This window comes from Vipera berus (assembly GCF_964194415.1).
Source record: "Vipera berus genome assembly, chromosome: 1".
In the NCBI taxonomy this organism is placed as follows: Eukaryota; Metazoa; Chordata; class Lepidosauria; order Squamata; family Viperidae; genus Vipera; species Vipera berus.
In genome coordinates, this window is record NC_138202.1 from 350,369,639 (window position 1) to 350,491,085 (window position 121,447).

The following is a 121,447-nucleotide window of genomic DNA, read 5'->3' on the forward strand; positions in this document are numbered from 1 at the left end:
GAGAATGCTTACTGACCATGGACTATTAATCAAGGGGCAAATTTGCAAGTTCCTTCCCCCCCAAAAAAAAATTAACTGAAGAAAAACATTTTGCCTCAATCACTGCTTGCTGTTTCAGTAAAAAAAAGCAAGTGGTAAACTCCCATTATTAAGGTACCCTTGTTTTACTGATTATGCTAATACATTTGCTTTCACTTTAAAAAAAATCATTAAGAGTCACTACATCTGGCCAAGAAATATTTTTCAGCTGTTAGCAGGAATTGTTTACATGGTCAAAAAAAAAAAAACCCCAAAAGCCATCGCTTTAAAGTAGGAAAACCTCCAATATCCAAGGTCTACTAGCAGGAAGTTCTTACTGACCATAAAATGACAGGATCGTGTCCAGCCTCTACTCTCAAACTACCTTTGGTCTCCTAGTTCCTGGATAAGAAATCCAAATAGCCTCAACACACACACACACACACACACACACACACACACACACACACACAATCAGTGGGGTGAACCAATGTTTGTGATGGAATCTTCTTTCTCTTGGCATGCATTTCAATCCTCCAAAAATGTCTTTCTGTTACTTGTTTTTACAAGGAGACTTTTTTTGCTTTTTGTTTGTTTGTTAAATAACTCATAGAACAAATAAAAGCAAATAACCCTTTTCTCTTAAAATAGGTCTGATTGGCAGCTTGCTACATTAACCTGAAGTGAATTTGGGAGTGGAAAAACAAGATATGCCCGATTAGTTAAGATTAGATTTTTCTGGTGCTGACAAACAGGGTAAGTACATTTATTAGGAGATGATCAGCATTAGGGTCAATTTAGGACTTTTTTTAAAAAAATTTCCACATTGAAATAGGGCTGCAGCCTGCATTTCCTTAAGAATAGCTTGGGGGGGGGGGGATTAAGGAACAAAATGTGGTTATGAAATTATCCAGAGCAGTGTTTTTCTCAACCTTAGTCGCTTTAGGATGACTGGGAATTCTGGGAGTTGAAGTCCACTCATCTTAAAATGGCTAAGGTTGAGAAAAGCTGATCTAGAAACTTGCAAGGTGTCAATCAGCATATAACTCTCCTTCATTTGCTGTTAACAGGAATTTCTGTAGTACTCTTAAGAGGTTGCTACGTTCTCCACAAAACATTTGGAAATCTGGGACTGCTTGCTTTGAGAGGTTACTAACTGGAAAAGGAAGGGAGCGCAGAATTGTCCCACTTAATAATTAACATCCAGTTGATTTTTAAAAAACTTTTTTGGGGTGGAGTGGGGTTGGAAGACGGGGAGAGAGGTGATGGCTTTCCCTACCGTTGGTGTTGCACAAAGCTGAAACCACAATCAAAACCAGCCGAGAAACAGCACGGCTGAACCCTCAGGAGTCAACTGGGGGCGATTCACTGCTCCAAGTGATAGCTAAGGAAGAGCAAGAACTAGCAGCCTCCCACAACGCGTTTTGCGTGAAGCGTCAAATGTTAGAACGCAAGGATGTCCGACAACCAAATTTTGGGGTGGGGAGTTACACACACACCATATCAAGGTTCTCTTCCTATTTCGCAGCCTGGTAGCATGAACATACTAACTTTTTTCTTTTTTTTCCGTTGTTGTTGCTGTTTAAACGTGATAGGAAACCAAAACAGAAATATATCCTATTGATTTGGCAAATACCATGACGGGGGGAGGGGGAAGGGGGGACAAGAAATTTTATTTGTTTCCATTGATTACATTTTAAGATTCTAAGTTGCAGCTTTGTTTTAAATCTAGTATCTTTAGATTTCTTAAGCATACTTAAGTGATGTTACAGAGATACGTGTTTCTGAAATAACCCGCCCACCCGCCCCCAAAATAAGAACCCCGTTATGAGTCACTTAGTAAATAGGCACCACCAACATGGAAGTTGGGGATTCAGCTTATCCAGTACAGAATGATTTTGCTGTCACCAGTTTTAAGTGCCCCTAATTCAACCAACCAGCTTCTGCCTTCTTAGGTCTGATGTGACCAATGCCAGCCCAAATTCTTAAACCTATGGTACTTCTAGACAACGTATGTAAATTTACAGTATACAATTTGGATTCACCATGCATGAATACTTTGTGTGTAACATTTAATAAGCTCAATCTACATCCAGAATAATTTACATGAAAGGACAATATTTATTTTAAACAGAGCTCAATGGGTAACCATGGTATCCGAGTGCATCCAGAGGGAGAGGAAGGGGAGGGAAGGGGCCAGATGTAAATCCAATCAACGGCACTCCCACACTTTTACTGTTTGATCTACGCTGCCGGTGACCACATAGGGCGCTGTCTTGTGGAAATCTGCAAGGAAGAGAGAAAAAGAAAAAAGGGGGGAAAAACTAGTGTGCATGGAATAATTCTACTGAAATTGAATTTAAAAGTTTATGAACTAATATCACTTGAACTATGGGTACAATCCCAACGCCTCATACCCGCACGACATCAGGATTAGGTAAGCCAACTAAAAAACAAACTACTGAATGAAATGAAATACTGTCAATTCTTATATAAAACATTAGTCAATGGTTAATAAAATTAATAACGAGTAACATCCTAAAGCATGCTTGGCTATGGACTTCTGGGAGTTGAAGTTCACACATCTTAAAAGTGGCTAAGGTTGAGAAATTGTTCCCCTCCCCCTTCCCATGCCAAATATGTCTTCACTTCCCCAAGTTTAGAGATTTAAAGTCAACCCATTAGGTGAAGGCCATGTGTTTAACCAATAAAGCAAAGTTTATATGCTCCATTCAAATTTAGTCAACAGGAACAAGTGAGAATTCAGGCATCTTCTGCTTAGGTTTTGACCAGCTCTTACAAGCTGTGGTGGACCCTAAGCAATTTAGTAATGAGTCTGAAGACTGTTGTGTTTAATTTATTATAAGGTTCTTTGGACTGCAGACGCTACTGCCAATTTACCTATTAAGTGCCACGAATCAAACAAATGGAATATAAGCATACACAATGCTGATGCTAATACAAGCTTCTTGCATGAATCTTTAAACTCCTATCATGGTTCCCAACAGTTAAAATCCCTTTTCTTAAGCAAGAGATAAAGACAGGCCTCCATTGCTTCATCCCACGAACTGTTTCCCTTCCAGCCTTAGACTTCTGGAGGTGAAACACCAGTCTGCTATATGTACAGTATTCCAAGAAGAATGTTCCAGTACTGTGGAACAACCTGCCTCCAGAAGTTCTGAATGCTCCAACACTGGATGTTTTTAAGAAGAGACTGGACAGCCATTTGTCTGAAATGGTATATAGAGCAGGGGTAGGCAAGCTTGGCTCTTTTTTATGACTCGCGGACTTCAACTCCCAGAAATCCTGAGCCAGCTGTGCTGAGGAGAAAGGGAGAGGTTTCAATGCTGAGCCATGCTGGCTCAGGAATTCTGGGAGTTGAAGTCCACGAGTCATAAAAGAGCCAAGGTTTGCCTACCCCTGGTATAGGGCTTCCTGACTGAGCAGAAGGTTGGACTAGAAGACCTCCAAAGTCTTTCAACTCTCTCATTATCATTGTTGTTGTTATTGTGATGGTGATGATGATGCTATGGGCAGCAAGAAAGGGTACCAGATACAGGGTACACTTGGAAGGGACCTTGGAGGTCTTCTAGGCCACCAGCCCCTGCTAAAGGAGGAGACCGTGCACCGTTCCAGACATATGGCTGTCCAGTCTCTTCTTGAAAACCTCCAGGGTTGGAGCACACACAACTTCTGAAGGTAAAGCCGTTCCACTGATTAACTGTTCTCACTCTTAAGAAGTTTCTCCTTAGTTCTAGGTTGCTTCTCTCCTTGATTAGTTTCCATCCTTTGCTTCTTGTCCTGCCTTCAGGTGCTTTGGAGAGTAAATTGGCCCCCCTCTTCTTTGTGGCAGGCCCTCAAGTATGGAACAGTGCTATTGTGTCACCCTTAGTCCTTCTCTTTGTTAGATTTAGATTTAAATTAGTTCAAAACAGTGTTAAGAACAAATTGCTAAGCATCCAACCCTTCTAGAGCCAGACAGCAAGCTACAAAAGGTAAAATGTAGGTCTTAAATCCCTTCTGTCCCCACCACCTGACTATAACATTTGTACTAGCTAACATAGCAAGCTAGCAGTGGCTGGCAAACATGCAGAATATGCTTCCACATGCTCTAAGAACAAAGATTGGGCTGGGACAGACAGAAAAAGCAATATTCTCTGAAGTAGAGGTACAAACAAATGGGAAACATGTTTTATTTCATGCTCGGAACAAAAAAGCCGAGTTACAATGCCATCAAGTGTTCCAGGCCAGCCGTGTTCCTTTGCAACAAAGCCTTGAAACATAAGAGCTTTGCTTTAAGCTCAGAATCCTCAAAATGGAAAATGGCCTAACTCTTTGAGCGTGTCTCCTATGACCCGAACATTTCAAACAATGCTGCTAGAAAGAAGCTGTTCCAAGAATGAAGCTGAGATATTTCCAGGAACAAATTACTGGTGTCAAATATACTGGTTAAACGTAGAAAAATAAAGAGTAGCTGTACAGGTAGTTCTGGACTTATGAGACTGAACTGCATTTGCTAAATGATGTGGTTGCTAGGTAAGCCATCACACGACTGGGCCTGAATTCAGAACTGTTCTACTGCAGCTGTTAAGCAAATCATGTGAGTTGTTAAGTGAATCACATGGTTATGAAGTAAATCTGGCTTCCTCAATTGACTTTGCCGGTTGGAAGCAAAGCAGATTTCTGTCAACAGTCTAGACCAGGGGTAGGCAACCTCGGCTCTTTTATGACTCATGGACTTCAACTCCCAGAATTCCTGAGTTCTAGGAGTTGAAGTCCATGAGTCATAAAAGAGCCGAGGTTGCCTAGGCCTGGTCTAGAGATTATGTAAGTTTGATCTATAACTTTATATCGAGAAAGGGAAATAAGTTTTGTTCCTCTTGGAAGGAAAGCAGTGGGAAGTATTCTGAAGAATAACAGGATTTCAGTAACATCAAAGATCAGAATAGCAGCAGTGATGCTTTCTCATTTGTGGTTATGTGCAACTATGAAAGTCGAATACTGACAGAATAACTTCAAATTTTAGTTTGGAGAGGGGTACTAAAATACATGTTCTATAAGAAGAATTAATCAACTGATTGGGGGGGGGGGGAATGAAGCTCAGATAGTTTGGCTACCAAATGAGGACTCACTGGAAAAGACCCTGATGCTGGGAAAGATGGAAAGAGATGGCAGACGAGGAGATGGTTAGATGGTGTCACTGATGCAGTGGGCATGAGTTTGGGCAGATTCTGGGAGACAATGGAGGATTGATTGGTGTGTGTGTGTGTGTGTGTGTGGCTGGCTGGCTGGCTGGCTGGCTGGCATGCATGCTATAATCCATGGGGTCGCAAAGAGCTGGACACAACTTAGCAACTGATCATCATCAACCAGGAAAAAATAAAGGCTAAGTGAAGTTATGATCCGTAAGAGCAGTTCCCTCTACAAGCATGCAGAATGAGTGGAAAAAAAGACTATTAAGAGAAGCAGAAAGGGGGCAGGGGTGGGAATCCATGATTTATGTGTATGGAGAGGATTAAAGAAACAACTGGAATTTCCTTGCACAAGCTTTATTGATGGAGGCGAGTTGACTTGATGGGCAATTGTTGACTGGTGGTTTTTTTTGGTTGAAGTGTGATGCGTTCAACATACAAGCCCAGCTCCTAGTCACAGAGCAAGGCAAGGAGGCTCTGTCTCTCTCTCTCTCTCAGTGGCACACGCTACCAGCACACTTAATGCATATACATACCCAACGAGGTAACAAAATGTTCGTGCGCGTTAAGAGTCTTCATGCATCTTTTGTTCTTGTAGTCCCAGACACGTAAGGTCTTGTCATCGGCACAGCTCAAAATAAATTTACCACCAGAGTGGAACAGGACACCACGTACCCAGTTATCATGGCCCACCTTTTAAGCGAAAATAGAAAAGGGGGGGGGGAAACCAAAGTCACAAGCAGATCACAGCTGGATATCTGGGTATGAATAACACAAATCTAAATCCAGATCTCAGATTACGTTGCTCCTTGCCCCAAATTTGCTACATGCTAGAATTAACAGCATTTTGAGTTTCTTGGGTGGAAATGGTAACCAGTTTTTCTAGCCTTCCTTCAAGCTCTCCCAATTCTATTTATTCTAATGCGTGCACTTGGATTCCTCAGAGAATGCCTGAGCACACCCCGTACGAAGTGCAGATCTATTCCCTCATGTAGCAACTAGGCAAGAGTTGCAAAGCAAATGAACAGAGAAAGGGGAACTTACAAGGGTCATAAGGCACATGCCAGTACTAATGTCCCACATCTTAATGGTCTTGTCTCTAGATCCAGAAAGCAGGAAAGGCCCAGGCTTACCGCTCTTCTTAGTCTACAGGGGGAAAGAAAAGAAAAAAAGAAATACTTTGTAAAAATTAGATATTCTGCACGAAGAAGGAAGGAAACAATGTGGAGACTTTAAGTGAAGCTCTAAGCATTTTCCCTTCAAGATAACTCAGAAGGAACACAACCGCAGAGAGTCTCCCAACAGGTAGGCACATGGTCTCGAGTAAGACGAAGTTGCTCCTGTGTGCTCTAAAATAGATGCCACTGCAGATTATGTTGAAAGCATAAGGACGCTGTCTGGTGAGAATCTATAGCATTCATTACAATTATTGCAACCACAGAAAAGGGGCAAGACGCCAGGCCAACTTTCATATGTTCTAAATCCTCACCCATCGTGGCTGCTGGGATCCAACAGAGATGGTTGGACTGGACTGGTCTCAGGAGATGTAAACACACCTGCATATTTTGTCTGTTTGGTTTTATTATTATTATATAGACTGTACACTGCTTAGATTAGCTTGAAGTGGCACAAAAAGGTGTGTGCGCGGGGGGGGGGGGAGAAGGTGCCTGCACACAACCTACAGTCTTAATTTTCTTGAGACTGTATCTTTTGACATCACTGACCAGGAAACAGTGCTGCAACAGCTCAGAGAGTTAAGAAATACAGGATCAGTATAGGGGAAGTTTTATTCCTATTTGTAGGACCGTCCCCAGAGAGCTTCGAAGGGCAGATTTCGCTTGAGTTGTCTATCCAAAGCCCACTGGAAGACACCAGGTGATCACTGCGAGATTCAAGACCATCTCTTCTCTTGTACCTTCCTAAGTCAGAGATTCTGTTGAGAAGGAGGGTTCCAGACCCATGGATTATTAAAATACTTTCTCTATGGCAGAAGGTACTATTTCTTCCAAAGGAAGACATGCGCAACCTGGTCCTTACCTTGACTTTAAACCTGTCGCCAGAAACAGAGTTGCCCTCAGTGGTAAGGAGGATCTAAGCCAGGGCTAGGCAACCTCGGCTCTTTTATGACTCGTGGACTTCAACTCCCAGAATTCCTGACTCAGCTATGCTGACTCAGGAATTCTGGGAGTTGAAGTCCACGAGTCATAAAAGAGCCGAGGTTGCCTACCCCTGATCTAGGCCAAGTTTCAGCGCTTAAGATATAGCATATCTGGACTGAATAACTGCCTCTTATTTTGCTTTTTTTAAATTTCATTAAATAAATTTTGTTCTTTTCTTATTCTTGACCGCGTTCGTTGTTGTTTTTTCATGATTCTTTGCACATGTAAGGGCTTTCTTGTTATTCGCTTGCAAACTGCTCAAAGCTCCTCCGGGAGGAACGGAGGTAAAGAAATAAAATAAAATAAAAAAAACAACAGAGCTGCTTAAGGCTCAGCCAATGAGCACAACTCATCAATTCAAACAAAGCAAATCCCCCCCCAAAAAATCTGTCCAATATAAAATTTTAAAAAAAACGTGTCTCCATCCAAAAAAAAAACAAAACCCTCTGTGGAGTGTTTCACAGAATGAACACTTCACTTTGTCTTCACTGATTTGAGGGTTGCTTTCATTAACAGAGGAGACCCGTTGAGGAAAGTGATTTTAGAACTGACAAAGTTTGAAGATATCCCACAGCCAGGCTAGATATTATTAACTTCTGCCCATGTAAGGATTGCTGTATTGTGGATTTTTGCCTTTTATCCAGGTTAGCAGAAAGAACGTGACCTGAATAACTCCCGAGTCTCACATTTTCAAAAGAGAGAGACTGTACTAATTCACGCCATGTTTTCTCATCAAGTACAGTTATCACCCTCCAGTCTTGGTGCCCTCAGGTGGGGTTAGATCCAGAACATGCAAGACATCTGACAGCATGACGTTGAGATGATTTTCCATTATGTTCAAATATGAAACCTTTCGATTTTTTCACATCCAACTTGTGGACGCGTTTAGGGTAACTACTTGGGGAATTGTTCTTAGCTGATCTAAAATAAAGATATTATTACATCGGAAACAACGGCACCAGAATGGAGCAGTTTGTCCGTTCAGACACAATGATAAAAAGATACAATTTTGTACCATGCATCGTCTTCCATTAGGCCTCCCTAATTTGCCTCCTCTTTTCCTACGCTCCAGGAGAACCATTTCATTTAGAGGTTCACAAGAACCGATTAAAGAGATTCCTCTAAGACACTGTCTACGGAGATTCTCAGTCACCCACGTCACAGTTATCCCAAAGATGCTTTTTCACGAGGCAACTGGACTTCCCTGTTTTTCTTTGAAGACGTTTCACTTCTCGTGCGAGAAGCTTCTTCCGCTCTTCAGAAAAAAAGAGCGGAAGAAGCTTCTTGGACGAGAAGCGAAATGTTTTCAAAGAAACACAAGGAAGTCCAGTTGCCTCGCGAAAAAGCACTTTGGGGACCCCTAAGAACATGTAGAAATCCAGAATTAAACAGGACATGAAACACTGAAGACAATTAAGTAGCAACCGGGTCATTATCGTTGGCATGCTGGAAAAGGGAGCCTGAAGCACCTTATGATATGATTTACTCTTAAATGTCAAAGATAAAAACAGAACTTCAGACACAAAGCTACTTCTTGACATCAGCCTTCCACAAGCTGGGTCCCTTCAGAAATGTGGGCAACGCTGACTGGGAATTTTTCAAGGGAGAGTCTCAACCGTCCTAGAGCAAGGCTTTTCAACCAGTGGTACGGGTACCACCTGTGGTACATTGGCACCTGGCAGGTGGTACGTGACCATCCTAGAAAAGCGGTAGCGAGAGACGGCTGGAGCTGCAGAGCTGTCAGGGCTCACTTCTGCTAAGCGCAGAAGAAACGCCGATCAGCTGGAATGTTGCAGCATCTCCAGGGTCTTGTGATTTACATTCAGATGCTTGGCAACTGATTCATATTTATGACGGTCACAGTGCCCCAGGGTCATGTGAAGTGACCAAAACCTGCTGCAACCACTCAGCAGACGGTGTGTGTGTGTGTGTGTGTGTGTGTGTGTGTGTGTGTACGTGCGTTTGTAAAAACCAAACACCCCCCCACCCCAACCCCGCTGCCAATCCTCAACAGAAATGCTCACAACAATGAAACAATGAAAACCTCGGATAGGAGGAAGAGCGCCGCCGGGTGGGCAGGCAGGTGTCTTGCTCGGCTGTGGCTTGGGGGGCACTTTTTTCAGTGCCACTGTAACTTCGAACACTCACTAAGCAAACTGTTGTAAGTCAAGGAGTACCTGTACTTGCATCACTTTCCCCCCCCCTTTTTTTTGGTCATCAAGTTTTTGACACCTTGCTAGGCAACTGGTGGTACTTGGATGTTGCCATATCCTAAAGGTGGTAGTGTGTGTGTGTGTGTGTGTGTGTGTGTGTGTGTGTGTGTGTGTGTGTAGGCAACTGGGCTTTCTTGGTTTTTGTCCCCCCCCCCTTCAAAACATTTCGTTTCTCATCCAAGAAGCTTCTTCAGTTCTGTAGTTTTGGAAAAGCACCTTTGGGACAACCGTGACCCGAATGACTGAGATCTCCACAGTCATTTAGTAAATGAATTTTTCACAGAGGAGCTGCTGGCATGGCTAGGAATAGAACCCAGAAGCCTGCTCTGCGTAGCTTGCCCTCTGAGGACTTTATTCATAGAAAGAAAAATAACGGTCATGGAGTAGGATGGTTAGGGTGGTGAGACACATAATAAAAATGAACTTCACACACTGATTACCTGATGCATAAATTGTACTGCAATGCAGGTATGGCTCCCTAGGAATCTAGCCAGATTCCCCAGGCCAAGCAGCAATTTGCTAACATGGCCAGCCATGGCTCCATTTACTCATTCTAACCACATCCACCAGAGTCACTTGGCTGAGATGGGCGGCTATAGAAATCGAATGAACAAAATGAAAATCCACTCGTTTCTTCTCCTATCAACCTCTTTGCCTTCATGCCCTATTAAATACAAGGCAATGATATGGTTTATTTGGAAAAAAACACTTAAGATGTAATAACAGCTCCTTTACATTGACTTCCAACTGATTGCAAAGCAACATGAAGAGCTTCTGCTGTATATCTTGTGTGACAAGGGAGCAGGTCATTCACAAAATCAACTGTTGCCCGTGCTCACGGTTGAGAAGATCCTCATACTTAAGGCCCTTAAGTATGCTATGGCCAGAGGTTACTAACGAATGAGAATTTGCCGGTGGTGGGCCTACTCATATTCTCCTTAGAGGCATTCAGTTAGATTTCATTTATGCTTCGCTGAAATGCTAAGCTAAAAACCTAAGGACTCATAGCATTAACAATCCTTCTGCTGCCCAAATGATCAACTGCCACTTCTATATTTGAATTTAGTCATTTTTAAAACATCTTTACTACCTTTACAATCTTAATCGTTGATTCCACTCCAAGAAAGACTACAGTATAATTCACATAGGTGGTCACAAGGTTTTTTTTTTTGGGGGGGGGGGAGGGTGTGGCTTATGCCTATTTTGTTAAGTATAGGCTATACCTGGAAGTAGGGAATTACAAATGATTTTAAATAAACGTTGAAACCACCCCGTTTTTTTTTACAGAAAAAAATGAGAATGAAAATGAAAAAAAAAATCCACCAAACAATACCGATCACCCAAAGTAGCAGGACTGTGCTGAGTCTTCCCCAGTTTGATGCTATCTATTCCTCCAAATCAGAGGTGGGGAATTGTGACCTCTTTATGACTTGTGAACCTCAACTCTCAGAATTCCTGAACCAGGAATTCTGGGAGTTGAAGCCTGTAAGTTGTAAATGGGTCACAGTTCCCCACCCCTGCTCTAAATGTTTCAGACCTACAGCTTCCACAATTCCCCAATGAGATTACTGAATTATATTGCAATGCATCATAATATAGGGAGTCCTTGATTTACGACCATTTGTTCAACAATGGTTCAAAGTCTCAGAAAAAGTGACTTCTGACTTGTTCTCAAAGTTATGACGGTCACACTACTGAAATCGCAGTTTGGTTGCTTGTCAACCAGCTTACATTTACAACAGTTGCAACATCCTGAGGTCATGTGTTCATGATCTTCAACCTTCCCAATTGGCTTCCAACAAGTAAAATCAATTTAGAAGCCAGATTCACTTAAGTAATGTGCAATTCACTTAATGACACATGATTTGCTTAATGGCCATGATAACAATGGTGGTAAAATCAGGTCTGGTCATGTGATCACTCACTCTGTGACCACACCAACCTATAAGAGAAATCCAGGTTGTGGGCTTAAGTCAGGGACTATTTGTATGACTCATAGAAACATATTTAGATAATTTGATATCACACAATTCTGCTTGCAATGGAAAGCTTTCACTATACACCATTAAAGAATTGAATAGAATTTTTTATTGGCCAAGTGTGATTAGACATACAAGAAATTTGTCTCCGGTGCATAAGCTCTCAGTATACACACATACAACAGCAAAATGGTATCTCATAGATCATAAATCATAGTTACAATCATTAGTCATCAGATACAAACAAGTGTTAAATCATAAGATACCAATAAGAGAAAGATAGTAGGAAAGATGAGAAAAGATGAGAAATGAGAAGATGAGAAAAATGGTAGTAGCAATAGCTACTATATGGGTAAATTTCTTAGGCCTAGACAGTGCTGTGGGAATTAGGTGTTCAGCAGAGTGATGGCATGGGGCAAAACAACTTGTCTTTGGTTCTATGAAGAGGATAAAGATGATTTCCCTTGGAAGAAAATCCAAAGCATGTCAAACTCTCCAATGGATAGGTTGCCGAACCAATAAGGATGTTTCTCTAAGTGGAATCTCTTACCTCAGATCCTGTAGCTTCCAATATGGTGGAGTAAGAGCTCTCGGGAGCCCAGGAAATACACTCTACTACATGCTCATGTTCTCTAAGTTCAGCTTTGCACTCCTTTGTTGCTACCACCCAGACACGCACGGTCTGGTCATTAGAACAGCTGGCAATCAGCGTGCCATCTTGGTTAGGTCGTACCATGCGGACCCATTCTCGATGTCCTGTGAAGGTCTTCACACAGTAGCTGTTGACACGAAAGAAAACAGGTCGTATTAAAGCAAGATTGCTACAGAAAACAGAACGAATAGAATGGACGGACTGCGAATAATTCAGGTGGCTGCATTTTTTTTTAAGTGCTAGCCTGTAGTCTTGCCAACCTACGTAGTTTAGAATTTTTTGTTATTAAACTGGGTTGGGAAGGCTACAGGGCAGACAACAAGGGAAAAGGGGAGTGGGGGAGAGAGCAGTTAAAGAAATAAAAATTTGAACAGGAGCACAAAATGGTCTTGGGAGGTTTTCCAGGATAGCCACTAATATCAGACCAATTCTACAGAAAATATCCAAAATATTGGATATGCTGAAGAAAGACAGGAAATCTGAGATCACTTTCCTTGCAAGTCTAAAGAAATGTATGTATCACACTTCCCATGCTCCCGGGCTGTAGTACGTGACAAATGAAAAGAACTATGCTTATCCACAACAAATACAAAGTTTTTAAACTGGGATTGTGTAAACTAACAACACAGGCTGAAGGCAACACTTGGTTTTTGTGTAGTATGCCAAAGACCATATTTTAAAATTGAGACAACCAGGATGAAGGACAAAACCAAGTGATTCAATGTTGAGCTGAATTAACATGATCACTCTCCATGCACTGTTTCCCCCCCCCTCCAATTTGCAAATTACAAGGTTTTCAGATACTATATTAAATCACTAAGTTTCAGCCATGAACAGAATTTCAGTCTTTATGACAACTGGTTTAAAAAAAAAACAGAGAGGAAAATGTCACTATACAAGCCCAGAGCTTCATAGAGGCAATTTGCCTTTATTTCTCACTTGTCATCTCTTGTGCTAAAATATAACAACCATACTGGCTACAGAGACTGGTCTGTTCCTAGTAAATAACCTTCTGCTCAGGCAAATAATGGAGCAGGAATCCATGTTATGAAACACTGGAAAACTTGTGATCAAAGGTCAGAATCCAAGATGCTGTCTCCAGGAACAAACAGAGGCCTTCTGCATGGTGTTACACAATTAGCATGGAAGTTTGTATTGGCAAAGAAAATACTTTGCCTTCCAATACACCAGGAGAACCAGGAAAGCTATGAACAGGTTGGCACATATTTTAACCAGACTTGGTTATGTTGCGGCCTAACCCACCACAGGTCAGGCATCTGTTGATGGTCATCATCTACTAATTGAACAATCAGAGAAAAAAACTCTGTTATCTTCATCTGGTGAACAGCTTTGTTAGTTCTGCATCAGACTGGTCTTCCCTATTACCTGCCACTTGATCCTGTTAACTTAGAGATGCTGAGAAGTCAATCTGAATTTTTCTCTATGAAATGCCTTTCTTCCACTACAAGCCAATGGTTCTTCTATGGAAGGGGTAGGCAAACCTTGGCTCTTTTATGACTGGTGGACTTCAACTCCCAGAATTCCTGAGCCAGCTTGCCTGGTTCAGGAATTCTGGGAGTTGAAGTCCACCAGTCATAAAAGAGCCAAGGTTGCCTATCCCTGCTCTATGGTGTTCATCTCATTTCCTAAAGGCAAGTCTAAAGATGTATCGTTTCACCTTCATATAAATATATCTGCAAGATCTTACCCTGTTTGAATTTCCCACATTTTGATGGTTTTATCCCTTGAAGCAGATACTATATAATCCCCATTGGGCATGATGGCTACTGAAGAAACATTATGATCATGTCCTACAGGGGGGGAAAAAAGAAAGAAAGCACAGACTCACATTAAGTTCCCATGTGACTTTATCACAACGTATGTGAATACCATTATTGAATTCACCCCTTCACACAATTCTATGACACCCAAGTACCAAGCTGGGTGCCTTCCAGATGTGCCAGCTTATAACTGCCATCAATCTCAGTCAGCATGCTGCCATATGGTAATCCTCAAGAGGCAAACAAACAAGATGGGATGCTGAAAAAAGCACATAGTATGCTTTGGCAGTTGCCTGGCTATATATATATATATATATAATGATTTGTTGCACAGCTTCTGAGGAATAATTGTGGGATGCTAATTAAACCTCAAGAATACACATTTTCATCCCAGGTACTTAAGCAAGGAGCCTCAGCCCTTAAGGTTGTAACCTTGCAGATATTGAAAGAATCTGGAAATAGCAAGGGAGCGGTTTCATGTCGGTATGCCCAAGAATTTTAAATCAAAGAAAGATTGCTACCGAAATTTTTAAAAAAAAGGACAAGTGGCACCCTTGACTTTAGGCAACCTATAAACAGACTGTTTTTTTCCCCCAGTCCTGAAGACCATCTATTCTTTGAATCTGTAATCAAAGCTACGTCATCTGAATGGGCAACTGGGGGGAATGGTGTGTATATATGTATATGTGTATGTGTACAGTTGCAAGAAAAAGTATGTGAACCCTTTGGGATTATGTGGTTTTTTGCATGAATTGGCCATAAAATGCGCTCTAAACATCATGTAAGTCACAACAATAGAAAAACAGTCTGCTTAAAATAATACTACACAAACATTAGCTGTTGTCATGTTTTAATTGAAGATAAGATGGAAACATTCACAGTGCAGGGTAGAAAAAGTATGTGAACCTTTGGACTTAATAACTGGTTGACCCTCCTTTGGCAGTAATAACCTCAACCAAACGTTTCCTGTAGTTGCAGATCAGACCTGCACAACGATCTGGAGTAATTTTGGACCACTCCTCTGCACAAAACTGTTTCAGTGTAGCAATATTCTTGGGACGTCTGGTGTGAATTGCTCTCTTCAGGTCATGCCACAGCATTTCAATCGGGTTGAGGTCAGGACTCTGACTGGGCCACTCCAGAAGGCGTATTCTGTTCTGTTGAAGCCATTGTTTTGTTGAATTACTTGTATGCTTTGGGTCATTGTCCTGTTGCATCACCCATCCTCTGCGGAGCTTCAGTTGGCGGACAAATGGTCGTACATTTTCCTGCAAAATGTCCTGATAAACTCTGGAATTCATTTTCCCATCAATGACAACAATCCGTCCAGGCCCTGAGGCAGCAAAGCAGCCCCAAACCATGATGCTCCCTCCGCCATGTTTTACAGTGGGGATGAGGTTTTGATGTTGGTGTGCTGTGCCATTTTTTCTCCACACATAATGTTGTGTGTTTTTCCCAAACAACTCAATTTTGGTTTCATCAGTCCACAGTGTATTTTGCCAGTAATGCTGTGGAACATCCAGGTGCTCTTTTGCAAACTTCAAACATGGACAGCTGAAACAGTTTTGTGCAGAGGAGTGGTCCAAAATTACTCCAGATCATTGTGCAGGTCTGATCTGCAACTACAGGAAACGTTTGGTTGAGGTTATTGCTGCCAAAGGAGGGTCAACCAGTTATTAAGTCCAAAGGTTCATACTTTTTCCACCCTGCACTGTGAATGTTTCCATCTTATCTTCAATTAAAACATGACAATAGCTAATGTTTGTGTAGTATTATTTTAAGCAGACTGTGTTTTTCTATTGTTGTGACTTACATGATGTTTAGAGCGCATTTTATGGCCAATTCATGCAAAAAACCATATAATCCCAAAGGGTTCACATACTTTTTCTTGCAACTGTATGTATATGTGTGTGTGTATATATATATATGTATATATATACACACACACATATACACATATACATATACATAGATGTATATGTATATCTATATATGTATATATGTGTGTATGTGTGCGTATGTAGATAGATAGATAGATAGATAGATAGATAGATAGATAGATAGATAGATAGATATAGATATGAATAATCACGGACTGGCAATCCCAAAGAGGACACAGCACTGCAGACTTTTAGAGTGGGAAGGAGGATTACTGAAATATAAAAATTATGCCTGGCGCTAAAAGTTCTTGGCATTTTCTAAGCTTGTGGGGAATGGCTGTTCCCTGCAGACATTTAATTATCTGGCTAGGTAATATCATCAGTGTACAGAAGAGAGAAATCTTAGCTGTTGCTCATACTGGCTAAGGTTGGCAGAAATTGGGTTAAAGTCACAACACTTGGAGGGTAACAGTCTCTCCATTCACTAATCCCCAGGGAGAAAGTTTGTAGACATTATCCACCAGTTTTTTAGCTGCTCTTTTTGAAAAGTAGCAAACATTTTCTGCCTCTAGGCTAGAAAACAGTGCTACTCAACTTCCTCCAAAAGCAATAAACTTGTTTTCAGAAACATGCTCTGCCTACTGGGGCTCTTTAAAGACACTCTCAGGAAGCAAAAAATCTCTGAATGCCTCTCAGCCATGGCTGCAGTTCTGAAACTGTAGAACAGGCACGTTTTTGACTCAAAGAATTGAAGAGAAGAACATTTTCTGCTTTTGAATACATAACAATAGTAAAATGAACCAAAATGGATGCTTCCTGTGGTTACTGAATGGCAATGGCATTATAGTAAACTAAGAGTAAGCACTACAGCTTTTAGCTCCCACTCAACATATTATGCTGCATGAAACCTGTAACACTTTAATATTAGTAGAGTACAACAAAGTAAAATTATAAACAGCCAGTAATAAGAAACAAAATACACCACAAATAACAGATTAGTGACAAGAATGTTTAACATGTGCATTCCAGGGTTGTGAGTCATGTCTCCCCATGTTGTGCACCACCCTAGAAAACAACCTGCTAATACACAAAAGGGGAGCTTAGGATAGAACTATGGCATCCATGGAGAAGATGCTACTGCATGGAAAAGCTTTTAAGGATGTGAGTTGCTGCCTGCCACACAAAATGCTCCAGCACATGGGTATCAAGCTGCATACGAGAACTAAGCCCTGGGATGAATATCTTGAATGTGATGTCCTCTGGTTCACATCATCATCATCATCATCGTAAGAGAGAAGAGGTACGTACCTAGTTTTTACTTTTATCTTTTTATTGCTAATGATTTTTAAATAATTCCTTACCATGCATGGTTCTGATGCACTCAAAGCCTTGGAAATCCCATAACTTAATGGTCATATCTGCAGAACAAGAAGCCAATAGCTTGCCACTATGGTCGAAGGAAATATCCTGCACAGAATCTGTGTGGCCTTTCAGGGTGCGTTCAAAATCACCTGTCTCATAATCCCATACCTAGGAATTAGAGAAACAAATTGGTAAATATATATATATATATTTCCACAAACTTTTTTTTGCACGTTTGTTTCAAAAGTATAAGGGACGCGGTGGCTCAGTGGGTTAGGACGCTGAGCTTGTCGATCAGAAGGTCGGCAGTTTGGCGGGTCGAATCCCAAGTGCCGCGTAACAGAGTGAGCCCCTGTTACTCGTCCCAGCTTCTGCCAACCTAGCAGTTCGAAAGCATGTAAAAATGCAAGTAGAAAAATAGGGAACACTACGGTGGGAAGGTAACAGCGTTCCGTGCGCCTTTGGCATCTAGTCATGCTGGCCACATGACCATGGAGACGTCCTCGGACAAGCGCTGGCTCTTCGGCTTTGAAACAGAGATGAGCACTGGCCCCTAGAGTTGGAAACGACTAGCGCGCATGTGCGCGGGAACCTTTACCTTTGTTACTTCAAAAGTACAGGTAGCCCTCCTGGTCACATGATCAAAATTCAGCTGCTTGACAACTGGTTCATATTCTGGGGTCATGTGATAGGGAAGCCAAATTCATTTAACAACTATCTTACTAACTTAACACCTGCAGTGATTCATTTAACAACTATGGCAACGAAGGTTGTAAAATGGGGCAAAACTCACTTAACAACTGTCTCGTTTAGGAACAGAAATTTTGGAGTCAACTGTCACCATAAGCCAAGGACTACCTGAAAATATTTGAATCATTATTTTAACACCCATTTGTTTGTAAATCAATGTGTATGCCATCTCAATCATAAAAAGATTCTAAATACAGAATTACCAAGTAAATAAGTAAAAGAAACAAAAGGGCAAAATTAACATTAAAAATACATGGCGCACATCAAGGAAGGCAACTAAACAAATATATCGGCAACTAACCAGCATCAGGGAACCCAACTGCTATACTGTATACCACGCCTGTCAGAAAAGCCATTATTTGTGGCTTTATAACTAAACAGTTGCATTCTGGCCCACTTGTAGCTTCATCAAGGGTAGTCCCTAGTACAGGGGTAGGCAACCTCGGCTCTTTTATGACTCATGGACTTCAACTCCCAGAATTCCTGAGTCAGCATAGCTGACTCAGGAATTCTGGGAGTTGAAGTCCATGAGTCATAAAAGAGCCGAGGTTGCCTACCCCTGCCCTAGTACAACATGTTGCAACAGTCCATACTGAGGCATAAGTAAGAGGGCTTCCTAGTTCAAATAGGCAGTAATATAAATGTGAGAAATAAATAAAGAGAGAAGAAAAGGGGTGCGATTGGTACAGAAGATGAATTTGTACAAAAACTCTCTTCTGCTCATGGCTGCCCTCTCCTCATAGAGCTGGAGACAAAAGTCGAGGAGAACCACCAAAATTGCATATCGGTTCTTCCCAGACCAGGCAATCCTTTGAAGAACTGAAGATGGCAAAATCGCTGTGACTGGCGGGTCCCTGAAACCCAGGAGACTCAGTCTTGCTAGAGTTGAGCTTAAGCTTCTTTCCTCTCATCCACAGCCATAACCAGACACTAAGGCAGGGCTTCTACAGCAGGGGTGTCAAACTCAATTTCATTGAGGGCCGCATCAGCACTGCGGTTGCCCTCAGGGGGGCCGGGTGGGTATGGCCAGGGTGGGCGTGGCCTACTGGGTGGGCGTGGCTACAGTGCGTATGGCCTACTGGGTGGGCGTGGCCAGCTCTACATCGTTCGCATCAAGGGTGCCTATGGGGGCCTGGGCAGGAGTGGGACAGATCTGAGGGTCTCTGGCAGAAGGAGGGTCTCTGGGCCAGGGCCAAGGCAGTGGGGGCCGTTCCCTCACTGTTTCCAGGATGGCTTCGTGGGCCACATGAAACCACTTCACGGGCTGGATCCGCCCCCCGGGCCTTGTGTTTGACATGTCTGTTCTACAGCATTGATTATTTGGCTAAAGATCAAGATATAGAACTGGACTTGATCAACATGCTAATGAAACCAAACCCCATGCCAGCAGATAACTTCGCCCAGTGACATTTCACGCAGATGCTGAACAAAATTGGAGAGTGTCAAATTCTGTGGGATTTCACAAAGCAAATGCCTTGGGTCTTTTCCAAGGAACAAAGGAGGGGTTTTTTTCCCCTCTCCTAAAAGAACACCAATTAGAAACTGGCCCAAAGGAAGAAGAAACACAACAAAATAGAGCCATCCCCCAAATATCCAGAGACAATCCAGAAGGGATACCATAATCAATGATATCAAATGCTATTGAGAGATCAAGCAGGACCACATCACTCTTGGACCACCCCCCACCCCCCAATCACCAACACCAAAGTTCATCCACAAGCACAGTCAGTACTATATGCAAATTTTAGATAATTCACTTTTCCCAGAGTCCTTTGAAGTTACTGCATACCACATTCTCCATAATCTTCCTCCAAAAGGAAAGATTGGAAATAGGTAAAACATTATTATACCAATGCTGGGTCTAGTGATGGTTTTCTCTGCCTAATAGATCAACTTGTCAATTCAAGGATGAATTAACCACCACCTGAAGCCAGTAGTTGATCACTTCTCACAAGGTCTTACATTTATCAGGGGGAACAAGGATCTATTACGCCAGGGGTCTTCAAACTTGGCCCTTTGATGACTTGGGGACTTCAACTCCCCCATGTGTCTGGCTGAGGAATTCTGGGAGTTGAAGTCCACAAGTCATCAAAGGGTCAAGTTTGAAGACCCCTGTATTACACAGTTGGCAATGCTGACATTCCAAGCCCCAACAGATTCCTCAAAATCTAATAAGATTTTAGAGAGAAGATCCTCTGATTTTTTTTAAAAAAAGAGGGATACTAAGATTTATTTATTTTTATTTTAATTCCATTTATATCCCGCCCTTCTCCGAAGACTCAGGGCGGCTTACAAGCTTAGCAGTAGCTAAGATATGCTTAAAAAGGTCAGCAACTTCTCAAATTAGATTTAAGCATATTCCCCATGAATTAAAGCAACTTGTTTGCAAACTACACGAAGAGAATTCACACATGTGCATTTTGTAGGCACATAAGAGGTTTCTGTTGCCCCCAAAAGCAGAGCACACTGTCAGCTAAAAATATAAATGGTTGAACCATACAGTGCATATAAGAATTGTAACTAGCACAAAAAAGAAAAGAAAAAAAAGAGGCAGTTTCCTCTCTCGTGATGTTTTTACCCAGAGTTTTCTCTTGTACTTTTATGCTCTAGTCTCAGGAGCTATACTATTAAGAACTCTTGAAACCACAAAGACATAACAAAAGCTGTTTTTTAAAGCACACTTAACAATTCAATGGTTTAGAGGGATGTATTATGTAATTTCTTCAAAAAAAAATCATAAAGCTTTACTCTAAAGGCACACACAAAGCATCTCAGCCTTTTTATTTATTTGTATGCCATTCGTTCCGGAAGACTGTAAGCAACTGACAATCAGAAACATCTTTTCCCCACCACCCGTAAAAGAAAAAAAAAATCCACCCATAAAATAAACAAACCCAATATCGTAATTATACGAACAAGAAAAATGTACGAAGTATACATCTGCTAGATTCAAATATTCAATCACAGCCTGCCTTTTTCCTGAGCCTGACGGGCGGTGGGGGGGGGGGGGGAGAAGGAGAGAACAACAATCAGGTCTTAAAATCTTCTCCAGAAACCCAGAAGAGAAGCAGCAGGGGAAGGAATTCCAGAGTATTCCTCAACTTAACAACGGTTCATTTTAGTGACCATTTGAAGTTACAAGGGCACTGGAAAAAAAGTGACTTATGACAGTTTTTCACACAACTGTTGCAGCATCCCCGTGGTCAGGTGATCAAAATTCGGATGCTTGGCACTAGTTCATATTTATGACCGTTGAATTGTCCCGGGATCAAGTGATCACCTTTGGCGACCTTCTGACAAGCAAAGTCAATGGGGAAGTCAGATTCACTTTACAATTGTGTTACTAACTTAAGAACTTGCAAAGACTCACTGAACAAGAAAGGCAAGAAAGGTCATAACATGGGGCAAAATTCACTTAATAATTGTCTTGCTTAGCAACAGAGGTTTTGGGCTCAATTGTGGTCATAAGTCGAGGATTACCTGTACTGGGGCCAATCACTTCCTTGACAAGAGACAAAATTCTAAGCAGATTTGTTCTAAAAATAATTTTTAAAAAGCCCCAATTCTCATCAAGACGGCCAGCCTGCATCTTGGCTTCCTCACTCAAGATTACAAAAGAGACACATAGGATGAGAGGGGTTTTAATCCAATAATCTTCATTATTTTTACCTAATTAAAATTAGCATAATAAGATAGGGGTAAAGTTAGTCTTCTCCATGGCCTTCTTCTATTCTAGAAAGAAGAAATAATAAATAGTAGTAGAAATGTAAACAGTGGCAGAGGTAATGCATTTTTTTTAAAAAAAATCCTCCCTTTTCTTATTGCTTTTCTCCCATCACTTTCAAAATTCTTTACAACTCTAGATTGAGAATCAGGCATAATCAATTCAAGATTAGAGAAGTGTTCGTATAAACTAGTTCCCATCCCCTGCCTGTTACAACCAAACATGATGTCATTTCAGTCAGATGCTAAAAACCCTTGGAACAATAAAAAAGGCCCATCTTTTGATGCTTTGCATTTTTTCCAGAGGAGGAAAAAAAACACAACTGGAAAAAGTCACAAAATACGAACACCTGCAAATAGAAATAGAATTACTTTGGGAAAAGATAGAAAAACAAATGTGGTATCAATTGTAACAGGGCCTTGGGTGCAACCATCTGGAGCACCACCTGAACACCATCGGCATTGACAAAATCAATTGCAAGAGGCAGCCTTACAGCTTACGTCCTGCAACACCACCTTGGGAACCATCAAACAATACCCATATACTATGTCTTTGGAAAGGACTCAAACGGTGGATAAAAATGCTAAATCAAGGCTAAACAGCTGGCTGTGTGACCAACAGTAAGTATCAAAGGACCTTTAGTCATTGTTCAGCCATTTGCACCAGACATTTAGACCCAAAGTAACAGTAGAGTGCATAGGTTATGAAGGTCCTACCTTTATTGTAGCATCCTCTGAAGCAGAGACCATAACACTGAAAACTGGATGGAAAATTACTCTTGTGACTGGACTTCTGTGCCCACTTAATGCGTACTTTTCTGGAGGACGGGGAATCCATTCTTTAGGATCTCGCTTCTGACCAAGAGGCCCACCTGATGTAAATTCTTCTTTAGCTTCATTTAATTTGGATTCTAATTCCATAACCTACATTTCGAGAGAATCAAAAGAAAAAGAGCTAACAAAAGACATGCTGTTGTTTTTTTTAAAAAATTTACCCTCAAACCCTGATCCTTTTTAAACAGGTTTAGGAATGAGAATAGCGTGTGGAAATTAACGAATGCCAGGCTTTATTTATTTTTTCTGATATTCTTTTTTATTTCATTTTTATTTTATTTACACATTGTACTTCTTAATTTTTTATTTACGTAAACAGGGCACATAAGCCAGCCAGAGCTAGTTTTGATCAGAGAGGTAGAGAGGCCCTCTAAGTACATATGTTCATACAAATATACTAAAAGCTCTCAGAGAATAATTATAGAACAGTGATCTCCAAATATATACTGAATACCAAACTTCCTCAACTTGAAATATAGTGGATTACAAACTACCTAATTTGCAAACATCACAAGAGGGATAGAGGATTAATAGTACACCCTGTCTAGAAAGTGTTGGTTGGGGAAAGTCTGTTATGTGCAGTCATGAAGTTATGTAACGTAGCTTTCTAAAAGAAACTCAACAAAATTTGACATCTGCCTGGTTACTTTGAATCAATTCAGTCCTCTTTTTTAAATTAATACTAAGGCAAAATAAATCATCTTTATGTGAGTAATAAAAATTTACCATTTTGTCTTAAAATATTACTGGATAATTCCATTTGTTATGCCGTCTTTAATTGCCAGGTTTTTTTCCTTCAAATTCTTCAGGTTAGTTTGTTTAAATTTTGGAACATCAATACATTTGAAAGCTAGGCAAATCCAGAGAAATTCCATTTTTTTTGTAAATTCCTATTGTCGCTTTCAATTTGTTCAACAAATATGTGTGAGGGGGTTGTACAGACGCATGTAGAAATACACACACACACACACACACACACACACACACACACACACACACACGAACACCTACATTTTATAAAAAGAAAAAATCATATCCTTCATGTATCCCCTTGGTTGCACTTAATCCTGGAATCATTGCACATTACTCAGAAGAAAATATTTTCACAGTGCTTTTAAATTAAAAGCCATGGAAAAGATATTTAGTACCACTGTATTGGAACCATGATGCTAATCAGCGTATTAGACCAAAAGAAAAAAGACTAAATGTCTTCTTTCAGAATATGCATCCATTTAAATTTATAAGACACTCAGTACCCAAGGATTTTAAAAATCCGTTTCGTTTACTGCAGTCCAAAGATGGTCTTATCCATCATATAATTACAAAATACTGGAATAATGAAGTATTTGGATAGTGCATCAGAATTAATTGCATAATCATTGAACACCTGAATTACTTCAATATTGAAACAATGAATTAATATATGTTTTTATACTAAGGTTTTTTGGGGGGAGGGGGGAAAACTAAGTTAATATTACTTTTTGAAGAGCTCTCCTCAACAAATGTCAAAGTATCTCATTCTACAGGATTTATACATTTATAAAAAAACAAGTAAATGCTGTCTTTGTTATGTTTTTTAAAATAAAACATTAAGAGGGAAGTATTGCATGTTGAACTTGGATGTGGGAGATTCCGTTATTAAGAGCCGACTTATTCAGAGAGCTCACTGAGTAATTTTGGGCCAGTTAGTAACTTTCAGCCAATCCTACATAGGGGTGGATGAAGCAGGGGCATGGAGGGTCATATACATTCTGCTTGGAGCTCCTTATCAGAAAGACAGAATATTTATTTTTATCCTACCTTTATTATTTTCAAAAATATTTCAAACATACTTCATACACCTTCTTTCTCTTCTTTTCCCCACCAACAACCCTCTGAGGTGGGCTGGGGTGAAAAGAAGGAGACTGGCCCAAATCACCCAGCTGGTTTTCATGGCTAAGGCAAGACTAGAATTCACATTCATTCTCCTGCTTTCTAGCCTGGTATCTTAACCACCAGACCAAACTAAATATTAAGATGAAGAAACCAGTAATTAAAAAGTATATAATATATACAGGCAGTGGATGGCCTTGGGCTAGGCTGAAACAGGAAATAAGATTTGTCCCATGTCTGGAACTAAGCAAGTGTATTCTGAATGCTTAGCAAACATATATATATATATATATATATATATATATCAGATGCTGCTTAAAAATCTCGGCACAGCATTTTTTTTGCCAGTAACACATCAATGTATGTTTCTACTTACTTTCTTTTGTAATCTTATAACTGATGTCCATTTTTTTTCCAAGAGCCCAGCATATTTCTTATCTAATTCTTCATTCTGAAAAAAACATCAAGGTCAGTAAACAAATCAAAGCTTTTTAAGAGCATCTCCCCCACCCACCCCAAAGGCTTGGTTTTTCTTTTTCAAGAAGAGGAAGGACTTCTGGTTTCATAAAAATGTGGAACTTAATGAAGAATCACTACAAACCTATTATAGCAGGTTGGAAACTCTGCATAAAATAAAAGTGGTACAACGTGAGGTATTATGCTTGTAACAAAGTGAAACGTCAGTCGATACCAGGTTTGCTGGTTTATTGTGAATGATTCACTTATCACCCACCAGGAGTTATGGGGATTCAGAAGTATATAACTTGAAAAATCATTGTTGTAATTATCACTGTCATCGTATGAACCTATATTGTGCTGATCTGTCATGCAAACATAAGATCCACCCAACTCTGCCATTTTTTCCTGCAGCAGGCAATCAGAAGCCTCCCTGAAAAACTCTAAATAGTTCTCCAGATTTTTTCCCAGATACTCTCAGTGGCAGACTGCCTGGAACATTATCTAGATGGAAATCAACACATTTTGTGGCAGCAAGTCTTATTCTGATCCACACTGCAGAAAAATAAAATGGTGGCCAGTGTGCCTTAAGACTGTAGCTAAGAAGCTTCAGTCGATAAACCTGATGAATAACAGGTTAGTTAAGCCTACAGGCAGATTATATAAAATATGCCTAATCCATAGATATGAATGCGTATTTCTGTCGGGGTAAGCAAACAGGAGCTGTTATGGTATCTTAACAACGCTAACAAATTATCTATTAGCAATAAACTTTCTTAAATCTTGATCCATATTATCAGATGCATGGAGCATTTTCCTGGGAATTAGATGTGCAAGATGATTAGGGAAGGGAGAGAAGGAAGAAAGCAATAAAAGGCAAGGTCAAATGAAAAATGAAATGTAGAAAGTACAGTTAGCAAAAATTATCTAACCAACCCCCGACCTTCGCTCCTTCCGGCGCGATCTAAAAACGTATTTATTTGAGGAATCTGACCTGGTTTGATGGGTTAGGGTTGGGGTTTTAATATGTTTTTAATTACTGTTTTAAACTTGGGCATTATATTTAATCGTTTTTTAACTTTTGTATTCTGTTTTTATATTTATTGCCCTGAGTCCTTCGGGAGAAGGGCGGTATAAAAATATAATTAATTAATTAATTAATTAATTAATTATGGTCATTATTATGAGATAGAAATGCTTATTTTATTTTCCTTTAAGGATAGCAGCCATTGCTTGTTTTTTAAAAATATTTTAAATTCATTCATTCATTCTTTACCAAATTCACACTCCTCTAGCTTTTCTTGTTATTTTCTCATAAGGAGAGAACGTCTCCCTCGTGGCTGAATAACATAAATATTTAGTATATTCGGATTCTCCTTTTTACCTTCTGGGGAAAAATATTTAATGAGATTGATGCATAAGGCAGCACTCCTCTCATCAAGGACTGTTTTCAATTACGTGAACGAGATTACAATAGGACTTTATTTGGATGAGATTTAGGGAAATGAAATTGGAGCCTCAAGTGGGTCTTTTGGTAAGGAAGATGAAATTTGATGTTTTCACAGTCTGAGATTAACGTGTATTTAAACTGCATGTAGTCTGGAGTTGTCCAAAGATCTGGGATATTTCCGGATCATACTGGAAGGTGAATGGAATGTCTTAATATCAAAAAAAGGTTAATTTATAAGGACTGCATTCTACACTGCTTAGGCTTTTTAAAAACCTATAGTATTTCATTACAGAAACTCAATCAATGAGGTACATTTATAGAAAAATAGGTACCTTCTAAAAAGTATATATTAGTATACAATATTAAACACAAACATTAAGATAAACTTTCATTAGAAAAGAAAACGATATATTTCACAGAATGTAATATAATGTGAAAACATAAAGGATGAAGTTTAAAAGAATAAAAAAGATTAAATAAAAAGAAAACCTGAAGTTTTTTTTATCATTTCTTTATTTATATAGCTACCTTTTCTTTGAAACTTAACATTAAGAAAACCAAGATCATGGCATCTGGCCCTCTCAATTCCTGGCAAATAGATGGGGAAGAAATGGAGGTAGTGACAGATTTTATTTTCCTGGGCTCCAAGATCACCACAGATGGCGACTGCGGCCAAGAAATTAAAAGACGCTTGCTCCTGGGGAGGAAAGCGATGGCAAATCTAGACAGCACACTAAAAAGCAGAGACATCACCCTGCCAACAAAAGTGCGTATAGTCAAGGCTATGGTCTTCCCAGTTGCAATGTATGGCAGTGAAAGTTGGACCATAAGAAAGGCTGAGCGCCAAAGAATTGAGGCCTTTGAACTATGGTGCTGGAGAAGACTCCTGCGAGTCCCTTGGACTGCAAGACATTCAAACAGGTCAGTCCTAGAGGAGATCAACCCTGACTGCTCTTTAGAAGGCCAGATCCTGAAGCTAAAACTCAAATACTTTGGCCACCTAATGAGAAGGAAGGACTCACTGGAGAAGAGCCTAATGCTGGGAAAGGTTGAGGGCAATAGAAGAAGGGGACGACAGAGAATGAGGTGGCTGGATGGAGTCACTGAAGCAGTAGGCATGAGCTTAAATGGACTCCAGAAGATGGTAGAGGACAGGAAGGCCTAGAGGAACGTTGTCTATGGGGTCGCAATGGGTCGGACACGACTTCGCAACTAACAACAACAACAACAACCTTTTCTGCTATGATTAATGTAATACTGTAACTTCTTCAGTTTATAATCTTCCACAAAGGCCAAGAGGAACAGATGAAATGGGAAGCAGACAACCGAATATAAGATCTTCACATTCCACAGGCAAAAGTAATATTAATTTAAAGATAACCCAGTTCTACTGACTGAAATTGCTCAGAGAAGAGCCTGAAACTGTTTATCATTAATGATAGAAAACAGAACTTATAAATAATTAGAAAATTTATATCTTCCCATGCTAATTTTCTTTGCATCTTTACAAATTGTTTTGAAAAAAGCAAAAACAGGTGATGCTCCAACAAATCTATCAGTTGTGTACAAAAATATTCTCTATCAGAATTTTATATTTGTCATTCTAAAATTAATGAGTAGTCAATGCCATAAGCCACTAATGTGCAACAATTAAACTAATCCAACTGTCATTTGAAGAATGAATCAAACCACTGAGGAAACCATTTTATACTCAAATCTTTAAACAAACAAAAAAACTAGAAAAATCATCTTTTAACTTTCACTGTTAAGGATAAAACATTTTGTTTATTTTATTTGTTACATTTACATGCTGCTCATTTAACTGATCAGAGCAACTCTGATTTCCAAACATGTTAATATGGACAGAACTATCCATGATCAAACTGGTCAGTCCTAGAGGAGATCAACCCTGACTGCTCTTTAGAAGGCCAGATCCTGAAGCTAAAACTCAAATACTTTGGCCACCTAATGAGAAGGAAGGACTCACTGGAGAAGTGCACAAAGGCATGAATGAACAAATGTCTATGGAGAGTCTCAATCATGCAGGTCATGGTTGTCCCAAATTTGCTTTTTCCAAAAGGCAACTGGGCTCCAAGATCACTGCAGATGGGGACTGTAGCCAAAAATTAAAAGACGCTTGCTTCTGGGGAGGAAAGCCATGGCAAACCTAGACAGCACACTAAAAAGCAGAGACATCACCCTGTCAACAAAAGTGCATATAGTCAAGGCTATGGTCTTCCCAGTTGCAATGTATGGCTGCGAAAGTTGGACCTAAGAAAAGCTGAGCACCAAAGAATTGAGGCCTTTGAACTATGGTGCTGGAGAAGACTCTTCCGAGTCCCTTGGACTGCAAGGCGATCAAACCGGTCAGTCCTAGAGATCAACCCTGACTGCTCTTTAGAAGGCCAGATCCTGAAGCTAAAACTCAAATATTTTGGCCACCTAATGAGAAGGAAGGACTCACTGGAGAAGAGCCTAATGCTGGGAAAGGATGAGGGCAAGAGAAGAAGGGGACGACAGAGAATGAGATGGCTGGATGGAGTCACTGAAGCAGTAGGCGTGAGCTTAAATGGACTCCAGAAGATGGTAGAGGACAGGAAGGCCTGGAGGAACATTGTCCATAGGGTTGCGATGGGTCGGACACAACTTCGCAGCTAACAACAACAACATCCATATTGAATGAAGTCCTGTGAAGATGTGGGCTGGATTATAAATTTCTTTCTAATGTAAAGTAGTGGAAAAGAGAAAAAGATTTTTTTTTAAATGATCACCCATTAAGTACAGAAATTAACGGACAGCTTAGTTAGTATTGTTTTGCATTTTAAAGAAAAACTGGACAACTGGTGAAGAAATTCACATTTCAATAACTACTTACAATCTTTTCATTAAAAAGCAAAAAAGCAAATGAAGATATAGAGAGCTGACAAACGAGCTTTGCTGTTTTCTCCTGGAAACAGCAATAAAATAAAAGTTTTAAAGAATACTGGGAATTGTATTGAAATGTCCCAGATAAATCTATACCTTATCCTCTGTAATGATACAGCTCCAATATTATGAGATTTTGCAGTAAAGTTGATTGGGGGAAAAAGTGTTGAACTAGACTAAAACCAAAGGTAGCCAGTTATATTACACTGGAAGTAGCTAAACATTTTTCCTTGCTTTTTTGTCTAGTATCTGAAACAAAGGGATATGAGAACGTTTCAATATGGAAGTTCCATTTTACAATAGTACAAACATCCTTGATCATTCCTATTTTAGACACTGTCTAAAAACACCTATTTGGTCATGTTAATCTTTCCCATTCTATAACTCTCGTCTAGTTGGTTTAATTGTTTATTTTTTTATCTTATAGTACAGTTTTCACATTATTCTTCCAATTCGTTTGATTATTTAAATAAATGAAAACTGCTATAACACGTATTTTAAATGCCCTTATCTATTCTGCCTCAAGATGAGGAATATTATTTCAACAAAGCCTGCCCAGAATCTATCAACATCAGCTATAACTTTCAAAATCTGGTTAAATTCATCATTAATGCTAAGAATTATACTATCGGACATTATACTGTACTAAGGGGACTGCTGACACTATGGGACCACTGGTAAGAGAATCATCCCCTAACTGGAATATGTGAAATTTACTCACCACATCAAGCTCTGCCTCCTTTTTAAAAACAGAGTATGCCTCTTCATAGCCGTTAGAACGAAGATAATCTGCTATCGCTCGATTTCTAAACAGAGAGAGTTTGTTCAGAGATTAACATCACAGGAATTTTGAATACTCCCCAACCTATGTTACCTCCTATACTGGTTCTGCCAGAAGCAACATGGAGAAAAAACTTGTCTCCTTTTGTTTTGAAATGGAAATCACGACTCATTACGATCTGTGTGTACATCTGCCATACTCTGTACAACATAAAACTTACCTTACAGTGTATTTATTAGTAGTAACAGCAATTATTTTGCCAGAGAAGCAAGGAAATCAAAGTCTTTGACTGAACTTGCCAGGGGTTTCCGACATAACTGTTTCTTCTGTCATCCTAGACTGCTTGGCAGAGTTAGGAGTGTTAGATACATGTCTAATTTCTATTCTGTGGAGGGAGGAATTGTAGACTTCCTAGTCATTTTAACCTTTTAGTGGAGATGGGTCGCATTAAAAAAAAGTAATAAATTTTTAAAAAATCTACAAGTCAGTAATTATAAGGGGGTGGCAGAGAACCAGGAGTTAAGATTGCATACATCCATAACATTCAGCCACACATCTTCTTTAAAAAAAAATCCCATAGGGGCAAATGGAAATCCTGAATTAATTCTGCAATTAAATATGGACTGGATGAAAATCGCTCAACAAAAACTTAAATCGGGTTTTAAAAGAATGATGGTACACAGGTAACCCTCGACGTACGAAGATAATGGACCCCAAATATCTGCTGCTAAGCGAATTGTGCCTCATTTTATGACCCTCCTTGCCACAGTTGTGAAGTGAATCACTGTAGTTGTTAACTTAGTAATGCAGTTGTTAGGTGAATCTGGCTTCCCCATTGACTTTTGCTTGTCAGAAGATTGCAAAAGGTGATCACGTGGCTCCGGGACACTGTGACACTGTCATATACAGTATATAATGGTGGTCAGTGTGAAAACCAGTCGTAAGTCATTCTATTCAGTGCTGTTGTAACTTTGAGTGGTCACTAAATGAACTTTTGTTAAGTTGAGGACTATCTGTAGAGGGCGACGCTTCCAATTCAAGTAGCTTATTAATGAGACACAGAGGCAAGCAAGATGCAATCCAAGTATTCCCAAACAGCAGCTCTGGCACTGTACTTTTTCTTGATAACTGAGATTAGTTTTAGGGCCCTCCCCATCTAAGTAATCTCTTACATCATTTTCTTACAGCACAACTAACTGATATAAAGCCAGAGCTGATCTGAAATATCTATTTTGCAATTTTGTCTTATTCCAGATGCAAAGATCATGTGGTCAAGGTTCCGATAAACAAGACCAAACAAATCAGAACTCCCGAGGCTTGAAAATTCCTCAAAGAACATGTTTCTTGGTTACATAGTATCGGCATGGTCAAAAGTGAAACCAAGTCTGAAGATCCCTTCAGAGAGAAACTATATTACAAAGGTGAACTTCCTTCCCCACTACTATGACATTCCCCAATAGAATAGTTTGGCGGGCTAAATCCCCACGCCCCCCACTAACTGGCAGAAATGACCTTGGCTCCCACAGGACAGTAAAATGTTTAGACTAGTAGAAATCCACCGCACCCCCTCCCATTCTTGTGGCAATCGAGAATGAGCAAAATGGCTGTGGCCAGAATCATTGTAGTTTAGTTTAGTTTATTAATATTTCTATACCGCCCTTCTCCCGAAGGACTCAGGGCGGTGTACAGGGCAAGAATAAAACATAAAGTTACAAAAATTAAAAAGTTATTAAATACATGCCCATAAAAAACAATAAATACATTAATAAAACCCCCAATAAAATGATAATAAAAACCCCAGCAATCCCACCCTCAGGCCAGGCCGGCTTGTTCGAACAGGTATGTTTTCAGATCGCGGCGAAAGGAGCGAAGATCCGGCGCCGTCCGGAGCTCAACCGGTAACTGGTTCCATAGCTCCGGAGCGCCCACAGAGAAAGATCTCCCCCTGGGGGCCACCAGTCTACATTCTCTGACCGGTGGCACCCTGAGGAGTCCCTCTCTGTGGGAACGCACAGGGCGAAGGGAAGTTGACGCCGGCAGCAGGTGTTCCCTAAGGTACTCCGGCCCCCTGCCATGTAGGGCTTTAAATACCATAACTAGTACCTTGAATCTCACCCGGAAGACAACTGGCAGCCAATGCAGCTCACGGAGCAGAGGTGTGACATGGGAGTATCGGGAAACTCCCAACACAACTCTCGCGGCTGCATTCTGTGCCAGTTGGAGCTTCCGGGTGGTCCTCAAGGGCAGCCCCATGTAGAGAGCGTTGCAGTAGTCTAGTCGTGAGGTCACGAGCGCGTGAGTGACCGTGCATAGATCATCCCGGCTTAGATAGGGCCGCAACTGGCGCACCAGGCGAACCTGGGCGAAAGCCCCCCTAGTCACAGCTCCTATATGGTCTTCCAGGGTGAGCCGTGAATCTAGGACTCCCAAGTTGCGAGCCCTATCTACGGGGGGTAATAATTCGCCCCCCATAACGAGAGGTGGAATGTCCGAATAAACCCGGGATGAAGGTATGCAAAGCCACTCGGTCTTGTCGGGGTTGAGTTGAAGTCTGTTCCTCCCCATCCAGACCCGAACCGCCTCCAGGCAACGGGACATCACGGTGAGGGCATCACTGGGGTGGTTTGGGGTCGAAAAGAAAAGCTGGGTATCATCAGCATACTGATGATACCCAACTCCAAAACCACGAATGATCTCACCCAGCGGTTTCATATAGATGTTGAACAGGAGAGGCGAGAGGACCGATCCCTGAGGAACTCCACAAATGAGAGACCTCGCGGTCGACCTCTGCCCTCCTGCCAACACCGACTGCGAGCGTCCCCGGAGATAGGAGGAGAACCACTGCAAAACCGTGCCTCCCACTCCCAACCCCCGGAGACGCCGCAGCAAGATACCATGGTCGATGGTATCGAAAGCCGCTGAGAGGTCTAATAGGACCAGAACAGAGGAATGCCCCCTGTCCCGAGCCCTCCAGAGATCATTCACCAGCACGACCAATGCCGTCTCCGTGCTGTACCCGGGCCTGAAACCCGATTGGCACGGGTCTAGATAATCCGCTTCATCCAGGACCAGAGGGAGCCGATGTGCCACCACACTCTCAACAACCTTCGCAAGAAAGCGAAGGTTGGAGACAGGACGAAAGTTGTTCAATATAGCTGGGTCCAAGGCAGGCTTCTTGAGGAGAGGCCTCACCACCGCCTCTTTCAAGACGGCGGGGAAGCTACCCTCACTCAAAGAGGCCGATATAACTGCCTGGAACCAGCTACGTGTCCTCTCCCGGGCTGCATAAACCAGCCAGGAAGGGCACGGGTCCAATAAACATGTGGTGGTGCTCAGCCTCCCCATGATCCTGTCCACTTCCTCCGGAGTCACATAATCAAACTCCTCCCAGGTGATATCGACAAGACCACCCGTGTCCTGCTCGACAGACTCTGCCCAGTCAGAGTCCAGACCGGTCCGAATCCGAGCGATTTTGTCCGACAGATGCTGGTTAAACTCCTCGGCACGACCCTGCAAGGGATCCTCCCTCACCTCCTGATTCAGGAGGGAGCGAGTCACCCTAAACAGGGCGGCCGGGCGATTATCTGCGGACGCGATAAGGGCGGCGAAGTGGTTAGACCTCGCCTCCCTTATCGCAGCGAGATAAGACCTAGTATAGGTTCTTAGTCGCAATCGATCGGATTCGGATCGGCTGGATCTCCAACCGCTCTCTAGGCCCCGTCTCCGACGCTTCATCTCCCGGAGCTCCACGGAAAACCATGGGGCTCGACAGGATCTGCACCGGGTCAGGGGCCGCAGGGGTACAACTCGGTCAAGAGCCTCAGTGGCTGCCCTTTCCCAGGCTTCCACTAAGGTATCTGCCGAGCTGTGAGCAAGGGAGGCAGGTGGGGACCCCAGCGCCGCCTGGAACCACTGGGGATCCATTAAGCGTCTGGGGCGGTACCATTTAATAGGTTCCACACACCCACGGCGGGGGGTGGCAAAACGGAAGACCAGCCGCAGGAGATGATGATCGGTCCATGACAGGGGCATAACAATTGGGGAGCCCCCACCAAGATCATCTAACCACCGTCCAGATAAAAAAACTAAGTCAAGGGTGTGGCCTCCCTCATGAGTCGGTCCCAAAATTACTTGCGTCAGGTCCATGGCCGTCATGGAAGCCATGAACTCCCGAGCCAACTCGGATGATCCTCCCAGAGATGGTAGATTGAAGTCCCCCAAAACTATAAGTTTCGGGAACTCAATCACCAACCCAGAGAGGACATCGAGAAGCTCAGGCAGGGCTGCTGCTGCGTGACTAGGCGAAAGGTACACCAGCAGCAAGCCCAACTGCGCACCAGGGCCGCATCTCAAAAAGAGAGACTCACACCCGACTATCTGGGGAACGGTGGCCTCCCGTGGACACAAGGTCTCCCTCATAACAACAGCCACTCCCCCACCCCTACCCTGAGCCCGAGGCCGGTGCAGCACCCGGAAACCTGGTGGGCAAAGATCAACCAGAGGAATGCCGCCCTCTGGGCCCAACCAAGTCTCCGTGATGCAAGCCAGGTCCGCCTGCTCACCCTCGACCAAGTCACGGACGAGAGGAGCTTTGTTAACGACCGACCTGGCATTCAAGTACACCAGCCGGAGCTCAGGAGGCTGCACATCCTCACTCCCGGGACCTCGGGGCGGAACCAGATTGTAGAGTTGACACTTGCAACATCAGACCTAAGACAGAAGTCTTCAACCTTTTGGGCACTAGTGACCGGTTCTGCGGAGAGATTTTTCCACAGACCAGAGGGTCTGTGGTTTTGTGTGCTGCCTGCATTCCACTGATGGGGGGTTTGCTTGTTTGTACGGACCGGTTCCTGGCAAGCCGTGGCCTGGTACTGGTCCATGGAGTGGGGGTTGGGGACTCCTGACCTAAGAGATCTGTTTATATCCAGGATCAATGTAGTGCTGGTCCTGATTCTGAAGCCCTATCTAAGCTTTTTGCAAAGAGAACTTTTCCATCCATATGCACTAGGATTATCTATGCACTATCGACAGATCCTGATATACAATTGTAGCATTATGATTCTAAAAGCTGCTAATTCTTGGCAATTAGATTACTTTATGATTTTCCTGCCCAGAAAAAGTCATACGGCAGTTTTATATTAATCAGATTTTGGTTAAACAGACTTTTAAAAAATCAAGGTAATATAAATGCAATTTTGGCCCCTTCTGGGTTCCTCCCACTCTAGGAAGCATAAAATAAATGCAACTATTATTCCAACCAATCATCTATTTGCGGTGTGCATTGTTATTCTATAGCAGGGGTGTCAAAACTCAATTTCATTGAGGGCCGCATCAGCACTGCGGTTGCCCTCAAGGGGCCGGGTGGGTATGGCCAGGGTGGGCGTGGCTAAAGTGCGTATGGCCTACTGGGTGGGCGTGGCCAGCTCTACATCGTTCGCATCAAGGGTGCCTATGGGGGCCTGGGCAGGAGTGGGACAGATCTGAGGGTCTCTGGCAGAAGGAGGGTCTCTGGGCCAGGGCCAAGGCAGTGGGGGCCGTTCCCTCACTGTTTCCAGGATGGCTTCGCGGGTTTGACATGTCTGTTCTACAGTCTAAAGAAGAAGGTTCTATTCCAAACGATCTGCTGGTAAAAGCTGGTACAAGAAGACTGCAGTAATAAGGGCAAGAGACACTGATTCTCAAAAAGGGCTATGATTGCAGGCAGGCGGTGACCAAAATGAAAAAGGGCATAGCATTACTTGGTTTACTGAACCAAGACAGCAACCTGATCAGCAGTTAACTGACCAACAACTAACCCTTTGATTACTACTGAGGGACCATCAATAGCAATAGCACGTATATATCACTCCATAATGCTTTACAGCACCCTCTGATCCATTTACAATGTCAGCATCTTGCCCCCAACAATCTGGGTCCTGATTTTACCGACCTCGGAAGGGTGGAAGGCTGAGTCATCAAGCTAGCTAGCAGAACGGTTTTCTTCATTGTATACTGCAATATTTTTGCCAAGAAATAACATCCTTATTGATAAAACTGCCTTGGTGAATCCAGAACTTGCTGGAAAGCTCTCCCTCAAACATACATGCCTACTGAATCTGCCATCTTAGAACAACCAGATTAACTCTCCATGTTCAATTTAAGATGCCAACAATGATCTACTAAACTTTAAACAGCTTAGGGCCCAAGGTCTTCCAAGATAACGTTCAAAACACCCTCCAACACATCTATTAATATTACCTGAAGATGCTCTCTGCCTCTGAAACACCAGTGAATTCAGTCTATAGGAGTCAGACCTTTTATAGGCAGCATGCCAATTTTGGAAGTCAGCGGAATGTCATCTGAGCATGTTCTGCCATATTTATTAAGCTGGAGGACTGTCCAATGCCTTCTCAATAGTACTGTCCCAATTCAGAAAGTCTTTCCATTAAATCATTCCCCCTGGCACCCCCTTTGTTGTCCTCTTGGCAGCAAACAAAGTTTCCCTTTTTGTAAGCCGCTTCAAGTATAGAATTATGTGACAGTATGAACAGCATGTAACACCATTTTTAGTTATAATCCTTACCTTCGCCCGATGTGTTGGCTAAAGGTCAAGCTGATTGAGCATTATAATAGTTATAGTCCTACATATCTGGACCATATTAAGATAGAAGAAGCCGACACATAGGTACTATGTTAAACAGAGCTATCCATTCTCAAACATTTAGGATTTATTAGGATTTATTAAATTTATATGCCACCCTTCTCCCTAAGGACTCATGTTAAAAATACTTTTAGAAATTTTGTGAGCTATTCATCAAAAGGATGATTAAGATAATGTTGGTGTAATGTGATGAATTAAATGTGACACTGTAATGCCCCTGAGGTGGCACTGCAATACTATGCAATAGTCGGCATCACTTCTTCGGGCGCAGAGGCAGCTTGGTGGTGGAAGCCCAATGCACCTTGAAGACATAAGACATCCTGAAGACATAAAATAGGGGAAGGCTGAGTTTCTGATCCTGTTCCCATTACATGATCAACCTCATCCATGTGCCCAGTTGATGTGCAGTGGATGAGGAAAAGAAAGAGGAGCCTGAATAAATTCATGCTACATGGCTTTAGACCGGGGGTCAAACTCACAACGTCACGTGACATGTCGCGACATATCGCGACTTTTTCCCCATTGCCGGCAATGGGATGGGCACGGATTTGGTGTGACGCATCTGGCCCGCGGGCCATTAGTTTGACACCCCTGCTTTAGACCAGTGTTTTTCAACCGCTGTTCCGCGGCACACTAGTGTGCCGCGAGCTGTTGCCTGGTGTGCCGTGGGAAATTTTTTTTTTTACCTCCCTCCGGAGAAGATGGCCGTGGCCCGCGGCTGAGCTAGACGGGAGGGTGAGTTCTGGCTGGCTGAGCCCTGAGGAGGCTGTTGCCTGTTGCACGGCCTCGGCTGGGCACCGGGAGTTCCCGGTGCCGTAACAACTTGCAGAGGCCACGGGAGATGTTGGTGTGCCGGTCCGGGTCTGCCGGGCCTGACCCGCGGCGGCGGCAACGTTTCTGAGGCCGCCGAAGATGAGTCGGGCGGCGGGGAACCTGGACCTAAAGTGGCCGGGCCGTTCCGAGCGACGGGGCGCCTGGGGCCTGCGGCGGAGTGCCTGGGAACGCCTTCTGAGCCCGTTCGGCATTTTTACCGAACGGGCTGAGCTAGACGGGAGGGTGAGTTCTGGCTGGCTGAGCCCTGAGGAGGCTGTTGCCTGTTGCACGGCCTTGGCTGGGCACCGGGAGAGGGAGGGAAAGAAAGTGGGAGAGAGAAAGGCAGGAAAGAAAGGAAGAAAGATAGAAAGAAAGAAAGAGAAAAGAAAGAAAGAGAAAAGAAAGAAGGAAAGAAAGAAAGAAAGAGAAAGAAAAATAAATGAAGGAGAAAAATGCAGAAAGAAAAATTAAAAAGAAATGCAAGTAGCTTCCAATTTCCACAACAAGTAGAAAGCAAGAAATTGAGAGGGAGGGAAAGAAAGTGGGAGAGAGAAAGGAAGGAAGGAAGATAAAGAAAGAAAAGAGAGGGAGGGAAGAGAGGGAGGGAAGAGAGGGAAGGAAGGAAGGAAGAAAGAAAAGAAGAGAAAAAAGAAAATACAGAAAGATAAATTAAAAAGAAATGCAAGCTTTCCTTTTCCTTCACAGCAAAAACAAACAAAAGCCCCAAAATAAAATAAAAGAGAATAATAATAATAATAATAATAATAATAATAATAATAATAATAATAATAATAATAATAATAATAATAAGTTGGAAGGGACCTTGGAGGTCATCTAGTCCAACCCCTTGAGAACACAGGCCATCCTCAACTTACGACCGTTTGTGTAGCGACCGTGGGGAGGACCAACGGTGCGGAAAACGGTGGAGTGCCTCGTGATTTTTTTCATGAAACAAGTGTGCCTTTGCCCAAAAAAGGTTGGAAAACACTGCTTTAGACTAATGCTTCTGAAGTACAGAAGTGATGTAGCCACAATGTTCTCCATTCTTTATTTTTTTAAAAACAGGCACTCCACCTTTCTACCCATAATCAAGCTCAAGAGAGATGGCTTACAATAAAAGAATCAAGTCTGCAGGTGAGCACGGCACTGACAAATATTAACACAGTAGGCACGCAACACCATTCAGAACAAGAGTTTAGCAAGGTGAAAGACTGCATTACTAAAATGCACACCTACTCAGGAGCCCTGCAATTCTCAGGTTTTCAGAAGAAAATTCTCTAATACTACTTCTAGCATAGAAGATGCCTCACTTAGTCAACATAATTTTCTTCTGTCAATAGGTAATGCAAGACTCAGCTTACAAGGCATGCTGGCTGAGGAATTCTGGGAGCTGAAGTCCACAAGTCATAAAAGGGCCAAGTTTGAAGACCCCTGGCTTTATGCCTTCAAGTAATTTCTTTATTTTGCTCAAGTTTTCCTCCAGTCCTTTTCTGTAATTGAAGTATAGTACACTAACTCAGTTTATTTCTGGGTGAACATGTTCTGTATCCAGCCAATTATGTTCAATAAACCATGGTTAAAAAAGAGCTAAGCATGAATGTGTACTAGGCTATATGCCCATAACTGGGCATCCCCTGGCAAATTATATAAATTCCTTACAGTAATTTGCCAAATGTGTGTTTATCTCACATTTATTATGAACAACCCCAGCAAAGCTTAATATGGTTCAAATTTCCTCAAGCTTCCAGATGGAAGCATTGGGCAGCTTGACATCTTCCAACTTTATGTGCATGAATTCCCAGAATTCTTGAGGTAGAAGCAGCATGATCTTTATTAAGAATTCTGGAAGCTGCAATTTACACATCTAGAGTGAGTCCAGGTTTGAGAAGATTGTCTGAAATGGTATAGGTTCACCTGCTTGAGCAGGGGGCTGGACTAGAAGACCTCCAAGGTCCCTTCCAGGTCTATTCTATTCTAAATTCTAACACTGCTTTAAAACATGCTGCTCCCCCTCTCTTGCCATCCTATGTCTAACCACTTCCCCACATGAAACCAGATATTAGAATTTGGAAGCAGTCTGATGCGCATTGTTCCTTATGAATCGCCACCAACTTTTCTTTAGCAATTGTTGCTTTGTGGTTAGCGGAGATAATTCAACAAGATAAAACGTGACCACTGGCAGCAGCTGATTGAAGACAAAGTCAACATTAACATTTGATGCTCTCTAGTACTCACAGCTCATCTCGTTGCCTCTGTGACAGCACCATTGTGGCTGTGATGTCGGACTAATGCGATCCAGCTGTCTCCTCTGCGTCAAACTCCTTTGAAATTCTGTGATACACTATTCAGTCTGCCACAAAGTGGCTTCAACCCAAAAGACAAGGCGGTGCCACAGGTAAACACTAGCAAATAGGCAGGATGCATTCAACAATGAAGAGTCATTCCATCTAGAAAACAAAAGGAAAAACAATAGTATTTCATAGAATGTGTCAGTAACATACAGTTTTTCCATTAAAAGGATGTTCGCAGCATAAAATATGCAGAAATTTTAAGAGCTACGTATGATTTTAGGTTAAAGAACACCATCCCTCAAAAAGACTTTCCCCAAATTTCCACAAGCCGGTAATTTTTAATGTGCCTGAAGAAAAATATTATTTTATACAAAGAATAATTGCATTGGCTTTATTTAATTATTTTCTTGTACTCTTACTTAAATTTAAATATAAATTAAATTAAACTTTGTTCTGCCTTCCCCATATTTTACAAGCAGCCCTAATGCCTTAAAAGCCGCCCTGAGTCTTCGGAGAAGGGCGGGATATAAATGGAATTAAAATAAAAAAATAAAAAAAAATAAAAAATTAGCCACACAAATTAGAAAACATCAATGTTTGTCATTTGTTAGATCAGTAGTTTGTCCCATTAAACCCATATTATGCAGAATAGATCTAATCTTCTCCTTTAATCATCTTCCCTTTTTTCAAAATATTTAAAGAAAAATTTAAAAACAATGGTATCACTGACACCGCAATATATAAAATGATATGCTACAGTTATCCAATCAAAGATTACTGAACTAGGATCATTAAATATTCTGCAAAAAATATTCTAGTACATTCAGCATGCAAAGTCATCAATTGGAGAATAGCAGATAATAAAAAGGTTTGACAAATCACATTCAAAAATACTGAAATATTTCATTAATTTATATTCAAGAACATTATGAACTTGAGAAACCCAGTTCTGTAATTTCTTTAAAATGACTATGAAAAAAAAACTGGGAGATGATCTATTATGCTTAAAAATGCATTTATTTATGAAAATACATATGAACAATTCAGGAGAATCTTTCATATGTATTTTCATAAATAAATGAAAATGAAAAGTTTTTGATCAGTGTGTGGGCTACCTGCTCTAACGTATGCTGGTGAAACATGGACACTAAGCCCACAATCGATACAAAACATATGAGCAGCGCAAATGGAAAAATACATACTCGGCCTCACAAGACAAGATAGAAAGACCTGCCCATGGATTAGAGAACAAACAAAACTATACAATATCATGAAGAGAGTAAAAGAATTGAAATGGAAATGGGCTGGTCACATAGTAAGACGAACTGATGGCAGGTGGACTAAGGCAGTCATAGAATGGGTCCCCCTTGATAAAACCGTCCATGAAAGAGACCTAAAACCAGATGGAGTGACAACATCAACAAATATTGCGGGCCCAATTGGCAAAAGGAAGCTCAGGACCGTCTTGGTTGGAAACATGCGGAACGTGTAAATAGACGATGGCTAGGATGATGATGATTACAATTTACACTAAATAAACCTTTGCCAAAACCTTTTAACTTTCATTATGCTGTACTTTAGTGTTTTCTACTATTACATTTATGGATCCAGTAGGAATAATATAAAAACAAGATTCCAAATTGTAATCTGGTCTAGAGGTCCCAACCTTTTGGGCACCAGGAACCGGTTCTATTGGAGAAAGGTTTTTCCACTGACTGGAGAGTGCGTGGTTTTGTGTGCTGCCTGCATCCCACGGATGGGACTTTGTTTGTGCGGACCAGTTGCTGGCATGCCATGGACCCGGGGGGGGGGGGGGGGCTGGGGACCCCTGATGTGGTCAATCTACTCAAGTCCTTCAATTAACACACCTGGCTCTTTCATACGGACACTGTTTCACAGGAGAATTTTATTATCTACCATTTTGATTGGCAACAGACTTTACCATAACCAACCATACATTTCATACTTCAGTCAATCCTAGATCTCAGTCACTTTTCTTAGTGGCTCAGAGGTAATATTCATAATGTTTAGTACAGGGTAATATTCAAGCAAGAAGAATGCAAGAAGCAAGAAAGTATTTTCTTTAAAAAATCTCCATTTAAGTATTCAAGTCAAAAGAAAATGATGTTTACTGAATTTTTAACCCAAGATGGAGCTTCTGTAAGATTAAATAGGTTCTTACAATGTTTAAATGATGCCTTTGAAAGTCTAAGCATTAAAAACAAGCAGAAAACTACAAAAACACCCACAAAAAGTAAACACCTAATATATTTATCTAGGTTTTTTTTCCCATTCCAGCATAAAATGGATAGGGCTATAAGCAATTCTGTCTAACGCTGCATACCTACACAGTTTGGTTTCAAGAAAGAACAACAGTCCCTGGGAGAAATATAGTATAAAGAAATGCCAGTTCAAGCAACCTTTGCAATGTCTGCCTTCCCTTTTCATGCCAGGATACTTCAGTAACTTTAGAAAAGCTATCAAATAAGAAACCCAAATGCAAGGTTAGGACAATATCGTTTACACATGTAGAGTAATTCTTATTTAAATGTTATTAAACTAGTGGAATATATCTGATTATAGTATGACAGGTAGACTTTGTCTAAGCTACTACACTTTTCCTGGGATGTTTGCAATTCAACCTCTTAAAAATTTTACTATATCTCTCAAAGCATTTCAGAGATTTCTAAAATCATAGGGTGGGTGCAACAGCAGAAGAGGCCCTCTTCTTGGGTCCCACCAGATGACTCTCTCTAATGCAGGGCTTTTCAACCAGTGGTACGCATACTACCTGTGGTACTCTGCCACATGGCAGGTGGTATGCAACTGCTAGCCAAGTGTAGCAGGGAAGGGGAATAAGCCGAAGCGACCCAAGCCTGAGGGAGAGGCAGCTGGAGAACTGTCTGGGTTTGGCAGAAGCCCCAGGAGCCGGCAGGGCTCCAGATGACTGGCACTTCCGGAAGTAACACAGAGCTGGAGGTGACCTGAAGAAAAAGGGGGGTGGGGGGAGGAGAGGCTATAAAAATAGGTGGTTTGGAGGGGAAAGGGGGAAAAAAGGCAACAGGGAAAGAGAAGGGGAGGTCAGCCAGCAGGGAGGAAACAGGGACAGAGAAGAAGCAGCAGCAACTGTTGCTGGAAGAAAAGGTCCCCTAGTTCGTTTTCTCCAGCCAGGAGAATGCAATCAGTGCTGATGAGATGAAAAGCCGGCATGTCTGAAAGGAGGTGGGTTTATTTAGTTCTGGATCAGCTGGCAGCTTGATTGGGCTACCATAAGGATTTTTGTACAGTTTTTACAGCGTTTTGTAATTCAGAGGCTCCACTGTGTGCTTTGGTTATTGGAATATTTTAGTCTGTATTTTAGTCTAGCAATGAGTCCAAAGTGTTGACTTCCGTAGGTTTAATCCCTTTAAACAAATGTAATTAGTTTTATCCCCTTATCTTGAGGCCGTCTGTGGCTTTTAGAAAGTTTTCTTTGAAGGTAAACCGGCTTAATTTTAAAGCTAGAGCTTTTTGCAATTGCAGGAGCTTTTCAGTCTCAGATTGCAACTGAGGCAGCTTAAAGGAAAAAAAAGTTTATGCCTTTATTTTGTGAGCCTTTCTTGCTTTGCACTTGATTCCTGTGTCTTTAAGGGTACAGGGAAGGGATCTGAGGGGTGGTGGTGTTGCATTCTTACTACACTGTGGAAAGAGAGCTAAGAAGGGCTGACCAGCTAGCTCAGGGATCTACAAACTTAGCAACTTTAAGACCTGTGGACTTCAACTCCCAGAATTCCTCATCCAGCCATGATGGCTGAGGAATTCTGGGAGTTGAAGTCCAGAAGTCTTAAAAGTGCCAAGTTTGAAGACCCCTGAGCTAGCTGGTAGTGGTACATATTAATAAACATGGATAAATTCATCATATTTGTCAGTGCAAAGGGAAGGTGAATCAGCAAAGGAACAGCCACCAAAGAAATTAAAACTGGTACTTTTTTTCCTTTTTTTTCTACAGTTTTAACATTTTATTAGATTATAGAATAAAATACAAAAATACAAAAGCAAATAGTAGGACACTGTGGGGAGGAAAAAAGTGAAAAAGGTGAGGGGGAGAAGGGAAAAAGAACAGACTTCCTCTGTTGCAGTAGATGGAAGCATTAACATTGAACCTCAACATTTTACTTTTCCATCGTATTATAAAACTAGCCATTTCTATAACAACAAATGAATCTAATCAGTAAAACCCAAAATTCCACCCACCCCCCTTTTTTTTAGTCATCAAGTTTTTGACACCTTACTAAGCACTGGTGGTACTTGAATATTGTCATGTCCTAAAAGTAGTACAATCTGTGAAAAGGTTGAAAAGCCTAAAACATATAGGGAACGGTTGCTGGAATTGGGTATGTGTAGTTTAATGAAGAGAAGGGTGAGGGGTGACATGATAGCAGTGTTCCAATATCTCAGGGGCTGCCCCAAAGAAGAGGGAGTCAAGCTATTCTCCAAAGCACCTGAAAGCAGGACAAGAAGCAATGGATGGAAACTAGTCAAGGAGAGAAGCAACCTAGAACTGAGGAGAAACTTCCTCACAGTTAGAACAATTAACCAGTGGAACAACCAGCCTCCAGAAGTGGTGAATGCTCCAACACTGGAAGTTTTTAAGAAGAGACTGGACAGCCGTTTGTCTGAAATGGTATAGGGTTTCCTGCCTGAGCAGGGGGTTGGACTAGATGACCTCCAAGGTCCCTTCCAACTTATTATTATTATTCCCTGCTCCAAACAAGTCTCTTCTGGTAGACCCAAAGGGATGGTAGAGGTTACTAGCAAGAGCAGGGTGGGGGTGGGGGGGTTTCCCCCTCAAATTTGTAATTCAAAGTTGGGGGGGGGAAGAAGAATGAAACCTATTTGAAGATTATAATACAAAGTATAGGATTCCATACCAAATCTGAAGACAAAACTAAGCACCTGCCTAGAATAAATTTTGTGCCTAATATTAAGTCACACTGTTTCTTTCTTAGGCATTTGGCAGTAATTTGAACCTTCAGAGAAGTGGAGAACAGTTAGTATTTGGGGAAGTAAACCTATTTTATGACCTCTGAAATTCCTAATTAATTTCTTAGTACACAATTTTCCTTCTGTGATAATGAGCTCTTGGAATTACATACACATCATCTCTAAACATTTCAATGTAGACAACAAAAATGGAAAATAAAGGAAAAAATATATAAAATATAGCTCAAGGTACCCCAATTAAAAAAAATATCCATGGTTATTCCAAGCTTTCTTCATTAAAGACGAATTATTTTACTCAGGACACCTGGGAGCTATGTTGTTAGTGCTAAAATTTTAAGAATGTATTAATAGTTTTTCAAAACTTGTGCCTAATTAAATGCATATTGTAAATTAGTAAAAGTTTAAACAGTTCTTTCCTGAGTGCCTACCCCATACCGTAGAATAATCCTGTAATATTTCACATGGCTGTATAGACTACTGCAATGCTCTGTACATGGGGCTGCCCTTGAGGACCACTCGGAGGCTTCAGCTGGTGCAGAATGCAGCCGCGCGAGTTGTGATGGGGGTCTCCCGGTACTCCCATGTAACACCTCTACTCCGCGAGCTGCATTGGCTTCCAGTTGCCATCCGGGTGAGATTCAAGGTGCTGGTGATTACCTATAAAGCCCTAAATGGCAAGGGTCCGGACTACTTACGGGATCACCTGTGCGCTCCCACAGAGAGGGCCTCCTCAGGGTGCCGTCAACCAGAGTGTCGGCTTGCGGCCCCCAGGGGAAGAGCATTCGCTGTGGGCACGCCAGCCCTTTGGAATCAATTACCGGTTGACCTCCGGATGGCTCCCGACCTTCGCTCTTTCTGCCGGGATCTGAAAACCTGTTTATTTGAACAGGCTGGCCTGTTTTAAGGGTTTGGGGTATTTTTAATTATTTATTGTTAGGGCTTAATTAATTTAATTTCATTTTAACTTTTGTATGTAAAGCTTTTACTGCCCTGTACACCGCCCTGAGTCCTTCGGGAGAAGGGCGGTATACAAATTCAATTATAAATAAATAAATAAAATAATTCTGAGCAATGGAATGCTCATCAAAAGAATAAAAATATATTTAACAAAAAGTACAAGCATTACTTAATTTTCAGCAAATCATGTTGCGTACATTTAACATTTCAGAAGTTTCAATTAATCCAACTGCCTCTATGCTGCTATACTACAAATGGTATGACATGGCCATCTCCCAATATCGTTGAACTTCAAATTCTCAATATATTCAGCAATGACTAAAATATCTTGGATTTCTGGAAACTGCCATTCAATTATATCTGGAGGACCTTGACTTCATATCCTTATGTTATTGTTGAATAACCAGAATTTTCTGAGAGCTGTTCATCAACATACGGGGTGATTTGCAGAGATTAAATTTAATCAACATTTATTTCCCTCCAAAATTTCTAAACATATACACCTGACCTTGATTTTGAAGCCTTAAGGGAATTTTATATATGCTTACAGCATTCCACTGAATGTTCTAACAAGAAAAAGATGTAATGTATTATGTTTGTTTATATATACTAGTGTATAAATATCCTAATGTTAATTAGCCTAAGCCTTCCTCTTGTATAATTATCAAGCCTGTTTAATTGTATGATTCTTTTTCTGTTCAAGAAATCCTAATCAGTGTAACCTCTTCATCTGTAGTTACCATTGGAAAGCTTTAATAAAATAAAATAATCTTTAATACAAAGATGTCAAATAACTTTAAAAACTTTTAACTCCCATGTATAAGAAATATTCTAAAATTCTCAACCATCAATAATTACCATATACTCTTATGGCTCTCATGATTAATTAAAATGCTCAGCTACAGCCTTAATTCTCAATCTGCTTCCTATGACAGGAAATCAATTTATTACCCAGTAAAAATATTTATGTACTTTTTCAAAAAGCAAAATGTATAGTTCACCCAAACCTAAAACACAATGTAAGATCAATTTACCAGATCTTGATGCAACAAACTTCTCAAGCACTTGACTTAAGTTTCTGCTGTGATTTACACCTTTGCATAATTATACTATTGCATAACTCAGTTTATTTGCATGAGAGGATCATTATGCAGCTGATATCATCACAGGAAAAATGTAAGGAGTCACTTAAGTAAATAAACTCCAATCCCTACTTCATCCAAATGAAAGCATCTATGGATGGCTGCCCCCAATTTATGTCTCAGCGCTTCTTAGTAAAGGGGACTTACTATCTTTCTGGGTACTGGGTCCCCCTTGTTAAGGCATTCTTCCACAAGGAAAATATTCTCAACGTTTATCTGGAATTTGTCTTCCTGTAATATTTCTGTGTCCTACCCACTGAAATGCTACAGGATAGTTCTTGAACTTTTCCATTCAGTTACCTGAAGTATGCTATCATATGGATTTCTCCATCCTCGACATGAAAAAAATCCATGCTCCTTCCTCATAATCACACTGATGCCCTATATATTCTTTTAACAACAATTCGAAATCTCCTTTAGAATCTTCTCAGGTACTGATATCAAACTGACTGGTCCCCTGTGGGCTCTGTGAGCTTAAGTGTTATTTTTTGTGCAGACGTTTCATTACCAAACAAGGTAACATCATCAGTCCTCATCCCCATATCCCATTTTTTTGCTCTTTAAAGGTAGTCCTCTTCCAATTATCTGGCCCTTAACATATTCTACAGAGTTCTCAATGATAATGCACGCATTCCTTCAATGCCCAGGATGCTATTCATCTGACCCTGAACGTTTAACCTCATTCAAAATAAATGGCTATTCTGTGTTTCTACTGATAACAATATTTAATCCTGCCCTTTCATCCTGCTCTTTACAACAGCTGCATTTCAAGAGTCATCCCACCAGACCTCAAGTATATTGACTGCATTGTATTTGCCTTCTTGCGCCAAGAGTTCAGCTCACCTTATTTTCTCACACGGAGGATACGCCCATGTCAGCAGCAAAGGCCATGAATTTACGAGCCTGTGTTCTTTTGGATTTTTCACTGACTAGTTTAATAGGCTCCATTTCAGCAACATTTTTACTTCTTTTAATGGTGTGCGAGCCTTTTGAGATCTTCCCTTTAGGGCAGGGATTACTGACACCGGACCGTGGACCGACACCGGTCCGTGGCATGCCAGAAAGTGGGCATTGCAAACAAGCACAGCCCCCATCGGCGGGACGCAGGCAGCACACGAAACTGGTCTGTGGAAAAACATCTATCCACAGAACTTGTCCCTGGTGCCCAAAAGGTTGGGGGCCTCTGCTTTAGGGTTTTGATCTGCAATCTCAGCAGGATTCAGCCCTCCTCAAGCTACTTTGGCAAAAATACATTTTTATTAGTTCTTATATGGTGCAACCCACCTTATGTCATGAGCCCATCCTCCTGGTAAAAGGACCCTAAAAACCAATTCTTCCAAGGTGTTTTTTTTTAAAGATTTACAGGGAGTCCTTGATTTACAACAGTTCATTTAGTAATCGTTCAAAGTTATAACAGCACTGAAAAAAGCGACTTGTGACCATTTTTCACACTTGTGACTCCTGCAGCATCCCCATGGTCATGCAATTTACAGACTCTTGACAACTGGTTCACGTTTATGACGGTTGCAGTGTCCCAGGATCACGTGATCCCCTTTTGTGATCTTCTGACAAACGAAGTCAATAGGGAAGCCAGATTCGCTTAACAACCATGTTACTAATTTAAGAATCACAGTGATTCACTTAACAAATGTGACGAGAAAAGTCGAAAAATGGGACAAAGCTCACTTAACAAGTTTCTCACTTAACAACGTAAATTCTGGGGTCAATTGTGGTCATAAGTCGAGGACTACCTGTAGTTTTTTTCCCCCCTTCCCATTTCCAGTCCTATTCCATGGAGTTTAAAGACAGATTAAACTATCTCACGAAGGCCCCAGCCCCAACTTTTTATGTTTGGATACAAAGATAGCTGGTCTTTGCAATAGATTCACATGGGCCAGCCAAATTGGTTGTCAGGGAGCTTAATATATCTCTCAGAAATTAATCTGTTACATCCCAGATCCATGATCCTGGCAAACATATTTTACAAAGTGAATGGATCTGGTTGGTATGCTTATTTCAGTTCCTCATTCTACTGGTTTGCCCTCCTTTCCTTCAATTTCTTTTTTTGTATAGTATACAGTTATTCTTTCTATTCATGCTTGTGAATGCATGTTATATTTTTATCCCACCCTAAAGTCTTAAAAGGAATGATAATGTTGAATGATCAACATTAATTGATAAAAACCCAATTTGAAATTAGTTGTTAAGTATTTTGCAATATTCTCTAATGCATGTTCTGCCAATCACCGTAGCATTTGATCAGCAAAGAAAGCTTTTAAAAATCTAAACACATCCCTCTTTACTACAAAAAGGTTGTCTGATCAAATTTATTTTTTAAATAAAAATATGTTTAAATGCCACTCATTGTAACTCCAGTAATATTCTATTTCATGTTGAATAATTAAAAAAAAGATCAAAAGCCTTGTGGGAAGTCAGCCCCACCCCAGAGAAGGAAATATTGAAAAGGCAGAATATTATATTTCCTCAAAGGATCTTAAAAAGGCAGAAAAGCATGCTCAGGTTTTTTTAATAGCCCCAAGTCTCCCCTCCCCAGGCAGAAACCAGCTCTGTAGAAATGCAGATATTATAAACCTTTCAGAAAGACTGGCACCAGGAAGCTTGGAGCTGATGGAATTAGAAAGACAAAGATCCCTAGAACTAACAACCCCTCACCCAAAAAAAATCCAACACAGGACATAGCCATCAGCCACAGCCCCAGGGAAGCAGGTTATGACCATTAGGACATAATACGATTAACCCACCACCATCAGAATACCACAAAAAGCACACCGAACCTCAGGTCAAAGTTCATGCCACAGGAACAACTCCAAACACAAAAGCCCAAGAAGGTATAAAAACCCACCACTCCCTGCTCCATGTGGTCAGCTTTCCCAGAGTCTCATTTCTGTCTGGCTGTGCTCTTCAATAAACTACAACCTTCTTTCTAAAGCAGTCTCCATTTTGTTTATTCCCAGCTTGGACGCGACCCTGATGAAGATTTTTATTTCAACAGCCTCCTACAATGATTTTATCAAAAAAGAAGCAAATTAAATTTGACAAATCTAAGCATGTAATGTTAATAACAACCTTGTTCTAATAAGCCATGCCTCATTTTCTTTAAAGCTAGGCAATTACTAGTTTTAGTAGTGGTGAGTCACTTATGAGATGGACAAGCTATTTGATAAATACATACATATTAACTCTTGAATGATTTAAAAGTTATTTTATACTTCATTCTCCTCTTCTGATTTTTTATTAGCAGGCAAGAAAGTAAAACAGAGATACTGGTGCAATAAGTCCTAACATTGTACAGACTTGAAAGTTTCTTTCTTTCTTTATTTATTTTATTGGATTTGTATACCGCCCTATTCCCGTAGGACTCAGGGCGGTTTACAGGGCAGTTGGAACCATGAAATACAAAAAATTAAAATCAAAATCAATTAGAACAATTAAATTAAATTCAAGCCCCAAAAGTAAATCTAAAACCCAATTAAAAAGTTGTTTTTAAGTTTACTATATGCCTTATAGTGTAATCCTTGCAAGCAGTCAAATCTCCCAAGACCTAACTTAAGATTTCAATAACATTTCTTCAAGCCTTTGTGGGCCTCCTGTGACGATATTGCAGCCCCCCCCCCGGGGTCTGTGGACTACAGGTTGAAAACCACTGTTATAGGGCATATCCCTATAACTAAGTAGCAACAATTCCCTGTATGCAGTCATAAATATTTAGTATTTGTTTGGAAGGCATTTTATAAAGATTGCAGGTTCCATGTCAAAGTGTTTTCTTAAAATATTCCATGCAATATAACACCACTTCCAAGTTTAGCCTTTATTTATATCATGACATTAACAAATCTCTACAGATACGCCCTGTTGTAGTATAGACTCTTCCATCAAAATTACAAGCATTTACTGGTTTGTTTTCCCCACTGACTAGGTACTTTTTGATTGCTGTATCATGTGCATATTCTTTAAATTGGCAGGAAATAGTTTGAAAATCCATAATGCAGCAACCTTCCTGAAGCTAAGTTCTTGGAGCCTGTCAGTGAATGTTACTATTTTTACATAAATCCCAGACTGCATTACATGTAACTCCTCAACTTACAACAAAATGTTAGGCAAGTTATGATGGCGTTGAAAACTGTGACTTATGACCCATCCTCACAATTAAGACCCCCACAGCATCCTCAGGGTCATGTGATCAAAATTCAGGTAGTTGACAACTGGCTCAACAACAGCTGCAGCATCCAGCTGCGGGGGGGGGGGGGCTTGACTGGGATACTGAGCACAATAGCATTTAAAGCAATAAAACCTAAGGTCATAAATGCAGAAAAATAGTTTTTTTTTAAAAAGATCAAGTGAACAAATAAAAATGATTAAAAATACACTATAAGAGCTGCCTCCATACTTTCATATACCTTACTATAGCATTATTCTATCAAAATGCAAATTTAAAACATGAGTGTTTGGGACAATTGTTACAATGAAACTTTTTTCTATGTAGATGCTCAGAATTGTGCTGCAGACAGTTAATAGTTTTTAAAACTCAGTAATTACGTATAAATGCTACAGATGTATGTTAATAAAAGAATGGGCTGCACCAGATGAAACTAATTTTTTTAAAAAAAGAAAAACTACTGTAGGATGTAAATTTGTCAATTGCAGCTCATGTTCTGATCTTGGATTCTCAGCTTTTTTTAAAAAACAGCTGTGTTTACTCACATGAATATAACAGCTGAAAAGTCCTTCTTCACTCACCCCTACCATCCGTTTTCTACAACATGCTTAAAAGAGCACAATTTCTGCCTCCAAAAGAGGCACATGGAGGGGGTGTCATTTTGGGGGGAGTGTCTTTTCCACTCACCTCGCAGTGGCGGCAAGGCCTCTGCAGTCAAGAACTGAGCTAGGGATTCAATCCGTAGCTCGGTTCTCGGCTGCAGAGGCCTTCTAGAAAGACCTGACTGCAAAATGCAGGCCGGAGCTTCATTCTCAGCTGCAGAATGAAGCTGCTCCTTCGGCCTCAGAACTGGGCCGGCGAGGCAAGTGTCAATCCATGGGAGGCCTGGCTGCAATGGTAAGCTCCTCCACCACCACCCTAGCTTGATTTTTAGGCGTGGGCTTCACCCCCAAACTAGGACTTATTTTGGGGGTAGGGCTTGTATTAGGCTAGGGATTTCAGGATAGGTCTTACTTTTGGGAAAACACGGTAAAATCTCTAATTAACTTGTTCACATTAAACAAATGGGAATCAGTTCTGGAATGGCGACCTTCACTAAAATTATTCATAATAATTAGCAAGAGTATAGTTAGTCCTCGACTTATAACAGTTCATTTAGTGACCAAAGTTACAATGGCACTGAAAAAGTGACTTATAACCGTTTTTCACACTTACAACCTTTGCAGCATCCCTATGGTGAGGTGACCAAAATTCAGATGCTTGGCAACTGAATCATATTTATGATGGTTGCAGTGTCCCAGGGTCACCAGATCCACCTTTTACCACCTTCTGACAAGCAAAGGCAATGGGGAAGCCAGATTCACTTAACAATCAGGTTACTAACAAACAACTGCACTGATTCACTTAACTGTGACAAGAAAAGTAATAAAAGGGAGACTTTAAAAAAAAATGTCTCACTTAACAACAGAAATTTGGGGCCTAATTGTGGTCCTAAATTGAGGACTACCTGTATTCTTTACCTATAACAAAGATTAAGAGTAACCAAAAAACAGAGATTAAAAACTGAGTTCATTCACAATTTCTTTTTTAAAAAAAGAATCATTTCCATCATACAGTATAGAAAAGGAAAAATTACCTAAATGTTTACTTAAGTTTTTGGTGTTTTACATACAGTTCTGCCACTCTACTAGCTCCATCTTCCTGTTTTGGAGATCAGAAATATAACATTTTACAACAATTTGAAAATTTTAATTTTGGGAGAAATAATGGAAATTTGTTATAAAATTAAAATATTTGCTTTTATACGATTGTAAAGTCATACTGTTTCTTTAATAAAATGTTCCTTATATAACTGGTTGAGTTTTATGGCAGATAAAACTGAAAAGAATAATACAGATTTTTATTATTCTTTACAATACAGATTTGTAGACTGTATTTGCTTAAAAATGTTTTTAATATTAAAATAAAAGTTACAAGCTATTAAAGCCTAAGGAACGAAGACATGCACACACACACACATGTATCTTCTGAAGACATGTGGAGGCGACTATTTCATTTGAACTCAGAAAAAACACATTATTACAGTAAAACAAAGATGATTTTATTTAGAATTATAAATACTAAAAAGCACAAATTTTCAGGAAAATTTGAGCCATCCGAAACACTGTAATCAATAGCGACTGAATTTGAAATACTATCCATCAATAATTTCTACTTCCTTTAATCCACATCATTTTATGTAGGGTTGCCTACATTTATAAAGCTTTTGATTTTCATGTTAATTTATTTTATATTTTTCAAATGTAGACATTGTGTCACATCTCAATAATTTAACTTAATTTAAAAGGAAATAATTAAAAATATTTCAACATCCATTTTTTTCAATTGCTTAGAAAATATTGTAAAGTCGCTAAAAAAAATTTTAAAAAAATATTTTCCAGTTGAACTATACTTCCCATAATGACTAGCTTAACATAGCCAGGGAAAAAGATGATTTTAAAGATTACTGATATTCTACTTAATTCAAAGTCATCAATGACACCATATAGATTTGCAGAAGCCAATAAGAAACTATTCTTTTATTCAGGTTTCTTGTACAAATGGGCTGATATTCCCTCCAGCAAGTCATGTATACACTGTGTCTATTTATAGCATTTATGGACCACTTTAAAAAGACTCTGTCATCCACATAGTAATGTAGTAGCATAAAAGAGCAATTATTTCTAACAATATTAAGTAATCAGACACCAAGTATCTTTGTAGAAAAATGATAATCCCTGGAGACCCTCTGAAGCAGCCAGGTTTATAAAAGCCTTTGAAAGTGGCTAGGAAGCCACCCTTTCTTAGCTAGGGAGATGATTCCTAATGAGGGGAACCTCTTTGAATCACCTCCCAAAACAGTCAGGAACCTTCAGCAAATATTCTCTGTTCACGCAGACTGGATAGTCGGAGACAATATGGGGAAGGCACACCTGGAGATGCTCAGGCCCTCAGCCATGCAAGAATTTATAGGGACAACCAGCATTTTTATTTGCACTTGGGAACACAAAGGTAGCCGAAGAAGCTTCTATAGCAACGGTTGTTAAATGGCTGTAATTTAGCATAAGCATTGGGGCTGTAATTAGCATACACATTTGGACTACTGCATTTTTCACCAGTTGAACTTTATGGGTGGTCTCCAAGGAGGGCTCATATAGCTATAATAAATGATAGTAATCCAAACAAGAGATGACAAGGCACAAGAGACAATCTTGAGGGCCTCCTGTTTCCATAAGGCTGCAACAGATATAGGTAAAGGTAAAGGTTCCCCCGCACATGCGCGCTAGTCGTTTCCGACTCTAGGGGCCAGTGCTCATCTCCGTTTCAAAGCCGAAGAGCCAGCGCTTGTCCGAGGACGTCTCCGTGGTCATGTGGCCGGCATGACTAGATGCCAAAGGCGCACGGAACACTGTTACCTTCCCACCGTAGTGGTCCCTATTTTTCTACTTGCATTTTTACATGCTTTCGAACTGCTAGGTTGGCAGAAGCTGGGACGAGTAACAGGCGTGCTCACTCTGCTACGCGGCATTTGGGATTCGACCCACAAAACTGCCGACATTCTGATTGACAAGCTCAGCGTCCTAACCCACTGAGCCACCGTGTCCCTTCAACAGATACATCAGTCTAAATTGGCAAAGGCCCTCCTGGCCATAGCCCACCCCACCCGCCTGCTCTATCAGCCGGAGTAATGAGTCCAGGAGAACTTGTAACCTTTACAATTCCATGGGGGGCGGGGAAAACCAATCCATCAAGGGTCAAAGTTGGTATAATTGCAGAATCACCAGATTTCTGAATTTATGGTAAAACAATTCGTACCATGCTGTTAGCCACGGCTGGCACTAGACAAAGTTCTCATACTTGGGGGAGAATTCCTTTCTTCTATACTGGTCACAACCTAACTAATGAGCACTGTGCTCATTTCCTGGCAACATGCCTTAGAGAAGGATTCAGGTTCCTAGAAAGGCAACAAAGATGTTAGAAAGCTAAAAAGTAATTGATTACCCAGAATGACAGTAGGTGGCCTTTCATTACATGAGTTCAGTTGAAGGGCCACCTACTGTAAATCTGGTTCTCGGTACAGAAAGAGGGCTCAGCATTGACGGTCTATATCAGGGGTAGGCAATCATGGCTCTTTTATGACTCATGGACTTCAACTCCTAGAATTCCTGAGCTAGCCATGCTGAGGACAAAGGGAGAGGTTTCCATGCTGAGCCATGCTGGCTCAGGAATTCTGGGAGTTGAAGTCCACGAGTCATAAAAGAGACAAGGTTGCCTACCGCTGGTCTATATAGATCTACAGATGCTTCCAAATCTATGATTTTATGAGACCCAACAGTGTCTTCATTCTCATTTGATGCAGAAGATAGGAAAAGCCCTGTCTATCTACGATTGTGATGGAAAATCAATGCAGGATAGTATTCCAGTTGTATTTTAAGGTCAAATCCAATAGTACTTTTTAAATAAAAGCAATATTGCCACAAATTAAACACTCCTTTAAAAAGTAATGCTTGCAAGAGTCTACAAAACAGGAATATCGAAGGGAGAAAGGTGAGTTGACAAGTACAGGTAGTCCTCGACTTACAACCACAATTGAGCCATAACAGTAACAACAATAATAGTAATGATGATGATGTTGCAAGGGACCTTGGAGGTCATCTAGTCCAACCCTTGCTCAGGCAGGAAACCCTATACCATTTCAGACAAATGGTTGTCCAGTCTCTTCTTAAAAACTTCCAGTGTTGGAGCATTCACAACTTCTGGAGGCAGGTTGTTCCACTGGTTAACTGTTCTAACTGTCAGGAAATTTGTTAAGTGAGACATTTGTTAAGTGACTTGTGTCCCATTTTATGACCTGTTTTGCCATAGTCGTTAAGCAAATCACTGCAATTGTTAAGTTAGTAACACAGTTAAGTGAATCTGGATTCCCCATAGATTCTGCTTGCCAAAAGGTTGCAAAAGGTGATCACAAGAGCTCAGGACACGGCAACCCTCATAAGTATGAACCAGTTATCAAGCATATGAATTTTAATTATATATCATGGGGCTGCTACAAAGGTCATAAGCGTGAAAAATGGTCATAAGTCAGTTCTTCAGCACTGTTGTAACTTTGAATGGTCACTAAGTGAACTGTTGTAAGTCAAGGACTATCTGTATTTACCATGCTCTCCTACATTTAAGATATGGCTTTTAGTACAGGTATTTCTCAACTTATGACCACAATTGGGACCAGCATTTCCATTGCTAAGCAAGACTGTTAAATGACTGACATCCAATTTTATGACCATTTTTGCCAGTTAAATAAATCACATGGTTGTTAAACGAATCCAGCTTCCCCCAATGACTTGCTTCAGTTAGAAGCCAGCTGGAAAGGTTGCAAATGTCAATCACATAACTTTGGGATGCTGCAGCCATTGTAAATACATGCCAGTTGCCAAGCACCAAAATTTGTGCACTTGGGGATGCTGCACACAATGACTCAGTCATAAGTCATTTTTTCAATGCTGCTGTTGGTTCTTGAATGCTGAATGTTAGTAAGTTGAGGACTATTTGTAAATGGAAAAGATCTGTATTTAATCGGTTATCTAAAGAGAATTGCCATTTCTTTATCCTCACCATTCATACTACCTAATGCATACCAAAAAAACAACAACACCCCTTTCCTTTGTACAAGCAATAAAGAAAACCCGCATGAGGCAGTTGTTTAGCTGCTGAATTAGCAGTGTGGGAACCCAGCCAAGGGCGTGTGACCTTTAGCCAGTTACAATTTCTGTAACCAGAGGATTGTGGTTGTGGGGAGGAATAGGGAGTGCTATGTCTTCAATCATGAGTGCCTAAAAGAAAGGTGGCATATAATTTCTTTTATTTATTAAATTTATATTGCACCTTTCTTTTAGGTGCTCATGACACCGAACATTTTGCACAGAAATCAATAATAATCTCTCTCATTTATCATCATGGAAACCACTGTATTTCTAATAACATAGCTATAGAATTACATAGATAAGTCTCCACTGAAGGAAGATTACCTACTGTATATATACACCAGTGCTTTTCAACCAGTGGTACGGGTACCACCTGTGCTACATTGGCACCTGGTACGCGACCATCCTAGAAAAGTGGTAGCGGGGGAGAGGAATGAGCTGAACCGGTGGCAGAACCGCAGAAGCCTGAGCGAGAGACGGCTGGAGCTGCAGGGCTGTCAGGGCTCAGCAGAAGCGCCAGGATCAGCGCTTCTTCGGGGCTGTCAGGGCTCAATGGAAGCTCCAGGATCAGCACCAGGCTCCAGCTGGAGCTCGGCACTGATCCTGGCGGTTCTGCTGAGCCCAGAAGAAGCATCGATCTGTTGGAATGTTGCAGCATCTCCAGGGTTTTGTGATTTACATTCACATGCTTGGCAACTGATTCATATTTATGACGGTCACAGTGTCCCAGGGTCATGTGAAGTGACCAAAACCTGCTGCAACCACCCAGCAGAGGGGGGGGGAGAATAAAAACCAAACACCCCCCACCCTATTCCCGCTGCCAATCCTCAACAGAAATGCTCACAACAATGCAAACCTCGGACAGGAGGAAGAGCGCTGCCGGGCGGGCAGGCAGGTATCTTGCTCAGCTGTGGCTTGGGGGGCACTTTTTTCAGTGCCATTGTAACTTGAAACAGTCACTAAGCGAACTGTTGTAAGTCAAGAACTTCCTGCACTTCACTTTTTTTTTTGTCATCAAGTTTTTGACACCTTGCTGGGCGACTGGTGGTACTCGGATGCTGCCATATCCTAAAAGTGGTACAATGGGTGAAAAGGTTGAAAAGCCCCGATATACACATTTCTACGCAATTAATCCATTTTATACAGATCACATACCTCAAACTATATATTGTCAAGCTAGGATTTTCTCCTCATTCATTGAGGAAGATTAACACTCCATTTTAAGTCTGATAGCAAGTCCTATCATTCATCACTATTACATAGCCCACTCATCGGGATCAACTGAATTCATGGGATTAGCTATAGAATAAAATGTCTTGCTTTGGAGAATATAAGTCACTAGGTTGGTTGCCCTGGAGCAACCTTCTTGCACTGTATGAGTTGCAGTGCCCAATAACCTAGCCCATATATACAAAGTGTGTACAAGTTGAGATGATAGGAAGTATGGCCCAGCACATCTGGAAAGAAACAGGCTCAAGAAATTGCGTTAAACAGAACTGCAGCATTTTCACAACAATTATTCTATAAAATGTGATATTGTATGAGCATCCCTCCATTGTAAGTTACAGTTATAGTATGACCAAAGCTCAAAGAGGCAGTAAAGGGGGGGAGTCTAATTTCAAACAGTATTTTTATTTAACAATGACCAAAAATTTGCTCTAGATTTTTTTTAAAAAACAATTGGCACCATGGCCAATAATCACTCCCATTTGGACTACAGTAATGGGTTCTGCAGGGACTGCCCTTGAAGAGTATCCAGAAGCTTCAGTTATTTCAAAACACCGTGACCTGCAGTTTTGAACAAGCCCAGATTCGCGCATGGGGCACCTCTATTGTAGGAGCTGCACTGGCTGACAATTTGCTTTAGATGCAATTCCAGGTGCTGGTTATCATTTTTGAAGCCCTGCATGGCCTGGGGCCAGGTTATTTGAAGGACTGTCTCTCCCGAGTTACGTCTACTCGGCCCACAAGATTGGGAAGGCAGGGCGTGTTGTACCCCCACCTTGAAGCTTTTCCAGAGGACTCTGAAGACATAATTCTGTCAGCAGACCTGGGACCCCAGGTTGATATGGAGCCAATCATGTGGCTGGTTTGATTGTGTATGTTACCAGTATGGTGGGTGGATGTTTTAGATATTTTATATTGGGGTCCCCAATCCCTGGGCCAGACTGGCACCAGTCTACAGCCCACCAGAAACTGGGCAACACAAGCGAGTGAAGCCCCGTTCACACATGTGTGGGATCCAGGCAGTGCCATGTCCCTTCCTTCCCCCTCCCCAGTCTGTGGAAAAAGTGGCCTTCATGAAACCAATTCCTGGCACCCAAAAGGTTGGGGACCTGCTGTTTTAAATTATGGATTTTTAATATTCTAAGCCATTCAGAATCAGTATGACTTGGGTGGCTGTATAGATTTGTAGGTAGGTAGGTAGGTAAGGTAGGTAGGTAGGTAGGTAGGTAGGTAGGTAGGAAGGAAGGAAGGAAGGAAGGAAGGAAGGAAGGAAGGAAGGAAGGAAGGAAGGAAGGAAGGAATTGCATAAATCATTGAACACGAAGTAGAATATTTTAATCAGTCTCCTCACACACGCTACAGTTGTGAAGATGGAGATGTATAATAATCATGATCTCTCTCTTCAGGCATGATAGTTTTTCAAATATTAATAAAGTATTTCTATTCATGTTTGTCAAAAGGAACTTTTTCATTATAAATGCATTTAAAACATCTCTATATTGTTTTTTCCCACAAGAACACAGCATTGCTTTTAATCTCCTGGTAGCTCTATGTGGTAAAACTGATATATTGTGGTTTAATTAAAACATCAGATCAAGTTACAGAGACAGAAATTCATTTCTCAAATTAGAAATAAGTATAACTATCAAGAAACAAAGATACCTCTTTCTTGTGGAGAAACATTTATATTAATAAATGGTAATGACCTATAAAGCCCTAAATGGCTTGGGTCCGGATTATCTAAGGGAACACCTGCTGCCGGCATCAACTTCCCATCGTCCTGTGCGCTCCCACAGGGAGGGCCTTTTCAGGGTACCGCCGGTTAAGGAATGCCGGCGGGTTATTGCCAGGGGAAGAGCGTTCTCTGTGGGCGCACCGGCCCTATGGAACCAACTTCCCACGGAACTTAGGACTGCCCCCGACCTTTGTTCATTTCGCCGGGACCTGAAAACTTGGCTCTTCAAGCTGTCTGGCCCAGACTGAGGGGTTTTAATTTTTAATTGGGTTTTAGTTTTAAATTTCGGGAACTTGAATTAATTAATTGTTTTAACTGATTTTAATTTTTGTATGTTATGCTTTTAATTTTCCCTGTAAACCGCCCTGAGTCCTACGGGAATAGGGCGGTATATAAATTTAATAAAATAAAATAAAATAAATAAAATTAAGAAAAGTTGTAAAAAGGTAATTTTGTGGTGCAATTCTATTCCCTATTTTATGCATTAAATATATATGGATTTGCATCTTTCACCTTCAAGTAATTGATATTGGTTGGCACTTTTGTATGTGCATAGAAATATGCAATACAAAATACGGTATGTGGAGAATGACCAATCCCTTATGTTTCAGTTTAGTAATTAATATAATTTGAACAATTAAGCCTATCCTATTCTTTTAATAGACAATACAAGATAAATTTCATTACCATACTGTTATTACATGACTAGACTAATGTTGGATGAAAACATTCTTAGTTCTGCTTTTGTTTTCATTAAGTGAAGCTTCATTTTTATTAATCAAGTCTCACAGACTCCTAGCCAGTATTTATTTTTCCTCTTGTATAACATAATGACTGTCTAGGTTAAGCCAAGATGAGCGGATCTGGAATCTCACCTTAATTACCAATACTATGCATGTGCTACATCACTAGACTGGATAATTTTAGGTTAATAAACAACTTTCAAAATAGAAACTCAAACCCTTATCAATGTCCATCTGAGTAAAGGACATAATAACCTTGAACTTATTAGAACATCTGTGATATGCATTTTATTTCTTAGGAACTTAAGTGGAATTCCAGTCTAGTAACATACAAGATAAAAGGACGTAACCTGACTATTCTATTCTATTCTCATTCTTAATTTCTCATTAATCATTCTAGATTTGAATCTATCATCCTACTGTAAAATTTTAAGTGGCTAATCTATAAACAGTGTTAGACTAAGGTACTTTTAAAAAGAGAGGTAATTTTTCAGATCTTTCCAGAAGATAAATATTTTTAATCACAATCTCTTACATGTTATTCTTCTTTTAGGGTTCAGTAGAGAATTTTTAACTAACAAATGTTGAGTTGCATGTCTTGGAAAGATAGTATGTACTGAAAACATGATAGGGGGTCCAAACCACAAACAAAAAATAATTAATTGCTTAATAAAAAAGAAGTCATTATTTTTTATCCTGCCTTTCCTTCCTTCAGGAAAACCTGAACAGTGCTCTTCTTAATTTTTCCCTTTAACAGCAGTACTGTTGTCGTAAGAAAGAATTACTGGCTCACGTCAACCCATGGGTTTCTACAGCTCAAGTTTTTATACCACATCTCATCTACCTAACACTTGAACTGCCCTACATGACATTTATATGTTATATTCCATAATCATTCTCTGAAATGCATTTTTATAAAGGATTAAGAATGTTCATACATGTTTGCCATATGCAGACCCTAAATAGTAATTAAAAGATTGTCTTAAAATGGTAAGCAAAGATAAAGACTGTAAAGTTAAGAAATGGTGTAGTTCATACTAAATTTGTCTTGGTTTTATTCTCTACATATCGTGATTTTTTTCCCCATTGCCAGCAATGGGGTGGGCACGGTTTCAGCGTGACGCATCCGGCCCACAGGCTGGCAGTTTGACATGCCTGCTCTACAAGGTCTTGCATTCATCTTTGAATCCTCAGATTACAATAGTACAATTTTACTTTCTAGTGACAAAGCTCCGTATAAAATAATTTAGAAAGCACTTCTAGCTGTACCTATGACCTATCTTATAGAGCTGCTTCAAAGGAAAAGATGAATCATACAAATTTAAAATGGTTCCCAAGAAACTGAATTAAAATTACTTAAGAATACACATCACACACACCAGAAATATTTTGATATTAATTAGGATCCATTCTTTCGTTAAGGGGCAGTGTTCCACATTTGAATATCAGCATATAATTAAGTCATGTGGTATCATTTTCACCTAATATCCAAGGTAAGGTTATAGTCAAGCTAATTGATCAGAAGATCTACAACCTTTGTTCCTTATTTGCCATGTGTCACACTACAAATAATCTACCTACCAGTAGGGATGGGGGTTGGGGAAAGAGTTCAACTTTGTGTTTCTCTGAATGTGAGTGCCTTAGGCCAGTTAAGAGAATTCATGCAATTAGTCTACATAAACTGGCATCCATAAAAAAATATTCAGATGAGTTTTATTAATGAATTGTAAAAAAAACAGCAACCTGTGTATCACAAGAGTTAGTACATTAAACTATCTAATCATACCAAAATGTGTAAAAATATGTATCAGTTAAAAATGTCCTTCAACAAAACCAGAGGAAACACAGAACAATCAATTGTAAAACCACCCAAGTATGTAGTAAACACAAGGAAAAAAACAATACTTGAGCAAAGGGAGGCATAATTAAGGCGTATTATGGAGACTTCACAGGGACACACACTGTCATCCACAGTAAAATCCTTGGCCTTTAAGTAGTATAAGAGGCTGCATTTCAAAGCAATGTGTGCACCCAGGACAAAAAACAATTTAAAAACATTTCTATGGATTTTTCAAAAATTTAAATTTAATTTATAACTTTTCTTAAAACCTTAAAATATTAAGAGTTCAAATGTAAAATTATGTTAACTTTGAAATATTTTATTTGCTAACATGGAGACCCAGTAACTATTCTCTAAAAATGCAAAAGAAAGGAACAGTGAAATAGAATTTGTTTATTTTTAAATTTTGTTGGGTGCCCATACTACCAGAGGATAACTTTGGGCAGCTTATTAAAAAGACAAAACTATACGAAACCTATGCAAAATACAGTACAATTAATACAATTAAATATCTGGTGATGGTTGTTGTTGTGTAACATCATGGCAAGAACATTATCAAATACCTTCAAGAAACAAATAAGCTGATTCAAGCCTTAGTGATGGCACAAATATGTAGATAACCAACCGCTGCAATATGGTGCATACCTTCTGAAAACAAAACCTACAGCTTTAGATAAGAGAAAAACATACAGTATTCATGTTATAGCAAACAAAAATAAACTCTTACTATAAATCATTACAGAATCTCCCTGACTAGTGAATAAATTGTGTTTAGAGATTTAAATCAAATCTACTCTGACAGAAACTGAGTTTTTTTATTTACATAACTTAATTATTTATTTAGAAAATTTAAAAGGCACCCACTTCTTTAACAGCTGTGTTTTTCAATTTAATTTAAATAGTTAATTTAATTACTCTTTAGCATATATTTTTTCCTTCTGACACATTAAGATTACAAATTGGTAACAACTTTTGGAGATCTCTGGGGTCTGCATCCAAAGCTTTTAAAGGCCACATGGTTGCCTGGCAGCCTGAGGTTGTCTATTGCATAATATATATTTTTAAAAAATCAAATCTAAAGATTGAATCTAAAGAAAGTGTGTTGGACCAAGGGAAATAATCCATGTGATCAAACATGAAGTACTTGAAATTGCAATACTTAAAAAAATTCCATAGTATTTATCAAATCTCATTCCTTTTTTGCCCACTCATACACACTTTTTTCTTGTGTCAAGCTCAATAAGGGAGAATACAAATCTCAAGGTCAATGTGCTTTGTTATCTTAGTGTGATCCTAGCAAACTACACCCCCATCCCTTAGGACCCACAAGCCATTGATTAGCAAGTATTCCACAACAGAAGATTTTACAACTTACTTACTGATCAATGATACTCTTCCACATTGGTAAGAATCAAATTATTGGGCTTGGTCTAATATAACCTATGTATTTCAACCTTAAGAACTGAATTTTCCGTGACAAAGATTAAATTTCAATGAAAACACACCATCCTTCATTAGGCAAGTGTAAGGAAACAGGAAATATTATGTTTACCATTCCATTAAAGTATTGCCCACACCCTTTATTTATCCTGCATTTGATCATGCTCTTTTAAATTGTGTGAAGCATTAGCAACCAGCACCTAAAATTATTATCTCATGACTACACTCAATTCACTCTTAAGATGAGGAGGCATAACTGCAGTTCTGAAACCTATCTACTAGCAAGTATGAATAAATGAAAGTACAAACTGACAATAAGGAAATATAACATATTCTTTGTCGAAATAACATTTTGATCTTTAATTCCATACTGAATTACTTAACATTAGATGAACAAGTGGGAGGGGGGGAAAATCCAGGCCAATTTTGAGAAGGACGCTCGGACAATATCCATGCTTTCTAACAGTGGCTAGTCACTTTAATGCCAGACAAATCAAGATCCACCCTAAAGGAGGGAAAAAAATAAATACATAATCCTACATTCATCTGATTTCCGCATCACTAGACTCCTCCCTAAAGAACAGATTTCATTGTTACTGCAATTACTATTCCCTCCACAGGGCAAAAACACAAGCAGAACGGGGAATGCTATGAAAGGGTATATAGCTGTCTCACAGCTTCTGCCTTACTCCACCCAGTTGCTCCTTCGCTCAAAGGCTGTACTCGCCCTCCACAAACACAATCCAACCGAACAAGAGCAACAAAAACATTCCTGACGAACTAGCTTTCTGATGAAAAAGCGACGGTTAAAAATGCTTTCTTTGTTCAGCATCTCAATTATTGAAAGAATATTCTGAACCACTTTGAATAGAACTGGGTATCTTCTCTGACAATTTAATTATAATCATTTAGTAATAAATCTGAAAGTGGAAATCAGTCCCACTTTTCACACACATTTTACTGGGCACACACACACACACTGACTAGTACAACCTACAAATGTATCTCTACAAGGCGATGCCATCCCACACGTTAAAGAATTTCTGAAGGATGTGTATGCAAACAGGTTAGTGTATACCAAGAAAACTGCTCTTTGGGCAATTAAGAGTGGGGAAAAGGGGGAATCTTAAAAAAATTATACGGATAGATTTTAGTGACTAGTTAGAAAATTAATTGCCAAATAATTTGAACTGCAACAGTCAAACCCTACTGCAGCATTAGCAAGACAGGTTTTTGCTATCAAGGCAAGGCAAAGGAAATCAAATGCAATAGTACTAATATGTACGTATTTTTAAAAAGCTGCAGGCCACACCAACTCTTCCCCAGAGGTCAGGAATGAAAAGACACCCACAGAACTACGGAATATTAAAAAAGCTCCTTTTTGAAGAAGTTCCAAGGAAAAAGACCCTTTACCAATATTATCTCCTCTTCCCCTTGTTGCAACCCAAGCAGGGTTGCTGTTGTTTAAAAAAAGAACTACTGAACCTTTAAGATAGTAGCAATAAAACACTAGCCCCAAATGTGTGGAATCTCATCTCCCTATTCTTTATCTTCCACTACATCCTCCTCCCATTTTTGCTGCGGCTCAATCTGAACCTTTGAGCCACCTCCTTCCTCCTAGCAATGATTTTTCTCTTACTCAGTCACTGCAGGGAGAGGGTGGGAAAAAGGGCCTCTTCTTGGAAGACCAGATTGGAGCTGCCAGGCTACTCTGTATTTTGAAATCCTCAGGCCCTTTATTACAGCACGGCAACACATGAACATTTAGCTCTTCCTATTTATTTGCTTAAACAGTTATACCATCTTGCAAACAGTCTCCTCCCATTTTTAAGAAAGGGAAGAAGTTAACAAACAAAAACAGAAGGATTGGGTGAAAAATGAACACAGGGTACATACACCCTTTCTTAACCTGACCACCCTTCTTTATTTGGCTTGTTAACAGTCATCTTACTTTAAACTGCTCAACCCCCGCTTACTGCTAAGTCACCGTGAGGAAAACCCTACTAGGAAAGGCAGAGGGCCAAGTAAAGAGAGGTGATGGTAAACACGGAGAAGACCCCCCCCCTGAAAAATGTGGAGCTAGGTACAGCACTGCAGCACGCTGGGTCTGTGGGCTGGGAAACAAAGCTAATGGAAACACTGGGCTGAAAAAAAATTAACAGACTTATGTGGAGGAGGAAAATAGGAAGGTGAGACTAAATTACAGGCTGGCAAAGTATGGAGCTGGAACATTGGGAGTGGAAGATGCAGGAAAAACGGGCTGAGTGACAACAGACACAGCCATGGTAGGTATAGGTCTGATGATGTGGAGTTTACAGAAAGCTGGAGCAACACATACAGATATGTAAAAAAAAAATAAAGGGGCTACTTGATTCCTTATTAGTTTAAGGAAGCAGGGACTACCTGACTATTATAGCTGTCTCCGCTGATGCACTAAAGTATGTTTACTATGCTTAGGAGTTAAAACAGCAATGCTGGGAAGCAAAAGGCCTAGAAGCAGGGCAGTGAGATATGATTTCACCGTGACAAAGCAGTTGCAAGAGGAAAAATAAATAAATAAAAAGCACTGAGAACAGACGAAGCAGAAAGGCTGTAGGGATGGAAAACAGAGGATATTGGCAAATTAACTCCCCACAGGTAAGAGAGTAAGGGAATTCTGAGGGTAAATAGTGGAAGATGGCCATCCCTTACTAATTAGGCAAAGAAAGAAGAGGTGTGTACAGAAGGGGATGAGAAATGCAGTGAAATAGGGTTATATGTGATACAACTGAGTGACTTGAGGAATGGAAAAGGAAGCAAATCCCATACAGTATATTTGAAGTGGAATTCTGGGTGGACACAAAACAAGTTCCAAGTTACATCGTTAGAACATAAGATATAAAATCATCTCTCCCTCAAAGCTTGGAAATCCTTTAAAAGAAGACAATAGCCACCTGTTAAAAAGGATTATAAACTGATAAAAGAATTTCATCTAAAAGTTATAGGTTACCTGTTACCTATAAGAAGCAAGAGGATGAGAAAGAGGCTGCTGTATTCTGTTACAAAGAATAAGATGTATCCTCACATATAATAGATAAAGAGTATTGTATAGTCTAAAGAAATGCGGAAATTGAGAGCGCCTTTGACATACTATTAGAAAGTGAGGAAATATTCCTTGTCAAAAAGGTATATAGGGGAGTGATAAGGGACACTGAAACCCCTGGGAGCGACAAGGGAGATCTACAATCTCATTTAAAAAGTCACTTGTCTACAAAAAGACAGATTAAAAAGAAAGAGAAAATAATCTTTATCCCATTACAGACTGAAAAAGGGCACACTCTACTAGACACCTATGCATATGGGTCATGACATTCATCTACACCTTATTGAAAGGCTGATAGATGGAAGTAAGATAGAGATGTAGAGATGAGATCAGTGGTAGAAAGCCAGATGGAATATTAAAAAAAATGTGCAGGTTGCTTTGTGTAGAGTAACAGAGATGCACAGAAAGCTAAGGAAAAGAACTATGTATGGTATGAAGGAATGAGGGAAAATAAAAGGTCTGGTTAATAAAGATTAGAGAAAGAAAAAATATATGCATGAACAAGAACCGAAGGAAGAAGAAAACCTATAAGGGGTGGTAGGCAAAGAGAGAAGAGGAGGCTGGAGGACGAAGGAATGGTGCACGTAGGATGAATGAAGACAGAAAAGATACATAGGTAAGTAAGAGGCTGGGAATGGGGAAAATGCACAAAAACAACTGTGCGGAAGAAGTCTGGTTAGACAAAAAGATGTGTGGCAGCCCCAGAACGGGGGAAACACCACCTTCACCCAAAACCTTAATCCCTTTTCCAGCTTCCTAAGCAAGCCACACGCTTTCCTGACTTGCAGAGTCACCCAGAGGAAAAAAGAGGGAGGCTTGGGAAGCGGGCCAACAAGGCCAGAACAAACAGGAGAAGCTGGGAGGAGAAAACAGCCCATCAGAAACAGAAGAAATACCAAAAAAAAAACCACAACCCACCCCACAAACGTAGAGCTCTGAATGAATGAAAGAACAGGAACAAGGTGGGATGCACCAGAGAGAAGAGATGCCGGGTCTTATTTATTTTTTTATTATTATTATTTTAGACCGAGACAAGGAGGCTCCCCTCGACCACCGGCCGAGGCTGATAGGAGTTGTAGTCCGAAGCATCCATCCTAGCCCAGCCAGGGGGAATGCGAGCAAGGACGCCGTGGGCAAATGACAGACGGGACAGAGAGAGAAAGGCGAGCCAGCGAAAGAGGAGGAGGAGGAGGAGAAGCCGCCCGAGCGCGCGCGCCCTCCAGTCGCCCCCCCCTCCCGACATCCCCCCCCACAGCCCCGCCGCGAGCGAGCCGCCGACGGTACCTCCAGGTCGCGGCGATCCGGGGAGGATGGAGCGCAGGCGTGGAGCCGCCAGGTCGGAGGGGGCGTCTGAGTTCCCCCCCACCACACACACACACACAAACGCATGGTGGTGAGGAGCCAAAGGGGGGTGCCGAACGGAGCCCCCTCTCCTCCTCCTCCTCCTCCCGCCCCTTGCTTCCCCCCACCCCAACGGGCGCGGCGGCCATTTTGAGAGCAAGCTGGAAAGCAGCGGGCGAGGGAGGAGCGGCCGCCGGACGCCGGGGCCTACCGCCTCCGAGCCCGGGGAGAAGTGGAGCCCGCCGCCCCGTCAGCTCCCTCCCCCAGCTCCCCCTCCCCAGCTCACAGCCGCCCCTCCCTCGGGCCTGAGGCCGGCCTTACCCGAGGAGCCGCCGCTGTTGCTGTTTGCTGCTGCTGCCGCCGCCTGCGAGGCCGCTCCCATCCACCGGCGGGCTGCGTGTGAGGCGGTTTCGGCCCCTCCCGCGAGGTGAGGAGCAGCGGCGGCGGCTTCGCCCCAGCAGAGGAGGGGTCTTGGCCCCCTCCCCGCTCTCTTTTACCGGCTTGTGTGGAGAAAGAAGATGGAGGAGGGGTGGAGCAAAGGCGGCAGCGGCGGCGGCTTCGTCGAAGGCGGTGGCAGTGGTGATGATGGCGGTGGTGGTGGTGGTGGTGCTGGCCTTCCTCGTCTTTCTCCTCCTCGCGGCGGCGGCGGCGGCGGCGACAACAACGCCTGGCTTTTCCGCCCCGGCTGTGTCAGTGGCGCCCCGGCCGCCAGGAAGGAAGGAGGGAGGGAGCCGGAGCGAGAAAGGCGAAGGAGGGAGCAGGCTCGGCCCGCTTCAAGCACTGCGCATGTGCGGGGAGGGGAGGGGACGGGAGGCTGGGCACCATCTTGGGGAAGCTAAAGCGCCCCGCCTCCCGGCATGCCTTGCGACGGGAAAGGAGCCGGCGGCTTGTCGGACTCGAACTCCCGGCAGCCCGCGCGGCTTGTTTCTCTCAGGCGGTTGTTCCAACTGCTGCGTCTCGGTTGCCAACGGTTTTTCAACCGTCTAAATTAAAAGGGGGAAAAAAATAAGTATTTAATCCAGCTTCGTAACTCAACGCCGGCAGCAGGCGTTCGTTACCCTTTCTTTTGAAAACCATAAGCCTTTCCCCTCGTTTTGTATTCTCGAGATACGTCAGAACTTCAAATCCCAGAATTCCTAGCTAATGCGGCTTTGCAGACAGTTACAGGAGGTCGAGTCTAGTACAATCTGGAAGGCAGCGGTCAGGTATTCCTTTACCAGGTACAGGCCAGCTCTCCGTCTGTTGATGCGCTTGCTCTTATCTCCTTCAGTCTGTTCGATTTACAGAAAAATGGAAATAGTCAGTCCTGAATTTAAAGTGCACAGTGGCAATCCCTATACCAGGGGTAGGCAACCTCGGCTCTTTTATGACTCGTGGACTTCAACTCCCAGAATTCCTGAGCCAGCTATGCTGGCTCAGGAATTCTGGGAGTTGAAGTCCACGAGTCATAAAAGAGCCGAGGTTGCCTACCCCTGCCCTATACTGTCTGGAAAGAAAATAGGTGCAAGTATTGGAACAGGACCAGAGAAGCCTTAAACTCCCCAACCAGCCGTGAAAGGTTGCATCATAAAGACAAATTCCAGTTGCCTTTTGAAAAAGCACCTTTGGGACGATATTGTCTGTGCATCACTTTAAACCAAGATTTGTTTAACTCGGTTTTAAATCTTGGCTTAAAGCAATCCGTGATTTCTGGAAGTTGAAGTCCACAGATCGTGAAGTTTGAGGTTGAGAAACACTATAGTAATACAGTTTGCAAACTACAGTTGTTGGGTTTTGCAGTAAAACTAGTTTATTTATTTTATTTTTATTTTAATTCCATTTATATCCCGCCCTTCTCCGAAGACTCAGGGTGGCTTACAAGCTTAGCAGTAGCCTTCATTCTATGTATATGCCTGCTTATTAGGGCTTTCACACCCCCTCCAAGTGGCATTATTACAAAGTCAGTTTAATTGCCCCCAACAATCTGGGTCCTCATTTTACCTACCTCGGAAGGATGGAAGGCTGAGTCAACCTTGAGCCTGGTGGGATGCGAACCTGCACTAATTGCAGGCAGCTGGTGTTACTTAAGGAGGCATTAGCCCACTGCTCCACCAAGGCAGTAAACTAACATTCCCCATTTAAAGGAGCATTGGTATTGGTACTACCATTAACTAGCCATTATATTTTCATCTCCCATATGGACATTTGCTTATTAATACTACTACTATATTTAGAACAAAGGATATTTAATTATGAAGATGTATATGCATCCAAAGGGGTCTTTCTTGCTCGTGCAGTATACAGGTCCTCAATGGAAGGAAGGCTGGTAGCAATTGTTTTTTCTGCAGTTCTAACTGTTGAAGTCTGTGTCTGTCTTGTTTGGTTGTGGTTCTAAACCAGAGAGTTATAGAGTATTTTGTGTTTTTATGTGTGTGTGTCCGCGCGCACATGTGTAAGCAGACATAATTTAACAATCAGAAATAAATACATTAATTAAAGCATATATAAAAATTATTCAAAAGGGTCCTCAGGATGGTTGGATACTAAAATACATAATAATATTTACTATCTGTGTTAAAATTTATCACAAGTTTAGTTTAGCAAAATAATCTCTGGAAGTCATCAAAGGGGCCTGCCAAAAATAGAATATGACCCTACAGAGCTTAAAATCTAGCATGTGACACAAATGATAACAGAGGAAAGTAGAAGGCAAGGTTGAGATAAAATTGCTTTATAGTATAATATTTGTGTAGGCTATTTTAAAAATTACAAAAACAAGGCAAGCTTCTGCCAGATTTTTTCAGTCTAATAGAGAGGACACTAAAAGAAAATTGGATAGGGAAGGTTTAAAAAAAAGGAAGCTGATTATGAATCAGCAAAATAGAAGCAGTGACAAAATTATCTTTTCTGCTATCATTTAATATTCTATCTATACAGCAGCATGGAACAAAGCTTTACTCAACTTTTAACAACAAAACGTATGTTATTCACTATTGTGCTTCTCCACTCGCACAGTTTCAAAGCCACTGTAAAGATTTTGAAAATTGTTTTATATATAGAACAATATGTTGGCCTTTGGCAAGGCATTAAAACTTGATTTTTGCCATCAGGTTTAGGGCCTGAAAGTGTGGATGAAATCATTGTATGATTATGTTGATTGTGTAATGTTTGATTATTCATGACTGCTATTTTATGCTGTCTCATTTTTGTTTTTAATCACTAGTTGTGTTTTCATTTATTCTTATTTTGTTTTAATTGTTAGTCTGGCCAAGAAACAAGATTTGAGTTCCACCTTAGGCACGAGAGTTGGCTGAGTGACTTTGGGCCAGTCACTCTCAGCCCAACCCATCACACAGGATTGCTGTTGTGCAGAAAATAGGAGCAGGAAGGAGTATAGTGTGTGTTCGTTGCCTTATGTTACTTATAAAAATAATAAAAGGATAGAAAAATCTAATAAAATAAATGTATATGAGATTGGCTGCCACAAAAATTTATTACATAAACTCACCAAATGACCCTAATATTTGTAATTTTGTGATTGTGTCAAAATCTACAATTAGGAAGTGTTAGTTTATATTACTATGGGAAAATTCCACCACTGCAACCTGGAAGAAGGAAAAAGGAAAGGTGGAAAACAGAATCTTATTTTTAACAAGGACAGAGCCAAAGTGGAAGGGAATCAATCACTTTCTATTTTTCTTTCACATCTTGCTTTTTCCATGCCCTCCCTCCATCTCTTTATTTACTTATAAATATGGGGGGGGTGTTGTTTGCCTCCAAATCAATGTGGACTCCTGGCAACTGCCTGGACAAGGCCCTGCAGTTTTCTTGGCAAGATTTCAGAAATGGTTTGCCATTGCCTGCTTCCGGGTGCTAAGAGTGATTGACTGAGCCAAGGTCACTCAGCCGGCTTTGTGTCCAAAGTGGAACTACAACTCACAGTCTCCCAGTTTCTAGTCTGCTGCCTTAACCACCACACTAATCTTGCTTTCATATTTATTTAGCTAGCTACATTTATAGCACGTCTTCCCTTCAGGAACAAAACCCATCCATTTTTGGGGTTATTCATTTTGGATGAATTCTCATTGTGTTCCTTTGTCATTGTTTACTTTAGTGTTCTATTATTTTGCTTCTATTCTGTTTGCACTCCTTTCCTTTTCTTCCTTTTTATTGTGAGCAGCCTAGAGTAGTCCCACAGCAAGATAGGCGGCAAATAAATTTAACAAATAAGTAAATAATAAAGACATTACAAATAGTAGCCTTTCCTATTTTTCCCTTTCTCCTGTCTCTTTCTCCCTCTTCCAGTGCTTCAGACATCCCTGAAAAATTTATATCACTTTTAGGAATAACCAGAAAGCTGTGGTGACAGGACTTGTAACTCATCACATATGAAAAGAACTGGTTAGGAAAGCTAATTCAAAATTCATCCTTTTTAAGTATCCTTCTATGTTTCCTTGAAACAGAAACAAGACAAATGTTAAAATAAAATAGATACCTAATTGCTTGATTGCAATTAAGGATCTCTAGCTTCTCCTGACAAACTATTATAAGATATAGTAATATAGTAATGACTTTTAAGTAACAAATCAGATCTCCCTTATGTTTTGAAGCTCTCAATATCCTGTGAATAATGAAAACAAATCAACATTTTCTCTCTTGTTCAACATTTTCTCTTCTTTCCTCTATTTGTCCAAGGAAAAAATCAACTAAAGGAATGGATAATTGTCTACTCTTTTAAAGCTCACCTGGCACTATTTACAGAAAAATAAAATCTACCAACAATATTAATAAAAACTAGAAATAATATATAACAAGCAGGACTCCAGAAACGTCACAGGCATTTAATATTTAGGAAATTTCTTTGTGATCTTTTAGTTACAAGAATATAATTCTAGAGAAAACAATTAGTACCGAATTTTATGCTAGGACAAAATAGCTCTCAACAAACTATTATTCTTCACAAAGACATTCACAATACAAACTTCCTGTGTTTTTCTGGGGTTTATCTCCCACATTAGGGCAGGTAGTTTATTTACCCACAAAGCAATTCTTTTCCCCATTGGCAATGTACAATTTGCCAGCATTGTTACTTGATTTTTGCATTGTTAAATCAAAGCTGCTCATTATATTAATTGCAGCCTGGCCCTAAACGTTGAGGAAAGAAACACTGCAACATTAAACAGGTGTGAAAGGATTTCATGCTGAGGGCCATTTTCAGCTTTTGATCAGCATTCTAGGACCAGGACAACATTTAAATGTAATTTAAACTTCAGTCTAATTAAAATAATTAAATGCAATTAATATCATTTTCCCCATATGTTTAAGAAAGTTTCACTTTGTTAAACAAGAATAAGAGTTAGCTGCTGGTGTAAAACTCTGAAGAAAGTGTGGTTTTTCATAATCTCATGTTAAGATACAGTTATGTTCCATCCTTCACTTAGTTGACTACAAGCGCAAAAGTGGGTCCAAAGTAGCAAGTTCATAGTAGATGGACCTAGGCCAACTGTCTTAGAGTACAACTTGGATGCTGCACACCTTCAGCCTCCATTCAATAAATCATTATGATCAGTGCCAGATAACTCTTGGGAGTTGGAAGCCCTGTTTTCGCCTGACAGATCTGCAAATGCAAAGGAAATGGTTTCTGCCAATGAAAGAATATGAAAGTTGTGCAACACAGTTAAAAAATGAAATTAAGTGTGGAACTAACTGCAGTTGTCCTGTCTGCACTAACAAAAGTTACCGTGGGGTAGAGACCATGGCTGGCTGAGGAATTCTGGGAGTTGTAGTCCACGGGTCTTAAAATAGCCCTCCTTCAACTTAAGAAACAAAGCACAGCTATTACTGTTTAGTTATGAAAGAAACTTTAAAAGTGCATTCACCTTCCCTTCCCACCTCAAAAATGGGCTAGCCACACTAATTGAGATCTTGGAAGCCCCACCACCACCAGTCGTTCTGGCCCCAAAATGTCCTCTACTACCACCCTGACCATTAAAAAAGGGTCAAACCTACCTTTTTAGACAAGAGAGGCCTGTATCTCAGCCAATATTGGCAACCAGTAGCAGCACCACACCTTGGCCATTCTTCCTGATTTCCCTTTTGTGCAAAACAGGCCTGTTTCTAGTCCTACAGTTGCCTTTGGCCAATAAGTGTGAACCAGTACAGTGATTTATTTTCATGTATCTCAAACGTTTGTTGCTAAGTGGAAGCAAAAGAGGAAAGAGTATTCTGTATGCCACATCAAGTGTTATAGCCATCAGTTCACACATTTTGCCTTGTAAGACTTCAGTCCCTGATCTTCTAACATCCCTTATAGCAGGTACCCCCAAATAACTAGAACCATTCAGTATATTGGGTATGTCCAGTTTAATAAAAAGAGGGCTAGGGGTGATTTGATAGCAGTATTCCAATATCTTAGGGGCTGCCACAGAGAAGAGGGCGTCAACCTATTCTCCAAAGCACCTGAAGGCAGGACAAGAAGCAACAGATGGAAACTAAGCAAGGAGAGAGAAGCAACCTAGAATTGAGAAATTTTCTGACAGTAAGAACAATTAATCAATGGAATGACTTGCATCCAGAAGTTGTGGATGCCCCAACACTGGAAGTTTCTAAGAAGAGATTGAAGAACTATTTGAAATGGTATAGGGTCCACTGATTGAGGAAGGGGTTGAACTAGAAGAGCTCCAAGGTGCCTTCCATCTCTGTTATTCTGTTAATAGGGTTGGCAATCTCTTTCTTTAGGAGGCAACAGTTGGTTATAATTAAATAACCCACACAAACATTCTGATGATTTGGCAAAAAAATAATAATGCTTAGTCTAGGTCCAGGGACACCCATTTATTTAGATACATTATAATTATTGATCTGGTATCCACATAAATTAATCTAGGGGGGCTTACAACAATTCATTAAAATATCCATAAATATTAAAATCATTTAAAATGTTTTAAAATCCATCTTCCAATTAATTTCCAGTAAATTTCAAAAGCTCTGCAAAAGGGGAAGGTTTTCACCTGTTTCCTAAGACTAAAAAGGTAGGCATTAGCCCTGATCTCAGAGGGTAACCTGTAAACACTTATGATATCCCATTTTCATTGAAATGTCAGCAATATAAATAATTCTTCATCATCCTCACTTATATTTTATCCCATAGGTACACAGACAGACAGACAGACAGACAGATAGATAGATAGTTCTATGACCTATGACTGTAATTGAGCCTGGAATTATGGTCCTAAGTCATGCTGGTTGTTAAACAGGTCAGGATATGACTGTGCCCAATTTTACAACCCTTTTTGCTAGCTGTCATTAAGCAAACATCAGGGTCACTAACCAAACACTGCAGCTGTTAAGGAAACCCATTTTAGCCAATGGGTGTTTTTTGCTGGAAATGGAAAGTAAATGCCAGTTTCTGATTAAAACCCTTTCATAAATTGTAGTCATGTGACTAAAGGGCACTGCAAACTGCCATAAATGTGGACCAGTTGCCAAGTGCCCAAAATGCAGTCATGTGATGGGGGCGGTGGTTTAAAACCTCAAAACCAGATTCTAAATAACTGGCTATGCAACCATTTATAACTACTGTGTGTGTGTGTGTGTGTGTAAGTGTGTGTAATTGCATATATAAAGAGAGAGCATGTGTGTCTGCATATTCAACTAATACTCCGGCTTCCTATTTTACACACACACACACACACACACACACACACACACACTTTTTAGACAGCATCAGATCGGTATATGCCTGGTATATTGTATTTGGGGACAATTTTAAATGAGGAATTCCTTCCCATTTTCATTCCCCGTTCTGCTCACATAAGCCATTTAGATAATTGCAGCAAGCAATCTTTTTACTACTTACTTTCTCTGTCGTTCCCCGCCTATCACTCCAGTGCATGGAAAGAGAGCTGAGATAGTTTCCCCAGATGCCTTTCTTGGCAGAAGGAATTGCTGCTCTTCAGCACATTTACTTCATTAGGGGTCTCTGCATACCTCTGAAATAGAAAGTGTTCAGGAGAGATTAACTCTTCCCTTGCGGTATTTGATACTATTGGACTACAGCTCCCATCTTCCACAATCTTCAGGGGCATCGTTGGGATACCAGAACCCAAAGTCACCCAATGAAACAAAATGGTGGTGGGGATTGTGAACAGAATAAAGAAAGGATTTCTACCACTTTACAAAGCAAATGCCAATAAAGTGTTTATTTCTTAGAATTCATCTGGATCCCCAGTGGAGCCTGTAAGTTTTTTTAGAAAATAAAAAAAATGATAGTTTTTCCATGGAATAAACCAGCACCTGCTAGATGAGACCATCTGAACTAGTACACTGATAAACCAAAAGTAAAATCAAGTTACCCAATCCCTTTTTACAATCAACTGGGTTGGTGGCTGTCAGCATTTAGAATTACAAAAAGGAACACATTTTAACAATTGTAGGGCTTTAGTAAAGGTAAAGGTAAAGGTTCCCCCGCACATATGTGCTAGTCGTTTCCGACTCTAGGGGCCGGTGCTCATCTCCGTTTCAAAGCCGAAGAGCCAGCGCTTGTCCGAGGACGTCTCCGTGGTCATGTGGCCGGCATAACTAGACGCCAAAGGCGCACGGAACGCTGTTACCTTCCCACCGTAGTGGTCCCTATTTTTCTACTTGCATTTTTATGTGCTTTCGAACTGCTAGGTTGGCAGAAGCTGGGATGAGTAACAGGCGCTCACTCTGTTACGCGGCACTCGGGATTCGACCCGCCAAACTGCCAACCTTCTGATCGACAAGCTCAGCGTCCTAACCCACTGAGCCTTATTGTTGTCCACATATTGGTTTTCCCAGACATTTTTATAATTAGCATTGCTTTTAAGTGTCCATAATATAGTGTGACAATGTTTTGTTCAGTTTTCATTTCTATGTTTTTAAGGCACTGAGCTTGTCGATCAGAAGGTCAGCAGTTTGGCGGGTCGAATCCCGAGTGCTGCGTAGCAGAGTGAGCGCCTGTTACTCGTTCCAGCTTCTGCCAACCTAGTGGTTCGAAAGCACGTAAAAATGCAAGTAGAAAAATAGGGACCACTCCGGTGGGAAGGTAACTGCGTTCCGTGCGCCTTTGGTGTCTAGTCATGCCGGTCACATGACCGCGGAGACGTCCTCGGAGAAGCGCTGGCTCTTCGGCTTTGAAACGGAGATGAGCACTGGCCCCTAGAGTCAGAAACGACTAGCGCGCATGTGTGCGGGAACCTTTACCTTTACATTTTTACCACACGTGGACTATGACAAAAACTTAATCTTATTTTAAAAATATTATTACAATTGCAGTATTATAAAAACATTTTAAAAAAGAAAGTTCAGACTGCCCCGGGAGCTGTTGATCCAGTTCTACAGAGAAATTATTGAGTCTGTCATTTGTACTTGTATAACTGTCTGGTTTGGCAACCAAATAAGACAGACAAAGACTCCAACGGCTAGTTAGGACTGCAGAAAGAACAATTGCAACCAGCCTGCCTTCCATACAAGACTTGTATATTGGACGTGTCACAAGGAGGGCTGAGAAAGTAACTACAAACCCCTCACACCCTGGACATAAACTGTTTCAACTCCTCTGGATGCTACTACAGGGCACTGCAATCCAAAACAACTAGTTTTTCCCCTTGTTCCATCACTCTGCTGAATACCCAATTTCCACCGTACTTATGTCTTAAGTATATTTTCTGATGTGGTATAGCTATATTACTATTATCCTTCTCATCTTCTTCTACTACCATGCCTTCTCTTATTGTTATCATTGTTATGATTATTATTACTCTGTTGTTTTGCATGTACACTGAGAGCTTACGCATTGGAGACAAATTCCTTGTCTAATCACACTTGACCAAATAAAGTATTCTAGTCTAGCCTAGCCTAGCCTAGCCTAGTGTATAGTTCTCAACAATAGAAGCGAGAAACTTTGCCTGCAGCAAAGGGGAAAAAGACCCCTTTGGATGCATATAATTTTAGTTCTGCTGACTTGGCACACTTTTCTTAATTGGATTTTCCTCGTCATCTTCCCAAACAAATCAGTGAGTTGTTTTCTTAGACAAAGAAGAGAGTCTGCCTCAGCAAGGATAACATTATGGTACGATGCTGTTGACTGCACACCTGTGATCAATATCTTTTCTACAACAGCATATCCCTTATGTTTTGAAACTTGTCAGAAAGCTATAAGGAAGGAACTGAGTATCATCTTCCTCTTATCGAATGCCCAAAACAAAAAAAATGTATTATGTAGCTCCCACTGAACCACAGATGTTAAGGGAGCCACTGTGGAAGGCCAGGATGTAGCTGCTGATTAGTTGATAAACCTGCCAATGGAAAGAAGGAGAGAGATGTGATACACCATCCAGAACACGGCAGAAAATGAATCTCATCTGGACTATTAGGAAAACATCAATTGACTCCCTTGTCCCCAAATGGGAAAATAATGGGCATTTGTTAGTTATTCAAGTCAGGGTCTCACTATAATGAGCAGCTCACAATCCTTATGTTATTATACTAGCAGACTTCTGTTAGGTGGCACAGAAAACTATGCAGGCTCCCTTAAGATCTCTAGATGGTCTCCGCTTCATCTGTAGAAAGCCAGTTCCTGACTTTCCATAACAAAAGATGTTAATGCACACACATTTGCAAACAATAAATATTTGTAAATTGTACATCCTTCTTGTGCAGCTCTTTTCCACCAGAGATGATGATGATGATGATGAAGATGATGATTAATAATAATAATAATAATAATAATAATAATCTCACATCATGCAGAGGATACTTCTAACACCTTCGCTCCTTCCGGCGCGATCTGAAGATGCATTTATTTGAACAAGCCGGCTTGGCCTGATGGGGGATGGGTTGGGTTTTTACTGTTGTTTTTAATATATGTATTTACTGTTTTTAGCTTGGGCATATGTTTAATTCTTTTTTAACTTTTGTATTTTTTGTATTTTTATATGTTTGCCCTGTTCACCGCCCTGAGTCCTTCGGGAGAAGGGCGGTATATAAATAAAATTATTATTAAAAATTATTATTATTATTAACATCCACATCTGCCTGTCCCAGGTCCTTGGGAAGCCCTTGATAGGCAGACGAAAATGCCAAATGTAGTCTGAACCTCTGGCTGACAGTGTTGACAAACCATAATAACAATTTTGACATTGGCCAAAAGGACAGCAAGGGAAAATGGAAAGTATTCTCCTGAGTGCAAAAGAGCTGAGCTAGCAAAAGGGCTTGGGAGAAGAATGGAAGACTCGCCCTGCCAATGAGCTGGGTTCTAGAATAATTTGGCAGCTTAGTCTCTGGAAGACAGAGAGGAGAACAACAGGTAGACAGCTCCTATGTTGTTTTGGCACCTGGGAAGGAGAAAGGAAAGAAGAATAAAACCTACGGTTTGATTTACCTGGACATCCACATACATACTCCAAGTTCAAATGCATGAATGGGTTTTCAGGAGGAGAGAACAAAGATCAAAACAAGTAAGCAAAGCAAAATAACAGCCACATGTCACCGCTCTCAAATCGCAGCTCTTCTTCGCCAGGTATATGTGTACATTCAAACTAGACTGTGATGTTTCTCTGTGTCGTGTGTGTATGTGGGTATATGCATAATGGTATTTCTTTGAGAGCTGGATGCAATGAAATTTCATTTTTAATGCATGCTGATCAGTGTGCGTTTAAAGTGACAACACAGTTTTTATTCTAGGATTTGTGGAAGGTTGCAAAGTTTTGAGAAGGAGTTTACAATAAATATTTTGGTCACGATGTAAAAACGATGTTGAGACTAGAAAGAGTACAGAGAAGAGCAACAAAGATGATCAGGGGACTGGAGGCTAAAACATATAAGGAAGAGTTGCTGGAATTGGGTATGTCTAGTTTAATGAAGAGAAGGACGAGGGGGGACATGATAGCAATGTTCCAATATCTCAGGGGATACCACAAAGAAGAGGGAGTCAAGCTATTCTCCAAATCACCTGAAGGCAGGACAAGAAGATGGAAACAAACCAAAGAGAGAAGCAACCTAGAACTAAGGAGAAATTTCCTGACATTAAACAATCTGTAGAACAACCTGCCTCCAGAAGCTGTGAATGCTCCAACAGTGGAAGTTTTTTTAGAAGAGACTGGACAGCCATTTGTCTGAAATGGTATAGGGTTTCCTGCAGGAGCAGGGGCTTGGATTAGATGACCTCCAAGGTCCCAACATCATCATCATTATTATTATTATTAATCATCGCACAGTCAGCCAGATGTTCAGACTGGATTTGGCATTTTTGTCTACCTATCGAGTCCTTACCAAGGAGATCTGGGATAGGCAGATGTGGATACTTGATGGTATTACAGATATCGTTGCAGAATGGAAGCAGTTCCTAGTAAGGCCGCCTTTTGCAATTGACTAATGGTGAATTTGTCAATGCCAATGGTGTTCAAGTGGTGCTCCAGTTGTTTTGGGATTGCACCCAAGGTGCCTATTACAGTTGGTACTACCCTTCCTTGCCTTTGCCACAGTCTTTCTATTTCTATTTGTAGGTCTTTGTATTTTGTATCTTCTCCAGTTCTTTCTCGTCTATTCTGCTGTCTCCAGGGACTGCCATGTCCACTATCCAGACTTTTTTGTCTTTCTTATCGACAGTTGTTAAGTCCAGGGTGTTATGTTGCAGGTGCTTGTCTGTTTGAATTCTGAAGTCCCAGAGCAGTTTAACTTTATCCTTTTCTATGACTTTCTCTAATTTATGATCCCACCAGTTCTTGCTTACAGGCAAATGATATTTCTTGCAGATCTTCCAATGCACCATTGTTGCTACTTTGTCATGCCGCTGCTTGTAGTCAGTCTGTGCGATCTTCTTGCAGCAGCTCACCAGGTGGTCCACTGTTTCTTCTTCAGTTCCTTTGCATAGGCGGCACTTACTGTCTGTTGCTGTCTTCTCAATTTTGACTTTGTATACATATAATATTATTATTATTATTATTATTATTATTATTATTATTATTATTATTATTATTATTATTATTATTATTATTATTATTATTATTATTATTGATTGCCGAAAAGGAGAGGAAAAAGCTGTTGTGGATGATATTCTACTTTGCATTGCAAGCGGTCAGTGTTTTTTTTTTCCTCCAGCGCAGAATGTGGCTGCTATTTCACTGACTTTATTACAATGCGGTATTGCCCGATTTGAGGAAGTAGCCTTCAAGAACCAAGATGGATATTTTGATATTTTGAATTTGATAATAAAGCTGCAGTTAAGATGAGCCTTTGCCAAAGTCCTCTTCTGAAATGTATTTAACAGACTTCTTTTGTGGGGGGCATCAGTGGGCTCCTATCATTGAGCTTTATACAAGAAATATCCATCTCCATATCGTGGCTGAGTATCAAGCGAGTTCTTGTACACTTCGGCTAGTTGGAGGTTTTTCTCTGTCCTGACTATAGAAGTCTATAAAAGATGCGCAGGTAATCTTCTCACAGAGATATCAAGGGCTCCAGCAAGAGATAGCATTTTGAGTGGGGTCATTTTCCCCATTTGGAAGAAGACTTGAAGAATTGGGGGTTTCCCCCTCCCCAAAGACAGCCCCCCCCAATATGGCTCATTTTTGCAGGGGTAAGGGAGTATAAAAAGTAACATGGGCACCTTAAGTCTTAGCAACGTTTTAAGGGAACCATTTTGCCCTCAACCCCCATCCAAAACATTTTTTCCACAGACTGCACCAGAACCAAGCAAAAGTGTAGCAGCATCTTGAAAAGTGACGTCTTCTTCAAATGGAGGTCAAAGACTTTTCTACAGTGTTATGTTGTCACATCTATGCAATTTTCCTGCCAGCAACAGAGAAGTAATTTATTTGTTAGTCCTACTTATATATTTTGCCATAGTCATCTTTCAGGAATTTTTTTTTACTTCTCTAGCACGATCCTTCACAGCTGTGACCTTGCTTAACTTTTTCCAGATTTTATCGTTTTTGTGTAACATAGACGTATATTTACCTTTTCCTCCAGGGTTTGAGGTAATATAAAATTCTGCCTTCTTCTTATTCCAACACCCTGCTCCACCCCATCTTAGCATGCAGTTTGGTGCAGTGATTAAAGTGCTGGCTTAGAATCCAGGAGACAGTGAGTTCTAGTTCCGCCTTAGGCATGAAAGCTGGCTGGGTGACTTTGGGCCAGGCACTCACTCACAAACCAACCCACTTCACAACTTTGTTATGGGGGAAATATGAGTACTAGTAGTATTAGGTATGTTTGCAACCTTGACTTATCTACAGAGTAATAAAGAAGAGTGGGGGAATCTCATAAATAATAAAATTAATCCTGGGAGGCACCTTTGGCTGAGAAAAATCACCCAGCCAATTTCTGCTGCCTAGTTGAATTTGAACCTGAGTCTTCCCCAATTTTGTTGTTGTTGTTAGTTGCGAAGTCGTGTCCGACCCATCGCGACCCTATGGACAATGTTCCTCCAGGCTTTCCTGTCCTCTACCATCTTCTGGAGTCCATTTAAGCTCACGCCTACTGCTTCAGTGACTCCATCCAGCCACCTCATTCTCTGTCGTCCCCTTCTTCTATTGCCCTCAATCTTTCCCAGCATTAGACTCTTCTCCAGTGAGTCCTTCCTCCTCATTAGGTGGCCAAAGTATTTGATTTTTAGCTTCAGGATCTGGCCTTCTAAAGAGCAGTCAGGGTTGATCTCCTCTAGGACTGACCGGTTTGATCGCCTTGCAGTCCAAGGGACTCGCAGGAGTCTTCTCCAGCACCAGAGTTCAAAGGCCTCAATTCTTTTGCACTCAGCCTTTCTTATGGTCCAACTTTCACTGCCATACATTGCAACTGGGAAGACCATAGCCTTGACTATACGCACTTTTGTTGACAGGGTGATGTCTCTGCTTTTTAGTGTGCTGTCTAGATTTGCCATGGCTTTCCTCCCGAGGAGCAAGCGTCTTTTAATTTCTTGACCCCAATTTAGCATACCCCAATATAAATCAGAAATTAGCAATACGTGTCTATAGTTGCCATCCAGAAATATTACTTACTGGCCACTCAAATTTATTCATATATACTCATATAGAAAGAGACCCGAATCTCAGGAAATCTCACATTAAAATATTATTCCAACTTGTACGGCATAGGAACCTGGCCTTAAGTCACAATATGGTTTATTTGTGATCATAGCATATTATATATGATCATAGCATATATTCTCCCCTCAGGAGGCCGCTACAGGGCATTGCATGCCAAAACAATTAGGCACAAAGATAGTTTTTCCCCATGCCGTGACACTGCTGAACACCTAATTCCCACAGCTCTGTCTTAGGCCTAAAGATATTTACCCATGTAGTAGACTGTATTGCTATTATCCTCATCATCTTCTCATCTGTCTCATTTTCTCTTTTCTCATCTTCTCATCTTTCTGTATCTTATGATTTATCCTTGTGTTTGTATCTTATGATTAATAATTGTAACTATGATTTATGATCTATGACCTATCAGTTTGTTGTCTGTACACTGAGAGCTTATGCACCAGAGACAAATTCCTTGTGTGTCCAATCACACTTGGCCAATAAAGATTTCTATTCCATTAAAGAAAACCACAATAAATAAGGGGAAGCCACAATGGTAGTTGGTTAAATCTAAGTTATGGCTTAGTGTGTTGTATAAAAGTATACTGAAAGAAACTTGCAGAGACTAAAATGGAAATGGATCTTCTCCTCACCTGCCTTTGTCTTATGCAAATTGATGGATATTGTTCTTCCCAGATAAATATTACCTTTCTGTCTTTCTGGTAATTGAGTCATTTTCTTTCATTTGACAAAAGTATGTGAACAGCCTTGAACCCCTGGAAGCTAGATATCTCTGAAAAGATACCTATGCTTTATCCCTATTGATAGGACACACTTAACTAGTTCGTAGAGGTGGGGCTAAACCTGTTGTACAACTGGGAAAAACTAAGTCTACTGACTTAGCCAATTAAGGACTTTAGGTTTAGCTGGAAACGGTCTTTGAATTGAAATTTGGGGTTAAATTAACCCCTTTATCTTGGTCGACCATGTCATCCAGGTAGATCAAGGAACAGGGAGATTAACCAACGTTTTTCTTTTCCACAGCCAAGTCAAAAGAGGGCTTGCCTCTAGGTCCTACCAGATGACACATTATCTAATAGAGGGCCCTTGGAGCATGGTCCTCTTACCTGATTTGGTGGGATAAGCAGGTATCCTCAGGATGATAACCCTGAATTGTTCCTAGAAGACTAAGAGTCAGCACAGCTTGTGCAATAATGCCATAAACCCAAGCAAATCTTGGAATAACCCAAAGCTGCATGTCACTGCATTCTGGCCAGTTGAAACTTTCCACATAGAATGCAACATCGTACACCAGTCAGGAAAAGACTAAGGCAGGAGTAATCATGAAGAGAAGCCCCCAGACCAAGAATGGGTGTAACTGCTGTGCAGCTGTACCAGTCACTCTTCTCCCAAGCATGGTTGCTACCTACTTCTCAAACAGGAGCCAGGGATTCAGGAGGACTCCAAAATTGGGCACCAACTCTCTTCAGAAGATTGCCACCTCATCAAGAATTAAAGATGTCCCTGGACAACATCACTCATCCAATCTGGAGCTTGGGGTTTCTTATTCCTCAACCAAGTACAACACCACTTGGTGCTGATTATAAGAGACGAGGAACTTGGGCAGGCAGATGTTGTAGAAGGGACACACTGTGCCCATTGGGAGCAAAGGAAATTGAAAAGGAAGCAAGAATGAATCTGGCGTCCATTGAGCCACTGCGAAAAAGCCTCTTTTATCCTTACATGCAGACTGGAAAAGGGGAGGGTGTTTCTTCTTACTTAATAGGAGGGGGGAGCCAGCTGAACAAGAACAAAAAGAAAGCCTTCCGCTGTTTCTGGAATGGAAAAAAATGGCTGACAGAGCCAGTCAGATGCTTCATTGGCCCTTAACTAGCCAGGTGGCCCATTCCTGATTTTCTTTGCCAAGTGAGCTGTTCCTTTTGGTAGGAGCCAAACAGAACCAGGTGGCCAGATCCATCACTCATGCTCCAGTTACAGCTCATTTGGACCAGACCCAAGGCCTCCCATCTCTCCCCCCCCCCAACACACACAAAACAAATGTAAACATTCAGAGCAAAGTCAGTCTTATCCCTTTATTTACTCCAACGTTGTTACACAAGCAATTTTTTATCTGGCCTATCTGCAATGCTCACATGTGTTGAGATTGGATATCTATCATGGCATTATCCTGGTGAACACAATGCTGGAGTTCACAAGAGAAGGTGGCATACTTGGCTCCCTTCCCGAAGCTAAAATTGCCAGCAAAAATCCACCAGAATGCAGCTGATTCTTTCCCTTGTGATGTTTAGTTCATCACCTGGCAGGGTTGAATTACTACTTACACAGAGTTTATGTCACTGAGCCTGGATGTACTGTATTTTGAATATATCAGATGCTGTGGATGGGTTTTTAAACCATGCTGAACCACAAAAGGTCTGTTTTGTTCTGATTTGGATATGAAACTTGCCATTATGATTTATAAACCATGGTTTCAGTTACAGGTTAGAAGAAGCTTTCCACAGTTATGTCAAAAGCCATCTAATGTAGGGGTGACCAAGATACATTTTCAAAGATTTCTGGAGTTTTAAAAAGTAAAATGAATGCCTTTTACATGTAAGCCCCTCCTTTGCAAACAAAAAAAAAACACCAAAATACTTAGCCTTCTCCACTCTGGGAACCCATAACTGGTGGGCTGTAAGTGGCCCCAAGGCTACGTTTTTTTGGTGTAGAGTGTTGAATGAATTCAGCTGACAATGTTTCACTGATTATTCCATTATTCTGTAGTGGCCCAGTGGTTAGAATGCAGTATTGCAGGCTAATTCTGCCCACTGCCAGCAGTTTGATTCTCACCAGCTCAAGGTTGACGCAGCCTTCCATCCTTCCGAAGTCAGTAAAATGAGGACCCAGATTGTTGGGGGCAATATGCTGACACTGTAAACCGCTTAGAGAGGGATGTAAAGCACTATGGAGTGGCATATAAGTCTAAGTGCTGTTGCTATTAAGCAAATTGTAATTGGTGGATTCCCCTGACTTTATTTCTCTTGCCATCATGGAATCCTAAACTGGCCTACAAAAGGGATTTATTTCTTCTCGTTGTTAGCACCAGTGCTCCTGATTCTTCATTACATTCACATAAGCTGTTTCTTTTGGAAACCTCTGACCCTTCCAGTTCCAGCCTCAGGCAGAAGAGGATATAGTAAAAAAAAAAGAGGGAGAGACAGAGACCACCTTAATTGTGATTAATTACCCATTTGGAGGAGTTTTTTTTAAAAAGCCTTTGTTTTTTCTGGGTTTTTTTTTCTCCATGACAGTTGGCAGCATTTAGGCTGGACCTTGTCCAGGACTGTTTCCTGAGATGCAAGCTATATATTCTTGTGTATTTTGGTAAACTGCTTTGATCTGTGGCTACTGCATTTCAATAAGAGTTTTATAAGCCCTCCATCCTGCAAGGCTGAGAAGCGAGATGGGCAGCAAACATATTTAATAATAAATAAATATCAAATAAAATAAAAAGTAGAGCAACAAAGATGATCAGGGGACTGGAGGCTAAAACATATAAGGAACGGTTGCTGGAATTGGGTATGTGCAATTTAATGAAGAGAAGGATGAGGGGTGACATGACAGCAATGTTCCAGTATCTCGGGGTCTGCCACAAAGAAGAGGGAGTCAAGCTATTCTCCAGAGCACCTGAGGGCAGGACAAGAAGCAAAGAAACTAATCAGAGAAGCAACCTGGAACTAAGGAGAAATTTCCTGACAGAACAATTAACCAGTGGAACAACCTGCCTCCAGAAGCTGTGAATACTCCAACACTGGAACTTTTTAAGAAGAGACTGGACAGCCGTTTGTCTGAAATGGTGTAGGGTTTCCTGCCAGAGCAGGGGAGTTGGACTAGATGACCTCCAAGGTCCCTTCCAACCTATTATTATTGATCATCACACAACCAGATGTTCAGACTGGATCTGGCATTTTTGTCTACCTATCGAGTCCTTACCAAGGACCTGGGATAGGCAGATGTGGATGTTTGATGGTATTATAGATATCGTTGCAGGATGGAAGCAGTTCCTAGTAAGGCCGCCTTTTGCAATTGACTAATGGTGAATTTGTCAATGCCGATGATGGTGTTCAAGTGGTGCTCCAGTTGTTTTGGGATTGCACCCAAAGCACCTATTACAGTTGGTACTACCCTTGCTTGCCTTTGCCACAGTCTTTCTATTTCTATTTGTAGGTCTTTGTATTTTGTTATCTTCTCCAGTTCTTTCTCGTCTATTCTGCTGTCTCCAAGCACTGCCACGTCCACTATCGAGACTTTTTTGTCTTTCTTATCGACAATTGTTAAGTCTGGGGTGTTATGTTGCAGGTGCTTGTCTGTTTGAATTCTGAAGTCCCAAAGCAGTTTTAACTTGTATCATTTTCTACAACTTTCTCTATTTTATGATCCCACCAGTTCTTGCTTACAGGCAAATGATATTTCTTGCAGATTATTATTATTATTATTATTATTATTATTATTATTATTATTATTATTATTATTATTATTTATTATTATTATTATTATTATTATTTATTATTATTATTATTATTATTATTATTATTATTATTATTATATAAAATAAAATAAAATAAGGCAAGAATTGTCTGTCATTTCTTTCGCATTTATATACTCTCTGTTTTCTGGCTCTGCTGCCTCTGCCTTTGCCCTAAAGGCCTGTCCTGTTCCTTGCAAACAAGGCTCAGCCTCGCCATGGCAGTAAAGGATGCCAAAATTCTTGCATCATCCAACCCTCCCTGCCTAAGGGATGGCTGCTACCGGCTGCCACCGCAGCTGCCAAATGAGAAACAGAGGAAGCTGGCTCAGTCCCAGCTTCTCAGCTCGCTTTCAAAGGCTCACATCGAGGCGTGGCTTTGCCCTTCTTTTTTCCTTTTTGCTGACGTGGTGACGTTTGCAAGGGTTAACACAGGACTGCCGGTTTTGTTGAGCTGAAACCGTCTTTTCTCCTCCTCCATGACGGAATCCCTAGCCAGCGTGATCGTGGAAGGGGGTGCATGTATACCAGGTATACCGGGATTGCCAAGAACTGATTAGCTTGCTGGGGGCCAAGAGGCAACTGAGGTGTATTGGAGAGAAGCATTTGATGGCAAGTTTTATCTTGCTTTTTTTTTAAAGGATTTTTATATTTCTATTGTTTTCTTTTTTTTAATTGCATTGCATTGTTTTCTTTTGCCGGATTGTGAGCTGCTTCTAGTGGGGCTGTACTTAATTGGAGTAAATAAATATAGCCAAAAAGCATCCTCTCAAACAGAGACAGGATATAAGGAAAGGGGCAACGAAGCCTCTAACACAGAAGCTGTTCCCATCCCTCAAATCAAATTGACAAGGATCTCAGCTAATGGCATTCTCGGGGGGGGGGGGGGGGGGGAGGGAGGAGAAAAGAATGGGCGGCATCACTGGCAGAAAAACAATTACAGTGGTCCTCAACTTACAAGAGTCTGCTTAGTGACTGTTCAAAGTTACAACAGCACTGGAAAAAGTGGCTTATGACCGTTTTTTCACACAACCGTTGCAGCATCCCTACGGTCACGTGATGAAAATTCAGGCACTTGGCAACTGGTATGTGTTTATGGTGGTTGCAGTGTCCCAGGGTCACATGATCACATTTTGCGACTTTCCGACAAGCCAACGGAGAAGCCAGATTCATTTAACAACCATGTTACTAACTTAACAACAGCAGTGATTCACTTAACAACTATGGCAAGAAAGGTCATAAAATGGAGCAAAACTCATTTAACTCCTGTCTTGCTTAGCAACAGAAATTTTGGACTCAGTTGTGGTCGTAAGTCGAGGACTACCTGTAGAAAAGAGAGGGAGACCTTTCTCCCCATATAAAAGTGAGATTTCAGATTTGATGCATTATTTGTGTTATGATAGGCGCAGGGGTAGGCAACCTCGGCTCTTTTATGACTCATGGACTTCAACTCCCAGAATTCCTGAGGCAGCATGGCTCAGTATGGAAACCTCTCCCTTTCCCCTCAGCATGGCTGACTCAAGAATTCTGGGAGTTGAAGTCCATGAGTCATAAAAGAGCCGAGGTTGCCTACCCCTGTGATAGGGCCATTTCTATCATGTGGAAAGCATGGAGGGGTGGCAGACCTCACCTTGAAACTGCTGTGACAAACTGGATCTCGAAAAATATTACATTTATGGGAATAAGTGGATGGAAAGAGGCAGCAACAGTGCTGTATACTTAAATAGATATTTATACCTAAATAGGGAGAAAATAGCTGGGCTTGTGTTAGCACAAGAACCTATAATTTATCACATGACCCAATGGAAGCCAGATCAAGATACATGGTTTATTCTATAGCAGGGGTGCCCATTGCTTGCTAGGGAATTCTGGAAGTTGAAATCCACAAGGCTTAAAGTGGCCAAGGTTGGACACACCCGCTTTATAGTACGAGCCAGGATTTGTTCTAGGACTGGCATTAGGTGTGCACAACTACATTGCACTTACATGGTTTATTTGATTTAGTATTTTGCATAAATCCAGCCTCAGTTTTACAGCTGGGTGTATTGTGTAAACTATGCAAATTGTGGCCTAGCCCACAAAACCTGCTTTATGAAACCATTATTTACTGGAGTGCGTAGGAACCCCGTGGCTGCAGTCAATATGTAACCTATGATTAGTTTAATCTACTTTCTGAAACAAACAATCCAAATGGGTTGATTTTGCATAGCATTCTAAATCCTGAAATTAGCCAATGATCGCTATTTATTACACGCCTTTGCCAAAGTGCAGTAAACAAAGCAGAATCCTAGATCAGTCCAATAAAAATAGCTGGGATTGCAGTAAACAAACATCAGCACAAAAATAAATAATAACAGTACTTCACCGGTTTCCAGATTGCAGTGCACGTTAGGTTTTATCTGACTTGATTATGTGTTTTAGTTATTAAATTTAAATTCATGTGCCGCCCATCTCATTGTCAAACAACTTGACAGAATGCAATTTTTGTATTCTTGTATTCCAAACAGCAGAAGTAGTGTATTGAATACACTACATAATTCTGTTCTTTGGAATGCACGCTATTTGCAATAGATACGGTTATCTATTACATACTTGCTATTATTTCTCATCCCATTCTCATTTTCTGTTTTTTGTTGCTGCTGCTGCTATTAACAACAACAACAACAACAACAACAACAATAATTTCCTTTTGCCTGAAGCTTGCAAGCTCTCAGCAGCTGGCTTCATATGCAGAATTAAGAAAATACCCTAGCAAAGAGATAATATACTTGTACCTGTTTACTTTAAACGTAAACACTTTCGTCATCACTAAGTGTACTTAAGACTGCACCAAACCAGTTTCTAGAATTCCAAAAGCTTAAGTCAAAGCCAAAAGTGGTTGACAGAACACGCGTGCGCTACCCGCCCCACCCGGTTTGCATCATGCTGCGTCCGGCGAGTTCCAACTGCTTGGCAGAAAAAGCAGAGGGAGGAGCCAAGCTATTCTCCAAAGCACCTGAAAGCAGGACAAGAAGGAACGGATGGAAACTAGTCAAGGAGAGAAGCAACCTAGAACTAAGGAGAAACTTCCTGACAGTTAGAACAACTAACCAGTGGAACCACCTGCCTCCAGAAGTGGTGAATGCTCCAACACTGGAAGTTTTTAAGAAGAGACTGGACAGCCATTTGCCTGAAATGGTATAGGGTTTCCTGCCTGAGCAGGGGATTGGACTAGATGACCTCCAAGGTCCCTTCCAACTTCTTCTTCTTCTTCTTCTTCTTCTTCTTATTATTATTATTATTATTATTATTATTATTATTATTATTATTATTATTCTTATTCTTATTCTTATTCTTATTATTATTATTATTATTATTATTATTATTATTATTATTATTATTTATTTCTGGGAACTGTAGTTCTGCAGCGGTGCTAGGTGATCTAGCAAGAGCACGTTTCCAACAATAACAAAAAACCCCTTACATTTCCCCAAATTCTTGGAAAACCGAACGCTGAAAGCTATGATGTGTGAGTTTCTATGGGCGTTGAAAGCAATACGACAGCCAGAGGCTATAATACTGCTGTATACTGCGAGGGGAGTCCTCTTTCTCCGCCTCCAACCTGGAATAAAACTGGTGAAGATTACGCTTTTTAAAAGATCACAAATTCTGTATATTGGAACTCAAGGGAAGTTAGGTTGCAGACCGGCACCCTGATCTAATCCTGGTTAGAAAAACCAGGCTTTTCTGCTGCTAATTATCTAGACATCAAAGGGCACATTTTGCCCAACCCTTAAAGCAGGGGTAGAAAATCATGGCCCTTTTATGACTTGTGGACTTCAGCTCCCAGAATTCCTGAGCCAGCCATGCTCATGGCCATGCTGGCTCAGGAACTCTGGGAGTTGAAGTCCACAAGTCATAAAAGGGCCATGGGTTCCCACACCCCTACCTTAAAGTGACCCTTTGCAGGATTTGTTTCCCGCAGCAGCCTCTTCTGACTAGCATCTCTCTTTGGGAAAAGATTCTGTGGACCTTTGATTAAATTACTACTTCAACTTCCTCTCTTCTTGTGATTTGTTTATGTTTATGGAGTCACTTGTCTGAAATGATATAGGGCAGGGGTAGGCAACCTTGGCTCTTTTATGACTCATGGACTTCAACTCCCAGAATTCCTGAGCCAGCTGGCTCAGGAATTCTGGGCAGTTGAAGTCCACGAGTCATAAAAGAGTCAAGGTTGCCTACCCCTGGTATAGGGTCTCCTGCTTGAGCAGGGGGGTGGACTAGAAGACCCCCCAAGGTTTCTTCCAGCTCTGTTCTATTCTATATCCAACACACCTTCCTCTTATTTTTCCCATAACAACCACCCTGAGGGATGGGTTGGGCTGAGAGAGTGCCTGAGCCAAAGTCACACCCAGCTGGTTTTCCTAGCTAAGGCGGGACTAGAACTCACAGTCACCCGCTTTCTAGCATGGTGCCTTAACCACTAGACCAAAATTATTGAGAGAATCATGAAGAACCCACCTCCAACCACAACTGCACTGATAGTCCTTAAATTTTCCCCATCCAGGCAGTTCACCTAACACACAAAGCCAAGAGGGCCAGCCATTTTGGGGACCAGGGACCGGTTGTGTGGAGAGAGGTTTTTCCACGGACCGGAGGGGGTGTGGTTTCCTGTACTGCCTGCATCCCGTGGATGGGGTTTTGCTTGTTTGCATGGACTGGTTTCTGCCATGTTACGGACCAGTGCCGGTCCACGGACTGGAAGTTGGGGACCTCTGCCTTAGTATATGTGGAATCCCACTATTGCCTATTGGGTGTCCTTGAGAAAGAAGCTGACAAACTTGACATCTGTATGGCTGGCACTGAGATGCATACCCAAAATGCATCCAAAGCTTAAACACATATTATGAGTAAGCTAAAGGATTGATTACATGTCATCAAGTTGGTGTTGACTCATAGTGATCTTCTCCAGAAGGATTCATTTCCAACCTGAACTTTCAGGTCTTCCAACATCTATCGCCACTGTAACCAAGTTCATCCTGCTGCTGATTATCCTATTCTTCTCTTGCCTTCCACCTTTCCCAGTATTATGGACTTCTCAAGGGAATCAGCAGGATAAAATTTTAAATAAAAATAGCACAGAGCTTAGCTATATTGATTATGCATCCAGTGGGAAGTCACCTTCTTAATATTATTCAAGAAGTGCAATGGAAAATATTTATTGGCCATAAAAAGCCATCTTGCCTTAAATGCATCCAGATACAAGCAAGATGAAGCTGGCAAGAATGAACAGAAGTAGAAAGTGGCTTCAGAAATTGTTGGCTGGAATGTTTTCCTTCTTCATAATTGATCTCTACCCAAAGACCAGAATTTGAAAGATGTTGCCATCTTTATTTGAGCTCTATCAGGCTAAACCTGGTTGGTGTTTGGACAGGAGACGTCTAAGGCATCCCAAAGCTGTAGCTGAAATTGAGAAGATGAAAAAATAGCCTGGGAAAAGGCAACGAGAAGCCACTTTTATCGTGTTGCCAAAAAAGCAACATGAATATGTCCATCTTCTCACTGTAAGCTATTTGATTTCCGCCTGCCATAGTCAAAATTCTTTCAGTAGATGACAATCACATCCATTAAATTAAAACACCCAGAATACAGACAGTGAGAATAAATAAATGGGAGGGTATCTTTACATTTTAATATTGAATAGAAGCAGACATGATCCTAGTCACTTAATCCAACTCCTCTCTGTAGTCCAAGAATTCTGAAATTGCAACATCTCAGGTCGATGTCTTTCTGGCCAATTTCAGTTCTACTGCTTTTATCGTTATTGTTTTTGTCTTCAAGTCAGCATGGATTCCTAGTAGCTGCTTGGACTAGTCCCTGTGGTTTTCTTGGCAAGATTTCAAAAGTGGTTTGCCATTGTCTGCTTTTTAGGGACGAGAGAGAGTGGCTTGCTCAAGGTCACTTAGCTGGCTCTGTGCCTAAGATGGAACTAGAACTCACAGTCTCCCGATTTCTAATCTGGAGTCTTAATTGCTGGACCAAAGTGTCTCTCCTTTCCTACAAATCAGAGAAAGTCAAATGTTAAAATGTAAAGATACCCTCCCATTTATTTATTCTCACTGTTTGTCCTCTGGGTGGTTCAATTTAATGGAATATGATTTGTCATCTACAGAAAGTCTGTTGACTATGGCAGTTGGAAATCAAATAGCTTATTGTGAGAAGAGGGACATATTCATGTTGCTTTTTTTGGCAACACAACAAAAGTGGCTTCTCATTTCCTTTGCCCGAGCAATTTTTTCATCTTTCCAGTTTCAGCTACAGCTTTGGGATGCTTTAGATACCTCCTGTCCAAACACCAACCAGGTTTAGCTCCTGAGCCCAGGCAAAACAGCCATTTGCTGTTATCAGGGGAGAGAATAATAATAAAATAATAATAAACCTTTATTGTCAAAGTACAACATGTGTACATTGAGATTAGCTGAGCCTCCCCCCGTGCTCTCTCCCCCCAACACAAAGTGACAACAAACCCTCCATCCCACCACACTATGTGAACCAACTACACCACACACCGGCCTCCCAAGTCAATTCTGCATAAGATTATGTCCCATTTAAAAGCCTAACAGCCCACGGATAAAAGCTATTTTTCAGCCTGTTGGTACGGCTGGCTATATTCCTATATCTCCTACCGGATGGTAGGAGAGTAAAGAGATACCGTCCAGGGTGTGAGTCATCCCTGAGAATCTTCCTCACTCTTCCAAGGCAGCGAGCCCTGGCGAGGTCATCCAGTGGTGTCAGGGAACAGCCCACAATGTCTTGTGCTGTGCTCACTACCCTCTGTAATACTTTCCTATCCGCGGCTGTCAGACCAGCATACCAAACCACAATACCATACGAGAGGACACTCTCTATAGTAGACCGGTAAAAGAGGGTCATTAGCTGTTGTTCTACCCTGTTCTTCCGCAAGATCCTAAGAAAGTGAAGCCTCTGTTGGGCCTTTCTAGCCACCTGGGTTGTGTTAACTTTCCAGGTCAGATCTTCACAGGTAGACTCCCAGAAATTTAAAGGAGGAAACTCTCTCTACACAGTCCTCCCCGATGTAAAGTGGGGCAGGTTCCTCCCTTTTTCTCCGGAAGTCTAACACCATCTCTTTCGTCTTGCCGATGTTTAGGTGCAAGTTGTTGTTACTACATCATATGGATAGTTTTTGTGCCTCTGCCCTATATGCTGTCTCATCCCAACCTGTAATAAGACCCACCACAGTTGTATCATCTGCAAACTTGATTATCGCAGTGGATGGGTCAGATGATACACAATCATAAGTGTATAAAGAGTACAGGTAGGGGCTAAGCACACAGCCCTGTGGCGTGCCGGTGCAAAGCTTCAGGGGGGTGTACAAAGCAGACCCGACCCTCACTGTTTGTACCTGATCCCTAAGAAAGTCTTGAATCCAAACGCAGATAGCGGGGGAGAATTTCAAGTCAGTCAGCTTCTCGATGAGAATGCTCGGCAAAATGGTGTTGAAAGCCGAGCTGTAGTCAACAAAAAGCATCCTGACGTAACTTCCAGGTTTCTCGAGATGACTTGCTACAGAGTGTAAGGCAGTAGCTATGGCATCGTCTGTCGACCTATTTCCCCTGTAGGCAAATTGATGTTTATCAAAGTCCAGTGGGAGGCATGTCCTAAGATGTTGGAGAACCGATCTTTCGAAGCATTTCATGACTACAGACGTTAATGCAATAGGTCTGTAGTCATTCAGGCACTCAACTGCAGTTTTCTTGGGGACTGGGACAATGGTAGCTGCCTTATTAGAAGCATAACAATAATAATAATAATAATAATAATAATAATAATAATAATAATAATAATAATAATAATAATAATAATAATAATAATAATAATAATAATAATAATAAATAATTAATAATAATAATCTGATAACTAGGATGCTGATAGCAACCCGTGTCAACCATTAGCGCCAGTCAATTTGAATGTTCAGTTGACTGAGGTTCATGTTTAAATAATAACAATAACAATAATAATAAAGTTGGAAGGTACTTTGGAGGTCATCTAGTCCGACTCCCTGCTGTCCAGTCTCTTCTTAAAAACTTCCAGTGTTGGAGCATTCACCGCTTCTGGAGGCAGGTTGTTCCACTGGTTAATTGTTCTAACTGTCAGGAAGTTTCTCCTTAGCTTAGTTCTAGGTTGCTTCTCTCCTTGATTAGTTTCCATCCGTTGCTTCTTGTCCTGCCTTTAGATGGAAAATAGCTTGACTCCTTCTTCCTTGGGGCAGCCCCTGAGATATTGGAAGACTGCTATCATGTCCCCCCTCGTCCTTCTCTTCATTAAACTAGACATTCCCAATTGCAGCAACCGTTCCTTATATGTTTTAGCTACCAGTCCCCTGATCATCTTTGTTGCTCTTCTCTGTGCTCTTTCTAGAGTCTAGGGATCACAGCCAGATGAGCTAATTCTACTTTATTGTAAAGCTACATCAGAAAAAGCCCAATCCTCTCCCCCCCCACAACTCTTTACAGCCCCTGAAATTAGGGAGGGTCTCCTGAGCCTCTTGCCCTGCCCACTACAGGTAGTCCTAGACTTACAACCATGTTTAATGACTGTTCACAGTTATCACAGCACTGAAAAAAGTGACTTACAGTATGGCTGGTTTTCACACAACTGTTGCTGCATTCCCGTGATTAGCTGATCAAACTTCAGGTGCTTGGCAACTGGCCCTGTTCTACATCTTGATCTTAATTGTAGTTTCCGACATGAAGGAAGGTGCACTTCGATATTGCTGAATTGCAACTACCAGCATCCTTCATCAAAGATGGATGAATTATTAAGACAATCTCGGTGTCATATTTTTGTGAATATATCAGACTGGGTTTCTCAGCTTTGTGAATAGGTCAAGCTCAGTTTCGCTTATATAAATATATAAACCTGGCCACAGGTTTAGCCAAAAGGGTGGGAAACTGCATCTCAAACATTAAGAACCTTGTGAACTTCAAATTACGCCTACATCAATGGTACATTTCTTTCATTCTAACATATAGCATAATATAATAAGCTTGCATCCAAATGCAAACTCAAAAAATCTCTTCTTGATTCCTCACGGTTGATCTACCTAGGTAAGGTTGCTATCCAGTGTAAGTCAGCCACATTCTTAGGTTCTCCATTCCTATTTTTATCTGCATGCAACTATAAAGGATGGGTCTACAGAGATCTAAGAAGGATGGATAGACTGTGAAGCCTTATAAGGGGGGGAGGGGGCAGATGGAAGGTGTTTGCAGAATAAAGGGAAACCCAGCCTGATCTATGTCCTTACAATGCTCTTCCATCAATAATAAATACAGTTCATTATATAACATGCTTATACCTATAAATCTTTTAACACCTTCTGAATCATTCATTTCCTTACGTATACATCATTCTCTTAAAGGCACCGCTAGAAACAGTGACTAGCTGAATTGCACCTGCCATCCAGCATACGGAAAGCAGGAGCAACTGAAAATAAAAATAAAATAATGTTACCTTGTGGAGGGGTGGAAAATACACAATATTTACTTGTTTCAGCATGGGACAGCAGTGTCGTAGATAAGTGTCAAGGTAGTTCTTGACTTATGACCAATCATTTAGCAACCATTTGAAGTTCCGATTGACTCCCTCCCCCAAGGTACTTACAACCCAGTGTCTAAATTCTGACATTGTCTCCCCTGGCTGGGGGATTCTGGGAGTTGAAGTCCACATGTCTTCAAGTTGCAAGGTTGAGAAACATTAATCCCACGATTGGTGGGGTTTTTTTGTTGTTGTTCAGCTGACCACAGGCCACAATTCCAAACTGTGAGTTCCCACTTGCCAACAACGTATTGTGAGAATGCAGAACAGTTAATTACTCTTTACCAAAGAACAGTTGCTAAGTTAATTCAGCTTAAATATGTCGTGTCAACCATAGCTGATGTTTTACTAAGTTTTTAATTTAGTCCCTTGGGTTCCCCTTGACACACTTCCTTCCTCAGCTTTCGGAATTAACCTACTTTTTCTGGGTCTCTACACCGTACTGAAGTCTTCACTTACTGAATGGGATAAGTTCAGAAAAGCTACAAGGTTAGCAGGATTTGCAAATGCAGCTATGAGGACTTGACTTGATTCGGTTAAGCATGTGGCCATTTGGATTCTCATTAGAGCAGGAGTCTCCAAAAAGCAAAGTGGTAGCTCCAGCTGATCTTGTAAGGACCTGCCTCAATTAGATCTCCCAAGAAAGCAGAACTCTTGAAACAGGCATTGCTTCAAAAGGAACTTTTATTGAGAGTTAATGATAGCACTACAAAGTTTAGAGAATGGATTCCTTTAAAAAGGGTTCCTTTTGTCATGCAGCAGACTTGTTTCTCTTTCCTTTCTTTTCTTTTTCTTTTTTAAATTAAAAGTATCTTAAAATTCAGAACTTGAAGAAACAGGACTCAAAGAGAATTGATGCTTTTGAACTTTGGTGTTGGAGAGGATATCTGAGAATAATCCGAACAGCCAAGAAATGAGTCATCTAACAAATCGAGTTCTCACATCAGGCAGAAATGGCCAGGCTCAAATTATTCTACTTCATACACATTATGGGAAGATCCAGCTCTTTGGAAAAGACTCTCGTCCTGGGAATGGTGGGAGGAAACTGAAAAAGTGGACCAGCAGCAGCCAAGTGGATGGACTCAGTTACAGTGGTGATGGTATATTATTGGAAGACTTGAAGGACCAGGTTGAACAACAGAACAACAGAGATGGAAGGGACCTTGGAGTTCTCCTAGTATAACCCCCTGCTCAAGCAGGATGTCAGTGCTGCAAACATTGACATGTTTTTGCACTGACAATATAAGAAGCAGCCTTTTGCTTTAACTGTTGGGTTTTGAATCACTAAAACGCGGGAGAAATGCAACCCGGATGTTTTGACAAGATAAGGGAGCTGCTTCAGAAGGGAAGTGAAACTTCGTGGGTTGAATTAATTGGTAAATGTGATTCATGACGTGTAAATAAAGGAGGGAAATTCTGTACAATGTGGGGGTCAAGGGGAGGAGAATTCAGATTCTGGCATCCATCCATGAGTGCCGATGCTTCGTTTCATTATTATAGACTTTTTAGATAAAACAATGCCTGAATGTTGTTTGAACTGTCTCATTAATCGGAACCATGACACAGGAGACCCTATACAATTTCAGACAAATAGTTGTCCAATCTCTTCTTTAAAACCTCCAGTGACGGAGCACCCACAACTTCTGAAGGCAAGTTGTTCTACTGATTAATTGTTCTGAAATTTCTCCTTAGTTCTAGGTTGGTTCTCTCCTTGATTGGTTTCCATCCACTGCTTTTTATCCTGCTTTCAGATGCTGTGGAGAATAGGTTAACCCCCCTCTTCTTTGTGGCAGCCCCTTAGATATTGGAATACTGCTATCATATCACCTTTAGTCCTTTTTTTCATTAGATTAGACATTCCCAGTTTCTGCAACCATTCTTTATATGTTTTAGCCTCCAGCCCCCTAAATCATCTTTGTTGCTCTTCTCTGTACTCGTTCTAGAGTTCTACCATGACACTTAGAACTCGATGCCACATTCCAAATATGGTCCTTCTGGAAGACAGGTCCCTCTGGATAAAATCTATCTGGTTGCTAAGAGTCAACGCTGACTTGATAGACATCATCAAATCTTAATAGTTGAAAGCAGGCAACTGATGGATATCAAGGAAGCTCAGATGTGTTGGCACCCATGAATGTCACTGAGTCCAAAAGTTAAAGCATCAGTGAAGCATCAGTGCATTGCCTTTCCTGAGCAGACATGTCCCCAAAGGCTTGGACACAAACAGATAGTCAGATGTTCTCTTAGTAATGGAGGAAAGGATGGAAACTAATCAAGGACAGAAGCAACCTAGAACTAAGGAGAAATTTCCTGACAGTTAGAAGAATTAACCAGTGGAACAACCTGCCTCCAGAAGCAGTGAATGCTCCAACGCTGGAAGTTTTTAAGAAGAGACTGGACAGCCATTTGTCTGAAATGGTAGAGGGTTTCCTGCCTGAGCAGGGGGTTGGGCTAGATGACCTCCAAGGTCCCTTCCAACTTTGTTGTTGTTGTTATTATTATTATTATCATCCCAATTGTTCGGAAAGTCATAAACCCACATAGCCCCGAACAGGTTAAAAAAGCTCATCTGCCAAGTATTTTAATTACCACCCAGAGAATTAGCGCAGGAAGACTCACTTCATTATTTTGTGTGAGGATGTAATGGCCTGTTCCACTTTGGATATGTAGCGTGATGGACTGATTAGCAGGTCTTGATGCTTTCAAGGTTCAGGGGTCGAGATTAATTAGATATACCCTTGAGTCACAGCCCCCTGCTTCCAAAGAGGAAAGCAAACTTCTGGGGTTTTGCTCTTTGTCCTTATTCTGTACAGCCCTTGATCTGAGCAGAAGCTGCAAAAAGCTGAGAAGGAAACGAAAGGCTGTTGAGAGAGAAGAAAAAGGATAATTTCCCAGGCATCTTTCAGCAAAGAGAATCTTTTAAAATGGATTTCACCCACCCCCCTTTGTGTACCCTGGTTCGACTACTAATCTCTCTCTCTCTCTCTCTCTCTCTCTCTCTCTCTCTCTCTCTCTCTCTCTCACACACACACACACACACACACACACACAGAGAGAGAGAGAGAGAGAGAGAGAGAGAGAGAGAGAGAGAGAGAGAGAGAGAGAGAGAAGTTTCTGAAGAGTGTGGATGAAGAAGTATATTTTACATTTTATACTGTAAATTATATCTATTTGCAATATAGGACATAGAACCTATAACGGCTTGCCTCCAAAGGTTGTGGCTGCTCCATCACTGAAGGTTTTTCAGAAGAGTTTGGACAGTCGCTTGTCTAAAATGGTACAGGGCACGGGTGTCAAACTCAATCTCGTCACGTGATGTATCGTAACATATCGTGATGTTTTTTGCCTTTGCAGAGCCAGGGTGGGCGTGGCCTGCATGTGATGCATCTGGCCCGTGGGCCGCCAGTTTGACACCCCTGGGATAGGGTTTTCTGCTGGAGCAGGGGTTGGACTGGAGGACCTTCAGGGTCCCTTCCAACTTGGTTTGTCTCTTCTGTTATCCTGTTATTCTTTCTATGACCGTGTGTATCCATCCTATCAAGCCCAAAGTTAGTCCGGAATGGATTTCCTGCCATGGGGAGGGTGTTGGACTAGAACACCTCCAAGGTCCCTTCCAACTTTTATTATTCTAACTTTTATGTTCTAAGTCAACATAGTTGACTGCAACAATCTAATGAAGCTCCATTGTTTTTAATGTATGGTGTGCAGCTTGACTCTTTTCTTTCACCATACCATGCAACCACCTCTTTTGGTGTTTGCATGCTCTTGTCTGTGTGTGTCTGTGTGTGTGTACAGGTAATCCTCAACTTTCAACCATTCGTTTAGTAATTGTTGGAAGTTACTGACAAAAGTGACTTATGACAGGTCCTGGCACTCACAACTGTTGCAGTTTTCCCCAAAGTCATGTGTTCAAGATTCAGGCGCTTGACAACAGGCAAGTATTTACAAAGGTTATATAGCATCCCAGGGTCACATGATTGCCATTTGCAACCTTCCCAGCCAGTTTCCCACAAGCAAAGTCAGTGGGGAAAGCTGGATATATTTAACGACCACATGATTCATGTAACTGCAGTGGTTTGCTTAACAATCGTGGCAAAAAGGTTTATAAAATTGGGTGTGACTCAGTTAACAACCACCTTGCTTAGCAATGGAAATTCTGGTCCCAATTGTGCTCATAGGTCGAGGACTACCTGGATGTATAAATATATACAAGTAGTCCTCGACTTACAACAGTTCATTTAGTGACCCTTCCACCTTACAAAGGCACTGATAAAATGACTTATGACCATTATTCACACTTCAGACCATTGCAGCATCCCCATGGGTCACCTGAACAAAATTCAGATGCTTGACAACCAACTCTTTCTTATTTTATTTTATTTTATTTATTTTATTTTATTTTATTGTTTTTATTTTATTTTATTTTATTTTTTAAATATTCTAGTTTTACACTCAAATACTTAATAAACAACATGCTGTCTGGGTCCATTAGTAATTCAGCGGTTAACAAACTTCTTCAGTCTAGATCCAATATTACACCATCAAATGTTTCCTCTGTTCTTCCCATAGGATCTGTTTTCCCACACTAGGCAAATACAATTCTTACTGTTATTAGTCAATATACAATTGAATATCAACATCTTTTGTTACATTTTTCTCATAATATCAATGTCAGCTTAAGATATTTTTTCTAATCAAAACATATCTTAATTGCATTTGCACTTAGCATCATATGTTCAATCAGTAACCTGTTTTCGCTTTTTCAAAAATTTTAATTTCCCATCAGTATTCAAAATGTCTCTATGGTTTATAATTTCAAAGTAAGTTATATTTGGATAACTAAAAACTTCCCTTATTTAAACTTCTTAGACTCATATTTATGACAGTTGCAGCATCCCGGGGTCATGTGATCCCCTTTTGCATCCTTCTGAGAAGCAAAGTCAATGGGGAAGCCAGATCCACTTCACAAATGTGTTATTAACTTAACCACTGCAGTGATTCTCTTAACAACTGTGGCAAGAAAGGTCGTTAAAATGGGACAAAACTCACTTAACAAATGTCTCACTTAGCAACAGAAATTTTGGGCTCAGTTTTTTTTTAATCCCATTTATATCCCGCCCTTCTCCGAAGACTCAGGGCGGCTTACAATCTAAAGCACAAATCAATGTGCTTAGCAATAGCCTTCATTCTATGTATATGCCTGCTTATTAGGGCTTTCGGGGGCCCCCCAAGCGGCATTATTACAAAGTCAGCTTAATTGCCCCCAACAATCTGGGTCCTCATTTTACCTACCTCGGAAGGATGGAAGGCTGAGTCAACCTTGAGCCTGGTGGGACGCGAACCTGCACTAATTGCAGGCAGCTCGTGTTACTTAGGGAGGCATTAGCCCGCTGCTCCACCAAGGCTCTTGTGGTCATAAGTCGAGAATTGCCTGTATGCAATTCAAATATATCCCTTTAAGAATTCCTCCTTTACAATCATGTTGAAGGAAAAGTCTTCATCATGGTTCAGTCCAAGCCGGGAATAAACAACATGGCGACTGCTTTAGAAAGAAGGTTGCAGTTTATTGAAGAGGAGAGCCAGACAGGAAGATGGCTCTGGAAGAAAAGAGAGTGAGCACATGTAGGGAGTGGGTTTTTAGACCCTGTGGAGCCTTTTGTTTGGAGTTGTTCCTGTGCCATGAACTTTGACCTGAGTCTGAGTGTGCCTTTCTGGTATTCTGATGGTGGTGGGTTAATCCTATTATGTCCCAAAGGTCAATCCTGCTTCCCTGGGGCTGTGGCTGATGGCTCTTAAGATTTTTGGTGTGAGGGATTGTTGATTCTAGGGATCTTTCTTCCTAATCCCAGTTTCCTGACTCCAATCTTTCTGACAAGATTATCACATCTGCAGTTCTGCAGACTTGGTTTCTGTTTGGGACAGAGAGACTTGGGGGCGGGGTTGGTTTCTGCTTTTAAAATCCTTTAGGGAAATATATTGTGGGGGCTGACTTCCCACAATCACTCTACTTTAGTATCACAACAGCCAGCTAATGAATTGTGGGTCACACTCAGTCCCTTCTCCTCCCTATTTATCTATTTGGCAGCCCAGAGAAAGACACCTTTTGGGAAAAGCGCATGTGAACGTTGTTAAGAAAACAGCACAGAGTCAGGTCCTTAGGCGGAGAATTCAAGTATCCTTATTCCATTTTGCATTACCTTAAAGCACGGGTGTCAAACATGATCAAACATGGCCCTTTTATGACTTGTGGACTTCAACTCAGCGTGCCTGGCTGAGGAATTCTGGGAGTTGAAGTCCACAAGTCATAAAAGGGCCAGGTTTGAAGACCCACTAAAGTTTTCTTTTGTTGGCTGGGGAATTCTGGGAGTTGAAGTTCAGAAGTGGCCAAGATTGGACCCCAATGCTCTAAAGCTTTCTTTTCCTTTTGTTTGGGATTCCTTTGGATCTACAATGAGGGGAGGGCACGGGGAGGGTGGTACAGAGGATCGATTGTCACCTGCTGGTTTTGCTAATGCGTGGTTGATTGTCCTTGACTTTTGGACAGCCCCATGGAAGAAGTGCCCCGCCTCAACAACCATAACTTACATCAATCAAGCAGCATGATTGAATTTCAATGCATGAGTAGTTTCTAAATAAACCTCTTTGTGAGGACCCCATCCGTGTGTGTGTGATAAATGCAAAAGGGATTTGACTGGTCATCTCCTCTGCTGCCACAGGAGAAAAAAAAATCCTGAAAAGCAGAAGTCTTGTGTCTGTCTGAAAGATGTCTTTTTTTTAACATCCAAATCAGGCCTTTTAGGGCTCAAAGTGGGAGCAGAATGGCAACTGGACACATACTTGGTTTTCCATCTCCCCTTTTCTGCCCACTATCAAAAAGCAAAACGTAGATTGCAATTTGTCAAATTAGAAGGCTGGTTTTTTATCTGTAAGCCTGGCAAAGGCAGGTGAGCTTCCCCATTTGGACAGAAAAATGAAGCTGCAGCCAGAAGGAATGTATTATCATTTTTTTTATAAAAGAGAGAGAGAGAGAGAGAGAGAGAAAGAGAGAGAGGGGAGTTTATAAAAAGACCCCAGTAGTTATTTCTTTTTTCTCTGTCATGCATGAAAATCTTTCAGGTTGTAGCAGCCTGCTTCAAGGTCCATTAAACAATACAGTGAAGGAACTGTGACAGTTCAAGGAATCTGGGCAGGGTGTGGGAGAAGGCCCTTAAAAGGAATATTCTGGAAGCAAACCCAGATATGAGGGAAAGAGAAGGATGAGCTGATAGCAGAGGAACATATTTGGGGTCCCAAACATCACACCTGGGCTTGCAATTGGAGAACCCAAGGAGGGGAAGCGGGGAGGGGGCTGGAGTCAAAGGCAAATCAGAACATCAGAACAACAGAGTTGGAAGGGACTTCGGAGGTCTTCTAGTCTGACCCCTCTGCTCAAGCCTGGCTTGGCAACTGGCATGTATTTATGACAGCTGCTCACTGTTCCAGGGACTTGTGTATCTCCATTTGTAGCCTATCCAGCCAGCTTCCAACAAGCAAAGTCAGGAAGGAAAGCCAGATTCACTTAACGATGGCATGATTTGCTTAACAACTGCAGTGGTTTACTTAACTGTGACAAAAAGGTTGTAAAACGGGGCACATTTCACTGTCTGGCTCAGGGACATTTCCCAAGGGAAAATTTGGGCTCAATTGTGATCGTAGGTCAAGGACTACCTATCTAGAAAAAGACAAATTAATGCACAAGTCCATGGTGCTGTTTGACATTGTGGCTGTGATAAAACCATATTACTTCTGGAAAGCTGGGAGCCAGAAGTGAAATGGGATCCCTGCAGATCCTGGTTCATGAGCCTGGAGAATGAAAATATATATATTTTACTTAACAAACACTTAACATATATATACAGTACACACACACACACACACACACACACACACACATATATATATATACATACATATATACATACATACATATATACATACATGCGCCTTTGGCGTCTAGTCATGCCGGCCACATGACCATGGAGACGTCCTCGGACAAGCGCTGGCTCTTCGGCTTTGAAACGGAGATGAGCACCGGCCCCTAGAGTCGGAAACGACTAGCACGCATGTGCAGGGGAACCTTTACCTTTACCTTATACATACATACATATATATATATATATATATATATATATATATATATATATATATATATATATATATATATATATATATATGTGTGTGTGTGTGTGTGTGTGTGTGTGTGTGTGTGTGTGTGTGTGTGTATAAAAATAAAGGGAACACAAAATAAGACATCCTACTATTAAATACAGTACATTGTGTTGTTTAAGTGTTCACTTTATTTTTTTGAGCAGTATATATAAATATGTATGTATGTATGTATGTATATATATGTGTATGTGTGTGTGTATGTGTGTGTGTGTGACCTCTTTTGCTGCTACTAGTGCAGGGGTCTGCAACCTTGACAACTTTAAGATTTGTGAACTTCAGTTTCCAGAATTCAGCTGGCTGAGGAATTCTGGGAGCTGAAGTCCACAAGTCTTAAAGTTATCAAAGTTGCAGACCCCTGTACTAGTGACTTCTCAAGGTGGTTAAGCCCAGACAGCTTCATTACAGCTTTGGTATGCCTGGGACTTGTTTGTTGAGGAATGATGGGACAATAAATTATTCCACCTCATTATCTCTGTAATAATTATGGAATGGCTTCAAACGTTTGCAGCTGCTTTTGTTTTGAAGCAGAGGATTAAAAGAAATGTTAAAGACATGTTTCTGTACATCCACAGCTGGAAAAAATATAGCTTTATTTATTAGAGATGGTTCTCCATTTATGACCAGGATTGGGAACGGAAGTTACATTGCTAAGTCAGTCAGTTGTTAAGTGAGTCATGACCAATTTGGTGACCTTTGTTGTCAGGATTGTTAAGCAAATGTGGAACACTACAGTTCAAAATGTGGCTATTAAATGAATCAGCTTCTTCAATGACTTTTGCTTATCAGAAGCCAGCTGGGAAAGTCACAAATGGCCATCAGAAGACCCTGGGATGCTGCAAATGTCATAAATAAATGGACAGTAACCAAGTGCAGAGAAGAGCAACAAAGATGATCAGAAGACTGGAGGGTAAAACATATAAGGAACGGTTGCTGGAATTGGGTATGTCTAGTCTAATGAAGAGAAGGACGAGGGGTGACATGATAGCAGTGTTCCAGTATCTCAGGGGCTGCCACAAAGAAGAGGGAGTCAAGCTATTCTCCTAAAGCACCCGAAGGCAGGACAAGAAGCAACGGATGGAAACTAATCAAGGAGAGAAGCAACCTAGAACTAAGGAGAAACTTCCTGACAGTTAGAACAATTAACAAGTGGAACAACCTGCCTCCAAAAGCAGTGAATGCTCCAACACTGGAAATTTTTAGGAAGAGACTGGACAGCCATTTGTCTGAAATGGCATAGGGTTTCCTGCCTGAACAGGGGTTTGGACTAGATGACCTCCAAGGTCCCTTCCAACATTATTGTTATTATTATTGTTGTTGTTGTTGTTATAACTCGTAGTAGTAGAGTTGGAAGGGACCTTGGAGGTCTTCTAGTCCAACCCCCTGCTCAAGCAGGAAACCTTATACCATTTCAGACAAATGGCTGTCCAGTCTCTTCTTAAAAACTTCCAGTGTTGGAGCATTCACCGCTTCTGGAGGCAGGTTGTTCCACTGGTTAATTGTTCTCACTGTTAGGAAATTTCTCCTTAGTTCTAGGTTGCTTCTCTCCTTGGTTAGTTTTCATCCATCGCTTCTTGTCCTGCCTTCGGGTGCTTTGGAAAATGGCTTGACTCCCTCTTCTTTGTGGCAGCCCCTGAGATATTGGAACACTGCTATCATGTCCCCCCTCGTCCTTCTCTTCATTAAACTAGACATACCAAATTCCAGCAACCGTTCCTTATATGTTTTAGCCTCCAGTCCCCTGATCATCTTTGTTGCTCTTCTCTGTACTCTTTCTAGAGTCTCAACATCTTTTTTACATCATGGTGACCAAAACTGGATGCAGTATTCCAAGTGTGGCCTTACCAAGGCATTATAAAGTGGTATTAATACTTCACATGATCTTGATTCTATCCCTCTGTTAATGCAGCCTAGCACTGTGTTGGCTTTTTTGGCAGCTGCAGCACACTGCTGGCTCATATTCAAGTGATTGTCGACTAGGCTAGTTGTCCTAGACCCCCTGCAGAAGCACCCCCAGTAAAGAGACTCCAACCCCTGAGATTTCCCTGGTAGCAAGAAGGTTGCCATCAAGCCTGAGTTACTAAAATACAGCTCTCTGTCCTTTATACAAGATGCTTAACCCATCAGGGGAAGACAAGGAAGGATGCTTCCTGATGTGTGGTAACCCCAGTAACAGTTATTCAGCATCAGCTTAGCTGATGATTTTTCAAACAGACGGGAAGGCTGGGTGCAAGGGAGATAAAAGGTACGTGTCCTTTTTTGGTGGGCAAGACTGGAGAAGCCCATTCCACCATTCGGTGTTCCTGAATCTGGATAAATAGATTGGTACACCAAATCTGGAGACCCACTTAAGCGGAAATATTGGCCTATATTCCCATCTGAAAATTCTCCAATTAGATGGATTGCATGTTTCTATGGCAACTCCCCCTTTTCCCCCTCCTCCTGGACAGCTAAGGCACCATGTGCTGTATCAGAAAGCATTTTTCCCCCTTGATCAATGAAGAATGCCAATCCAGATGTGCAAATACTATTCCAGATAAGGCAACTGCTGGATAAGGGCTAAAAAGAATAGACAATTCAGCTGCCATAAGAATCAGGCTGCGGCCAGCTCCACTGTATGGGAGTCTGCAGGACGGGAGCAACAGGCGAAAGGGATGGGAATGATACAAGCTCCGTCCCTTATAGACAATGTGTGGTAACACACCCAATGATGTGTGATGTTGCAAGTATGAAAGAGGGGACCTGGGCAGTGGTGGGATTCAAATATGTGAACAACCGGTTCTCTGTATGGAGGCCGCTTCCGGAAGTCCATTCTGCGCCTGGACAACAAAAAAATTAGCTACCGGTTCTGCCGAACTGGTGCAAATTGGCTGAATCCCACTACTGACCCTGGGGCCTCATGGTGCCCAGCTCCCATCACTTAGCATGATGGTTGTTGTGAGTCACGCTTGATTTTACAACTTGATGGGCTGAGGTAATGGGACATGAACTCAAAGCAGTTGCTGATGGACATGCCTGGCAAAATATGTCCCATCCATTTGTGAAAAATTGGAAGCCGATACATCCCAGCCTTGGATCTAACAGTGTCCTTCTTCTTCAGTGATAACTGAAGGACCATCTTTTCCCAGTTATGTCCACCCGGCCCACCAAAGTGGGGGGCGCAAGTATGCTGTGGGTTCCCTCTCTTAAGAAGGCCCATCTAGTGGGACCGAGAAGAAGGGACTTCTTCATGGTGGTGGCCTCCCTGTGGAACATCATCATACCTGTGGAGATAAGATCGGCCTCCGCCTTGAGGCTCTTTCAAAAGATTGTTGTCATTACGGGTGGGGGGGTTGGATTTATTGATTTTATATTAGAAATTTTATTCCTGTGAGCCACCCAGAGCCACCATGAGTGAGCTGGGCCGCCATATACATTTTCTTAATTAATTTATAAAATAAATAATGACTGCTTTCAGACGGGGCTTTTTTTTCACCCATAGGTCAGGACACCCTCTCTCTGAGGATCCCCATTAAAATGAACGGGATGGGCATTATTACGATCCTAAAATTTTCCAGCCTACAGGGCCCAACGTTAGGGGTATTCCAGCCCGCAGATCAAATCCGTACAATTGTGAAGGGTGGAGGGGGGGGGGGGAAAGAGACATGCAGCAATGGCATGGAAGTCTCACTGGTGATGGTATGAATCAGAACATCATTGTTCAGCTTTTCAAGAGAACACTGTTGGTAGCCAGAGTGTCAATGCAATATTTTATCCTCTGGGAAGTGCATTAGCTCAACTGAGCAGCAGGAACTCATGTAGTGGTAAAGGAAGCACATTGCAGGGGATGAAATTCACCCTGAAGATAAACCTCAGAAGCCTTCCTCCTCCTCCTCCTCCTCTTCCTCCTCCCCCTCTTCTTCTTCTTCTTCCTCCTCCTCTTCTCCTCCTCCTCCTCATTATTATTATTATTATTATTATTATTATTATTAATTATTATTCCTCATTGTTCTTTTCCTTGTCCTCCTCCTCCTCCTCCTCACATTGCATAAATAAAAGCACATAGCTGATAGCAATGCCTGGATGCACAACATGCTTGTTGCTTCTGGGGCCTGTAGCTATCATCCATCATGTATCTTTAAAAAGTACAGAGAAGAGCAACAAAGATGATTAGAGGACTGGAGGCTAAAACATATAGGGAACGGTTGCTGGAATTGGGTATGTCCAGTTTAATGAAGAGAAGGACGAGGGGGGACATGATAGCAGTGTTCCAATATCTCAGGGGCTGCCACAAAGTAGAGGGAGCCAAGCTATTCTCCAAAGCGCCTGAAGGCAGGACAAGAAGCAACAGATGGAAACTAATCACAGAGAGAAGCAACCTAGAACTAAGGAGAAACTTCCTGACAGTTAGAACAATTAACCAGTGGAACAACCTGCCTCCAGAAGTGGTGAATGCTCCAACACTGGAAGTTTTTCAAGAAGAGACTGGACAGCCATTTGTCTAAAATGGTATAAGGTTTTCTGCCTGAGCAGGGGGTTGGACTAGATGACCTCCGAGGTCCCTTCCAACGTTGTTGTTGTTGTTGTTATTATTATTATTATTCCTGGATTATGAATTAGAATTACAGGATCCTAATGCAAGAATTGAATAAAACCTGATTCCTAATGCAAGAATTGAATAAAACCTGATCCTGGTGGAAAAAGAATTCAGATATATGAGGCACTGCCTGATACGTTTTAAAAATGGAAATGCAGCTATAGAGCACTGGAAATTTTATTCATTAAGGGGGAGGAAATCTTAACTTGATGTTTCTTTTTTAATCCACAACAATCGTGCATAATTTCCTGCAAGGAAAAATTGAAGTAGCTAATCACCATTCTTCCATCTGATTCTGGTACTATATAAAATACTCCCCCACCCCGGACTAACTTAATGGCTTGTGTTTCTCAACTTTGACAACTTTAAGACCTGATAGCAGTGTTCCAGTATCTGAGGGGCTGCCACAAGGCAGAGGGGGCCAGGTTGTTCATCAGAGCACCAGAGGGAAGGACAAGAAACAATGGTTGGAAACTGATCAAAGAGAGAAGCAACCTGGAATTAAGGAAAAAACTTCCTAACACCGAGGACAATTACCGGTAACCAGTAGAACAGCTTGCCTCCAGAAATCATGGGTGCTCGATCACTTGAGATTTTCAAGAAGACGCTAGGCCAGGGATCTTCAAACTTGGCCCTTTTATGACTTGTGGACTTTAACTCCCAGAATTCCTCAGCCAGCATGCCTGGCTGAGGAATTCTGGGAGTTGAAGTCCACAAGTCATAAAAGGGCCAAGTTTAAAAACCCCTGCGCTAGGCAGTCACTTGTCTGAGATGGTGTAGGTCCTCCTGCTTGAGCAGGGGGCTGGACTAGAAGACCTCCAAGATCCCTTCCAGATTCTATTCTATTCTATTCTATTCTATTCTATTCTATTCTATTCTATTCTATTCTATTCTATTCTATTCTATTCTATTCCATTCTATTCCATTCCATTCCATTCCAAATACATACTTGGAAACTTAGCTTTGAAGCATGCAACTCTGGATAGCTTTATAGGTTGTAGAAATCAGCTTAAGGTCTGATGAAGTCAAAAGTTAGTATATTTCCAGTAGATTGTAAGAGCAACAGGTAATACATTTACATGCAGATGTTCTGGACAAGCCAGAGCTCCAAGAATGTCAGGGAGTTAGTTGACATATAAATTGAACAGTCTCTTTAAAACTAAAAAGATGCTATTTGTGGTTCATTATCTTTACAAGAATTCAGAAATACAGAACTCAGAGGATAGGTTCTCTGCTGTAATTTTTGCCAAGTTAACATTTGGGTTTGCAATGACCTTGGATTCAAATAGAGGTAGACCTCGACTTACAACCATGCATCTAATGACCGTTTGAAATTACGACGGCACAGAAAAAAGTTACTCGTGACCATTTTTCACACTGGTGACAGCTGTAGCATCCCCATAGTCACATGATCCAAATCTGCATGCCTGGCAACTGGCTCATACTTCTGACGGTTGCAGTGTCCCCGGGGTCTTGTGACCATGTTTGGCAACCTTCTGACAAGCAAAGTCAATGGGGAAGCCAGATTCACACAACAGCCATGTTACTAAATTAACCACTGCAGGGATTCACTTATCAGCTGTGGCAAGGAAGGTCGTAAAATGGGGCAAAACTCACTTAACAACTGTCTCGCTTAGCAGTGGAAATTTTGGGCTCAACTATGGTATGTTGAGGAGTACCTGCAATTTGACTGTGATGATATTTCTTTTCCAAGTCAAGCAATGCAAGAATTTACACCTCAGTGGGACCTAAAGCTTATCCGCTCTGCCCTACTTATCCATAGTCCAATTTATCCATAATTTGCTAACCAAGAGCAGATGCTTCAGGCAGTAAAGGAGTTGCTGAAAAAGCTCTTCTGGATGAAATTGGTCTACATCAGGGGTCTCCAACCCCTGGTCCGTGGACCAGTACCAGGCCGCGGCTTGCCTGCAACCGGTCCGCACAAACAAGCAAAACCCCATCTGCGGGATGCAGGCAGCACACAAAACCACGCCCCCTCCGGTCCATGGAAAAACCCGTCTCCACGGAACCAGTCCCTGATGCCTGAAAGGTTGGGGACCTCTGGGCTACAACTCATCGTACTCTACTCAAGAAATGCACCTGCAATTGGTCTTTCTCTTGCTCCTTCACAGCAAGTCCTTGACGTACAACCACAACTGTGCCCCAAATTTCTGTTGCACAGTTGTTAAGTGAATTTTGCCCCATTTTACAGCCTTTCTTGCAACGGTGGTTAAGTGAATGGTGGCAAGTGGTGAAGTTAGTAACATGGTTGTAAAGTGAATTTGGCTTCCCCACTGACTTTGCTTGTCAGAAGGTCACAAAAGGTGGTCGCAAGACCCCGGGACACTGCAACCGTCATAAATATGAGTCAGTTGCCAGGCATCTGGATTTTGATCACATGACCGTGAGGATGCTGCAACTGCATCAGTGTGAAAAACAGTCACAACTCACTTTTTTCAGAGCCATCGTAACTTCAAATGGTCACTAAATGAATGATGCCTGTACTGTCCCCACAGATAGAGAAAGAGAGAGAGACACAAACAAAAAGAGAGAGAAAGAGAGAAAGGGAAACAGAGAGACAGAGAAAGAGAGAAAGGCAGAAAGAAAAAGAGAGAAAGAGAAAAGGAGAGAGAGAGAGAGAAAGAGAGAGACAGAGAAAGAGAGAGAGAGAGAGAGAGATTCAATATCACCAAAAGGTCCAATGTCTCTCTCACTCTTAAGGCTGGGGAGCACCATCCAGCCATACCACAGGACTCCAGGATCTGCTCATCTGATCAAAAGAGAGACGAATTCCAATTTGCCCAGAGGAGATCAAACAGGATTGAAAATGTTGGGAGTCACAACAGAATAACCGAGATGGGGAAAGCCAGATTCACTTCATGACCTCAGGATTCACTTAACAGGCGCAACAATTCGCTTAACAACTGTGGCAATTAAAAGGTGGCAAAATTAAACCTGACTCATTTAACCACTGCCTTGCTGAGCAATGGAAATCCTGGTTCCAGTTATGGTTGCATAGGTAGTCCTCGGCGTACGACCACAATTGAGTCCCAAAATTTCTCTTGTTAAGTGAGACATTTGTCAAGTGATTTTGGCCCCGTTTTATGACCTTTCTTGCTGCATTTGTTAAGCGAATCACTGCAGTTTTTATTTTTATTTATTTGATAAGTTGATAAGTTAGTAACCGAATCTGGCTTCCCCATTGACTTTGCTGGTCAGAAGGTTGCAAAAGAGGATCACGTGACCTTGGGACACAATGGTCATAAGTATGAACCAGTTGCCAAGCATCTGAATTTTGAGCACATGACCATGGGGATGCTGCAAAGGTCGTAACTGTGAAAAATGGCCATAAGTCACTTTTTCCAGTGCTGCTGGAATGGTCTTTGAATGGTCACTAAATGAACTTGTATGTTGAGGACTACCTGTACTGTACATCGAGGACTTATCAGTTGCTTGTGATTTAATCAAGAAACCCTCGTTAAGTAAACCCTGAGTTGGCACCTTATTTGAGTCAGCTGCATCCTACTGAATGTAAAAATAATATCCTTGCAGGTGTAATGTCTGCTTTCCCATTTACGTGAGCCACTAAATCACGTGGCCAGTTTCATTGTAAGATATTGAAGCTGTGAAGTAGGTGAAGGTGCCACCTAGTGGCCAGATTGAAATATGATCTCTTTGGCTAAGGAGAAAACCAGTGGTCCATGAGTGTTTTCAGAAGTCAATTGATCAATCAGAATAGAGCTGGAAGGGACCATGGAGGTCTTCTAGTACAACCCCCTGTTCAAACAGGACACCCTACCATTTCAGACAGGTGGCTGTCCTGTCTCTTCTTAAAGAGACAAGTCAAAGCTCTTTTGTGCCCAAAGAAATGGAAAAAATGCTAGTTTTTGGCTCTTACAGGGTTTTATATGTTTTCTAATCCAAGCTGAGTGTGAATCTTTCTGTCTTTGTTTCTTCAGAACACCAGACGTCAAGCAAAATCATAATTCCCCCATTATTATTCAAGATGATTTATTCTCAGCCAGTAGTAGCACCTGTCCAACCCTACGTGGGTGAAAAGGAGGATCAAATGGACCTTATTATGGATGGAAGACCACAAGGTAAATCCTAGAAACTCTGCCAAGTGGGGAAATTGAAAATACATTCTGGAAGCAGCCAGTAGCACATCAATGTCAAGATCACAGGAAGTATTAGTACCGTTTTTATAACACCCTAGGAAGACCACAGCAGGAATACGACAGTCAGTTTTGGTCACCAAATCACGAAAGAGATGTTGAGAATTTGGAAAAAAAAATTCAGAGAAGAGCAACTAAGATAATCAGAGGCCTGGAGACTAAAACATACAACGAACGGCTACGGGACTTGGGTTTGGCTAGTCTAAAGAAAAAACAAAAACGGGGAGACATGAGAGCAGTGTTCCAGTATCTGGGGGGGCTGGAAGAGGGGGTCACATTATTCACCAAAGCACCAAAGGGAAGAACGAGAAACAATGGCTGGAAGCTGATCAAAGAGAGAAGCAACCTGGAATTAAGGAGAAACTTCCTGACAGTGAGGACAATCAACCAGCGGAACAGCTTGCCCCCAGAAATCGTGGGCGCTCCCATCACTGGAGATTTTTAAGAAGAGAGTGGACAATCACCTGTCTGAGGTGGTATACGGGTTCTCCTGCTTGAGCAGGGGGATGGAGTAGAAGACCTCCAAGGTCCCTTTCCAGCTCTCTTCTCTTCTCTTCTCTTGCTAGGTTGGCAGGATCTGGGGTGAGGATGGGAACGTACCGTCACGCAACACTCGGGACTTGAACCTGGACTTTTAGCTTGTCCAGCTGAGAAGCCTAGCGTCTTAACTGCTGAGCCTCCAGTCAGAAGGAATGCATATTATTCCTGGACACGACCTGGATTTCCCTCCCTCCCCTCCAATGTTTTTCCCAAGCTTTTTTTTTTTAAGCTACTATGCCTATTTTGGGATCTACTATTCTATTTTTATGAGTTTTTCATTTGAAAATGGTAACAAACATGCTTCCCCTAATCGTTATATCACAATTATATATTCAGCCCTTGGCTGAAAAGTATGCATAGTTAAATCTGGTTAACAGATTCTGGTTCATTGTTTATTCTGTTGTTCCATTGCTTTACGGGTGTTCTTTTCTTTTCTGTTTTTATTGTTGTAAAGTCTCTGGAGTAACGCCAAAGTGAGATTGGTGGCAAATAAATTAAACAAACAAAGAAACCTGGATGAGAGACCACTAGAAAAATCCCAGGGTGAATTCCTACTGTGATCAATAGGTGGCAGTGTTGGCATTAAAATCAATATCTTTTTGGCACCGGAAACTTTTCAGCCTTTCTTTTAACATTTTTACAGAATGCAGAATAGAACATAAAATAACAGAAAGGCAAGGGAAGGGAACTTGGAGGTCTTCTAGTTCAACCCCCTGCTCAAGCAGGAGACCCTATACTATTCTGGACAAATGGCTGTCCAATTTCTTTTTGAAAACCTCCAGCAGTGGAGCACCCACAACTTCTGAAGGCAAACCGTTCCATCACTTAATTGCTCCCATGGTCAAAATGGACCTGATTTAATAACAATTTTTGCGGCAGTTGTTAAGCAAATCAGCTTCCCAATAGGTGTTTTTTTGCCATTTTTGCAGAAAATTGGCAAAATCCCCCCCCCGCCCATGCAAAGGACCAGAATGGCACCCCCATTATCAATTTTCTTTTTTAAAAATGCACATACGGACTTGCTTAGTTCTTTGAAGGTTGAAGAATTTCCATTATAACAAATGCAAAGCAAGAAGGTGTCCCTAAGCATCAATGTAAACACCCAGGTGTGCAAAAAGAAGGGGCAGTTACCATGTTGACCTTTTTGACCACCATCACCTTGCATACATTTCTGAAGTGGTACCTATTTATATACTTGCATTTGTATGCTTTCAAACTGATAGGTTGGCAGGAGCTGGAGCAAGGGACAGGAGCTCACCCTTTTGCGTAGTCCTCAGGTCTCGAACCTGGGCTGCCGGCTTTCCAGCTGAAAAGCCCAGTGTCTTAACCATTAGGCCACCAGCACCACTCCTTCTTTAAAGTATATTTCTTCTATTTTTCTTTATTAAATTGATGCTGCTTTTATTTGGGTAACACCTTTTTTATGATAGGTTATTATTATTTTTCAAGTCTGCTTTCATGTTTGATGTGGCTGTAAGCAAACTGAGGAAGAAAATGGATGGTAGAGACACATATCTGCGCGTTGCATTGATATTAATTCCTTTTTAAAATGAAACATTCTATGAATGTAGCAGTTACAGCAGCCAGAAAAGTTCGTTGCCTCAAGTTTTATTTACTTATTAAATTTATATGCCGCCCATCTTGCGTGACTTACAGTGCAATAGAAATAGAAGTATAGGAGCAATTATAAATATAGGAACAATTAAAATTACAAGAATTAAATAGAGTTAAACAGATCGCTTCCTCCAATTCAAGTCACAAAACACACCACCACAAATCGGCCTAGGGATTCCGGTCTATAAAGCTAAAAATCTAAACACTATTTCCACACTTGTGCAGAAAAAATTAATGAACCAACTATCGGCTGCCTTTTACCAATCTTAAACATCCATCATCCTTCCCAAATGATAGGCTCTTTGAGTTTGATGCATTATGGTTTCCAAGAAACGGGGTTATGGCAGGATAAGAGTTTTGCGCTTTAAAGCTGCAGCTGTAATTTTAGGGACCTTCCCGCCATGCCAGGATTTAAACAGTGAGCCACTTTCTGCTCCCACAATGTCCCTGGGAACCAATCTTGGGTTGATAGAGCTGCTTGATCAAGGATCCGCTTTATGTTCCCCCTGACTGGGAAGAGGCAGGGGGGGGGGCTCTCCGTTTGGCAAGGAAGTAATTTACACAGCAAACAAACAGGCTATTGTATGGCTGAAGCCAGCACATCACCATTTTTTTGAGAGAGAAATAGAGAGAGAGGCTGCCACAAAAAGGAGGGGGCCAACTTATTTTCCAAAGCACCAGACGGCAGGACAAGAAACAATGGATGGAAGCTAATCAAGGAGAGAAGCAAGGAGGAATTAAGGAAAAACTTCCTAACAGTGAGGACAATTAACCAGTGGAAGAGCTTGCCATGGGAAGTTGTAGGTGCTCCAACACTGGAGGTTTTTAAGAAGAGACAGGACAGCCACCTGTCTGAAATGGTATAGGGTCTCCTGCTTGAGCAGGGGGGGGTGGACTAGAAGACCCCCCAAGGTCTTCATTCTGACTTTGCAGAGGAAGTTAAATTATAATAAGGCACAAGCTACACTAAGAAACCAAACACCAATGTGTGTGTGTGTGTGTGTGTGTGTGTGTGAGAGAGAGAGAGAGAGAGAGAGAGAGAGAGAGAGAGAGAGAGAGAGAGAGAGAGAAAGGGAGGAAGAGAGAGATTTTGACTTGGTTCCCTTTTCCTGACAAATATTCAGTGTTTATTCATCCCCCCCCGCCACCCCGCCGAGATTTCCAGGTATCCCGCTGGAATACAGCCTACTCAGATCTGTGTGATGGGAAGATTGAAAGCGAACTGACCCTGAACTGAAAGAATGTGGATAAAATCAAGATGAAACTAGAAAAACAATGCTCTCTATAAAATATACTAGACCAGTGTTTCCCAACCTTTGGCAACTCTTAAGATATGTGTGTTCTTTATTCTAATTATATTGTGGTATATATATATATATATATATATATATATATATATATATATATATATATATATATATATATATATATATATATATATATATATATATATATATATATTTGCTAGCTGCCCAGAATTCCTTCTAGCAGATGGGTGACATATACATTTATTTAGAAATGAAAGAAATGAATCCTACTTGTAATCTCAGAAACAGTATCAATGGGGCACCTAAGAGATTTGGGTGCCTGGGGTGAAGGAGTAGATCAGGGCTCTTCAAACTTGGCCCTTTTATGACTTGTGGACTTTTAACTCCCAGAATTCCTCAGCTAGCATGGCTGGTTCAGGAATTCTGGGAGGTGAAGTCCACAAGTCATAAAAGGGCCGAGGTTGCCTACGCCTGAACTAGATGATCCACTGTTTCTTCAGCTTCTCTGCACAGGCCAGCATTTGCTATCTGTTGCTGTCTTCTCAATCCTGCCTTTGTTGCAGAATTTGTGCATTTGTTCTTAAGACTTAGTCTTATGTTGCCAGAATTAGCCCCTCTTGTCTCTTTCTTCCATTTTCCTGCTCTTAGTCAGCACCCAGGCCTTATTGTCGTCTCTTTTGCTTATATTATGTACTTATCATTATTATCATTATTATAGCTAGTTTGGAAAGTGAAAAAAAATCCTGACTGCAAGATCTGTATAACAATGGGACCATCTATCTACAGAGATTGTTTTTAAAAAGAGGATGGCCATGTACAGTTCATGTACGAGGAATGACTGGAGAGAGAACAAAATGGATGACGAGATCGCCATGCTGCATACTCCTTCCCCATCAGGGACTTTACAGATGTGATGATCTATGCAGCTTTCATTGGCTATAACAGATGAGGCTGATAGTCCAATACAATAATTGTCTACTCCACAGGTAGTCCTCGACTTACGACCACAACTGAGCCCAAAATTTATGTTGCCAAGTAAGACATTTGTTAAATGACTATGGAGATTCTCAGTCATCCAGGTCATGGTTGTCCCAAAGGTGTTTTTTGGGCAAAACTCACTTTTTCATGAGGCAACCGGACTTTCTTTTTTCTCTTTGAAGACGTTTTGCTTCTCATCCAAGCAGCCTCTTCAGCTCTGCCTGGATGGTGGGGAATATAAAAGAATGCAAATGACCAGCTGTCTGCAAGGAGTATAAATCCTCCCATTTCCCCACCATCCAGTCAGAGCTGAAGAAGCTTCTTGGATGAGAAGCAAAACGTCTTCAAACAGAAAAAAGAAAGTACGGTTGCCTCCTGAAAAAGCACCTTTGGGACATTTGTTAAGTGAGTTTCGCCCAGTTTTACAACTTTTCTTGCCATTGTTGTTAAGTGAATCATGGCAGTGGCTCAGTTAATAACCTGGTTGTTAAGCAAGTCTGACTTCCCCATTCATTTGTCAGGTAACAAAGGGTGATCACATGACCTCAGGGCACTGCAACCGTCATAAATACGAACTAGTGGCCAAGCATCCAAATTTTGATCATGTGACCATAGGGATGCTGCAAGTCACCTGGAAAATGGTCATTAAGTCATTTTTCCCCAGTGCCAACGAACTGTTGTTGAGGATTTCTGGGAAGTCAGGTCCCTGAACTCAACAAATCCCGTGATTTTTGCAAACAAGTAGAATTGTTGCCGTTTCTTTCCTACAGCCTTTGCACCATCTTGGATAAGGAACGAAGCCAAGGGGCTGGATTCACGCAAGAAGCCGTCAATCCTCAACTTGGAGACATCCTATCCAAATTGTGCATGTCGTATGAATGCAGCCACTAAGAGACTTTTCCCTGACCTGGGGGAAAGGCAGCCGTGTGAACACAGCCTGATTAACGCTGGCGTTACGATTTTCTCTCTCCAGGGGGAAAAAAAAAGAGCAGTTTGGCAACGGCCTTTCCCTCATTTTTCCAGCCAGCCCAACTCTCAGCCCAGCAGAGAAGCGACGCTGCAAAACGAAGCGGTGCCTCCCTCCGTCACGATCCACCTTTTTCAATAATAATAATAATAATAATAATAATAATAATAATAATAATAATAATAATAATAATAATAATAAGAAGAAGAAGAAGAAGAAGAAGAAGAAGAAGAAGAAGAAGAAGAAGAAGAAGAAGAAGAAGAAGAAGAAGAAGAAGAAGAAGAAGAAGAAGAAGAAGAAGAAGAAGAAGAAGAAGAAGAAGAAGAAGAAGAAGAAGAAGAAGAAGTAGTTGGAAGGGACCTTGGAGGTCATCTAGTCCAACCCCCTGCTAAGGCAGGAAACCCTATACCAGGGGTAGGCAACCTCGGCTCTTTTATGACTCATGGACTTCAACTCCCAGAATTCCTGAGCCAGCAAAGCTGGCTCAGAAATTCTGGGAGTTGAAGTCCATGAGTCATAAAAGAGCCGAGGTTGCCTACCCCTGCCCTATACCATTTCAGACAAATGCTTGTCCAGTCTCTTCTTAAAAACTTCCAGTGTTGGAGCATTCACCACTTCTGGAGGCAGGTTGTTCCACGGGTTAGTTGTTCTAACTGTCAGGAAGTTTCTCCTTAGTTCTAGGTTGCTTCTCTCCTTGACTAGTGTCCATCCGTTGCTTCTTGTCCTGCTTTCAGGGGCTTTGGAGGATGCACGAACAACAACCCTCCTCCGACGCATGCGGAGCCGGAGCCGCCGCCGCCGCCGCCGCCGCCGCTTTATAGCGCGTCTCGGACCCACGTGCTTTCTCCTCCGCCTCTTTCGGCGAAAGAGGGCGCGGCCCCTTTAAGGAGGCAAAGCGCTCCGCTCCCCCCACCCGGCCATGACTAGGCAAAGCGGCTCAAAGAGGGCTCCGGGTTCGGCCAAGCCCCGCCTTCCACCTCCATCAGACACGTTGGGTGGAGCCTGAGCAAGCCCCGCCTCCTCCTTGATTTCCCCCCCCCTCCCGCCTATTGTGAAAGGAAGCACGCCAGCTGCAAAAAAAAAAAAAAACCAACCCGCGTGCGCCTTGTGCGTGCGGGCTTCGTCTGCGTCGCGTCGCAGCCGGCCAAGCGTCGCCCGGCTCGGCGTCCGGCTTCCCAAGGCGCGGGACTACAGCTCCCATGCGGCTTTTTAAGGGCCCGCCGAGCGTGGGGAAGGGCCGTTGAGGGAACGCAGAGGGCGGGCGGGCGCCGTCCCCGTCCGCCTGGTGGGCATTCCTGGGGAACTTCAGGAGACTCTTTAGGTCGGGAAAATGCTTAAAGGGGAACGTACCGATCTTGCTTTCCCCCACCCTTTAAATCAGGGGTCTTCAAACTCGGCCGTTTTATGACTTGTGGACTTCAACTCCCAGAATTCCTCAGCCAGGCATGCTGGCTGAGGAATTCTGGGAGTTGAAGTCCACAAGTCATAAAACGGCCGTTTGAAGACCCCCTACTTTAAATATTGGCTCCCATCTCTCTCTCCCCCCCCCATTGCACAGCACGGCCGTCTAAAGGTCGATCTCGGACATCCGTCCCATCGAGGTCATTAAGGCAGGTTCGTGGGAATAAACGAAATCTGACCTTATTGGGATTCCTAAGCACCGCTAGGGTCAAGCTGCCACCCGCGGTTCCCTTTCGCTGGACGGGAAAATCCTCTTTAACTCTTTAACTCGATCCAGTCTGGGCTGTTCCCTGACACCACTGGATGACCTCGCCAGGGCTCGTTGCCTTGGAAGAGTGA

At 41.4% G+C, this 121,447-nt stretch overlaps 1 protein-coding gene across 3 annotated transcripts; it reads right to left on the reverse strand.

Annotated features, from left to right (window-relative positions):
* Positions 1-2,116: 2,116 nt before the first annotated feature.
* PAFAH1B1 (platelet activating factor acetylhydrolase 1b regulatory subunit 1) lies at positions 2,117-68,952 on the reverse strand. Of its 3 annotated transcripts, none has more exons than XM_081346609.1 (11): positions 68,501-68,952; positions 39,716-39,927; positions 29,968-30,052; positions 24,792-24,866; positions 22,427-22,633; positions 17,236-17,404; positions 13,922-14,024; positions 12,112-12,340; positions 6,255-6,356; positions 5,747-5,903; positions 2,117-2,304 (listed from the first exon to the last, which is right to left on the reverse strand). In XM_081346609.1, exons 2-11 carry the CDS (start codon positions 39,745-39,747, stop codon positions 2,231-2,233), a joined length of 1,233 nt encoding a protein of 410 aa, XP_081202735.1. In that variant the 5' UTR covers positions 39,748-39,927; positions 68,501-68,952; the 3' UTR covers positions 2,117-2,230. The 3 variants fall into 3 exon arrangements, with proteins under 3 accessions (XP_081202735.1, XP_081202736.1, XP_081202737.1); XM_081346610.1 differs by lacking the exon at positions 68,501-68,952 and adding an exon at positions 62,880-62,972; XM_081346611.1 differs by lacking the exon at positions 68,501-68,952 and adding an exon at positions 49,717-49,735.
* Between the last annotated feature and the right edge of the window lie 52,495 nt (positions 68,953-121,447).

Coding starts and splice junctions, on each gene's coding strand:
- PAFAH1B1 (XM_081346609.1), bottom strand. CDS start 39,747: ATGGTGCTGTCACAGAGGCAACGAGATGAGCT. Junction 30,053..39,715: donor CAGAGGCAACGAGATGAGCT/GTGAGTACTAGA, acceptor CTCTCTGTTTAG/AAATCGAGCGATAGCAGATT. Junction 12,341..13,921: donor ATGTGGGAAATTCAAACAGG/GTAAGATCTTGC, acceptor TCGTGTCAACAG/CTACTGTGTGAAGACCTTCA.